Below are 105,613 nucleotides of genomic sequence, written 5' to 3' on the forward strand. Positions count from 1 at the left end.
TACTCTGCTACAGGAGGAAGTGTGTAGCCCATAGGCTCTGTTCTATTGTGGCATATATTGCAGCATGTCTAGTTAAGCCTTTTATACGATAGTTTAAACTGATGGAACAGCTCATACTTTCAATTTCCAATTATTTTGGTCAGCATCAGGCCAAAACTGAATATTAGATCAGCACATCCCTACTGACAAACATGGACTTATGTGTCTTGCTTTCCTCAGATTCCCAAACAGTGACTGTTCTCTTAAAGGCTACTTTGTTATCGTATAATGGGGACAATGAAGAGGAGATTTTAGAGGCTCTATCTAATGTGAGTACAAGCGACCATCAAATACACATCATACAATCACACTATCACTACAGCTGTATGATCATTGTATGTCTTTTCTTTTACAGTTTGTATACCAGGCTGTTCTCCAGCAAAACTGTACAGGCTGCACCATGAGAATCAGATCAACCAAACCCAAATTAGACTATAGGCTAAAGTTAATAAATACTACATAATCCTCATATATCTATATACTATAGACGCATGTGTTAAATTTAAATAAATTCTGTAATTCCAGAGCCAACATGTTCCTTTCTTACTAACAGCTTCTGTATGCATTTAGTTAATCATCAAGGAAAAAATTGTCTCCTCCCCTTTAAAGCTCGACTTGTTACTTGAGCTACACAGCAGTCACACATCAGACATGGATTGGTTTGAGTTGTATTTCTTGCTGCTTATGAGTTTGCTGCCTTTTTACAGCGGTGAGTAACAAAAATTAAAAAAAAATGAACATTGCCAGATTTCTGGTAACATAACAGCTCTATTTGTAATTAAATACATGACTGAACTAAATTGAACTAAATTACTCTGCTTCAGTCACTCAGAATAGGTAAGAATAAGTAATCTTTTTTGATTGATGGGTGGTGTAAATTAGACATATTACATCAACAATTTATGTAATAGTGATGATCATCGTGATCATCAAATACACAACTGATTGAATAGATATGAAGGAATAATCTGAACTGTGTGCAGATTTTAGGCTTAAAAGTAAGAAAATGAATTATGCTTTCACACTTTGTTACATGAGCAGCCACTGTTTCTTAATGCAAATCAATATGTTATTTAAAGATAAAAGTGGTACTTGAGTTATGGGAACAATACAAGGTGTCACAGATGGAATGTTGTACAACCTGTTAATCTGGAGGAGTAGGCTTCTCAACAAAATTTTCAGTAAGTAGCTGCCCCTGTATTTACCTAGGTTGTGGTAGAAGATCAGATTTAAAACCTCTCCTTATCTGCTGAGCCTGAACTTGTCGAATGATGTCATAAATATTTCTGTTTTTCCACTCTCATCCAACAGCAGCACTAAACACCACGACACCTGCCACAGAAAGCAACAACACTACAGAAGGCAGAACAGAAAACATCACAAGCACATTTTCAACATCCACGCCCATTTATGGTATGATATAATTGTTTTTTTAGCTTTACTAAATCTATCCCTATGAAGTACCTGTTCATACTGTGCCTTTAATGCTATTTGAGGAAACTCAATAAAACCAGAGGACAAAATCCCACAGATGTATTACAATGACGTCCAACCCATCACCCGCTGTGTTCAGGTGCTTACAACACAAACAAAAAATAACAATAATCAGGTATTTTATCATAAATAATTGGGGGTGGACTAAATCCACGGTTCGGTTAGTATCACGGTTCCGAGGTCACGGTTTTCGATTCGGTTCAGTTCACATTGTTGAGGCTTTTTCTACTTTTAACACTCTGGAAATACCAGATGAGCATATAATATACAGCCTATTTATCCAACATTCAACATATTTAAGAATCAGTTCAATGTTTCCCCTATCATTATATCAGGTCAAGTCAATTTTATGTCTTTTTAATTTATAGCACAAGATCATAACAGAAGCCATTTAAGATCCTTTCTTATAGAACAGGTCTACATCGTGTTCTTTTGTTAAGATAAATAACATGAGCTGTTTAGTTTGTTTATTTGCGCGGCAGCATGTCATTTCTGTCTGCGCACAGAGATAAAAAAAAGTTTTGAAACGCCGCCAAATGTAGCGAGAGAGACACCAAGTTGCCAACACTCGTCTCTATGCTGTGGTTAAAACGCCTCCCTGTATTACTTAATGCGCATGTCCAGAACCGAACAGAACACGCGCCCCGAACCGAAACACATGTACTGATTCGGATTTTTTTCCTGAACCGTCTCACCCCTATAAATTATTGTGGAGTGGTTGTTGTGCATAGGACCCTGTGTAAGGGAGTGAGTACAATGATTCCGCAATCAGGTGTGGCTAAAGTGTTAGACTTGTTTTCTAGGTCTTAAAGACTGACACTGACGCACTTACATGGAAGAGCTCAGAGTTGATTTTGACCAGCAGATGGCAGCATAACAGAGTCTGGTTAAAATGACAAATTGATCTGTGGTTTGTTTGCAGAATGAGCACTACTGTATTTTAAAACACAGAATTGCTGCTGAATATTCAAAGTAGTAATTGATTACTGGATTTGCACAGGAATAAAAGTAGTAGTGATTCCTCAGTAAGATATTTGTATGGTTGCACTTTGATTAACTGGGTAATCTAAAAATCCTCCTCAGACAAGCATTTTACTCCACTACAGGAGGAAGTATGTAGCCCATGGGTGTCCATTTTATATGGCCCGTAGCTTGTCTTGTTATTTTTATTCATTCTAAATGATACAATTTCCTCACCAACTGTGTCCTAAATGCACACCAACTACAGGTTGTGCAGGTCCTCCCATGCTGTGCTGCAATGGGCTGGAGAGCTCCTGCTACAGGGGGTGTTTCTGTGACAGTCTCTGTGAAGACGTGGGGGACTGCTGTCCTGACTACTATTCAACTTGCTTTGGTATGTGAATGTGAGGTACATGGTTTCACCAATTCTGCCAAGCAGATCCCGCACAGCAGATAATCAGTGTCATTTCTTCATCTACAGCCAACAGTACAACAGCTGCACCAGCCTTGAACGCTACAACAGGTAGCAGTGCCACGGCAGGTTGGTCCATAATTAAAGTAAAGTATAACATATAACTATATGGGATGAGTGTTACAAGTGATCAATAGATTACATGATAAAATATATATTCATTTGTCCATCAAGAGACTGCTTACCCTTTACCTATAATGCCAAATGTCACTGTAACATTTATCACTATGACTCTCACAACAGACAACATTTGTTTTTATTTGTTTATGTTGATAAAACACATTAGAATTTGTGCATTTCTTTCTGTCCAAACAGTGATTGCCTACCTAGACATTTCTGTGGAAACTTATGAGAGTAATGAGGGTTTGATTGCAAGGGCTATTTCTAAGGTAAGTACAAACAACTTTGTTAAACATACACTATGCAGAGTGACATTTGTTTAAACTTTTCTATATAATAATATGTTTTTATATTATTTTATATATAATATTTTATATGTAATAAATTTTCACAGTTCTTCAAGGAGAAATGCGATGACTGCACGGTGGAGATCAAAAAAATCCATCTCACCTGACATGGAGGAGTGAAATATGGCTAAAAATGTCCTGTGACAGCCTGAAGGACTCCCAGGATCATCAGACATATTAAAGACCAGTACCTACTTGAAGATTCAAACAATAAATGACAGGATCTTTTAATCATCCAGTCAGCACTATCTGCATGGAAATTACCTTCTAGCTAGAAGTTTAAGGGTGACGTACAAAAATGATATCATTACAAAAAGTAATTTGTTCCAAACCTTATAAAGTGCAGTCACTGTTTTTTTCCTGTATTTTTTTCTTTAATCCAATTCAACATAAGCAAGCAATAACTCCCTTTGCTGAGAAATAGTTTATTCTAGGTTTTTTTTTTCTCACATTTTGTCTTTAAGGTATTAGAAAATAAATGTTGAGTGTACAACTGCTATAGATATATCCTTTTGACGGCATGTGTGTTTGGTTGGTTCCTTGTAGGGCTGAGCATTATGGCTTAAAAATAACATCTCAGATTTTTTCCACATGATTACGATTATGAATATGATTGAGTGGATTTTTTTTCCTGCCTTTCTAAAAACACATTTTAAAAATGATTCTCCCAAAGTAGGCTGTTTTTCAGTGGGTGTCTCCCACTCAGAGGCATGCCTCTGTTTGATGTGCTGAAATTATCAAATAAAACATCTTATAAATAAAATTGACATTATTTGGTTAAATTACATTTTCAGCATACCCACAACCAGTTATGGGCAACTAGTCAAGTCTGTGTGTCATGGGGCAGGCTGAGGGCATCAAGACAGAGACTGCTAAATGGATGACGATAAGATGCAATAAAATATAGAATAAAGTACCGTATTTTCCGCACTATAAGGCGCACCTAAAAACCGTAAATTTTCTCTAAAGTCCACAATGCGCCTTTTAACCTGGAGCGCCTTATATATGGATCAATATTGAGCTACAACAGGTGTCGCAACTGCGGTAAGCAGCCGCCGACTCCATTTTCCCCCGTAGAAGAAGTAGTGCGCGGTGCATGCTGGGATATATGAAACGGCGTCTCATTTCCATTTGTGTGTTTGTGTAAAGACCCTGAAATGGCTCCTACCAAGAGACACTGTTACAACACAGAGTTTAAACTCAAGGCGATCGGTCACGCAGTAGAACATAGGAATAGAGCCGCAGCGAGAGAGTTTAACATTAACGAATCAATGGTGAGGAAGTGGAGGAAGCAAGTAAAGAAGACTAAACAGAGTTTCCACGGGAACAAAGCCAGATGGCCACAGTTAGAGGACAAAGTTGAACAGTGGGTTGTTGAACAGAGAGCAGCAAGTAGAAGTGTCAGTACAATCACTATTCGAATGAAGGCAACAGCGCTAGCACAAGAACTTAACATCAGTGAATTTAGAGGCGGTCCTTCTTGGTGCTATCGGTTTATGAAAAGACGTAATCTCTCCATCCGCACACAAACTACTGTTTCACAGCAACTGCCAGCTGACTACCAAGAAAAACTGGCCACTTTCCGCACATACTGCAGAAACAAGGACGAGGTTCCACTCACCTTTGATATTCCTGTGAATCGCACTGTGGAAAAAACGGGAGCACGTACGGTGAATGTCCGCACCACAGGGAACGAGAAATCATCCTTCACTGTAGTTCTCGCCTGCCAGGCTAACAGCCAGAAACTTCCACCCATGGTCATTTTCAAGAGGAAGACCGTGCCAAAAGAAAACTTTCCAGCCAGCGTCGCCGTCAAAGCTAACTCGAAGGGATGGATGGATGAAGAAAAGATGAATGAGTGGCTGAGAGAAATTTATGTGAGGAGACCGGGTGGCTTTTTTCACACAGCTCCGTCCCTATTGATCTGCGACTCCATGCTCTCACACACACCGACGGTGTCAAAAAACAAGTGAAGCACACCAATTCAGTGCTCGCCGTCATTCCGGGTCAAAAGAACTCCAGCCGCTAGATGTTGGCGTCAACAGAGCATTCAAAGCTAGACTGCGAACTACGTGGGAGCAGTGGATGACAGACGGCGAACACACTTTCACCAAGACGGGGAGACAGCGCCGAACGACATACGCCACTATCTGCCAGTGGATCGTAAATGCCTGGGCTGATATATCAGTCTCAACTGTGGTCCGAGCTTTCAGGAAGGCAGGAATTGTCACTGAACTGCTAGACAACAACAGCGACACTGACTCGATTAATGACAACTTTGATGAGACGGAGCCGGGCGTGTTGGATGCTGCATTCGCCCAGCTGTTCAATTCCGACATTGAAGAAGAAGAATTTGAGGGATTCGTAGATGAGGAATGAACTGATAAAGTGAGCTTTACGTGTTTCTCTTGTGTGTTTACAGCTGAACAAGGTTGGTCATATTGTGAATATGGACAAACGCGTGAACAACATTGAGTTATTATGCTATTGCTTTAGCGTTGTTATTTGAGTTATTATTGTTATTGTTATTGCTTTGCACAATTACGAGTGTTACTATATTGTGATTGCACTAACGTTTAATTTACCGTAACTGTTTTTTACGTGTTTACTGGAGGAAAAGTTCCCCTCCACTATGTGATATAAATGTTGCACTACATGGTATACCTTACTGTTGTTAAAAGATAAACTGTGTCACGAAAATACTAATACTTTATCTCGGAGAAAATAATAAAACAGCTGTTTATTCATTTTGGGAGTAAATGGAGTTGTCAGAAGCTGGTTTGTAATTGTTTGAGTTTTTGAACTTTTTCCAGCTTAACATAGATGGCTTCCTTGACTCCTCTTTCATACCACCTTTCCTCCCTGTCTAAAATGTGAACATTGTTGTCCTCAAAGGAGTGTCTATCTATGTTAAGCTGGAAAAGCTGGAAAAACCTTCCCTTAACAGAGGTGGTGGCCTCAGACATCATCTTTCTACCACATACAATGCAGTGATTCCATCCATTCCCAGGAAGTTTGCACATACTCACAGTAAGAACAAAGGGCTGTCATCCAGTCCCCCTCCGGCAGTTTCATAGTCGTTAGCCAGTCGTTAGACACACCTGGCCCAGTCAGCCAGAACATCACAGGTAAGTATGGAAACATTTAGTGCTATTGTTTGTAAGTTTTTTTAAGTTTTACCCAGTGTAAACAGTGTGTCTTTTTAGTTATTTGTTTTTCGTAGTTTTTCCGCACCACAGTTTGAATGTAATTCTTTGTCACAAAGCTATGGGCAACTGTCCCTCCTGTAGAGTCCGTCACTGCCACACACGCAGTAGTTCTAACAGGCACTACTGATGGAACCTGATGTGACAATAAATATTTGACAATAATCAGAATTTATGACTCAATTTGAAGAGACCACTGCATATTACTGAATCTATGATAAATATTATTAAAGGAGAAAAACTGGAAACTATAATAAATCTGTAAACGATGAATAATTGTACTTATAGATTGTTCTTTAGAGTATGAATGTGTTTTTCCCCCAGGCACCAACACGACAGCCAACAGTACATCCACACTTTCTGTAACTCCACTCAGCATTACAAACACCACCACAACACCCTCACAAGATAACAGCAGCACTTCAGACTTCTCCATTACTGCCAGTGCAGCCCCCGACACAGCCAACGCTACCATTACTTACCCACCACTCAATATCACCACACCTTCATCTTCCAATGCCACTGCTTCTACAGAAGACAGCATGGGGAGCAACAGCACTACGGGTATGTCAGCATTTTCTGTGCCAAATTTTGCTTTGCAAAATCTGTTTATTTTGTTTTATAAAAATGTTACCACCTTTCAAAGTAGACTTCAAATTAGGGGTGTGCGATTTGACGATAAATGATCGTGAAGGATTTGAACGTATCGGCGATCTACCAGAACGGAGAGATCGTTTTATCGTCCATAGAGCACGTTCTATTAATTGCAGTTCTATGTTCTTTTTTTCACTCGTCCAACTCTCAGTGCGCTTAATGTGAACACGACCAACCAATGACAGCCTCCCTGTTAGGAAGCTACGGCAGAAAACAAAAAGACAACAGAACAACTGGTCCCTAAAAACGTACTCCACCTTTATGTTCGGTACTGTTCCTGTTTCTGTAATTGAAATAAAACTTTATTTTGTTCTGTAATTGTTATTTAAATTTTCATGTTTATTGAAAACTAATACCGAGTGCACGTTATCAGAGTTGTTTGCCTTTAAAATCTACTGATAGTTTTTGAGAAGTGACAGAGTAGGCTACCTGACGTCATTTACACAGAAACATGCAAAAAATTGTATTTTCTTCTATGGTGAGTGAGTGAATCCCCCTATAGACTCCTATGTTAAAATGGCTGACCCAAAGCAGAAACAAACATGTTGAGAAAAATGAATATAGGTATGACTGCTTTGAGTGGCAGGACAAGCGTTCTGCTTCTGCCCACCTGACTTTGCTCCACCTCTCTGTGGGAGGTTTTCTGTCCGAGCAAACCCACAGGGACTCTTTGGTAATCCATAGTGGATGTCACACACACTTCCTATAACCAAATGTACAGTCAGCTCATCCCTTAGTTGCACCAAATTTTAAAGGTATTGCACACAGGTGTCGTGAGACATTCCAGAAAAACAGTAAATTGCACATCGGGCCTCTGTGTGCAGACAGCAGCGCAGACATAAATGACATGCTGCCGTGCAGATAACATAAATAACATGAGCTGTTCAGTTTGTGTAATAAAGGAACAAGGTGTAGACCTGTTGTATAGGAAAGGTTTTCTTAAATGGCTTCTGTTATGATCTGGTGCTATATAAAAATTAAAAAGAAATAAAATTCACTTGACCTGATATAATGATGGGGAAACACTGAACTGATTCTTAAATATGGTGAATGTTGATAAATAGGCTGTGTATGTTATGCTCATCTGGTATTTCCGGTGTGTTAAAACCTCAACAATGTAAACCGAACCGAACCAAAAACCGTGACCTCAGAACCGTGATACAAAACCGAACCGTGGATTTAGTGAACCGTTCCACCCCTATTAAATATATGTCTATGATGACTCCATTGCACCACATTAACCTAATAATAACATGCTCACAGAAAGACTAAATAAAAAGCTGCTGTGCTTAGAGGCTGTTCAGCACTACCAACACTATGCTGTCCTGGTCACAACAATGCCTGCTACAGAGGGTGTTACCTTTACTCATGCTCCACCTCTCTGTGGGAGGTTTTCTGTCAGAGCAAACCCACAGGGACTCTTCAGTAATCCATAGTGGATGTCACAGACACTTCTTATAACCATATATGTGCAGTCAGCTCATTCCTTAGTTGCACCCAGGTGTCGTGAGACATTCCAGAAAAAAAGTACATTGTTCTAGAAATTACATTGTTGTGACCATGTTAGTGTCCCTCACACTGGGAAAAGGCTCACTAAAGTCTGTTTTCTTTTATTGCTGTGTTCCACTCTCACCCACCATTCCTTTAAACAGCACAAATTAACACAACATCAGCTACAGTCTCTGCTACTGCGACCTCCACCGCAGCAACTAATACCACAGCATCACCATCCAATGCCACCGCTACTACAGAAGCCAGCGTGGAAAATAACAGCAGTACAACTACACCAGGAACCACTACAACTACACCAGGAACCACTACAACTTCACCAGGAACCACTACAACTTCACCAGGAACCACCACCACCACCACTACGCCTTCAACACCTAGAGGTATCTGAGCAAACATGTCTGAATTGATGTTGTTTTCACTTACAAATATTCAATATGTCTATGATGACTCAGTTGCACGACATTAAACTAATTAAACACAAAAAAACTAAATAAAAAGCTGCTGTGCTTCCAGGCTGTTCAACACTACCAACACTATGCTGTCCTGGTAGGAACGATGCCTGTGGCAGAGGGTGTTTCTGTGATGAGTTCTGTCTGACAGCACGTGACTGCTGTTCTGACTACACTTCAACCTGCTCATGTGAGTAAATTTGAAAACATGCAAGACGCTTGTTATCGAGAGCAAATTCTTCTATAGCACTGCAATATCAAACATCACTGTAACATCATCCAAATCTTTATTTCAGTTAAAACGTCACATGTTATTAGACATATTGTCACTGCATCATTGTTGTGTATTTTTACCTGCTAACAAAATAATTATTCGTGCATTCTTTCTACCCAAAAGTGAAGTCTGCGTATTTTGAAGTTTCTGTGTTAACCTATGCGACAAATCAAGATGTGATGTCAGACGATGTATTACAGGTAAGTAAAACAGCATTGTTAAACAACATGAACGCTACACACTTGAGCTGAGAAACACTGATTTTGTCTTCTCTGTCTTAGTTCTTTCTGCAGAACTGCAATGGCTGCAAGGTGGCGATCACAGAAATTGACCTCACCTGACAGAGCTCCGACACATTTTGATAAACCTGTACAGTGACAATAGTCTACAGATCAAATCAAAATATTTGTCAAATCGATTGAGTGGAATAATCAGTGCCTACTTTAAGTTTGAAATAAAAATATGAAAAAAAGAAAGAAAACAGTGGAGGAGAAGGACACTGAAAATAAAAATATAATCAAAATAAATAAATTAACATTACATGGGACTGATTTGACCAAAGAGGATTTAAAGTAGACCATCAGCTGGCAATATATCAGATGCAACAAATCAATAAACTCATGATTTTTTTCCCCATCATTATATCAGGTCAATTTTTTTTCTTTTTAATTACTATATAATTACTTTTTCTACTTTTAACACTCTGGAAATACCAGATGAGCATAAAATACATATCCTATTTATCCAACATTCAACATATTTAAGAATCAGTTCAATGTTTCCCCATCATTATATCAGGTCAAGTCAATTTTATTTCTTTATAATTTATAGCACAAGATCATAACAGAAGCCATTTAAGATAACCTTTCCTATAGAACAGGTCTACACCTTGTTCCTTTATTAAACAAACTAAACGGCTAATGTTATTTATCTTATTTGCACGGCAGCATGACATTTCTGTCTCTGCATGGTTGCGCGTTTACAATTCACCGCTGCTGTCTGCGCACAGAGGCACGATGCGTGTACACACACAGACACATGCACAGACAAACACACACAAACGCACACACCATCGGACAGAGAACGTGTGTTGCTTTGTCCACCGTTGCTCATTACATGCTAGTTGGATAGACTGAACTCTATGACTACGCTAGGCTAAGCTAACGTTACTGATGTCCGTGGTTTTTTTTTAATTTTTGCCAATGAAATATGCTATTTACATCCCGCTCTGTAAGCATTGACGGGACGTTCGGCAGCTTTGCGCACGGTTGGACGCAGAGTGCAGTGGGTCTCTGCTCTGCCTGCAGCTGAACCTGCAGCGTGAAGCTACAGTGAGAGTGACCGGCTGTGAATGCTTTGATGCGGGGGAGGAGCTCACGGTCCCTGCTTGTCGAGGACAGTAGCTGACTGCAGAATGATTTCATGTCTGTCTCCAAACGTCACCAGAGAGAGTCATCAGTTGCTTTAGATTAAAAAAAGCGAGAGAGATGCCAAGTTGCCAACACACGTTTCTATGCTGTGGTAAAAACGCCTCCCTGTATTACTTGGTGCGCATGTCCAGAACCGAACAGAAACACGTGTACCGAACGGTTCGGATTTTTTTCCTGAACCGTCCCACCCCTAGTGTATATGTGTATATATACATTTCCACTCCTAGCTAAAGCCACACTACCTCCTGTATAATAACGTGGTCATGCAGTGCAATAACTTTATTTTTTACAGCTATTATGTATATGATGTAAACTGTCATCTTTACCATACCGGATCATAATGTGCAATAACAGTTCAGTACTCAAGTCACTTTATTCTGGTATTTAATCAATCATTCATTCACCTTGTGTTCATTCTATTTATCTATTTTCTATTTTTTTCTTCTTATGTGTGCTGTTGCTGCTGTAACACTGTGAATTTCCCCTGTGGGGGACTAATAAAGGATTATCTTATCTTATCTTACTGGAGATCAGTTTTTAGACCTCAGTGTTTCTAAAAATTTATCTACAAATGATGAGAAAAGATGAAAAGAAAGTTTTCGTTAAGATAGATGTTGATTTAAGGCCTAATCCATCTTAAAATATATGGACAGCAATTAGAAAATAAACAAACTGCAGTGTTAAGTGTTATGCTGTGCACCTAACTTTCCACATTTCTCACAGTAAGGCTTTAAAACTAAAGAAGAACCACATATTTATTCAGTAGTTTGTGTTTCCAGTAAAGAGCCAGCAGAAGCTTCCTGCTTAATGTTTACTGCAACAACAGGTTCCTAGAATTTAAAAAAAAAAAAAAAAAAAAAACTGGCTTGTTATGAAAGTGACAAGTGTAGCATGTAACATGACAAGACATCTGGTGCAGACTGGGATCTTAGTGCCAGTCAGATGACAGACAACACACATGAAGCAATGGATTGGTTTGAACTGCGTTTCTTGCTTCTGATGGGTTTGCTGCCTCTCTACAGCGGTGAGTAAAAAATGAATGCAAAAACAGCAAACAGAGTCACTCATAAGGGAAAAACTAAAGGTTGAGATTAACTATGCCATTTACAGAAAATATAAATAAAATTAGGTAGATGATTAATAGACTAACACTCGCGATCGGCACATCAAGTATCAAAGCAAGGAATCCAGACTGTTGTTGAGTTCTTGAATGACATTTTGCTCCTTTTCCAAGCAACTTTATTAATTCTAAAATAAACCCAAATCATTCACCTACATGACATAAAGCATTGATATATGTTACGTTACAATTCGTAACGCAATAGATAAACAATTATTTATACCTCTTAAATGCCTCCGTTATGGTGCATTTAGGCACCTCAAAAACAGCAGACTTTCAGGGGAATTCCAATGTGAGGTGTGACTGAGGAAACATGATGTTGTTAAACTTAATTTTAATGTGGAAAAGTAATTTAAAAACATCAAGTAAACAGTGTGTCTTTTTGGTTATTTGTTTATCGTAGTTTTTCCATTTGAAAAAGCAGCACAGTTTGAATGTAATTCTTTGTCACAAAGCTATGGGCAACTGTCCCTCCTGTAGAGTCCGTCACTGCCACACACGCAGTAGTCTAACAGGCACTACTGATGGAACCTGATGTGACAATAAATATTTGACAATAATCAAAATGTATGACTCAATTTGAAGAGACCACTGCATATTACTGAATCTATGATAAATATTATTAATGGAGAAAAACTGGAAACTATAATAAATCTGTAAACGATGAATAATTGTACTTATAGATTGTTCTTTAGAGTATGAATGTGTTTTCCCCCCAGGCACCAACACGACAGCCAACAGTACATCCACACTTTCTGTAACTCCACTCAGCATTACAAACACCACCACAACACCCTCACAAGATAACAGCAGCACTTCAGACTTCTCCATTACTGCCAGTGCAGCCCCCGACACAGCCAACGCTACCATTACTTACCCACCACTCAATATCACCACACCTTCATCTTCCAATGCCAATGCTTCTACAGAAGACAGCATGGGGAGCAACAGCACTACGGGTATGTCAGCATTTTCTGTGCCAAATTTTGCTTTGAAAAATCTGTTGATTTTTTATTTTGTTTTATAAAAATGTTACCACATTTTAAAGTAGACTTCAAATTATATCATTAAAATTACACAGCTGTAAATCTCTTTGTTATGTAAAGACACATTAAGGTTTAAACTCTACACTCTACAAACAAACTTTGAAAAAAGAAAATAACAATGGCACACGCACTGCTAGTGCCTAGTGCCAAGACTCTAGTGCAGAGGAAATATTTTAATAGGTAGATACAGCATCACCATCCAATGCCACTGCTACTACAGAAGCCAGCGTGGGAAACAACAGCACTACAACTTCACCAGGAACCACCATCCCCACTACGCCTTCAACACCTAGAGGTATCTGAGCAAACGTGTCTGAGTTGATGTTGTTTTCACTTACAAATATTCAATATATGTCTATGATGACTCAGTTGCACCACATTAACCTAATAATAACATGCTCACAGAAAGACTAAATAAAAAGCTGCTGTGCTTACAGGCTGTTCAACACTACCAACACTATGCTGTCCTGGTCTCAACAATTCCTGCAACAGAGGGTGTTTCTGTGACGAGTTCTGTTTGACATTAGATGACTGCTGTTTTGACTACACTTCAACCTGCTCATGTGAGTAAATTTGAAAACACAAAAGATGCTTGTTATTGAGTAAAAATTCTTCTATATCACAGCAAGGCGGATCCAACACAATAAGCACCAGCATTACTAGAATAGCAAACATCACTGTAACATCATCTGAATTCTTTATTTCAGTTAAAACGTCACATGTTATTAGACATATTGTCACTGCATCATTGTTGTGTATTTTTACCTGCTAACAAAATGATTATTTGTGCATTTTTTCTACCCAAAAGTGAAGTCTGCGTATTTTGAAGTTTCTGTGTTAACCTATGCGACAAATCAAGATGTGATGTCAGACGATGTATTACAGGTAAGTAAAACAGCATTGTTAAACAACATGAACGCTACACACTTGAGCCGAGAAACACTGATTTTGTCTTCTCTGTCTTAGTTCTTTCTGCAGAACTGCAATGGCTGCGAGGTGGCGATCACAGAAATTGACCTCACCTGACAGAGCTCCGACATTCTGAACAACACAAAATGTACATTTTGATAAACCTGTACAGTAACAATAGTCTGCAGATCAAGTCAAAATATTTGTTGAATCAAAATGAGTAGAATGATTAGTGCCTACTTTAAGTTTGAAAAAAAATAAGCAAAGAAAGAAAGAAAGAAAACAGTGGAGGAGAGAGGCAGCCTTAAAATGAAAATATAATAAAACAAAACATTACATGGGATTCATTTGACCAAAGATGACTTAAGGTAGACCATCAGCTGGCAATATATCAGATGCAACTAATCAATAAACTCATGATTTTTCTCCTGCTCACTCCTCTATCTACCTCATTTGCACACATATAAAGATACATCAATTGCACATTGAAGTTGTAGGCATAAAAACCTAAGTAACAAACAGTGTGGCCTACTTTTAGGCAACATGAAGTGATTTACTTTACCTTCAATTTGCTGACTGTACACACAGCAGGAACACACACACCACATCCATCAATAACTGCACAGAACCTTTAATGTTATCTTGCCGCCACCTATCGGGCACCTACGTACAAATGTTTGCAACACCACAAACAGAGAATCCGGGTGGGTGGAGGCAACAGATGAAGTCCCAGATTAAATAGGCCTCTATATACATATATACACACACACACCTGTATGCCCCTGATGAGGTGGCAGATGTTCTCCTGAGGGATCTCCTCCCAGACCAGGATTAAAGCATCAGTCAACTCCTGGACAGTGGTGCAACATGCCGATGGTGGATGGAACGAGACAAGATGTCCCAGATGTGCTCCATTAGATTCAGGTCTGGGGAATGGGCAGGCCAGTCCATAGCATCACTGCCTTCAACATGCAGGAACTGCTGACACACTTCAGCCACATGAGGCCTAGTATTATCATGCTTCAGAAGGAACCCAGGGCCCACTGCACCAGCATATAGTCTCACAATGGGTCTGAGAATCTGATCCTGGTACCTAATGGCAGTCAGTGTACCTCTGGCTAGCAAATGCCTCCCCACACCATTACTGATACACCACCAAACAGGTCATGCTGGTGGATGTTGCAGGCAGCAGAACCGTTCTCCACAGCATCTCCAGACTCTGTCACATCTGTCGCATGTGCTCAGTGTGAACCTGCTCTCATCTGTGAAGAACACAGGGCACCAATAGCAAATCGGACAATCTTAGTGTTCTCTGGCCAATGCCAATCACCCTGCACAGTGTTGGGCTGTAAGAACAAGCCCCACTTGTGGAAGTCAGGTCCTCATACCACCCTAATGGAGTCCGTTTGTGACAGTCTGAGCAACTTGTGTGGGTTGGAGGGGTGAGAGCACTGACAAAATGCAGAAGTGATCAAACATCAGGCAGAAAGGATAAGAACAGTGTAATGGTCTGTGGTCAGCACCTGCAGAACCTCTCCTTTATAGGGGTTGTCTTGATAATGGCCTCTCATTTCCACCTGTTGTCTGTTCAATTTTCACAACAGCAGCTGAAACTGATTCACAATCAGTGTTGATCCTAACTGGACAGGCTGATTTCACAGATTTGCAGTTATGTGTTGTTCAAGTGTTCCCTCTATTTTTTTGTGCAGTGTATTTATATTTATACATTTAAATAAATAACAAAAAATTATTAACACCATTTTTTGATCGCCAACACACTTTTTTTCTAAAAAACAATATCAAATTTTACCCCAAATAGACAACAGACAATTCCTTAAAGTCAACAATAATGGATGGTGTAGCTGCTGATAGAGTAAAGAAAAGTTAATGTTGGATCAAGTGCATGTCCTACAGCTGGATAAATCACAAGCTAGTTTTTAATTATAAAACCACTGCTGGACCAAACACAAACAGAAGTTACTAGTGCACCTTTAGTGGTGTCACATCTTTACCTGCAGATGGCAGCATATTCCCAGTTTCCACAAATGGCCAAACTTCAGGACAATCCACAGCTGAGCTGAAGGTGCAGACAGATGTTTGTTCAATGCAGTAATGTGGTAAAACATGTTATGAGTACTATGAGCACATTCCAAATATGTTTTTAATTTAACTGTGTTCATTAAACATGGTGCAAATTCATTTTAGGATGATATGTGATTTTCTAAGCCTGTTCATATTTCCTGTAATGTTGATTAGTTTTTAGACCTATTTCTAAAACTTTGGCTACTGATGAGAGAAAATGAAAATAATGTTTTCATTAAGATAGATGTTAATTTAAGACCTGATCCATCCTAAAATATATGGACAGCAATTAGAAAATAAAGACACTGCAGTGTTAAGGGTTATGCGGTGCACCTAACTGTCCACATTGTGTTTCCAGTAGTATCCAGCAGAAGCTTCCTGGTTAATGTTTACTGCAACAACAACAGGTTCCCTGATTAATGATTTAAAAAAACTGTTCTCTTGTTGTGAAAGTTTATCTACAAGTGTAGCATTCTTTACATATTTAAATTCAATATCGCATTAGGCATCAGTGACTCATTAAGCAAATAGAAAATGTCTCCACCCCTTGTAACATGACAAGACATCTGGTGCAGACTGGGATCTTAGTGCCAGTCAGATGACAGACAACACACACAAAGCAATGAATTGGTTTGAACTGCGTTTCTTGCTTCTGATGGGTTTGCTACCTCTCTACAGCGGTGAGTAAAAAATGAATGCAAAAACAGCAAACAGTCACTCATAAGGGACAAACTAAAGGTTGAGATTAACTATGCCATTTACAGAATAATATACATTAGATAAAATTATGTAGATGATTAATAGACTAACACTATTGTGATCGGCACATCAAGTATCAAAGAGTCTGAAGTAGGGCTGTGCGATTTGACGATAAATGATCATGAAGGATTTGAACGTATCGGCGATCTACCAGAACGGACAGATCGTTTTATCGTCCATAGAGCACCTTCTATTAATTGCAGTTCTATATTATGCGCAGACGCATGAGTTTTTTTCACTCGTCCAACTCTCAGTGCGCTTAATGTGAACACGACCAACCAGTGACAGCCTCCCTGTTAGGAAGCTACGGCTGAAAACGAAAAGAGAACAGAGCAACTGGTCCCTAAAACGAACTCCACCTTTATGTTCGGTGCTGTTTCTGCCGGCAGCAGCGACGCGTCTTCTAAGCCTGTGTGTGCGCGCGACGTGTGTCACAGTGGAAGGGCCGCGTGTATATGAATGTATTATAATGCTACGAGCGCGTACGCGCCCACCTCTCTGAACATTATCAACGTTATATTCAGGTTCGCTGCTGTTGTGCCGTCAGCAGACTTCTACACCTGTGTGTGTGTGTGTGTGTGTCAGATGCAGACAGAGGCAACAGCTAATGACGTCACCAAAACAATAACGCAGGCATTTGATGAAGAGGCTCCATATGAGGACTCTAGTAAACGGTGGACAGAGCTGACAGCAGCAGCTCCGTTTGTCCTTAGATATGATTCCCATTAAAGTTTGATCATTTGTTCTAAATTACATTGAACTTTAAGAGTTACTTAAGTCTCCATACTGTATTTATTGTTTAGCCTTAGGAGGCACACTTCAGTCTGTTTAAATGACTGTTGAATAATACTTTACAGAACTACATTAGTCTTCTTTTTAACCTAATTGAAATAAAACTTTATTTTGTTCTGTAATTGTTATTTAAATTTTAATGTTTATTGAAAACTAATACTGAGTGCACGTTATCAGTTGTTGTTTGCCTTTAAAATCTACTGACAGTTTTTGAGAAGTGACAGAGTAGGCTACCTGAAGTCATTTACACAGAAACATGCAAATTAGTGTCAATGTAAAAACAAATCGTGATAAAATCGAGATCGTGATTTTATCATTAAAGAATCGTGATATAACATTTTTGCCATATCCCCCACCCCTAGTCTGAAGCAAGGAAACTGGACTTGTTAAGAGTTCTTGAAAGACATTTTGCTCCTTTTGCTCATTCACCGACATGTTGGTAATAAAGTATTGATATATGTTATGTTACAATTCAGAACACAAAACAGTTATTTATACCTCTTAAATGCCTGAGTTATGTTTTTTCAAAGGATTTTCAAGGGATATGTGATTTTTGCATTCCACTGTGAGGTGTGAATGAAGGAACATGATTTAATCTTGCACACAATCTCTGCAAACCTTGCAAGACGGAATGCTGTTAATCAAGTAGTGAGTCTTTTTAGTTATTTTTTTTTTCGTAGTTTTGTTTTTTAAATTTTTAAATCCCCCTAGACCATGTTAACATGGCTGACCTCAGAGCAGAAACATTGAAAGATTAATATGAGCATGACTGCTGAGTGACAGGACAAGCTTTCTGCTTCCACAATTGCCCGCCCACCTGACTTTACTCATGCTCCACCTCTCTGTGGGAGGTTTTCTGTCAGAGCAAACCCACAGGGACTCTTCAGTAATCCATAGTGGATGTCACAGACACTTCTTAAAACCATATGTACAGTCAGCTCATTACTTAGTTGCACCAAATTTTTAAGGTATTGCACCCAGGTGTCATGAGACATTCCAGAAAACAGTACATTGTTCTAGAAAGTATAGTGTTGTGACCATGTTAGTGTCTCTCACACTGGGAAAAGGCTCACTAAAGTCTATTGTTTTCTTTTATTGCTGTGTTCCACTCTCACCCACCATTCCTTTAAACAGCACAAATCAACACAACATCAGCTACAGTCTCTGCTACTGCGACCTCCACCGCAGCAACTAATACCACAGCATCACCATCCAATGCCACCGCTACTACAGAAGCCAGCGTGGGAAACAACAGCACTACAACTACACCAGGACCCACTACAACTTCACCAGGAACCACCACCACCACCACTACGCCTTCAACACCTAGAGGTATCTGAGCAAACATGTCTGAGTTGATGTTGTTTTCACTTACAAATATTCAATATGTCTATGATGACTCAGTTGCACCACATTAACCTAATAATAACACAGAAAAACTAAATAAAAAGCTGCTGTGCTTCCAGGCTGTTCAACACTACCAACACTATGCTGTCCTGGTAGGAACGATGCCTGCAGCAGAGGGTGTTTCTGTGATGAGTTCTGTCTGACAGCACGTGACTGCTGTTCTGACTACACTTCAACCTGCTCATGTGAGTAAATTTGAAAACATGCAAGACCCTTGTTATCGAGAGCAAATTCTTCTATAGCACTGCAATATCAAACATCACTGTAACATCATCCAAATCTTTATTTCAAGTAAAACGTCACATGTTATTAGACATATTGTCACTGCATCATTGTTGTGTATTTTTACCTGCTAACAAAATAATTATTCGTGCATTCTTTCTACCCAAAAGTGAAGTCTGCGTATTTTGAAGTTTCTGTCTTAACCTACGCGACAAATCAAGATGTGATGTCAGACGATGTATTACAGGTAAGTAAAACAGCATTGTTAAACAACATGAACGCTACACACTTGAGCTGAGAAACACTGATTTTGTCTTCTGTCTTAGTTCTATCTGCAGAACTGCAATGGCTGCAAGGTGGCGATCACAGAAATTGACCTCACCTGACAGAGCTCCGACATTCTGAACAACACAAAATGTACATTTTGATAAACCTGTACAGTAACAGTAGTCTGCAGATCAAATCAAAATATTTGTCGCATCAAAATGAGTGGAATGATCGGTGCCTACTTTAAGTTTGAAATAAAAATATGAAAAAAGAAAGAAAACAGTGGAGGAGAAGGACACTGAAAATAAAAATATAATCAAAATAAATAAATTAACATTACATGGGACTGATTTGACCAAAGAGGATTTAAAGTAGACCATCAGCTGGCAATATATCAGATGCAACAAATCAATAAACTCATGATTTTTCTCCTGCTCACTGCCCTATCTACCTCATTTGCACACATAAAGATACATCAATTGCACATTGAAGTTGTGGGCATAAAAAAATAAGACACGTGTGTGCTTTACCAATTTGATCAACCCGGTTCAGTTAACAAGAAGTGATTCACTTTACCTTCCAATTGCTGACTGTACACACAGCAGGAAGAGAGCAGCAACACACATCACATCCATCAATAACTGCACAGATCCGAGCAAGCAAACAGCTTGCAGATAAAGGATGTAAATGTCTCACCTTGTACTTAAAGTGCAGTTCCTCTTTTTAATCCACGCCATGTGTTAATCCACTCTTTGTAGACAGGAATTTCCATTACTGCTACCACTAGCTAGCATTGTCACATTAGCAAGGACGAAAAACGCTACTTTAACTTTATCTTGCAGCTAAAAATGTGCAACTCAGACTCAACCTTGGTGTGCAGAGTTTTCTTTTACAGCAGCATGGTTTTAGCCTTCGGTCTCAATACGACTTTTGCCACTGACATGCGAGAAAAGTAAATTTAAAAAACAAAAACACCTGTTCGCCCTATTTTCTTCTTCTTTGGTTTTACTGGAGGACCGCGTAGAAAAAGCGCAAACAGCCACCTATGTACCGACGTTTGCAACGTCACAAGCGGAGAATCGAAGCCCCGCCTCTCCCCCCTGTGGACCCCATGTTCCAGTAAGAAACATCTGAATTAAATAGGCCTCTATGATATTATTTGTTATTTAGTATAGAAAGTACATAGCTGTCATCCGCCATCTTGGCTCATTTCACACCGGATTCCAAATTTATAAACACCAAATTTTTATCACCAAACGCTTTTTTTTTCTAAAATATAAACATCAAATTTTACCCCAATAGACAACAGACAAGTCCTTAAAGTCAACAATAATGGATGGTGTAGCTGCTGATAGAGTAAAGAAACGCTAATGTTGGTCCTCCATGTCCTACAGCTGGATAAATCCCAAGCTAGTTTTTAATTTTGAAACCACTGCTGGACAGAAGTTACTAGTGCACCTTGAGTGGTGTCACATCTTCACCTGCAGATGGCAGCATATTCCCAGTTTTCCACAAATAACCAAACTTCAGGACCATCCGCAGTTAAGCTGAAGGTGCAGACAGATGTTTGTTCAATGCAGTAATGTGGTAAAAACATGTTTTATTAACACAGTTATTTTAATAAAAATGACAGTGGTTTATGGTAAAAAGAGGATGTTTTATCTAATGTAAGAAGCATCACACAATGGCAGTTGTTTGTTTGTCACTCTTCTTGTGAGACTTAAATACGTGGGCGGCTTAAAACATGAAGGTGAACAGTGTTGTTTGGCTATAGGCAGGGTGCACACATGCAGTGACCCCCGGCAGCACTTCACTGGGAGGAGGATGAGACAAAAATTTAATTATGAGAGGCGAAGAGGAAACAGGTCCACATGGCCTCAGGGGCCGGCATAACTTCTAGGAGCGGATAGTTCAAATTAGGCCAGCATTGTCAGTCCAGACCCACCTTTGACCTCCGGAGATTTAATTGCCAAAAAAGACCCACAGTTTAGAAATTTTATTATTATTATTATTATTATTATTAGGCTACCTGTCCTCTCACTCCTCACAGAGTTTTCTGATGTGTCCCGTTCTCCCCAATCCCGCAGCGCAAGTGAAGTTAATTCCATGGAGTGAGTCTTGGGGTTCACATTTCGTCGCAGCTTTGTAAACTTAGATCATGTGGGGTCACAGAGAGGTTGAAACGGCCCTGTAGCTGCACACATTGAGACTCCTAAGATCAGTTACAATGTAATGGCAAAGGAATGTCGCTCAGTCCTCGCTGATGCATGGAGCTTTGGCTCTAATTAGAACCAATTTCAAAAGTGGGATGTTAATTTATCTAAATCAGAAGTGCAGTTCGGTTTATTCCCACATATTCGACTACTGTGGTAAATGTTGGTCTAAAAGGACGGAACATATAATTGATGTTCTGCAAATGTTTCTTCATCTGTCCACAATATTCAAATCTTATATTATTTTCTGGATTGAAAAATGAAACAGGAGGTTAGTACACACACACACTCCTTTTTCACACACTGTGTGTCTGTGTTGTCCATCAGCCCCTGGTACCCTGCAGTGTGTGTGCATGTTGAAGGCCCCGGTGTTATTGATCCTGATTGGGCCTCACAGGAGGAGATTCCGGCCTGCCATTGACCCACACTTCTCCGTGTTTCCACCCTCCTCTCTGATCATCAGAGGCAGCTGTCTCCTTCATGCCGGCCGACTGGCCTGCTCGCGTGAGATTTCTGATTGTCAGATGGAAGAGGGGAGGGGGAAAAAATGAACTTACTACAAGGTTTTACAAAATCACTAGCAGGTCTTGCCTGAGTAGTGCTGTACTGACGTTTTTCTGGCTTGGTGACTGTCAAAACATCCCTCCAATATGCATCCCCCCCGCCCCCCACTCCCCGCCCCAGCCTTCCTTCTCCTTGGAAAGCCTGTGGCTCACAGGCTGCACTCCTCTTCAAAGTAAAAGTTCTCTGCCATGTGGCCTGCGTTGAGCGTTTGTGCTGATGGCTTCCCAGTACTTATGAACTCCTCGTAAGGGTCCTTTTTCTCCTCCTCGCTGCCTATGAAGCACATGAAAAGCGTCATGGCGAGAAATGCGTAGAACACCATTACAAACAGGATGTAGAAGTAAGCGTTGTCGTAAGTCTGCCTGGAGCTGGAGGTGGTGGACGCCGCACTGGTGGCGGGCAGAGGACTGGCTGTGGTGCCGGGTGCACTCCTGTTGGTTTGGTGGTCACTGATATCCTCGAGAATTCGTGGACATCTGGTGAGAAGAGAAAGCAGAAGGGTCCGGTTCATGCTCTGCATCTCAAAATCAGCGAAGAAGAAAAATAAAAAGAAACTGAATAAGGACAACAAATGGCAGGAGTGAGCAGCAGGCACTCACTACTTTAGGAAAGGCATGCTGTGAGCCACCCACCCACTCTTCAACAGACTTGATAAGGTGGTATTTCAAAGATAAAGCCCACTTCTTTTCCATATTGCAGCCAAAGTATGACATAATGCACAACTGTGGAGGATGATTAGTGCTCAACTGTTCGTCATTCTGACCAGAAATTATACTGATATTCTGGCTCAGAAAGTATTTTCTATACCTCCCTTTAAACTCCTTTTTCCCCCTTCTATCTGAAGCTCTTTTTCTTTTCCAGCCCATCCTTTTGTACTCCTCCCTTCACTTTCAATTTGGGGGTTGGAAGCTGTGGAGACACTTGGATTGTTGTCAGCTCCGGTCAAGTAGTCTACTCATTTCAAAGAGTGTTGGGGTCAGAGGTTAAGTTGTCTCCAGTGTGTTGCTGCTTGACTGACACTCTGCTCCAAAGCAAACCCTTTGGCTTTTTCATTCACTGTGTCTTACAAGTTGAGCACTTGTAAAAGCAAAAAAAAAAAAAAAAAGTTTGTCGTGAGGAGTGTAGTGTAGTGAAATTTGATCTTATCATGCTGGAAACACAAACTTTATGTCAACAAATGTAAACCAACAACTTGCAAAAACCAGAGATAGATTAGAAATCAATGTTAGGAAGTAAAACAAAATACATATGACAGAATTAGTAATATAATTACACCTTATATCGATGTAGTCACTTATGTAATATATTACATAAAAGGGATTAGTCTGGAGCATTGCAGATTTCCAGTGTTGTTGTTTAACTTTTACAGGCATTTCAGTCTGTGGGAAAAAATTGCCTTTTTATGTTTAGATTTTAGGTACAAAGCTACAAAGAGAAAACAAACTGTTGTGTTAAAAAATATATATATTTATCTTGGAAAATATAGCCTCAAAAAAAATAATCGTCAATCGATTATCGTCACTCCTGGGTAACACCATTCATTCACTGTGTTACATGTTGTACTATTACAGGCATGTATTTTATTTCTTAAAAAACAGTTATCACAAAACAGCAAAAGCACATTCAGTGTTTCCTCATACATGCTCATATCAGAGCATGAATGACACAGACAGCTGCGTGTCTGATCCCCAAATCTCAAGAAGGAGAAGAGAGGGCGTAAAAGAAAACATCAGGGAATGATAAAAATGCGCCAGCCATACCTGTAACCTTTTGAGGAGTCTACCAACTGCTCGAACAATGTTTTCTGTTTGGCAGTGGGAGCCGTTTGAACCCTGTACAGGCATGTCAGTTGACTGATCTCCCAGTGTGTCTGTAGGCGCTCGTACAATTTACAGCAGCTCTGCTTTAGTCATTAAGGAGTGTGAAGGAGCCACTGGGGAGCAGGAATTTGTCCAAAAGGAGTGTTTATGAAAGAGGATATATTTATGATTTAGCACTCCTGCAGGAATTTTGTCGTGTGTGTGTGTGAGGTGAGGTGAGTGAAGGTGCTATAGGCTACTCACTGCTAATTTGGTGAAAGAGGAAAAGCAGCTGTAAAGTACTACATGTTTATTGTATTTACTTCTGTTTGCCCTTTGTTCTTTTTCTCCCTTAAATACATTTCTAAACTGTCTGCATGTTTTCAACTTTTTAATGAAATGTCCCACAAATGCTTTTTCGCATAGTTTATTATAAATAGTAAATACTGCTATAGTATACACAAAACTTCTTACAACAAAATCATTTCACAACATTGTAAATGAATACTGTACAAAGAGAAAAAAAACTTGAATAACGAATTGTGTGTAAGACTCACTTAAGCACGGAGCAGTGCTCATACATGACGTACAGAAGAGACACTAAATAAATAAGAAATGGAACTATTTTTGCAAGTTAACACAAAAATACAAATACAAAAAAAAATAATGTATTCACTGGCAGAGACTTTTTTTTGGCTTAGTGACATCATAACTACATATGCCATTTTTTTTCATTGCTCAATGATTTCCCCTGATTGATCAATGCATACAACCCAAAAATAACAACATTAAAGGAGAGAGAGAGAGAGAGAGAGAGCGAGCATGTGTTTGAAAACATTGATCCGTGGTCATTTACATTACATGAGGTATGAATGTATTGCACTTTCTTTGGGTTGCAGCAGATTTACTGTGACTCCACTCCGCTTCCATTCTTGCTGGTTCATCTGGTGCAGTCTCCATGTACAGTTAATATCGGTGCTGTAAGACATTGTGATGAACGTATTCTTGTGGCTGATCGCAACACATTGTCACCATCCAGCCTTTTCATAAACAGAAGCACCGGGGGGCTTATTAAGTCCACCCCCAGCTTACATCTCTGCCACTTATTACACAAATCAAATACAAGGTCTTGAATGTATTTACTCCCTCTGTTCCACATCCCATCCCCTTTATTTTTCCTCTTGAAGCATGGGCATTAAACTGTGCTTGGTTCCTGGAGCATGGCGCGAGCAAAGCGAGCATCAGGTAACAGGAGAGGCTGCGCCTTTGGTCCTAATTATTCCAGCCAACCCCCTTCATTGCTGTCACTACACCTCTGTCTCAAGTGGTTCCTCTCCTTGCTGAAGGAAATCACCTCAGTTCCTTCACCATCCCTGCATCCATCCATGGGGGCTTCAGATAATGAAAGGCACCTGAGGAAGAGAGACAGAAAGAGGGATGATATTACCGCTTGTACTGTAAATGTGAAAAAAAGAAGAGATAAACTAAATGAGAGCACAGATGACAGAGTAGATGAGAGCAGGTGAGAATGGCAGCTGGAGACCAAGGTTAAATAATAAAACGGGTAAAGAGCTTTGGGAATATCTCAGGACATTCTTTGAACTTAGCATGGTTGGTAAAACTACCCTGAGCCTGAGCTTTAGCGTGGATCTCTGGCACTGCTTTGCTAATCAATAACAACTCTAAATCTGACCTCCAGTGGGACACATGGTTCTAATCCTGGCCTGCCAAAGGCCATAATCGCCCCCTGTTAAAGAGCCCCTTACCCTGCGTTCATACACACACACATATACACATAGACACACACATTTTTAACAAACCCCCAAAAGCTACATACAAGTCTCTCCCAGGACATGGCTAAATTAATGACATCAAGATGTTGCCACTGATGGGGCAGTCAACATGTGGTAGTGTACCTCAGATCAGCCTCAGCGGCGCACTGCCTCAGCCTGTGCACTCTCTCCCCCACCCCGCTGTCAAACATGCTTTGGGAAGTGGCTCCTTTCATTTGGGCAGCTATCTTTGTTACACAGGGGTCATTACATGGCTAGGTGAGCTACACTGAGGATTTGATGGGCAAGCTCATCACACGGGGTCATGAAAGGACAGCTAGTGAAAATGTGTGTGTTGGGGATAAGCATTGGGTGACGCGGATAGTTCCATGATGGTAATGTAAACTGAGGTAACCTGGCCACAAGCTCTCTCAAATGGAATTTCAGCACAGTGCAGGGTGATTTGAGAAGCTCACTCATCAGAGAAGAGGTCTGCGCAATTAGAGTAGTAGGATATATCAGATTCGTTTAAATATGTACCTTGCTCTGACTGTACTGTCCGTACTGGTAGGATGGGTGGTGATCCACGGCGTAGGCTGGAGAGGTGTAGGAAGGTGGGCAGTAAGACTGGGTGCTTGGCAGGGTGGGCATGCTGGTCAGGCCTGGCAGAGCCTCCAGACGCTGGGAACCATGACAGCTTGCAGCCATGCCTCCGTTGGGCTCCAGGCCTCCAGTCAATGGGGAGAGGGCAAAGTCACTCTGAGACTGATGAGGCACACCACCTGGGTTCAACAGACCCATCACCTGCAGGTACACACAGAACGGACAGAAACCAGGTGATTAAAATACAAAACAAGATTTTCAAAATAAAACACATCACAATCGTTCAAAAATCTAATTTAGTCACTGCTTTAAATGTGATGCTTATATCATCCTTTCTACTCAGGTGGGCTAAAGTGTAGATCGTCTTTCTGTTCACTGTCAGAAATACATTGTTACAGGCTTCCCTCACACACATGTGGTTCTCTTTACTTTGCTTGACTGACTGAGAGGCTGACAGCAGCTAAGGAGTTCAATCCTTTAGCCCACTAGTGGTTTCGGCTAAATTTATCCTGTAATATTTATGGAAGCAGATAAAAGAATAATTCTTCTCTCTTACTCGTACTTGTCATTACAAATGCAGACTTTGTATTTTATTATAAATGGAACAGATAAAAACTAAAAATAGCTAATACAATATTATGTGATGTGTTTTAAGCATAATTAAAATAAAATACATCTATTTGTATATTGATGAGTTATATCCCATCACCCTCTTTCATCCCCTCATTTTCTCCTGAAGCCCTAAAATCACTGTGTCTTTGTGAGGCCAGGGAACAGAGGCCTAAGGATATGTGGGAACAAGGAGCATGAGTGTTTGTGTATGTGTCTGAGAGCGGCCTCCGTGTAACACTAGGTGTATATGTGAGTGTGTGTATGTGTAGTAAGCATGTTTTTTCTTCGTTCTGATGTCAGGGGTGCGGGGGTATCAGTGATACATTGTGAACAGCTGCACAAAGGTTCGCGTGAGAAGCAAAGTCATGAAAATGTCTTAAAAACTGAACCGAAAGAGAGAACTAGAGTTACAGTCCATGTAGGAACAAACAGAGATAAAGCCAAGGAAAAAAAATACCTGTTAAGTAAAGAAACGAATAAGTAACACAGAGGGATGTAAAAACAAGGGCTTTTTCCTGACTGACAGCCAGCTGGCACACGCACAAAGGCGACGCCAGCTTCCTTTAACGTATGTAATTTACAGTTGGGCTGTCAGAGTGATCTGACCTCACAGATCTGCTGAATAAATGCAGCGTGGCCGACCACCAAATCATTATTTATCTGACTCCTAAGTGTTTATGTTTGAGCGTGTATACTTTAAAGCACACAGAGTTGACTATTATTTCTAGTCTTGCATCAATTAAAAATGAATTAAATTATAATGGATGGGTATTTAGATTTATATGGTCAGGTCATGGAATAAAACGCAGTTTACACAGTGTTTGCATACATGTGTGCTTTGTGCAGGCTTGTGGGCTCTGTGTCTCGGGCCGCAACTGAAACAGCAGCAGTTCCCGATGGTGTGTCTGTTTTGAGGTTGTTCCGGGGATTAGATCTCAGGGGGGTGCAAATCCTAGCCGCTTGCTTCCTTGGTGAGAAAGGATTGCATTGGTATGCACCAGATCAGCAGTGAGACGCCAGAGACGGACAAACCATTGGCCTGATTGCTGCTCCCAATGCAGAGCTAACTGCTCAGACAAGAATATCAGTTATCTAAAGCAAACCTTATCCATATCAAAACTCTGTGGTGCTCTAATCTGACCATATCTGGAGTTAAATGAAACCTTGAATCTCCTGCTTTATACAGAATAGTAAGCAGAGCAAAGTGGCTTTTATAGACAAATTTGGAGTTCAGATAACCCGATCATTTCAGGGAGGATTTATTGCAAAATAGTCCAAGCTATTGAGCTATTGGACAAAACTGAATCTGTAAAGTTTTCTGAGTGCAAAGAGGTCTTCGTGTGTTAACTATCAATGTCAGAGAATTTAATCAATTCTCATTTCCTCTCCCTTATTAAGTTAAAATCTGGAAATTAATTCTATCCTCATCTGAAATAGAGAAAACTGTGAAGCAATATACATTCAAACAGCTGCAATGAATACACGAATTAAAACAAATTAGCCAACAAAGTGAGTCATTTGCATAAATTACACACTTTGTTATGAGGGGATAGATTACTTCATCCCAATCAATTAAGACACTGGAACATTCAGTGATTGCAATTCCAGACTGAGAAAACATTCGAGGCACGCCGTGCTCGAAAGATGAGCTGCCATTCTGTACAGAGCTGTCCATTAAGGTTAATGTTGAAACCATCCACGAGGCCATGGCACCTTTGCCCTCTTTATTGGAGTTAGAGCTGCTTGGCGACCCTGCGGGTGTGTGAACACACACCACAACCATCCGCTCAGTTACGGGACAGCAGCTATTAAAATGCTTTCCGACCAGCTATTCTTAAACAAAGTCATTAACTAAACTTAGTAACAGTTTGCTGCGTGTAATTTACACTCTGCCCTGTTTCTCCATATTTTTATCTGTCCAGTAACACATTAACATGTTATATGGTTTGTGAGGGGTAAATAACACATTCTAGACCACAACCACAGCTCAAATATCAAAGCAGTCAATTATAGCCTCAGCCACAATAGTGCCACCTACCACTTTCTGACCATGCACCCTGGCAGCCACAACAAAGCTCCTTTTTTTTCCTCAATATATACATCCTCAGGCATTCACATAGTAACAAACCTGCCTGAGGCAGTTTTTTATCTGTGCCTGACAGCAGTCTGAGATTCTCTCTCATGGGAATTAGTACCCAGCATGCATTGCATGTAGGCCCGACCACCCTTTGTGGCAGTTAAAAGCTCGTTTTACGCCTGTTAGTCCATCTTCTGGGCTGGTAGGAAGCTACTGATGGACACTGATGACTGTGTAATCGACCATAATTGTCTTTTCAGTTTTGATTTGTGTCATCATCCGACATCCATACATCTCCCACCTCATGTCTGCTCCTTTCTGCCTCTGACGTTTGCCACATTTTCAATTCATCAAACTGTCCGTCAGAATAAACAAATATGAAAAGCAACCGGGTTCTTTGGCCTAACAAGGTCTCATCAATGTCATGCAACGGTCACAGAGGTGTGTGTTTATGTGTATCATTATCCAAACATATGGCGCACTTCATGACAATCTACTGGCCTTTGTGCCAAGTGGATTGGTGTGATTTTGAGATCATTTCAATGCCCATATCTGTTTAAGTACAATCGTGTACACGTTTCTTTATAGGTTTTTTCACATTGGATGCATAGACCTACCTGTGGAGAGAGGCTGTTGCTGATGGTTGGGTTGACGCTATTGGTGTGTGCTGTTGGGGCCACAAAGCTGTCCGAGTATCCTGAGAAGCTGTGTCGCCCAGAGGACAGGCAGTAAGCTGAGCTTCCATCCTGGGAAGCAGCTGATGTGCTGAGCCCACTCTGGTGCACAGAGGTGGGCGGCAGAGGCTGTGGTCGGTGGACTGTACTGGGCTGCTCAGATGCTGCTGTAATTTAAACAATCTACTTTAAATCCCACATTTTTTTTAATTACGAAAGGTAGCAGTTTCAACATTTTATAGAATAAAAGTGTGTGTGTAGTTGTGCCCACCTTGAGCAATAGAAGATGGAGGGTAGGGGCTGTCTGACAGCTGGTAGGGTTGCAGGCCTGGCATCGCTGATGCAGGGAACCCACCAGGGATAAGGTGGTTAAACGCCATCAGTTGATTGGCTCCTGCTTGCTTCCTCCACCGGGCTCTTCTGTTGCTGAACCACACCTGAAAGTAAAGGAGCCCTTTACTTATTTCCTAAACCAACAGAATAATTTCCCCTGTATAGAATCCTGTGTAAATGTTTCCTCTATATTTGGCAGTGTGCATGCTGCAAGGTCAATATATGTATATGTGTGTGTAAGGCCTATCTGTCCCACTACAGGGAGCTGAACTGATAGAGATCTTAACATCTGGTGAGTGCAGTGAAACCACAGACATTACATCTCTGTGTGCTACTGCAAGTTGCTGGGTTCAGATAACGCCTGAGGGCTGTTATGCTTATTAAAGCCTACATTAGCAAAGTATCTAAGTCAAGAATCTATTTAGCGATCTTTACAGTCCTTGCAGTTTTTTACAGGGTTTTAACAATAAAAAGAAGCTGTCTTCATGCACAGTGGCTGCGGTATATCTGTATATCTGTGACCGCAGAAGTGGTCGAGCATGAGGTCGAGGGTTGTTGGGGCGAACACATGTCTGATGGCTATAAGGAATGTGTGGCAACATCCCAAAGCAATTTAACGCCCATATGACACATATCCATGACAGACCGCTGTGCTGTCAAGATTCAGTTTCTGTGTTGTTGAAATGCATATGTTTGTTTGTGTATGTGACTAACCTGAACTCGAGCCTCTGTCAGCTTGGCCCGCTGAGCCAGCTCCTCCCTCGTGTAGATGTCGGGGTAATGTGTGCGTTCAAAGGCCCTCTCCAGTTCCTCCAGTTGCTCTGCTGTGAAGGTGGTCCGACTGCGGCGCTGCTTCCTCTTCAAAGGCAGCCCTGGCTCAGAGTCCACATCGGAGCCCTCATCTGAGTGGCTGGCTGCGATTGCAAAACAAACAGATTTCAGTTTTCAGAGGAGGCAAGCTAGTACACAATGAAACTTTGTAGTAAATACTAAGCCAGGATACAATAGCCAGATCGGAGACAATAGATTATGCTGAGTACAACACATGGTGCAGAGCCACTTTAGATTGGGTCCTCCTGCTCTCTTTAAACTCCTCAGTGGTTCCTGAGGGGATCAAAAGCCAGAGGCTGCTTGAACATGGATTAAAGAGGACTAGATCTCTCTGGGGCATCTATTCCCTGGGACAGTGTGTCTCTCCCAGTCTTAGACATGCTGTGTGCTATGCTCATAGGGTCCCACAGTGAAGGCCAGGCAGCCCTTTGCAGGTGCTTCTTAATCTGTTTGTTCAGTTGAGGGCAGGAGAGAGCGACTGGGTAACTGGGAGACAGCTATTGGGATCTAATTCAGCAGAAGAAGGGAATCAATGAAGGCTTCGTACCAGAGACAGATGACTATTTCTGCATTTTGGGGGGAGGTTACCCATCTATTAAATAATGATTAAGTTCCGTAAACTAGCGTGACAGCCTGCCATTGTCCACCATTACATGCATGCAATCCCCCCCATCTCTTTCTCACTCATATGCACTCTCACAAACCTGCATCTGCTACGTCTGGGATACAGGCTTTCACTCAGTGAATGTTGTCTATGACAATGTGTCAAACACAGATGGACACAGGACGGAGAGAGTTAGAATCCATTCCCAAATCCACCCCAGAAAGACCTCTTGATAAAGGGTCACTGCATCTTTTCGACACTCAAAACTATGCAGTAAACACTGAGAGAAGAGAAACTCAAGCAGGTGTAAAGTAATGGAAAGGTTTCAGCAGAGGACTGGAGCTCGTCTGTCCCCTCAAGACTGTTCTCCCTCAGCCCAACAGATTTAAAGCTTTAATTAAAAAGTGCCAAGTCAGACATGGATTGAATGTAGGGGGGCCGGGATCTCCCCTCGCCTCTGGCGTTTCTGGAGCCGAGCAGGAAATGTTTGTGCCGGTTGCCTGTGTGTGTCTGACCAGGCATTACACATGGATTTGGCCTTTGGGAATGCTGTTGCCCTAAGGACCGCCAGCACACAAGATTCTGATGCTGTGAAGAGCTCTTTATTACATTCGAACCAAAAGGCGCCACGCTGGCATATAGGCTCACAGGGGATTGGCTGGATGCTCTAGGAAAGTGCACTCTGAGTTTGGGATGTGTTTGTTTAGGTTAGGATGTGGCATGAAACCAATTGAAATAAATTTTATAATGCAGGAAAAGAAATCTGTGCAGCATGAAAACTTTGCCTATAAATGCATCAACACTGTGTGGATGAGAAGAGAAACAGCAAGCGGTGTGATGTGGATTTTTCATTACTCATCATTTAATAATGGAGGAAAATGTGAGAATGAGAAGATTCTAAAGGCAGGGAAGCTCATAAAACTCAGGAGAGAAAGCTCCACATTGGCACAGTAACTCATGTTAACTACAGAGTCGGGGGTGGATCTCTCCTTCTTTGCCTCCTTTATGTTTTTCCCTCTCTTTTTCCCTCCTGTTTTTATTATCAGCAGCTACAGAGAAAACACCCAGTCACAGACTCTCCGTTAATGGCAAATGACAGTGTTGCTTTTGTCATCCTCTGGCTTGTCCTTTTTCTCTCTTCCTCTCTCACTCCCTGTCTTCTTTTTTTTGGAAGTGATGTGGCGAAGCCTTTGTATCATAGCAGGGAAAAGCCTGTGGCAGGGCTCTATTGGACCGATTACCACGCTCCATCTGTAGGAGCCATCAGGGACGCCCGGGCCTGCATTCAGGGGCCTGTCACCTGCCCAGCAGGGGAGTGAGGGGGGGCTGAAGGGTAAAATGGGGTCTGTAGAGCCAGGGGCTGAGTAGGGGAATGAGGAGTGGGAGGGAGAAGAGGGGGGCACAAAGGGGTCCAGAGAAGGGCCACTGGGGGCTGTGGAGGGGCACAGCAGGGGAGCACCCCTTCATCCCCGCCCTCCATTGCCTGAGGGGCACAAAGCTGGGGGATGGGGAGTTTAAGGGTTGACATGGAGATGAGATGGGAGGCTGAAGGTACCTGAAGAAGAAGTAGAAGATGCTGGGGAAGAGGTGTGGGGTGCTAAGCTAAAGCAAATGAGGGTTGCTAGACTTTCTTAAAAATGGACCTGTCCTTTCCATCTCACCCATTCACCTCACCTCCCTCTTCCTAGCGTGCTTACCCGCCGCCGCATCCCCATCTTTGACGTTTTCAAACAAGGTTCTTATGCTGCAGTGGATCGACTTTAAGGCATGCTGGTGCAGAAGCAGGCTTGTTCCCACACATTCCCCACAACAATCGACAGAAGAGGATACTAAACAGACAAAGGGAGGCCTCGACCTCCTTACTTAAACACCCAAATCAAATTTTACGCTGCAGCTAAAGCACTAGGGAGCTGAAAATACTCCATTGCTGCTCGCAGTTTGGCTGTGGCTCTGACAAGAATCTTAATAGAAAGATAGATTATTATCCCTCAAGCGGATATTGAAGCAGCTGAACAATTATCCATAAAACAGTAGTTTCAAAACAAAGTATGATGTAATGACAAGCTAGTTTAGATAGCAGAACATATGAGACTGTATTTAACACAGTTTAAAGTGTTCAACAAGTGAATTCAACAAGTTCCTCGTCTGATCAGAGACTAGAACTAAACAAAGTGTGTTCACAGATGTGCATGCAGACATCAGCACAGAGAGGACAGTGCTGCAGACCCCACTGCTCACAACACAACCCCTTATTGATCAAGAGCGGAGACTGACAGGCAGGGAAGATAAACTCCAGAAGGTCACAGATGTGAACTTGGGGAATGTCCAGTTGCATTAGCTTCACCTGCAGCAGGAGTGCCTCTAACAGGCCAAAAAAACCAAGACAGAGGATTCCAACCATTAGAATAAAGACTGCTCTTGTTTATTGCAAAGACTATCTCCCTCAGCCAGGACTTTTTTGCCAAGCGCTCACCCCCGCTTTCCCACCCCATCAAGAGATGCTAATATGAAGAGACACGCACAGACGCACACAGTGTCTGCGCTCACATGTTGCATGAAGATATACATAGTTTGAAATTATGAAAAAGTGCTATAGATGTAGAGTGTGACAATGAGAGTGAAAGAAAAAATTTAAAAACATATTAAGTGACATGAAAAGGCACAAAAAATTAAAGAAGTGAGAAAGGTTTGGTATGAAACCACAGAGAGAAAGAGAAAGCCAAACAGAGCATATGGGGCAGTTTATAGTCTTGTGTTGGTAGGGGCTGGCTATAGCCCTTCCTCCAGGAGTTGTTAATAGAGAAGGTAATTGAGCTGGTGACATGTGTTCGCAACACAAAACAAAGGGAAGAAGGGACAAATGAACTAGCTATTTGCCCAGGGAAGTAGATCTGGCCCTTTCAGGCCACAGAGCATATAGTGTGAGTGGGCCACTGAATAAAATAGTGGCATGCTACATAGAGCCAGAGCGAGCAGATGCACTGGAGGAAAAGAATAGTTAACTGACAGCTTATGGGCTCAGCTGGGGTTAACAGTTAGGGGAAAAAAATGGGAGTGAGTGGGCTGCTCACTTGACTTGCTAAAGAGCCCCCAGGAACCCGCAGCTGCCTGGGAAAAGGGAAGAGAGGGAGGTGGTGCAGATAGAGAAAAAAAGAGGGAGATGATGATGTGATGGACAGACAAAAATGGAGTGAATAAGCGCAGGAGGTTGGCACTTAACGGACAAAGAAATAGCCAGCAATATGAAGTTGAAAGATGTATCTCTGTCCAGTACTGGGGAGCTGACAAAAAGCCACAAATGGCCCTGCGTGGCTATTATGAGTGCCCAGTGTGTGGTGGTTATTATTTAGTTCCACTGTGGTGTGGTTAGGTGACAGTTTCACGGTGGCATTTCCACCCTCGGGGCAGGGACAAAGCGACTGCACAGAGCCCACGCAGGGCTGCAGTAACAGGCCAGTCTGCCGCACGTTCCAGTCAAACAGTCACTAACCAGCAGAGATCCACGTCAGCCCAGGCTCATTTAGCAGAGACAGACATCCAGTCGTCTCTTTTGGAAAAACTGTAAAAAGGTAGCCAGTCAACAGCAATTCCTCTGTGTGACATTGCGATATTAGTGTGTCAGTTGACATCTTTTCCTAAACATTATCGTAACCTCCTTTTCCTGGGGCCTGATAGTTTTAACAGTCAAGTGACCCTAGGTTAGCCCCTGACCTTTTCACAGTGACTGCTCAGCGCAGCAGTGAAAACGGCCTCACCACTGACCCTCCAACAAAACTTCACAGATGCTCAGCTGAGAAAGAAACCATCATGGCATTCCATGCTTTATTTTCCTACCTTATAAACACCACATATTGGTGTGTTTTTTTAACTTTATAACATATTTCTGTTGTTTGGACAACTTTAGCAAATAAAAACTAGAAAGAAAACTTTCTTTTTTTCTTTTTTTTTTAATGTCAAAAGGAAAAAAGTCCTTAATTAAAACAGCAACAGAGTTGTGCTGGTTTGTCCATAATGTGCAATGTGCTGACGAAACATCTCCACAAAAACGGAGGCTAAACAAAGTTAAGTGATTGACAACGCTGTCTGGCTTTACTCAATTAACTATCCCTTTGTGCTCCTCTTTGCGGAGTCCCCTCGCCCCCGACCCTTTTCTCTTCACACTCCTTTATCCTCCCCATCACAGAGTTTTGCTTGGCTAATACTTCCAAGAAAATAGAGAGCTCTTTTTATACTGGGGCTCCTCTCCTTGACCTTCTATTGCTCATTGCTTCTCTTTCAGTCACTTCACAGTGTCTCTGGGGTTAGTGGGGAGAATGTGGAGAGTACATCAGCGCTGAGGGGCCGGGCTCAGGGCAGGACCCCGGCCCATTACTTCAAAGTTGGCCCGCATTCATTAATTGTCCTTTGAATTAATATTGGAGGATCACAATGCGGGTGCCAACAGAGAAAGAGGCTTTAATGAAGCATAGAGTCTGCATTCAGTTGCAGATCAGCCAGTGTGGATTTTTTCTTTCTTTTTTGGTGAAAGAGAGAAGCTTGAGAAACATGAAAATGTATTGATTTATCTATCTATAAAAAAAACTAAACAAAATCACTGCATTTTAGTCAGTCTTGCCTAGCAGTCCACAGGAATAAACAAGCATTATAAACACTACTGACTGAGGAAAACACAGAGTGAGGCCCACATATAAATTTCTCTCCATTATCCAGCCCTGAGAGGAAAATGGAAATGCGGCTGCAGCACACATTCCTTTGGTTGCATTGGGGCCTCAGCAGTTCAGTTCTAGAAAATCAACATCTATCTCTTTCTGTTTACAGTTACGGGTTATTGCCATGCTGATCAGATGCCTATATCACTGCGTGTGTGTGTGAGAGAGAGGGAAATATATCTGTTTATTCTGAGATGCCTCGTGAGAATTTAAGTTATCAAACTTGAAAATTGGATTAAATGGCTTGTGGAAGTTTGTTATCATCGCAATTTCTCTCCTGAGCTAAACGTATCTTGCGAACACATTTTCACTATTATAATACTTTGTACTGCCTATTACACAAATATGATCTTTCTGCTCCCCCTTACTCTAAATCTGTGCCAAACTCACGGGGAGCCAGTTTATTTACACAAACAAAGTGCTACTCAGCTCCTCTGACAAAAGCTGCTAAATCTTTCATGTTTTGTCAGCACTTGATTCCTCCTGTCCCTCTGGCTATTTGCCTGCCTCTGGACAATAGAGGCAGGAGAATGGCAGCAGATTGTTGGAATGCACCTCAATGAAACCAATTATTACATGTTGACTGCGTTCACCATGGCAGATTTGAAAGAACTGGGCTCATTCATTTTGGCACCGCAGGACTCCCTTTAAAGAAAAGTTATCCCTTTGACTGTTTGTATTTCTGAGCTTTCTTTTTTCTCCTTCTCTCTGCCTTTCACCCCCACTGCCATAAATGGATCCTGCAAGAGTGGCTACTCCTCTTTCATGACTTTGGATACTTTAATTAGTTAAATGAGGCTAAATGTTAAGCGTGCTATCAATTTGCGACAATAACACAATTTGATGAATATTACCAGCGATGCACTGAGCTATTCTTGCTTGTGGTAATTCTGACAAATGTCACAAATACTTCTGCTCAACCATGCATGCTGTTTAAACTCAACTGAAACAATTCTACTTCCAAGAAAACAGAAAACATCCAGGCAAATATCCTCTTCCCACAATGTTCCAGCCACTTACTAATACCATGCAGACATGAGGCTGCAAAATATACTTTATCCCACAAACCTTAGCAGTCTTTTTCCCAGACAAATAAATCTAAATGAGTCAGCTTTGATCTTAGCACTTAAGGAAAGCCAACAATAGTGGTAGAGGAGAAAGGGGCAGAGAGCAACAGGCCTCTCTCTGCCACAACAATAGCCTCTGCAAACACCTACTTAATCAATATTTGGCCAGAAGACACTCTCTCAGTCCCCAAACCACCCTTTTCACATTCTAATGAAGTGCTATAAAAGAGAAAAACAACAACTACTTCCACAAAGAGACACAAGAATGAAATAGTGCTGTTCTGTATATCAATGGGGGGGAAAAGTGCTTTAGAGCTGTTTGCATGTAGGATGTCACCTATCTGATGCAAAATAGCTAATGTTATTTGTTTTCCTCCCCACAAAAAAAAGCCAAAACATCAGCCTAAATGTATCTGATAAAATTCAGATATAAAAGACACTCCATAAAGTTTAGCTTAACAAACTAAAATAGGCTATTTAGAGATGACCAACGAAGCAAATTAAAGAATTAAATTCAGAAATCAGCATTCTATTCAGAATAACCTGCACAAAAAATAGAGTAAATTCCCAAAAATGAGTTTTAGAAGTTTAAGCTAACTGATCAATACCGGGGATGCGCCCAGTAGAGGGAAATGCCCGCAGACACTGCATTAAATGTGTGCGCCCTAGGCGGAAAGGAAAGGGGCGGACTTTGTCTGAGATGAAAGTGGAGAGAAATAAAAGGTTTGGGATTTAATCTAGTGAAGAGAAGAGGTTCCCTGCGCTCACTGGCTGAAGGCTTCATGCTCGCTGCGCAAAGACAAAAAGCTGCGATAAAAGCTCCGTGCGCAAAAGTAACGGAACCGTTCAATTTGACTGTAGTCTGGTTTGAATTTGAACACATTTTAGGCCAAAAAAGAGAGACACCGTGTGCTTGTGCCAGCTGTATAATGCGTTAACTTATTGTTTATTTTATTTCAGAAGAATGAGTTTAAACTGCAAATAGATGCGCGTCATCACAGGGTAGGCCAAAACACCAGTGTTTCTGGAGGCCTGGTGATTAATAATTAACTGTAGACTGCAGCAGCGTTTCCTTTAAGTCTCCAACAGGTTGTAAATCAACAGGTGTTTGCCCGAAGTCTGATCTTTTCTTTGGGGCATTTTTCCTCTCAAGGACGAACTGTAAACACTGAGGAAAGCCCCTTAGATTGGCACTTTTTCGAGCAGTCTATAAACCAGGTCGCGCTGGGCCTATTGCTGTCCCTGAATAATTCATCGCTCATTGCGGGTTCATAATGTCTTCTCCCGGCCTTTTGTCAGCGCATTTTTCTCCCTTTCTTTCCCCGGTTTTGAAAGGCCCTGGCATCTTTTTGTACACCACTGAGCCGCTCACTGGAGTTTGGCTTTTGTGAGCGTCAAACTGAGGTGTGGGTCTCAATGGACTCTCCATGCTTTGTCTCCTGAAGTTCATCCTCAAGTGTCCGATTAAAGTGTCAGAAACACTTTCTCAGGCTCGGAAGTTAGGCAAATGTTTGATTAACAAATAAAATATATATTTGGGAAGTCAAGGAACTCTGAACGCACGCGTAAACACATTTAAGTATGAAATATTTTAAGGTCACCAAGAATTTTATTAATAAAATTAAGAAGTCCTTCTTATAATAATAACACTATTATTACGCACTTTTCTGCCGATAAAACTTTTGGATGACAGAAACCAACAACACACATCTCGTTTCACCTGCTCACTGCTCATACACACAAAAACAATCCGCATTCAACCCACCAATAAAACCACTAACTCCACTTCTCCACCTCCTCCACCTGTAGTTTCTTAGTTTTTCAGTCACTTGTAATAAACACAGGAAGGAATAAAAAATTAAATGAAAAAACATGAACTTACATCTGTCTCCCAGAATGCCATCGATGCTGTGTTTTGTCCGTGTTTCGTTCTCCTCTATCGCTCTCTTCTCTACTTCATCCTCCTCATCCTCATCCTCTCCAACGCCGCCGAATTTGGAGCGCATAATGCGGCTGATGGCGCTCACTGAGAGAGAAGAAAAAAGTTTCATGTAAGTCAGAAATTCAGCAAAATGTTCCCAAAGTCTAACTAAATAAATACAAGACGGACATTTCTTGGTCATTTAAATATGTGTCTGCTGTACCTGAAGGGACGTTGTTCCTGTCGCAGATCCCATCTTTTAGTAGTTTGTCCCTGATTTCCCAGCTGAACATGCCCGGATTTTCTCTCTTGTACTCCTCGATTTTCTTCTCCACCTCTGGAGAAGCGGTTTGCTTTGATGGAAGGAGAGAAAAATCTTTTTTTAAATTAAATCAGCAAACAAAAAATGGTTCTCAGATTTTAAACTATATTTTGGTTTATTACGCCGAGATAGATCATGAAATCAAAATGAATAATATATAACAAAAGATTTAAATTAATATTTTCTACCTTATCTTTTTCAAACTTAAATATGAGCATCGGGCGTCTTTCTTTGCTTAAACACTGAAACATCTCTCACCTTTGGCTTGCTGCCTCCGATGGCCCCCGGCCTGATGGAGCCTGTCTCCTGGTACCGGCAGAGGATTTTGGAGACGCAGCCGTGGGACACTCGCAGCTGACGGGAGATGACACACGGCCGGACACCGTGATGGGCCATCTCCACGATTTTATGACGAATGTGGTTGGGGAGAGGTCTGCCGTTTATGAAGACACCGCCGAGTTGGTTGACTCGACCCTGTCCTAACGGAGTGGAGACTGGACAGCGAGGGGTTTGGTTTAGGTATAGGTACCATTTATGTATTAAAAACACAGGATTTTTTCCAACCAACTCGCAATCTGACAATCTGTCAGCAGGCCATAAAGTCGTCCAAATAAAGTTCAGTATTCAGTATTTTAATCACCAGTTGCAGGAGTGAAAAACCAGAAAACTGCCAGTACAAAACTATTAAATTACGTATTTCTCTACACACAGAAACCCGGGATATTACATGTATATATTTTATTATAAACAAAATAAATAACAACAAAATAAGGACAATCATTACTCGTAATATTTCGAGGTTTTAAGAGCTTGTCAACGTCTGTTCTCCCAGTTTTCTGGCAGCAGCTGGCAGCAGGGCCTTACCTTCCAGAGAGTATCCTCCTCGCGGGTAGTTCTGGTGAGGAGCTGGCCGCATCATTCTCGGTAAACCTCCTGCAAGTGCTGTCATGATTCCTGACTCTCTGTCAGGCAACACTTTAAATAAAGCGCCCTGTGCTGGTAATTCCACAAAGCGCTGTTTTGAAAGTTAGTTTTAGTTTAGTTGCTCTCTCTCTCTAGGCTACAGCCGCGGTGCGCGCTCCTTTCCTCGAGTAACAGGTTGCTCTGAAGAGAGAACGCTGAATCCCTCAGACGGGTGTCTACTATCCAGTGATCGCTCTGAGTTTAAAATCAAAGTGCACTTTCTGACAGTCCTGCGAATATTGAGAAGATGATCTGAGAGGATGGATGGAAGTCAAACATTTTATCTGTGGTCGCTGTCCCCTCTGACTCCGCGGTATGCGAGCTGATTGGCCAAAGATCCGGACGTTCGGGGGCAGGAGGAGCCCAGTGATTGGACGGCTGCAGCCTCCTTTCTGTTTGGGATTGACCTCATGAGGTCAGCTTGTCATGTCACAAGCTTCTGTGCATTAAAAGTTCTCACACAGAGCACAACTTTTTGATAAGATAAATTAAATAAATGTCTATTATCGTTATCATTATCTTGGTGGGGAATCTGTGTTCACTGCAGGAAGAACACTGCAACTACAGTCCTCTCCAAAAGTACTGGAACAGTGAGGCCAATACCTTTATTTTTGCTAAAGACTGAAAACATTTGAGTTTGGTTCAAAAGATGAATGAGACAATTAACATTCAAACTTTTATTTCCAGGTATTTATATCTGGATCTGATACACAACTTAGAAGATAGCACCTTTTGTTTGCACCCACCCTAGTTTTCATGTCAGCAAAAATATTGGAACATGTGTGTCCAATTACATTGATTATTCAAATAATAAATAGCACTGAATGTCTACGCTCAGTTTTAGATTTGGTTTTGTCTGTGCAGACTGCATTTATAGTTAGTTAAGAGTTGTAATCATCATGTAAACCAGAGAGCTGTATGGGCGAGGAGATAATAGAAAATCAATCAGAGCCATTGCACAAACATTGGCCATAGCCATAGTAGGATAAAAATGGAAAAAAGCAGCAGTTGTGACGGAAACAATTGTAGTAAGAGTTGTGAAGAAAGACCCTAAACCAACTATTAGTGATGTCAGCAACAACCTCCAGAGGGCGGGAGTGAAGATATCGCAATCTACTTTCTTTGCAGAAGACTTCAAGAACAAAAGTACAGAGGCTACACCAGAAGATGCAAACCACTCATTAAAGAGAAGAATAGGAAGGGCAGGCTGGAATTTGTCAAAAAGTACAGAGACGAGCCTCAGACGTTCTGGGACAAAGTTTTATGGACTGACGAGATAAAGATGAACCTTTACCTAACTATACAGACGAAATGTCTAAAATTTGGCGAGGGAGAGGATCTGCTCATGATCCCAAACACACAAGCTCATCTGTGAAACACAGTGGAGGTAACGTCATGGCTTAGGTTTGCATGGCTTCTTCTGGGATAGGCCCATTAATCCTCACTGATAATGTAACTCATCATGGCAGCAGCAAAATGACCTCAGAAGTCTACAGAAACATTTTGTCTGCCAAATTATATAAAAAGATGCAACCAAACTGACGGGGAGATAATTCATCACACAGCAAGATAATGACCCCAAACACACTGCCAAAACAACAAAGGAGTTCATCAAGAGGGGCAAGAAATGGAAAGTTTTGGACTGGTCATTGTCAACATTTACTTAAACCCTATAGAGCATGCAATTCACCTGCTTAAGAGGACACTGAAGGGAGTAACCCCTGAAAATAAACAACAACTGAAAGGCTGGAGTGAAAGCCTGGAAAAGCATCACAAAAGAAGAATGCAAAAGTTTGGGGATGCCAGGGGGTCCCAGACTCGATGCAGTTATTACAAGCAAAGGATTTCCAAAGTACTCTAAATATTATGTCTTATTCACTTTAATCTTTAAGTCTGTCCGTTCTAATACTTTTGTCCACATGAAAACTGGAGTGGGTTCAAACAAAAGGTGCTATCTTTTTTTTTTGTTGTTGTCTCATATTCATGTTTTCACGTCAAACCCAATTGTGCTAATTTAGGCTTATAAATTCTTATGGTGAATAAATATTGTAAATGCAATAATTAAATAAATACATCTGATCTCTATATAGGCCTACATTAAAAACAAAGCATGCATCGGTATTAAGATATTTCTTTTTTTTCAATTTTTGTTGTTTATTAAACGTACAATATATAAAGATGTCTCTTATACAAATGTATTTTTTGGAACATTATGATCGCTCTTTTATGCCTATTCGATATTGTTGTTATTTATATTTCAAAATGCTTATATTAGCTCAGGTATAACATTTACACAAGTAGATCACTGCGTTTACCCAATGGAGTCATGTGAATGAAAAGCTTGGGGTGCGTCATTTTCTTCTTTCATGTGATTTTTTTGTAATTCACAATTTAATCATTTTTGGCAACAGTGTTGCTGTGCTCAATTTTAAATAATTAGTAAATATATATTTCGACCTAATAGGCGCGAATTGGAGCTTTTTTAAAAATATATGTTGAGATATAGACGTCAGCAGAGAAATATGGTGTGGATAGAGAGTGGGGGGCAATTATAAGCCTGGAGAGGAAAAGACCTCATTTTTTTCTCTCTCTCTACGAGTTCCACCACACACACACATACACGCAAAAAAAGGGTCATAGTTGCACTAATTCAACAATAGATGCTGCTCGGACCCACGGTTGAGCCACACGGCGGTGTAACACATCCGTGCAAATGCTCGATTACAGATACACACAACCACATGAGGGATCACTTGACTTTTCTAAAGCTGGTGGAGTTGTGATAATTATAATAATTAGGCGTGTTTAACAGACCGATACATTTTTCCACCTCCCTCAGGAATAGGACTTTATCCTAGATCATTCAGTTTGGAGGCCGAATTAATCTGCACTTCGTGAACAACTGGTTGTTGTGTGACCTCTAGAACACAAACGTATGCATCATCACAAGTGACATTTTGGCTCATTGATCACCATCAGGTTTGTCAACTCTTGCAGAGCGTTACTGCACAATAATGGTGACAATGACTATTGTCTGGACAAATGAATGGAGCCTTTTTTTAATATTATATACATATATATAATTAAACTGCTTCACAAATGCTGCTGTAAAAACAAACAAAAAAATCAGTTTGTTTTCCAGAAATTTAATATGCATAATGTTATTGACTGAAACAGTTTCTAACTTTTTTCCATCTCTTGTTGAATCTAACAGTATGGCTCTATATATATTTTTCTCCTATTCTGTAGAAAAAAAAAATGATGGAGGGCACACAGAACATGTGGAAACATTATATGTCCATAAAAGCAGGAATGGTGGGGGAGATAGAAAGTTATTATACTAAAGTTTGACTATCATGAAAAGGATATTGGATCTACCATGTCAAATCAATTAGTGAGGTAAGCTGAGTCAGAAATGTGCTGCAGTGGTGGACAACATGCATCAAAAATAAAGAACAAAATGGCTCTGAAAAAAAAAGAAATAGCATTTTTCATATAAACATGCACAGAATAAGCCGGCGGCTTTGGGGGGAACATTTCTGAATCACACACATTAATTATTAGATTATTATTAGCTATGTCTCCACTAGAGATCTAAAAAGCTGCAGGCAGTTTTGATGAGTGGCTGTGGCCCCATATAGTGATAGGGCATATCAGTATGTACACCAGCTCTATTTAAACTACACAAACAATACAATAGTTATAGGGTCATGATTAACACACCATCAGATCAAATATAGATATTTAGAGGTAATCAAACCCTTGCAGTGGTTATATGACCTGAGCTATAGGGAGAGAGTGAATAAGCTGCATGCATTCCTCAATGAAAAAATAAACAGATACTGTAGCAGACGAAAAAACTGCACAGTGATAGATCAACCCAATTTAAATATTTCATTGGCTTTATAGTGGTGTAGGTATGTTAGAATAACAGTCAGCTGTAAAACAGCATGTGTCTAACTTTTATTAGCCTTCAGAGAATACCGCTGGTTCATGAGGGAACTTTGAATTGTGTGTCCGGGCACACATAAAAATACCGTACCATGCTGTTTCTCGGTGTTATGTACACAAATTTATTTTTCTATTTGCAGTTTCTTAGTCGCTCATTTTTCTTATACATCACTCTTACTCTTGGCCATTAAAGAAATACTGCATATTCTTTTAGTTTTACTGTGTTAAATCTGAATTAAATACACTTTCTGATTTATGTGAAAACTGTATCTGACCACGTTTTTATTTATGATCCATCCTGTTATGTTTGACCCTGCAGTCCAGCGAAATCAGTTTAAATCACAAAGACTGCTCAGTGCACATAGTTTGAAACACTGGCCAGGTCGTCAATTAGATAAACATCTCAGAAATGTTGCAGCTCTAGAGCAAGGAAATCTATTCTCGCCTCGGGATGTTACTGTTACAAGGCACTAGCAAAAGAGAGACTGTTTTTCTGATGTGTTTGATCTTATCAAATATATGTGACCCAAAACACTTCAGTGGGGAGCTCAAACTGAGGGCAGTTATCATAACAAAGACCTATAAGGTGTGCTTGAATAAGGTGAAGGAGAACAAACAAAGCTGAGCCTTTACTAACCACTCAGCCTGGGGGCATGCAGGGTTGCTTTAATAGTTTCACAAAAACAGACTGAAACTACTGATGTGATAGTTTATGGTCTCATTATGAACATGCAAAGTCACCTCCAGTAAGATTCTTATCTGGCCAACATTACACCATGTCCTTGCCTCGGTCTGTGTGTGTGAGGGAGGAGAGTCATGTTATCTGCTGTTGTGACAACAGTTGGATTTCCTGCTTCCCGAAAGAAACGTGATGCATTCAGATTTGCGATCCTTGAGATATATATTCAGTTCATTAAGTGAAAAGCATGAATGAAACTTGCTCAATGAAAACTCAATTGTTTGTGGGCACTGCATGTGATATGTGCATATGTGATGTTCTTCAAGAAAAAGACTATTGTGCAAAGATTTTCTGCAATGAAATAAAAAACATGTCTGCAGAAAACTAAAAATATATTATGAGGCAATAAACTGATTTTTTAAAAATGTAGATGTAGAAGTAAATGTAGAATGTAGTTTCTTCCATCTGTCATGAGGTCAGAATTAGATAAGAAAAACACATAATTTCTCAACTGCAATATTTCATGCAAGTGAACTGATCGTATTTTAGTCATGTCAGTTCCCTTCTTTATGGAATGTCCACCATTAAAAAAACTTGTAAAAGGGTTAACATCTAATAAGCCTTAATAATATCCAATTAATGTGACCTTTTTTGGGATGCTTCAAACATTTTGCACTGGCTATAGTTATGGCCCCAACATCACTACATTTTATTAAAATTATTTTACTTTTGAGACTATGCAGAACAAAGTTTCTAATAATTAACATATATATTTACTTCTACATCAGTGAAAACTGCTTTCCTATTTTTAAGAGGTCCAGTGCACCAAGCACCAACAATCTTTTATCGGATTACCCTGTTGTCATTAACAAATTGCAGGTACACACTGTTAAAATGTAACTATGTGCATGAAATTGCGTTTAACTGTAATTTTGTAAATTAGGCACAAAAAGTTACAACCCAACACTATCGCTGTGCAAAAATGCATTCATAAATCTAACCACAAGAGGGCGCGTTTTAGCTCAATTTGTGGAGACACATCCTGCAGTTCAGTCGTCTGATACCATGAAACCCTCCATGATGGGTGCTCACTACTCATCATTTTCTTTTCCATCATTTCGAGATACACACACATAGAAGTGTGCTTTGTGTTTTGCAGCTTGTATGACGTGCTTTAGCAGAAACGTGATTAATCCTCAACAGTCAGTCAAAAGGGAGAGGATGTCTGAGAACAAGGGTTCACACACTTTAAACATTTCACACTGGATTTATGTTTTTTTTTAACATGAACTTTTCATTTAAATGCTGTATAACACGTTTTGTGGAGATGTAAAGGAGCTTTTCCTGAGAGGCCCGTGAAAACAAGGACTCTGCTTTTTCTATTTGCAATTAGGAAACACACAAAACAGTCTGAATGAAAAAAATGACAACATCTTTACAATGGATGTGGATGAGACAGTAAATGACTCGTGGAAGTCAAAATTACTGTTTATTCATAAATTGCAGGACTTGAACTTTGAACTTTTTTTTAATGTAAATTGTTTTTGGTTTTGTTGGGTTCAGCTGAACTGAATGACTGTGTTTATATAAAGCCTGGGCTCTGGCACAGGTCTGCACGCAGCTCTCCGTAAACACTGAAGGTGTCACCGCTGATGGCTGCGCGTGTGGCGCTGTCCACTGCCTGTGGTGCTGAAACTCGGAGGGACAAATCATCCCGGTGTCCTTCACTGTCACCACAGACGCTGAATTCCAATTATACGCTTAAAGAGGCCTATTAAATCCACCTCATACACATGACCCGCGCGTGTGACAAACCGACCAGGTGACAGACAGTAAATTGGGAAATCAATTTGAGCAAGTGCATCGATTGGATTCTTTTTATTATTATTTGCGCTACACAGTGATGGTCATGGTGAAGTCAGACCCCGGGATGCGACCTCACGGCAGTGCACGACGAGTCTGTGAGCGCAACAACCGCATAGAGCAGAGACCGGGGATGACTCATACCGGGAAATGCAGAATGTGTACGTACGTTTATTGCAGTCCGGCCATTTTCCCCTCCAGACATACCCATGGCTGTGTAATCTGTTTATTACTGTGAATGGACAATGTAAACAAAGCAGTTGTTATACAGACGGAACATGGCGGAGGCGGACGCTACGGGAGGTGGCTCTGCTCCGGCCGAAATCGCCGACGAATACGAGTGTAAAATCTGCTACAACTTCTTCGACTTGGAGAGCCGCATCCCCAAGCTGCTGAGCTGCTCCCACACCTTCTGCCAGCAGTGCCTCGAAGCGCTGCACTCCCGAGAGGGTCGCGGCTGGAGAATCGGTTGCCCTGTGTGTCGCCAGCGAACTCCGGTACCGGCATACCGGATTCAAAACCTCTCCGACAACACGGCGCTAACAGGAGCGCTTCCGCTTAAAAAGCAACAGCCTGCATCAGACCAACAAACAGTCTCTCCTGCGACCTCCGCAGAGACCATCGAGAGCTGCGAGACTTGCAAATGCGTCGCGTTTGCGACGGGCTGCGTGTGCGCCATGTTCTCCTTCCTCTCCATGGTGGTGCTCTTATTTTTGGGCCTCATCTTTGTACATAACTTCAACCACATCGCGTCGCCCGTCGGCCCTGTGTGTTTGTTTGTAGCCAGTGTCCTGGCCCTGTTCTCGCTCATTCTGACCTGGTTAATGTGCATGTTGAGGTATCGACCAGAAACAGAAGCAAGCAACTTCAGCTCTCTGACTTCTAATGTAATGTAAAGCTCAGGTTGCAGAGCTGGGACACACACTCTGAACTGAGCCCGGTGAGAAAAGGGAAGAGTGGCTATTTATTTATTTATTTCTATGTGCTTCATTTGTTTGAGTCAGTAATAGTGGATGACATCACTGTGAACTTTATGGACTACCTATATGTCAAATATCACTTTAATACAACAATGCCTTCATCTGGATCATTAGTGGTGATGGCAGTGGTGTAAAGTAACCAATCAAAAGGCTATATACTTAAATAGCTGTAAGATAATTGCACTTTATTGTAATATTTTGACTTTATGTTATCTACTTGGACTATAAGGACTTTTAAAAAGCCTATTGTATAGAATCAATGGTATGACATAGTACTTGTTATACAGTAAATTACTGATCACATATAAGAAGAGTAACCCTAGCTCCTCAGTCAGCTACTTGAATGTCAGAAGTTTGGGTTTCTCTCTGAAAGAAGAAATGTATTGTGCCTCTGAACTGTCAGAGCACCAAAATAATTAGAATTAAGAATTTAAAAAAAATCGGCTTACTCTATGAACGTATGTTTACCAGCATTGTTGTATATAATAAGCAGTTTTGTTCATCAGAAATAACAGGAACATACACAGATTCACCATGTTTATGGAGAAATTAGTTTACTGGTGTGTATAGTCGGCACTTAAAAGGCTTATTTTGAGTCAATGAAACCCTGACAGTATAATATATAAAGAATGGAACATCCCATTTTGGTGTATAATAGATATTTTTGGTGTTTTTTTTTCACTTTTTGGTTGGTTAAACAATAATACTGTATGTGTCAAGCTCCTTGATGATCTTTTCCTCCAGTATAATTTCTAACAGCATTACCTATTGTGCCAGTGACAGAACCTGTTTACCTCATAACTACCTCTATGTGATTACATTGACTACCAACAGTGGAGCAGGCCAGCAGGGAGCTACATTTGAGCGGCCCTGAGGGGACGTTAACCTTCACAATATGAGAAAAAACACTTTGGGGTAGGGGGTCCAAATAAGCAGTGTTCTAAAGTAATGAGACAATAGAAGTGCAGATGACCTCCTAGGGGCCTTGAATCATCTGAAGGGTTTAAGTTTATTTTAGCAAATCATATAAACTGATTTGATTAAAAAAGAGGCCTTACATGTGGTTGATTTTGGATTTTATAAAACTATTACAAGAATAACAAAGCTGAAGAGAAGGTCATTATTGTCAATCAGTTGTGATGTAGAAAATGTCCTGTTTGGTTTTCTGAGTAACACAGAGGGCATTTATCTCCACTCGGCTTTGTTTTAAGAGGCGACACTAGTCTGAGGAGTTAAAGTCCACCTCTTTCAGGTCCCTCAATAGCACTCCTTCATTGGTCATCCAGTCAGTGCCACTTAAATGCCACCATGACAAAAGCCTGAGAAAAAAAGGAGAGGAGGGGTGGTTGGCTTCCACTGGGAGCCATACAGGCAACACTGTGTCTGGAGCAGAGGGCTTCATTTCATGGGGGGACTGCAGGGCTTAGAGTTAACTTTGAAATCTGCATCCCCTACCACCAAACTCTCCTAAGCTATATCACACCCTTCCTCCCTCCCTGCAGCTATCACTCCCACTCCTGAAAAAAATAAAAAGCTGTCGCCACAGAACAGGGGATGAGTCGAGAGCAGATCCTCTTTGATGACAGAGAAGGATCCTTTTGTTCCCTAATCCCCACACAAACCCCTCCTTCCCCCTTCCTTTAAAGTCCAACTGGACGTTAAAGGGCTTCATAATTACAAAACCTTATCAGTTTACCTGTTTTACTTTGAAATTGCATAAACAGCATAAGGACCTGTGATTAAAAAATATGTTTAAACTTCATTTTCTGGTGTTTTTTATACTCATATTCTTACGAAATGCCCCAAGAGGTCACCAGACACAGGTCTGTGGAAATAGGTGGATCCCAGGAGAGCAGCCATTAGCCACTGTGCACAATGTCAAAAAACAGAAAGGGGTCACCAAGTAGCAGACAGCATACATTTCCTCTCTTCCTGTGTCTTGCTTTGACTCTGTGCAAAGTGTGTCTTTGTGTCATTATCAGATTGGACACACATATTTCAGAGGAGATGAAAGTGTTCTCTTTACTTGTAACATCTGCCCTCTGATAGTTTGTGCCCCATCAGGACCTCAAAGACATGGCCTGAGGAGAGCGATTATCACCCCTCTGTATATGCTCTTTGGTTTGTCATGTGACCACATGCTTGTGTGTGCCCGCGCAAGCCTGTGTATGTGCTGGAGAAGGTTCAGTGTTGTGTGTGTGTGTGGATGGATGGACAAATTTGTTAGACTATACCTGTATAAGACATATGGCTTTAAAAAGCACGCAGAAGGTCCAAAGACAAACGAGAGGGGATAATTGTCTGGGGTCAAAGTATCAAACAGAGCTTACCTTATCATTTCACTTTCATCTTGATGTTTTCACATGGACCTTCCTCTCTATCGATCCTCTGTCTCACATGCAATCCAGGTTAGATCTTCTCTCTGTCAAATTTAAACAACGTTTAAGAGTGCAGAGCAGAGTTCTAAATGAGAAATGTACCCTGGCTCCATCTGCTGTATAAAACTGAGAATGCAGGAATGGACTTTTTTTTAACATTCTAAACAGATTTTAAGATTCAACTGTATAACTACTCTTAAAAACTCTTCATCAGATAATTAACCATGTAAACATACAGGTAGGCTGCTAAAAGATTGTTTTATAGGCCTACAGCCTATTTTATTTTTCGTTCAGTTCTCCTCATTCAGCACCACTAACCATCAAAGTTATCTCAAGACTGTTTACAAAATTCAAACCCTGAAACTATCATATCAAGTGCTTGGACGACAAAGTCACAACTTGACTCATATGGGACCATCCTGCTTCAGGCAAGCCTGGTAGGGAGACTAAAATGTGGGACAGGGGCATAAAAAAGCAAGCATATAAATTCAATTTACAGGGAGCTTGAATGGGAGAAACATGATCTCTTTTGCTAATTCCTACCAGTGCTTTGGCTGCAGCATTGTGGATTAGCTGGAGTTTGTGGACATTCTGTTAATAATGAATTACAACAGTCCAGTCTACAAATAATATGCCAAGACTAGTTTTCCAGTGTCCTACATACTGTTGGAACTACAGTAGCAAAAATGTAGAAGTTGAACTCTGTTAAGCAAACTGATGTCTTATATCTCAGTTTATTTAAGCTACAGGACACATTTTAATGATTAAAATAAGAAGTATAGCCACAGCTAACTGCTTCAAGGTTTATTTAATAATGTAAGACTTTCTGTCGAAAAGTTTCTCTGCTGGGAATTTAGATATTTTTAGTTTTCAATTTGCCATATTCGATATAAAGGACTGTATAAGTTCTTATCCATAATAATTAAAAGGGTAAATAGGTTAAATGTCTCTGCCAACTATCAGGTTAGAAACTAGCCTGTTAACCTGGATGAACGTTGATGCTAGTCCACACATGCTAGGCTATGGCCGTGTATTTTTGTGACAAACTACTCTAAAAACACCCTTAATTCACGCAGAAGTCTGCGGTGCACATACGAGCTGGGCTCTTAACATATTTGTTTTACAGTTTTAGGGAACTGTGTTTACCTGCGTTTCTCATTCACACCGTTTGTTTGTTCACATACTTGGGCGCCCCCTGTTTCGCTCTCCCTTACTAAAATGAGCTAAAACCACAAACACCAAAGCGAAGGTGAATGATATGCGACCAGTGTTCAAACCTTGTCACGATGGCAGGGCAACAACTGCCTGACACACTGACGGGAAGCACCAACTCGGCTGTAAAACGCCACATTCATCGCTGTCTGCTGTCCGGAGCAGTTTGTGACCGATAGTAACCTCACTGACGTCCCGGCTGCCCCAAGCACGCGCCACCTCCAACGCTCCAATCGTGGCGGAGAAGTATCGTGACGTCAATCAAGAGCTTCCGGGCTGGTATCACTAGCCCGGTGATGCTTAGATTTACAATTTAACTTATATTTTATATTAGACTTCCAGTTGTGAGTTATCACTAAGTATTTCATGATAAGAGATTTTATTTATATCATACTGGAGCTTTGGCTACAAGGATAAATATACACGATCTGGTCCCGCAGCGGCTCAAGCATAGAGGTTGAGAACAGAGGTGAGAATGTGTTGCGGTACTATGAACGCTTTGCAGATGTTGATGAGAGGAGGTGATTGTTAGCAACCGGTCTGCTTAACGGTGCGGCACGTTTCTTTTTAATAAGCCACACGTCTGTGTAAAACAGGAACACGATCCGGCTCATTAAATCGTAAAATAATTTTTAACAATGGACTGGTTTTTATATACCAGCAGCCGACCAACAGCAGCTGCAGTGGTTAGCTGAAGCTAAACGCTACAATCTCTGCTTTGCTAGCTGCCCGCTAGCTGCTAATCTTTATGCTGCCTTGCTAGCATGTTACAATTGTAGACATGGACGATTTAGAATGGGCGGAAAAATATGACAGTGTTAGCTCAGCCTAATATAAACTTCAAGCCTTGTCCGCGTTATCACCTTGCGTTATGATTTTATCTAACATGATATCGATTTATTATTAAGATAAGGACACCTTGTAACAGCCCTGAAACGTTGTATCTGATGCTATGTATAAGATAACAGACATCTGATATACTGGCAATTATATGACGTATTGTAGAATAAATTATTATTATTCTGACTCATGTTCACCATATTATAGTCTACATGAGTAGAAATCCTCATGGTTTGTTTACTACTTCCCTAATCACAGTAAGCATGTGGTCCTGCTCTGAGCTTTAGCCACATGACAAACGTGCGTTGGTAGGCTGGAACTACATTACACTTAGATTACATACATTTAGAATATACTGATGTTGTTCCTGTATCTTTTTTTAACATTGGAATGTGAAGTAGGAAGAAGGTGTGTCTGTCTTATTCAACGTTCTCCGAAGTAAAGCACACACCTGAACCTGTATAACAGGTGGTAAATCAAACTGACTGTGCTTTTGAGTTCTGCATACATTAACTCTGCCCAGATACAATACAGTAGAATTCTATCAGTTGTGGGATGTGGACTGTTGCAAAACAGGAGAGACTAGTTCATCCTTGAGTGTCTTTGGATAAAAACTTGGTTACAAAAGAAGCTGTAGCTGTGGGTGGGACCTCAGTGTTTGCAGACAAGAGTGATTATTTGGTTTGATAGCACCTTATAAAGCATTTTTAAAAGATATTGGTGAAAATCCTTTTTTTTTTTTAAAGTCTTGTGGTTAGACGTCATGTGATGTTTATTGAAGTATCCAGAAGAGGAAGTTTGGAGCACTTGCATAAACATCTGCATGCATACATTTAAGAAAGGCCGTGATCAACAAAGAAATGTGGCTGTGGTGTTAATATACCCCAGTAGGGCCGAATGAGATGTAGTGTTGGAATACCTACACTCACTGAAGACATTTTTTTTTCTTACTTGCTATTTCATCATGTGTATGTGTCCATATGGCCCGGAGCAGCTGGCCTCTCCAGTCAGTGTGAGATTCTTCTTAGCACTGTTATGTTAGCTGGCTAGGGTGTGCTAACCTCCTAAACATGGCCTATAGTCCTCTCTTTGTAAGAGGCAGAATAAGTCACTCCCACTGCTACTTCTAGCATGGTCAGTCTGAGCAGCTACAGGGCTACACTGCAAATTACCCTCTGGCCTTAAGCATACTCTACAAATAGCTGAGCTCGATTGGAACTGATCCAAAGGTCTTTGCAGTATAGCCAAGCCCCAGGGCAGTAACGAGTACAGCACATGGAGTACATGTGTATAGCAAACTGGTGGTGAGTATAAGGTGAATTGTGATTAATTCCAGAAAAATACAGAAGAGTCACTCACTGGCTTAGACAGTTGTCTTTTTCAGCAATATTAGGTCTTGTTTGGCTTTGATTATCTGTAATAATAATTAAGGCTTTATCTGAATTTTAGCTTGTGCCGCTTTCACATTTTTTTAGTCAATAAGGTAATTAATAAAGCCCATCAGCTCTGTTAAACTGTGTTGTAGCATCATGCTGCTTCTGTGACACTGCTGCATATCCCCAATGCTGCATGTCCCCCTGCAGCAGTGGTGAGAGAACAAGTGCTGACTGAGAACCAGCCTAAGAATAGTGCAGAGATGGACTCGTGCAGAATAGGATCAATTTACCAGAAGGCAGATACTCACATTTACTGCAGGTTGATCTTTCAAAAAGTGCTGATACAACGTTAATCTAGACTATACTTCTACAGTTTCATGTTGTGTCTCTTTCTTGCAGGTCTAGTGGACTTGCTGGAGTTGTTTTGTCAGAATACTTGAGGCAAGTGTGTCACTGCTCATCTGGTCTGATTGATTTCCGGTGCTGACTTCATCTTCAAGGATGAAGTTGAAGGAGGATATAAACCCCTTGCTACTGCAGGTTTTCCGTTCTGTTGTGTGGGTCTACTCTGTCATTACCTTTGTACCCTGGTACTTCTTCTCCGGAGCTGGCGCCAATTTGGAACGATCGCGCCGGATAAAGGCACGCTCTATCAGCAGGCACCCAGCAGGGCCTTACAGAGCCACCAATAGCCAGGAGAAGCTGGTAGCATGGCTGCATCCTGGGGTAGACACCCTGGACAAAATGTTTGAATATGCCGCAAGGAGTTTTCCACAGAGAGACTGCCTTGGCACCAGAGAAGTGCTCAGCGAGGAGGATGAGCTCCAGCCGAACGGCAAAGTCTTTAAAAAGGTGAGACACTGACTCACATCTTTTGGCAAAGATTAAGTCAAGGCAGTCAGAGGGTTCAATCATCTCTCATTATTTCAGTTTTAGAATCAGTCACATTTTGGGAACTGAAAATTGTGTGTGTCGTCTGTCACTGTGCACAGTCTGAGGAATGTGGGTGTAAGAGCAGCTGTGTTGTTGGTCCTTTGTCTCACAGCTGAATCAGCACTTTGCAAAGCCATAAAAGCCCTGTAGATGGCACTAACTGTCTGCATATGAAGGATCATGCTGCCTGCACATCACATATGTGGTATAATCTGATTCAACTGTTTCAGCTTTGCAGCTAAAAATATTGAATACATTGTTTTGCATTGGCCTTAAATATTGCTTTTACTGCAAAGCAATGCAAACACGTGTTTTAATTATTCTGTTAATTTGTTCTATTGACTAAAACATGTTCTAAAGCTACCCAGGCCTTGTAAATATATAGATACTGCTGTAAACGTTGGTGCTGTATATGGACATGTTTCTTAAAACCTTTCTGTTATGTGTAGGTGATTCTAGGAAAGTATAACTGGCTCACGTACGAAGAAGCCTACCAGGCAGCAAAATGCTTTGGCAGTGGTCTGGTAGCTCTTAATCAGAAGCCACGGACGAACATCGCTGTCTTCTGTGAGACCAGAGCAGAGTGGATTGTGGCAGCACAAGCCTGCTTCATGTATAATTTGCCACGTGAGTGACAGACGGGCATGTATGTTCATACACTTTCCAGCCCACACAAAATATGACTAACAAACTTGACTGTGCATTTGACAGTGGTCACCCTGTATGCCACTCTTGGACCTGTGGCCATTGCTCACGGCCTGAATGAGACAGAAGTCACGCACATTATTACAAGCAAAGACCTGCTCCAGAGCCGTCTAAAGGTAAGTCTTAAACAAAGTTCCCAAATGTACTTGTTGGTTATTGTGTGCAACATTAGAGCTTGATAAGAAGCTTGGTAACCTACTCCCATGGCTACTGTAGCAGTAAGTGTGCACCACACACACACTCAGATCAATTTGCTTAATTGTTTTTTCCTTTCTCTCACTCTCTCTTTTCTCCCTCCCACCTACATTCACCTCTGTGTCCCAGGCCATTCTGTGTGATGTGCCAAGGCTGCAGTATATCATTGTAGTGGACTGTAAGCCAACAAGCTGGCCAGATATCCCCCGGGGCATCATGGTGTACAGCATGGATGCTGTGAAGGAGATCGGATCCAAGCCTGACAACAGTGAGTATTTTGTGCAATATGATTAAAAAGGTTTCTAATTTTGTCAGGGAAATGGAAGTACACTGATGGAGGCTTAGTACACAGCCAATACCCTAATGTGTAATTAGAGTGATGTCGAACGCCCAGTGCCATCAGCTTAATGATGTGGGCCAACTTTTTTTAAAAATGAGGGGGGGCAGGGTCTCATGTTGGCGCAGTACAGTCACTTTAACCATTTGTTTGAAAAAGAAAAAGAAACATGGTGAATAATGTCCAGTTCTGTACTTTACAATGACAACTTGTTGTTTTTCCTTTAATTTATACTACTAAACATTAACTCTATGAACAGACTTTGATTGAGAAAAGTAGGCATATTCACTTATTTGAAGACTAAAGAATCTTTTCATCGGTAGAGAAATGATCAATATAGTTGCTTTTTTTGAAATGGCTTGATTTTAGTGACCTATGTGTCAGTGGTTCATTTCCCCTCTACTCTTTTGTTTCTGCAGTGGCAGTAGAGCGCCTGCAGCCAGAGCCATCAGACATCGCCGTCATCATGTACACCAGCGGCTCCACAGGCATCCCCAAGGGTGTCATGATCTCCCATGGCAACATCATTGCTGGCATCACAGGCATGGCTGAGCGGATCCCTAACCTGAAGTATGTGGCTCTGAGATTCTGTACTTCTCCCCTGTGACTCCTCAATTCTTATGTTCTGCTGTTTAGAATCTGCAAAAAGTTTTTACTAATCTTGTTTCCATATGTGCTGCAATTTACTAAACAGTCCGTATAGCAGGAAATTAATTAATTTATTTGCTGTGTTAGTGAGACAGACACCTACATCGGCTACTTGCCGTTGGCCCACGTTTTGGAGCTCAGCGCAGAGCTGGTGTGCATCTCTCATGGCTGTCGCATCGGCTACTCCTCCCCTCAGACTCTAGCCGACCAGGTCAGTGTATGAATGGAGTCACAGTCTGTCTTATTATAATATAATAATACAACTGGCTTTGAAGATGTCCTTTAAAATAATATTCTGGACTTCTCTACATATTTATGTCAGTGTATTTGCCATCTTTTATTTTGCTTCAGTAAGTTCTCTCATAATTGTTTTTATTTGGTATTTTTTTTTATTTTCCAGTCCACCAAGATTAAGAAAGGAAGTAAAGGGGACACCAGTGTGCTGAAACCTACTCTCATGGCTGCTGTACCAGTAAGTGTGATCTGCACACTTACAGTGCACTTTCATCACCAGTCTGTCATATAACTTTAGGCCTTAAAAATGTCAACCAACAACAGCCTGGAACAAGTGCAGATATTAAATGTCAGACGTGGTAATTGAGATTTTACCTGCCTGGTGTGTGTGTGTGTAGGAAATCATGGATCGAATTTATAAGAATGTAATGACCAAAGTGGAAGAGATGAGCAAATTCCAGAAGACGCTCTTTGTGCTGGCTTACAACTACAAGATGGAGCAGATCTCCAAGGGCTACGGTACACCTCTCTGTGACAGGTAACACACACTAGCTGACATGAGCACAGATGACCTTGGTTACATGGCTAATCATAGCAGAGCACACATTCTTAATCTTAATCCTAATCTTAATCATTGACTTCTACTGCGTTGCTTGTTAGAGGTAAATCTTCTCCTCTTCCTCAGTTTGGTGTTCAAACGGGTGCGCGCACTCCTGGGAGGGAACACACGAGTGCTGCTCTCTGGCGGAGCTCCGCTCTCAGCTGCCACACAGCGGTTCATGAACATCTGCTTGTGCTGCCCCGTGGGACAGGGCTACGGCCTGACTGAAACATGTGGAGCTGGCACCATCAGTGAACGTAAGAACAGAGAAGAAGAGAATGTAGTCACTGCCATTTGGGCACCACATATTTGAGATGACATAATTTCCTGTATTTACCCTGTTAACTCTATTTACAGTTTTTGACTACAGCACTGGACGGGTTGGTGCTCCTTTGGTGTGTTCAGAGATCACACTCAAGGACTGGGAGGAGGGTGAGCAGAAGGATAGCATGTCAGCCCTTATAGAGGCCATCCCTTCATGTTTTCTTTCTCACCCACTGGCTCTGTGCTCCTGCAGGTGGTTACTACAGCACAGACAAGCCCAACCCACGAGGAGAAATTCTGATTGGTGGGCCCAATGTAACAATGGGTTACTACAAAAGCGAAGGCAAGAACCACGAGGACTTCTTTGTGGATAAGAATGGCCAGAGATGGTTCTGCACTGGAGACATTGGAGAATTTCACCCAGATGGATGCCTCAAGATCATCGGTAGGAAAGCCACAAATTATCATGTACGTGTGCACAATACAAGTATTGTATCTATCAGGGTTGTGAATATGTGTTGTCTTCTCACAGACCGTAAGAAAGACCTGGTGAAGCTGCAGGCAGGGGAATACGTCTCCCTTGGAAAAGTGGAGGCTGTTTTGAAGAACTGCCCACTCATAGACAATATCTGTGCCTATGCCAACAGGTTAGTGCTGCCCACGCTCCCTCTCAGTGTCTGCTCCAGGGGAAATTTGGACTCAGATGTTTCCATTTTGTCTCCTAAATGAAAGAATTTTTCCTGTGCTTGTTTTGTAGTGACCAGTCGTATGTGATCAGCTTTGTGGTGCCTAACCACAAGCAGCTAATGGCGCTGGCGAAGCAGTTGCAAGTAAATGGAACATGGGAAGAGATCTGCAACAACTCCCAGATGGAGAAGGAGGCCCTGCGCGTTCTTACTGAGGCTGCTGTTTCAGGTACTGTATTGAGAACTCCTCTGTTTTGACAGAATATCCAAGTCATGTTTCAGACCCTCTTCTACAGAAATTTAGTTTAAGTGGTCCTCTGAATTTCTAACAAAAAAACTGAAGTGAGACAATTGTTGGTCAAGTTTTCAGTTCAGATGAAGTGCGATAATGTCCCCTGCCTCACGCCAGACTTTGCACTAGTATTACTGTTTCTGTCAGGCTGACTTGTGAATCTTTTCTGCCATTAACCAGAAAAACTGGAGCGATTTGAGATTCCCAAGAAGATCCGTCTGAGTGCTGAGCCCTGGACACCAGAGACTGGCTTGGTCACTGATGCATTCAAACTGAAACGCAAGGAGCTCAAGATACACTACCAGGAAGACATTGAAAGGATGTACGGCGGAAAATAACACATAGGTACACTCCAAACAACACATAAACACAAACACATATGTACTTACACATCTATACAAGGAGCTCAAATGCTACTACAAGAGATACTTCAAGAGGAGATAGACTTTAGATACAGGTAACACACACACACACACACACAAAGAGACTCGTGCTTCTCCTCCTTGGCTTCCCTGCAACCAGCCTCGATCAAAGCAGGGAAGGAAACTCTTGAATCCATCTTAATGCTCTCTGTCAAGACCAAGAGGCAGCAAGGTCCCTCACAGACATCTGAGCCAGCCAGGCACACACACGGTTCAAAACCCCCACCACCTCTCTTTGATGGATTTACCCCTTTGAGTTGCTATGGCTACCAAGGCGGCACATCAAGGCGGTCCTTTGCAAGACAAATGTCATGCTAGACCTATCTGAATCTATGTAGTGTCTGTTGCTTCTCGTCCTCCTCCTCTTCCTCCTCTCTCCGGAGCATCCCACAAGGACAGCTTGGTTGTGGGTGTGGTGCAGATAACCTGGCAGGTGACACGAGGTAGCATGAGGGATCCCTCTTGGGCTTTAAGTAAAATTCAGGTTGTAACCTTTGCAGGGACCTCCATTTCCTTTATTGTTTTTTTTTTTTTTTTTTTTTTTTTTTAAATCGGTGTTACTATGTTTCTTTGTTTTGTTAGCTTTAAAACTTACGACGAGTTGACAAGTATTTTCCTGTGAGAGGAGTCGGTGTTACAAAGCCATGAGAGATTGAGCATTAAGATGTGTTTTTCTTACTGTTATTTCAAGGTGTTTTCTCTTATTTACTTCTTTTTTTTTATTCCAATTTTGTTACCTTAATGAGCTTTGTTTACAAGGTTTTGTTTTTTACTTTTTTCTCCCTTATTTTGCCTGTGTCCCAAACTTTGTACTTGTGAGTGTGTGTTTACTGACTTGACTAGGACAAGCAATAGAGTCCCTTCTGCTCTCATCTTACAAATATTAGTGGTTAAAAAAAGCATCTTGGGATGTATTTGGGTTACTTTGGTGGTTTCACAGACATACACTAGCCCTGCTCATCTGCCATGTATTCTTTCAGCCATGACCAGTGAATAATACGGATGTCTTCAAGGGAAGTTGGATTTTTGTAGAGAAATAGCTAGTCATTCTTTCAGTGATTGCTGTCTCAGTTACTTTTTTGGTGTTATCCTTTTAACATAGGTCTAGTTACTGTTCCTTTTTTATTTTACATATAAATATGAAATACAAAATGAATGTGCAATATTTAAACTCAAATTTTAAAGTATGTAAGAAGGAAAACAAAGCACAGACAGTAGCCCCTCCATAGTGTACTAATTCATGTCTAAGGCCTCCACTTTGAGTGCATAACACGGACGGCCTGTAGGATAAAATCATAGGAATAAATGTGGTAGAAACACTGATAGAAGTGTAGATGTAGCCCAATGTATACTGTGCTCAAAATGTAATGCTGTATGTAATTTAAAGTGTAATATTCGGCTTTGTAGGAACCGCATTATGAAAAAGGTGCAACTGTACCAAATGAGTTAAAGAATCAACATTCGAACAAGTAATTAAAGTCATTCTTTATGGATACACTCCATGTACAGCATAAGCTCACTGTATTTTCAGAACAGTTTATGCATATGATACCTTTTTACGTTGTATATAAAAGGGGTCTACAGTACTAGAGGATTCTGTCAGCTGCCATTTATTTAACATACTGTAGGGTGTCAGATTGGTGGTGATCTGAACAGTTTTCTCGCTTCTTTCTACGGTTTATTGGACATAGGATTTAAATGATGTTCGGTCAGTGGTCGACACCTCACAACTGCCTTTTCCGAATGCAAACACGGCTCTGCTTGTACTGACATAGCGTTAATAACAGGGTTTAGTCAGTTATTCTCTTATCAGATGTCTACTAACTTTAGGAGGGGTTGTTTTAGCTTGGTTTTGACCATATTATCATGACAAAACAAGAACCTATTTCTCCCTTTCTGCTCTTATATAGAAAAATAATAGTTCTCTTTTCTGACACTTCAGTGAAAAGTCAGTAGCTTACTGTGCTGTTTGCTGCTTTTTCTCTGCCTGGCTAGAGGCAGCTAGTTGCCTTGTGACACACATGAGCTGTCTTCAGGGGTCTTAAGAATGTGAAGCACTCCCTGCATCTTCCTGATAACACACGCATCTACTAACACCTTTCCTCTGAACCAATGACAAGGTAAAGATGAGTTTTCAGCACTCCTGTTGTTTTCACTTACTTTGTAAATATATTGAGAGGGGAATAAAACGTACCAATAACTGTACAGGTGTAAAGACTCCTGTTGATATATTTAATAATCTTTGTTATTGACCTGTTTTTTTTTCTTTTGGAGGGAGGTCTCCTTGTTTCGTGCAAGCCGAGATACTGCAAGTGTCTCCTTCCTTATTTATTTGTGATTTGGCCTTGAAAAAAATATGTCATGAAATAAATAAGTTTGTGTTGTAAGTACTGCGCGTCCTGTTGCGTGTGTGTGTGTGTTGAACACCTGAACCCAATCTGTGCAAAGCATAATGTGTGACTGATAATCAGCAGCTTGATTAGAATCAGTTTCTATGGCAACAAAGGCCAGTATGTCTGTGTGGTTTATGAAAGGCTGTGTGACGCTTAGACACAAACAGAACATGCAGTTCTGGGAGTCATCCCTCATTTAGTAAATAAAGATTATTTCCAGTAACTAAGATATTTTTTTTCACAAGATGTTGACTCACACCTGTGACAACATTACAGTAATTAAAGGAGGAATTAAAGGAGGAAGCTTATGTGCTTATGTGTTGCTGCTACTCCTCACAAACCAATAGTTCTACTGACAAGTAAACATGCTGGAAGAAGCTATACCTCTACAAGGATGCTGACGATGAAACATTTAAAAATAAAACATGATGATGTTGTTGCTAAGTGCAACACCATTTCTTTAATGGCTTTTTTTGTCCAGAGAGGGATGGGGTCATTTTAATCCTCATTTCCATTAAAAATGGAGATGGTAAGAAATGACACAAATTCTGACCAATTCTTTTGCCCCGGACACATTTTAACAAGCATATTTTACAAACTCAGATTCCCTTATTGTGCCTTAGCTGTTGCACTGGGTTATAGAAAAACAAACACTATAATGGAATCATAAATTGGTACATTTAGCCTTTCTTTTTCTGTTTTCTTTCATTTACATTTCTGACCTGACCACCTATCAGACAAAAGTGCAGATCATTTGGAGCTACATAACATCAGTAACTTACACTGAGACATCATATTAAGGTATTGTTTGTTATCATAATGTTAGACCAGACATTATCTGCTATGTGTCAGTATGAAAGACGAGTAAATCAGATCAGCTAACTAATAGCTGTTTGAGTGGAACACAAAGCGTCGGTAGGATCATTCATTCTTTTCCATCCGACTGCCCCAGCTGTAATTTGAGAATTCTGATAATCAACTACTCAATTAATAGACTAATCAGATGTAAGCCGGCGACTAACTTCATTCTCACTCTGGCTCATTTGATAAGTGAGCACGCCTTGAGCTTTAATGTGAGACTTGATTTAGTGATAATGCAAATACAGTGGGTTACTGTGGCACGCTGCATATGTTACAGTGTTTATTATATGCCCAATAATGCATTGGATGAGAGTTTTAAAATAAAACAGTAACTACATCCACAGGGATTTGAGCACTTCTTCGAGCCTCTCCCCTCCTCTCTCCTCCCTCCATCCTGCCCTATGGGACGACTGAGTGAGTCAGAGGCATAACGCTCCCTTCATTAGCCCACTGATTCTGACGCACACATACACAGAGAGAGAGAGAGGAGTGTCTCTACCACAAAGACAACAACAGCACCAAGCGGCAGCAGGAAACTGTGAAGGACATCTTCCATATTGTATGAATGTGATTTGTGTGTGTGTGCTCGTCTTCTCTTTGCTTTCTGACACTTCAGTGCAACTTTTTTTTTCTTTCTCCTACTCTCTCTCGCTCCCTCTTCCTGTCTGACTCATGACTCATAAGTGCGCAAAAAAAACTTTTCATCTGTGTTGGTGTTTTATGTGCACCACGCTCCAAACAGTATGAGCCAATAAGCCATACTGGAGTTTACCCAAGGATGAGCAGTGATGAACCTTAGCTGCCTTATAACTCTGGAGAGGTGGGTGGTGTCTGAGGAGGGAAATGTAAACATGAAGTTGGTGGTATGGTGGTAAAGGATGAGGGCTGAGATATCTTCTGAGCAGCCCTCCCACACATCTTGTGTGCAAACTAGCTTCCAAAAATGAATCTTCTTAAAACCCTTTAAATACACAAAACCTCCTCTCTATTTGAAAGTAAGCTCTGGAACAAACAGATGAGACATTTTTGTTTATTTGTGGTGATCAAATAAGTTTGGCTTTGCTTTGAAGCTGCTTTGGGGTCAATTACTGGCCACATCTACCATTACCTAATTGGAAAGTCTGTGACTGTGTTGCTCTACTTTTCACCATATTGTGCACACTCCTGCTGAGTTTGTTTTTTTCGGCTGCGACATGTCAAGCTGACCTTCGGCTTTGCGCTCTGTGCGCCATGCCAGGCTCTGGCCCTGGTCTTCTATGATGCGAGGGACGAGGCAGAAGTGGGAAAAATGAGTGTGAGGTCTGGTAATGAGTTTGTGGCAGAGAAGTGAGACAGAACGCAGGAGGAGGGAGAAGAGAGAGAGGGGGGGTGAGGATGGAGAAGCTAACAGAGGGAGCGGCAACTGATACGTCTGGGCGATGACTCACCGATGGTGGGTATTTATAGCATCAGGAGGGAGGAGAGGTGATGTGGGGGTGGAGGAGAAGCGAGGGGGGCAAGCAGTTTGGGAGGCGGCCAGGACAGCGCATCATCGCACCAAGGCGCCGACAGGGAGTGGTGGAAGGGAAGAGATGGAGACCGCACAAAAAAAGAGAAAGAGAATGAAACAAATTGGGGGGGTTTAAAAAAGTGAAGGGGAGAAAAGAGGGAGTGGTGGATGAATGAAAATGAACTAGAAAGATGGGAAGATGAAGTGCGCAGACAAAAATAGAACCCTTATTTTACATCCTCGCATCTTGTTCTACACACAAGAATAGAACATATTGGGTTTTGGATAGCATAACAAATATGACACACACACACACACACTGCAGTTTCACATTCAGACATGCAGTGTCTGCAGAGGAGGACAGAAAACAGTGGCATACTTTAATGAAGACAGAAATCACAGCTGTTGCCTGGTGACACTGTACATTTCAAGAAATCCAAACCCATCTGTAAGACTGATACATGCACAACCGACTAGGGAGGCAAATTAAAGAGGCTTATTTGAAGCTTTCTAAGAGATTAAATAATGATAAAGTGTAAGCTTCAGTTTATCTTATAAAAACATATTTTACCCACATACTCCTCTGTTTGGATGGCATGCTTTTCTTTCTCCTCATTGACAGGAATTCTTCATCAATAAACACATCCTGCCTCGGCCTCTGGTGACGTCAGCCAGTGCGTCACGCTCCACCCTTTACCATAGACACCACCTGCATAATGGTGCATGTGTGCACATATACACATGCACACAGAGAGAAGAGAAGACACACACACTCACACACACTGTCAGTTTGTTGAGAAGGGATGATTCATAACATCAGAGCGAAGACTCGCAGTCATTAATAAGTACAGCAGGGGGATGAAGATGAAGGTAAGAAGAATGAGCGACAAAAAGCAAAAATATGAGGTTAGTGAGAGGGAGAGATGATCTGAGAGGAATTTAAGAGCTGTTAAAAATACTGCAGAACACTGGGGGAAAACAAAAATGTTGATTTATGATGTCAGAGGAAGCCAGATGTGTTGATTTCATAACACTAAGATGATGGATGTATATTTATTTTATGAAGGACACAACAGCATGAAAAAGTCAAGCTGCACACCCTAAAAGACACCACCTATACAAGATAATAAAATACATAGACTGGACTTCTATAGCTCAGTGTTGGACCATAATCAAACATATAAAGAACTCTCTGACCACACATCTAGGTATATGTAGGATGCACAGATGCTTCATAGCATAGCTTACCAATAAATAAAGACTGGAACTGAAGCAACTAGCTTCTCACTGTGGAAATAAAATTACTTCAAAAAGATTAACGTCTCCAAATTTGTCCTCAAAGCAACAGTTTGACATTTTTATCTTGGTTTTTATTCCAAGCCAAGAAACACTGTGGAACATAAAACATTGCAAAATCATGACTACACAAGCCAGACGGAAGCGGTTAGTTTATGTTTGAACTGTTGATCTGATGGATGATCTGTGTGTGTTCTAAGTCATTGTGAAAGAAAAACTGACTAATCTTGTCCTTCAGACTGTTGTTGGGAGAAATCAGAGGATGGCCATTAATTGATAGCAGGGTGCAAAAGGAGGCCTGGCTGCAGGTCTGATTAATGCAGAGATATTTAGCCCACTCCCACAGCTGCATTCCTGTGCCATTACGTGGACATGTGCCCTTTTCATAAAGGCTAAGCCTTGTATAGAATCTCCACCTTCATACTCTCCTTTCTCAGACAGCACACCTCTTCTCCGCTCCTCTATCCTCATGGCTCAGACAGCATATTTTGGCTCTAATCACCCCTCATCGCTGTTTCAGAAACCACCACCTGCCTCATAAGGGGCAGTGCTTTACTCACAGTAATTGGCAGAAGTGAAGGGATGAGCCAGGTGGGTACAACAGAGGTAAAAAGAAGAAGAAGAAGAAGAAGAAAAGTAATGTATGAAAGCTCATGTTAGATAAAGGCTACTTTGAGAAAGGAGGCGTCTAATGAAGGACGCAAGGAAACCAACCTGTGGGAAGACATGAAAGGCTGCGAGGCAGCATCACCATGGAGACGTTGGTTGAAAAGAAGGTGAGCCATGACAACGGGCGTGCCATTCTGCATGCTCCCCCGCCTCATGATGTGGTGATGTGGAGGTGAGGAGGTGAGAAGGATGAAAACAAACAAAGATGAAAAATAAGGTGGAGGGCTGACCAAGCGGCTCAGTTTTACAGTGATCACCTTATATTTTCTGTCTGTATATGTCTTATATAACCGCATCATATTTGAATGCTTGAAGCAAATCAAGAAGAAACGCAAGGTTAGATTGGGGAAGGGTCCTTCAGCTTATTCAGCAGCATCACAGCAAGAATGAGAACACACACACATAGCAAAAAGCCTTGAGATGCAGCTTTGTCAGGCTGTGTGTGTGTGTGTGACCATGACATGTGTGTGTGTTTCTTTTGTATTGTGACGCACATAAGCCACTGTTGAGCTGATATCATTCTCTCCACGCAGCTTTGATTGACATGAGCATAAACAACATCCAACTGACTGCTGCTGGTGTAGATACAAGAGGAGGAGACGACGACGGAGGTTTAGATGATGAGAGGAGAAGAAATCCTACAAAAGGCTCGTATTTAGGAGGGAGAACGAACAGAGAAACATAAAACATGAAAATTTTAAGTAAAAAACAAATGCTGCATTGGGTGCAGATCCTTTACTAAACGTGTAGATGTTTTTATTGAGCTGGAAATCTATTTGGCTGCTTTCACACCTTTAAAGGTGATATCACTGTGAAAGTATTCTTTAAAATCTGGGTTAGGAAAAATAGATCAAGAAAATTAAAAAACACTGATTAACAAAATAAACAACTGTTTTAACTCGGCTCCTGCTTCATTCAAAAGCAGGTTTCTTCTTTTTTTTAATGAAAGCTGTATCCTTATGATTTTTAATATTCACATGTCCTTCAGCACATAATTATACTAAAATCCACAGGTACACACTTAAAATTTCATGAGATCAGTTCATAATCCTGCTCATTTAAGACTTAGCAGTGAAGGAAAACATTAATTTGCTAAACATACAAACATAAAGCAGAGGTTTAGCCCCGATCAATGAGGGTGTCCTAATGTTCTGCCTCCGTGACTCTGGCAGCCATTGCTTTTTTTGTGGACAGAATTCCAGTGTTCACACAGTAATTCTGACACTTAAGAATATAAAGCAATCAGTTGATGGCATTTTGATGTAAATGGTCAAAGGTCAACAGCACTGTGGCAACATAATGCTCAGGAAAAACAACAAGCTACGTATCAGACATGGATGAAAACTGCGATTTGACTGGATGGGGCAAACAAAGAGAGTGTGTTAGAGAGAGAGAGGGAGGGAGGGAGAGAGAGAGAGGGAGTGTTAAAGTGATGTGCAGTGGGAAAGTCAATGAGAGAGTAGCACTAAGGACTCCTAATTTAATCACTATAATTTCCCCTCTTCCCTGCTGAACTCCTCATTGATAAAAAGGAGGGGAGAGAGCAGTAGTACCAGTCACTGGAACTGTCACATCTGTTTGTTTTCTGTTTGTCTGAAGTGACTGGTTTAGTGCATGGAACCACACACACAGACAGCAAATCACAAGAGGAATCAGAGAGTCAGTCAGTTGTCTTACAAGTTATTTTTAGCTGTAAAAAACATCTGAGTAGTGTGTGTGTGTGTGCCATTTTCTGCATATTAAATATTGATCCCGCTTCCACACAAGTGAGACATCTTTCATTAGTCAATGCTGCAGCCGACAAATGAGCTGAACATTTGCATTACTCTTCGTCGCCTTTGTTCATTTTCTGTAAAATTGACGGGAGACAATGAGAATTATGGCCATGCAAGAGAATGTAACTTCCTAATAGCCAACAGGAGAGGCTGTGATGACCTGTGGAGCTGCTGTCCCTCAGGGTGAGGGCTGTTTCTGAATGGAGAGCTCTGATGTCAGAGGAGTGATGCTGAGGGATTATACAACACAACCCCTCCTTCCTATTTGCCGTTTTTCCCCAAACACACACTCTCAAAGCAGCTGCAACAACAACATGGAAGACTGATGTATGTTTTAACATCAGGAGGCTCTCTGCTGCTCCTTAGCCTCAGAGGGGCGGGCCGTGCTGACGGCACACTCGGGTCAAAAGAGCCCCTCCAGAGTGTCCTCTGTGGCATGAAGTAAAAAGATTAAGTGGTTTAATAGGTATGAAAGGAAACAAGAAATGAACACAGGATGAAATTAGATGTGCATTTGAACATGGGTGGGCAGGCGGAGCAGGGCTGAAATGGAAGAGCACTGATATGTATGGAGCTGATCACTTTAGAGGCTTGAAAGGAGACTTTAAATCTTAGTTGAAGCGTATCCACCCAATGTGTCACAAAAAGCACTTAAAGCAGCCACTATATTGTTTTTACTAAATAACCCTGACACACTGAGACTCTGTCATCATGATGAACACACACTGCTCTGACTCTAGTGGCACAAAGAGGTACTGCACGTACAGCCCACAGCTAGCAGCTGTTTTAATATTTTAAGGGAATAAAACTGACTAATTACTTGGTTTACAATTCATGCTTTTTTAAATTAAACTGTGTCTTGAAACTGAAATAGGTGACATATCAGAATCAGTGTGCAGTGCTCGCTACCACCTTTTTTCCACCAGTATGACAGATGTTCACTGGATGATTTATGACTAGAGAAAGTACCCGAGACTTCAGCAATGCTTTTGATCTCCCCGTAAACTTTGTCACCGCCCATCCGTGACCTTTTATCGGCTGCTTGCCTGTTGTGGCCCACCTTTATCTTGTCGACCTGCGGAATGCCGGAGCTTTGGCCCCCAGCCGACAGGAGGGTGTTTATCTCCGTCTCTGTCAGCGGAGAGAGAGAGAGAGAGAGAGAGAGAGAGCTGCCGAACTGCGACAGCAACTCCGCGGTGGTTTCAGCCTGTGAGTCATCGCTAGAGGGTTTAACTCTACAAATGCCACGTTGAGTGTAAAACTGCTAAGCGAACGTGCGTTTTGTGGCAAATCAGGGCGTTTTGGATCATTTTGTGCACATTTTAAAAGAAAAGACTACAGTCTTAAATTATGTTTATAATATATATTATTACATACATATATTATTTTTTATATTTCACATTTCCCTAATAATACAACTCTACGTGCGTCAACAATTAAACAGAATATTTATGCACATTTTAATAAATGAAGATTTTTAGCTTCTACGAAGTGCTGCTGTTTAACAGACAGCACACACACACAAAGCTATTTTTAATACAGCACACCCTTTAGTATGCCATATCATAAACCTGAATCATTTATATGGATTTTTTTTTACAGCCGGCTATTGCGTGTGTTGTGTGATGACGCGTTGGTCAGGTGTTGCCTCAAATAACGAGGGGAGCTGTCCAAGTGCTGAAACCAGAAGAGAACAGCACCGCTCCTGAGGAGATGCCATACACCTTTACTGCTGTCTGAGCTCTTTTGCCAAAGGTAAAAGCCACATTTTTATACATAGGTTTAAATTGTTGATGTGAATATGTAAATGTAGACTTTGGGTTGTTGGTTGTTTTTTTTATCATAGGTGTTTAAATTGAGGTTATCGGTATGATGAAATGCATCCTCTGTAATCGGAGGATTGTTGCTATAGTGAAACAATGAGAGAGAGCGATTTTTAATTGAGGTTTTCAGTTCTCAAGGGGAAATCGGATGCTGAGGTTGCCCATAACAACGCGGGGAGTGACTCATCCGGTGATGTGAATGTATCCCCCCCTCCGCGCACACACAGCATCATATCATTCAATTTGCGGAGAGTAACAAATCCTGGATCAAAACAGACTCGCTCACGCTTTCCAGGCTTTCCGAGCTTTGGCTCGAGATAACGCAAGAGTCCTCGACGATTCTTTCCGTTTTTTCTACTAATATTTCATTCTCTTTTGTTTTATAGGTAATACATTGCCTATAATGCTGCATTTCCACCACAAGTTGCCCACGGGAGGAGCCGTGGTCCTGCTCGCCTTCCTCCTCCATGGATGCGCCGTGCAGGCTGCGTCTCTCCCGCGCCACTACAGGCTCCGAGGCGGGGAGAGTGAGGGGCAGCCGGCTGCCTACCCACCGAGCTCCGACATGATCAAAGCCCTGGAGTATATTGAAAACCTGAAGCAGCGAAACGGGGGCCGACCCGAACCCGTGGATTACGACGAAGTGGACAAGTTCAGGGTCCTACTTCAGCTCGCCTCGCAGCAGGATGAGGCTCCCGGAGACCGTCAGTCCGCCCCCGGCTTGCAGAGGCAGGATATTACCGCTGAGCAACTGATGAAAGCCCTGCTCAAGTCTCTTCAGGACCAGGGCGCGAAAGAAGCGAAGCTCAGCCCCGTATCTGCGTCCAGGAACGACCGCCGCACGCACAGGCACCGCACCAAAGACACTGAAATCCCCGAGGGTGCACCGGCAGACTACGGTAATCTCCCCAGACCACACAAGAAATACCCGCTGATGTTTGAGGATGAGGAGAACGCAGACGCGTCCAAGCGGGCCACGGAGGACCTGGACGAGCAGTACACGCCCCAGAGCCTTGCCAATTTAAGGTCCATCTTTGACGAGCTCGGAAAAATGCCCACATTCGGTGCCCAGAAGAGAGACCTGTTTGGGGACGACGATGAAGAGGATGATGGATTTAGCCTGAAAAACCAGGCCTACGAGGATGTGGCCGGAGGAGAGGAATGGGTCCCCGTGGAAGAGAGGGAGGAGACGGAGGAGATGGTCAACAGGAGCCACGAAGAGATGGAGAGGGCGCTCGGTGAGCAGGAGGAAGCAGAGAGGGAGGAGCGTAGGGCCATCCAGAACCAAGAGGATGCAGATGATGACACTAAGCTGGTAGACTACTACCTGTTGAAAGTCCTGGAGATGAGCGACCAGACGCAGAAGAGGGACAAGACTGGCGAGCAGAGAAAGAGACTGATTCGCCCCTCCATCGTGGATCCTCGGACAGTGAAAGAGCTGCTGGAGCTCTCCCTGAAGCTCCACGTCCCCCCACAGGACCTGATCGACATGCTGCTCACAGAGGAGCTTAGGAAGCTCCACCGCGAGCCCCAAAGCTCCGCGCGCTACACCACCAGCCAATCCCCCAAGATCAGGTACTTCAGCCGCAGACTGCCCGTAAAGAGCAAGCCAGCCCCCGAAGACATGGACAGGGAGGACTTTTTGGACATCATCGGGGTGGAGACTATCAGTAACGAGTATCCCGTGGTGCAGAGACCCGTGAAGACATCTCAATCCGGAGACAGAATCTCTTTGTCCAACCCTGCTTCAAATACAGGTCCAGTAAAAATCCCTCCTCCCTCCGGACGCAGGGAGAACCTGTTTTTATCCGAGCTCAACAAAATGCCCCTGAAACGCCAGGCTGGTGGTGCCGGTGACGACGACGATGACGGTGACGTAGAAGACGAGGTGACGACTTACCTCGCCGCCAAAATCCTCACCGAGTACCCCAACACCATCGCCAAGCGGGACACCGAGGCGCAGCTGAAGGGACAGTTCCCCTACGAGCTGTACGAGCGCGCCATGAAGGACTACTTGGGGCAAGCGGACACTGAGAAACGGCCAGTGGCCAAGAGGGAGACCGAGGTGGCCACAGAGGAGAAAGTAGCCCCCACAGAGATGCAGGGGAAGGAGGAGATCACGGCAGCCAAGACGTCGACTCCTCAAACCGTGAACGAAGAGGAGGAGATCGAAGAGCACCGTGAAAAGGCAGTGGCCGGGATGTAGCCTGATCCACCTGCAAGGCGCACGAAATAATGAATATACTGTAGTATTTATACGGTCTCAAAGTTAAAGTCTGGTGGACGTGATCTAGTTTACAGTACAAATTTCTATCATAAGATCTGGTATTACTCATATCACCCTAACGAAAATGAACTATAGCAATCCTATGAAGTCAAATATAATACAAATATATATATAAATATATATCTATATATACTAGTCCCTACTTTGCTGCAAGAATACGAGATTAAAGGTGCAATCCGCGAGGTAAAAGAGACAGTGATTGGAAGTGAAATTGCCTGTTAGCCTGATAAATAGACTAATCAAATTATTACAGTTTTGTGACGTTGTTCAAAATTTGTTTACATAAATTAATGGTGTTTGTAAACTGCATTAAAACAGCCCTATATATTTTCAACTTAAAATCAACTGGTTAAAGGAAAAGCCTATTTTTCATTTATGTCAAACTGTTCAATTACATATGTGAATATACATGTAAATTATTATTAAGTATATAATGCTGACTGGACCTTTGAAACACACAAACATAATATATACGGTGTAATGGCAGAGGGAGTTACAGGGGGATTTATTTCCTGTCAGGGCAGCCTGTGTGCTGAGAACGAGTGTTGTTGTGACTCGTGATATATTCAGGGTTAGTGCATTTAATGTTATTACTCCTACTACTATTACTACTACTATTATTATTGGTAATTATTTCCAAGTCTAAATATCAGACCGTCGCCTGCCTTTCAACCCTTTCATACTGCAAAGCTCTGTAACGTTGGCCTACCAGTGGTTGTGCTATATGTGTGCTCATTTTTAAACCATTTTGTACATGTTCAACAATGTGATGGATCACAGATGAATAAAGCATCAGCTGTATTTTTTTCTTTTTTTTGCTGAGTGGTGTTGCCTGCTTTTTAAATTCTGCAACATTCTTCTTAAAAATCAAAATGAATTATTAATCAGAGCAGGCTGTTTATCAAAATAAACAATTTTACTCACACCTTTTATTAAAAAAAAAAAGACTCACACCCACCACACTTGCATCTCTTCCTCTCAAACACTAGTATTTCCACACCTGTAATATGTTATGCAGATTATCATCCTTACAAAAAAAACTGTGCTTACATGTAGTGTTTATAAACTCAGATTAGCCTCTTTTGGATTTTGCAATATTTTGCAATATATTAATTCATGATTTGTAAATACAACACATTTGTGTATCTAAAATTGCTTCATTGTTATAATTTTCACCCACATCCTCTATTACTACTTCATCAATTGCGTTTAATAAGCAAAATAAAAGTGATCCTTCCCCTCTTGAACGTGTGTGAAGCTGACATTTAAAATGTCATTTCCTCTTTTAAAATCCATAGAACAAAAAATAATAATTTTCAGAAACTTTGACTCATATACAGTACATCAGGCTCCTTCATGTGCTCCTCCATGGGTTAAAAGGCAGGCTTGCTCATATACTCCTCCATGGTCTAGAAAAAAAATGGCACAAACATTGAAAGATCAGCCTATCACACTTAAAAAAGAGCATTAGAAAACAATTAATATTCACACATCTACTGCACACATCACCTGTGCATATGAAGTGCAAAGCACACCAACAACACACAGTAGGTCACTAACACAAGCAGAACATCTAACCTTTCTGTCCATATTCAAGGTCATCCAAACAGCTCCACCTCATACCACTCACTGCTGTCATCCTGAAGCGATAATGGTCAAAATGAATGGGAGGCCTACACTGCATATAATCTACATTAAAAGTGTTAGTCAGCCCCTACTGAGAAGCGCACAACAACAACAACACACCCAGTTACGCTATACTGTACCACACAGAGCCATGAGCCTACAGGGAGAGCGGGAAGCATCAGCAAGACACTACAGAAAATAAACAACGGCACGCTCCAGGAAGATCCATCTCTCACTCGCTATGACAGCGGCAGAGGGAGAGAGAGATATAAAAGAAGGAGGGGGGAGGATAGACAGCAGCACAAACACACATCTATTTTAACAAAACAGTGAACATCCTAACAGACAGACAAAGGCATGACAGGGACTCAGCAGCACTGTGGTTAATAACTCACTACAGGACACTCACTACAACACTACATCAGAGACCCGCACAGCAAACAGCACTTTTATCTGGATCTGTCAAATTAGCCCACAGCCATGATTCATTTGATTAAAAACAGGACATTAAATCATCTCTACACTACATTGAAAAACATCACACTTCTGCTTTAAATACATTGAGCCATGCAACAGATGTTACATGCTCCCACCACAGATGTGTGTATGCAACAGTGTGTGTATGCAACAGTGTGTGTGTGTGTGTGTGTGTGTGTGGGTGTGTCTGTGTCTCACCTCCTGTAGCATGTCTGAGGCTTCAATTGAGCGGTTCACAATCTGTTTGGAGGTTTCCTGTATCTCTCCTCCCATTAGAAACTCATCCAGGATAAAATAGGCCTTCTCAAAGTTAAAGATAATGTCCAGCTCACACACCTGCAAAAAAGTGTGGTGTTCATCACTGTTATTATTATACTTTTTTACATTAAATTTGCTGTTCAATAGGGGCGATCAATAAGGTTGTGGCCCAATTTTAGAAGATCTTGTTTTGTTTTCTGCAAAATCTATCCTACATTTAGTCAGTTTGTCATTATCACTGTCAAAACGGCAACCACTGAGCTCCTTATTCATCTCAAGGAAGACCTATGGAACCCATCATCTTGCCTTCAGATGTGTGGTTGTTCTGGGGACCCAGGCTCTGGTTAATCCTCTGTTATTGTTGTTCTCGATTTAGAATTTGACCTGGATAACACTGCATGCATACATTCATGGAAGCACTCATGCCATGGATCTTCTCAATGGGCTTCTTCTTAGGCCACAAACTTATAAATCCCCCTCAACCATCATTTTGCTCTTAATTTTAGCAGCTATCAGATATTAACAGTGCACATCTAGCTACAGTTACATGCTAAATAAAAGAGAGATAAATACATTGCCAAAGTATTTGTCCAGCAGCTCCACGTAGCGATGAATAACCTCCAGGGCTAACAGCTCATTCTCCTGGTTCTCTACAGCCAAACAGAAATATAAGCTTGCATACCTGAGGAGGAGTGAAGACAGGACATTACCAGTGAAAACAGCCCCTTGATCCAAGAAACACTCATTAAAGCAGTTTCAGCAAACATTTTTGCGGCATATGATTCACCTCTTGTAAATAATCTTCAAGTCTTTCCAGTGCAGGAAGTTGCAGGAGCGTGGTTGCCGTGCCAACACCATGGTGGTCATATCCCTGATGATTTTTTTCTTCTCCCGATCTGACATGGGTGTGAACCACTTCTGCAGACGGAGCTTCCCCTGGCGACTGAAGAGGAGCAGGAAGCGCATCTAACAAAAGCAACACAGTGTCAGCGGGGACATCACGATGCATGTATGGACAGGGGGAGAGGACGTGCACCAACAAACCGAAGGAGAGAATTAACTAGCCACACACACACACCAAGATTCAAGGAGGAGGGCTGCTGCTGGAACGATTGATTAATTTTAATTAATGTTCTCGATTTGGCCTCAAAGACAAAAAACACAAACAAATCAAAACACACACTGATAAAGCTGATGTATTCGTAAATGTATAATAATGGAATTTTAATACACTACAGTAGACCAGCTGAAATGTTTCCAGGGGGACCCCACAGAGTGAAGGATCTGACTTAGACACACTCGCTATTTAAAGCTTTGTCTGCAACACATCAGTGGTGTTGAAGCTGAAATGTTGTTTCATTATTACTTTTCACTTTTTGCTAATTAACATCCCTGCTACGTCATTCACTTTCTGGGGTCCCCCTGGAAACGTTTCCACAATATTACCGCAGAAAGTAAAAATAAAAACAGGAAGTGGTCTCTGATGTATACAGCATCATTTAAACTCTAAATAAAACATCAGTATCAGGCAATAAATTCGGACTGAAATGACAATATAGATCCCTTAATCACAACTTAAATTGCACTAATACTCAGTTATAACCACAGTCTAGCACCTGTGGTGGGCAGCAGGCATCCCACACTTTTAATGTTTCATCCTAAATAATAGGACAATAATAAACAACTGAATACTTTTTAAATTGACCTGAATGCATTTCTCTATGGTGTCTTTTTCAGTAGGCCTAAAAAAACAAGGGGCATGTCAACTGATCTCAACAAAAGGAGGACATACCAGTTCTTCCACTGTGTGTGTGTGTGTGTGTGACTGGGCAGAAAAGAACAAAGCACAGCTGAAAGTGATCAGGACCATTTGGAGTGATACTTTAACCATAACTAAACCTGAAACCAGGTCTTGTGCTGATAAAGCTCACAGGCAAATCTCTATGTAAAGCATTAACCTGTCGGCAGCAGCGCAGGAACGCGTCGACGGAAAGTGACGAAACCAGTTTCAGTTGAGGAAACGTAGGCTACACCTTAACTTCCGACTGTGGTCAGAAATGTGAAGCAAAAACTCGCAATAATAACAGATAGGTTCTGACAGGCTCGACAAACACTAACGTCTGTGTGCAGGAGGAGAAGGAAAAGGAGTGGTGATGAGGCGCTGTGTCGTGCTGCAGGTACCTGTCAGCGACAACAGGTGCAACAGGTGACGCTATCTCACAGGCATGCGTACAAAACAACCACCAAACACTCACCATTTTGACGCAGCGCCAGGAAACGCGCTATCCAGAGATTAGAAGAAAAAAAACTGCACTTTAACCCCTCACATAGGGTCAGACGGTCCGGCCGAGCACATATCTGATCCCTCGTCAAGTGAACCCCCCTCTGCTAAAGTTCGTTAACTCCGCCCTCCTGACTACCGGAGGAGCGACGCGTCATCACACCTCAGCACCCTCTGGATTGGCTGCTGTTGAGCTGTAACCGCTGGGATCCACCCACCCAGGCGCACCTATATCAACAACTACAGGAAGCATGTTAATGAATGAGCTGATTAACATCATCCATTAGTGTTTAAGTGTTGTTCCCACGCAGGGACGGCAGGGAGCAGCAGGCGCTCCATCTCCGCCCGCTTCATGTGATACTGATCTGCCACAGTGGTGGAGAAGGACTGAAACACTGCTGGTACACTTTTTGGAAGGACTGCTGCTCATCTGATAACATGTCTCTGTACAGAAACACGGTCTGGTTTTTGAATGGGATCCACCACTATACAAGGTTAGTAAAGCTCACTGTTTATGTGGGTGAGAGTGATGATGCTACCAGGGGAAGGTTTCGTTTGGATAATGGTCCATCAGCTGATATTTTTAGTTCAGTTTGTTGAGAGTCTAACTATATGAATGTGGTCTATAAAATGTATTTCATGTCTTCTATTTAAGCAGGAAGGCAGCTTAACAAAGGTCTGATCACTGTGTGGCACACGTCATTGCACAAACTGGCCCTTTATGCACAATTACAATAGTTCTATTGACAGCTCACGTCATCTGACTCCACCGGCGCTAACATGTTGAGTAAGAAAAACAACATCTATATTGATTAGCATTTATGTCTTTAGGAAGGGATACGAGGCAGCATCTAAAAACTTTGAGCCTCAGGACCTGGACGTGTCTGTAGTGGGAAGATCTTTTATGGTCACCGGAGCCAACAGTGGAATTGGCAGAGCAACAGCCATGGCTATAGCCAAGAAAGGTACCGACTGTACTCACTGTGTCCTTCATCACACACCTATATTGATATACAATAAACACTGGCATTGTGTGTCCTAGGAGGGACCGTCCACATGGTCTGTAGGAACAAAGACAAAGCAGAAGAGGCCAGGGCAGACATTGTCAATGAGTCTGGGAACACAGTGAGTGTGTTAGCCGTGAATATGACTGTAAACAAAAACAACTAAACGACACATACTGATGCTTCAAATGTTGGTCTAGGAGATATTCATCCATATTGTGGACATGTCTCAGACGCGCAAAGTCTGGGAGTTTGCAGAAAACTTCAAGAAGGAGTATCCATCATTGAATGTGTTGGTAGGTAATTCTTATTTCTAAGCAGAAAAATAGTTTTTTAAGGTTTAGATCTGAGGTCTATCTTATATGCCATGCTAGATTAACAATGCAGGGTGTATGGTGAACAAGAGAGAGCTGAACGCTGAGGGACTGGAGAAGAACTTTGCCACCAACACCATGGGTGAGGCCTGGGAGTGATGTTCCCTTCACATTAAATTATAACTTTCAGACATCACGCATCTTTTTCAATCTGCTTTAAACTTAAGGGCAGTAGGAGGTTCGGATGTCTGTACTTTGGTCAAACAGGTCAAACAAAGTAATTACACTATATGTTGTTGTTTTATGTTATAATCCTGACATTTTCCTTGTGACTCTCCAGGGGTATTTATCCTCACACAGACTCTCATACCACTCATACAGAAGAGCAGAGATCCTAGAGTGGTATGATTACACACACAAAGTCCTCTTCAGCATCATACAGACAGCATAATGGCACTTTTGTCCATGCTGTACTAGTGGCTGTTGTCTAATGCACACTGACTGCTGCTGCTCTGTTATCCTCGCCTGTTAGATCACTGTGTCCTCAGGAGGCATGCTGGTCCAGAAACTCAAAGAGGATGACTTGCAGTCAGAGAAGGGCTATTTTGATGGGGTCATGGTGTACGCACAGAACAAGGTAAGAGACAAAGGTCTATATATAGCTGGATTTTAACAGTGACTTCAGCTTTAATTATGTTTATGATGCAAAGTCACAAAGATGGAGGTGAAATGTGTGAAAATGGGGAGATAATAATGTGCTGTTTCGTTTCAGAGACAGCAGGTGGTGCTGACACAACAGTGGGCTAAAGCCAACCCAGTCATTCACTTTTCTGTCATGCATCCTGGCTGGGTGGATACTCCAGGTATTGCGTTGTTTGGAGGGTCTTTGATCCAAAACTCAAATGTACACCACTAACCGAAGATGTTTTTTTTTCCAGCCGTTTCTAAATCCATGCCTCAGTTCCACCAGATGATGGGAAACAGGCTGCGTGGCGTCCAACAGGGCGCCGACACAGTTGTGTGGCTGGCCTTGTCTCGGGCTGCTGCCAGAACACGCAGCGGGCAGTTCTTTCAAGGTAAGCAGCACTAAATAAAAGAAACTCCTGCACATCTTCACTCAGACATCCTCTGATATCACTGACAAATAACTCGCATTGCAGATCGTAAGCCTGCTCCTGTCCACCTCCCACTGGCCTGGACTCACAGTTCTCCTGAGGAGATTGAGTGTTTCATGACTCAGCTGGAGCTGCTGGCCAGAGCTGTTGAGTCACAGATGGATGCAGATGTCAACACTTCTGCTAGACCTCAGTTTGTTTAGACTGGTCTGTAAGAGAAGTTATTGGAATAAACCGAATACATATGCACCTCCAAACGCAAATTATTTTAACAGCTGCAAGTTAAAGACATTTCAGTGCATCTGTCTGAATGTCACTGTAAAGATGTAACCGCAGTAAGATCTGTCTGTAATTCAGCTGATAATGGACTGTGGGAAAGCACAACAATCTCCTGTATGCCACATATAATAATCAGAACACATTAGAAGCCCTTTACTGAAACAAAAAAATAATGTGGTGCATTCACATTTTTCCCAAGGGATTCTTTGCAAATTTGATCTCTGCAAGGGTAAAACAGTAAAAAGTTTGAAGCTGGATCCATCCATGTTAAAACTCACAGGGCAAAGGAAGACTGGGCTCTGATTTAAAAAAATCCACTAGGATATCTGGATGGATTTTTTTTCATTTTTCTTCCTGCGTTAAGACTATTTCTCCTCTTATTTCACAGTTCATGTTCTATGCAACGTAGGTATACACTTTCCGATCCTCTGGTGTCCTCGCCAAGTATTCTCTTTCAATAAGTCCTTCTATGCACTTTTTGATAACCACAGGGCTGGGTAGAAAACGTGCCCGCAGCTGCTGAGTCACCTGAAGACACAAGGACAAAAATCGTAGCGTTAAAGCTTTAGAGATGTCCATCTGATTTCAAGTGATTCTGTGCGTTGCTTACCTCTGCTACCAGGACATCGTGCTGCATCTTCTTCCTCGACTTCATGATTCTGACAATGGCTGCCTCAATGTCATGCTTTCTATCATCATCCACTTTCTGCCGGGTCTCTTTCCGTTCAGGATCTGACTCCCCTTGTTTAGCAGCAACTGGTAAAGGATGATGAAAATAATGAAAGAGACGGTTCATTTCCCTTACAGAAAGAGTCCTAACCCAGCTTTGAGGCTAGCATGGATGTAACGGGTTTTGTAACATGTTATTAATATATAAGAGTTTTACAAGTAAGCTCTGAAGTGCTGACGCCGTCAGCTTCAGTCAAGAAAGTGGTGCAACACATAGGCTCACTCTGGTGTGTCTGTGCCTGCTCACCTGTCTGTATTTTGACTCTGTGCAGTTTGGAAGTAAACTGATCATTGACTGTAAACACATGGCCGTTCTCTATCTCCTTGGACTTTGGCTCCTTGGTAAGAACTCTCTGTGTGGGTTTCCCGCAGGCCAAAGACTGCAACGCTCGCACCAGCTCTCGCTCAGGAATATCCGTCTCCTGCTGGATCTCCTGCAGAAGAGGACAGGAATGATCAAAATCTGTTCTAGCAAATAGTCCAATATTCCTAAAACCATACACACATCTAATCGGCTAAAGAGAGAAAAGGGTGCTTCAATGGGATCCCACCTCAAAAGTGCACTTTTCTCTGTTGTTGAAGAGCATGAGGATAGTCATCTGGAAGGTGGAGACCTGCAGTATGTGCTTCCTGGTGTTAGAACCAGTCACCTGGGCACCCCCCACACCCACTTCTGAACCATCCTCCTGTAGATAAAGGACAAAATGAAGTAAGACTGAAGTATGATACTAACCTTAGCCTGTGTTTTGACAACAGGAGTTTTAAACCGTAGCTGCTAAAAGTCAGGTTTCACCACACAGTTAAATTTAATTTTAAATACTGGCATAGGACACGCTACTTGATTAGTCACCTTCAAAAAATCGGCATGTTAAAATCGGATTTGTAAATGTTTCACACTATGGATTCATTTGGGCATGTAATCTGTTAACATAACAACACCACTGCAATGCTAGGGAGGAGTGAATCTCCCCCTATGTCCTCCACAGCCTTGGTATCTACCTTTTTAACATCTCCGTAGAAAGTTGCGTTCAGGTCTGCCCCGCCCATGTGGTGTTGCAGTGTGAGCCGTCTACCAGTGTGCTTAGCAAGGTAAAACCTGTAACATAAAAACAAGAACAATGTGGTTATTTAGAAAACTCACTAAACTGAGCTTCCATGTGTTTAGCAAAACTTTAACAAACATAAAATCATTACCTACTGAAGACTTCAAAGGCATGTCTGGGAGAAGGGGGGATGGTGCATTTGGGTGTAGCAGACTGAGTAGGCCAGTAGCCGGTAGTGAGGACCCTTACTGTAAGGTCTACCCCACTTAAAGACGCCTAGAAGAGATGAATGTTTTTTGTAATGATCAGTTCATTACCATTTTTTCAAACAAAAGGGAAGATACTGATATGTTCATTTGTCAGAAGGGTATTTGACATTTTTTGTTTTTTTACAGGTGTTTGGCAAACTGCTTAATCCTGCTTGTTTGCGGTCCTCCAAACCAGTAGGTGGCGCCTCGTAATATACAGAGTCCGTTCAGGCCGCGGTAGGACCGCGTTGTGCGTTTTTTTGTCCCATGTCGCGCCCCGTAAACCGGAAGTAGCACATCGCCAACCGGAAGTAACATGTCGCTAACCGGAAGTATCACGTCGCTAGCCGGATTCGCTAGCCACATTTGCGTTCACACCTGAGCCACATTTAAGCATATCCGGCTAGATCCACCTCTCGTAGGTGGATCTAGCCGGATTGAAATCAAACTGGATACAGCCAGATTCGAGGTGTTCACACTCAGAAAAAAAACATCTGGATACATCTGGATGCGGCCCTAATCCCGCTTTAGCCAGATTTATTTCCCCAGAGTGAACGGGGGAAAGAGAAACTTTCTGGCTTACAGATGTGGTTTGTATGTGTTGCCGGAACTCATCCATTGTAGTGTTGGAGATGCTCATATCTCTGAACATTCCTTCCAGTTTTGATGTAAACTGACAGCCACATTCTGTCTGCAAACGAAAAAGACAGAATAATGAGGTGAACATGTTGACAGTCGTATGAGAATCGATGCAACAGGGTACGATATAACTTTTTAAAAATTCCTTTACCTTCAGCTTAGAGATCATATTCTTTTCGGAGTCATCCGAGACGCTCTTGTTGCTAAGCAGCCGACGGCCCAGATGCTGTTTATAGTACCTTTCAAAAACATCCTTCTCTTGCATAAACCTGAACAGCACCATGGCTTTGTCAAGAATCGTCTCCACCTCCTGTTCTGTCAACTGGGGGTTAAAAAAGACAAGGCAATGTATAGTACAGCTCAAACATGTGCCTGCAAAAAACAAAAATTCTAAATGTGCTGTACAGCTGCTTAAACAATGTTTTCTAAGAAGCCACATACCCCTTTGACTCCCTTCTTGAGCTTATCATCGATGAAGAGTGACAGGTACTCTGGTGAGCGGGAGTTTAGGTTAAGGAAATACTCAAAGTCTCCAGCTATGGTTTGTTTGAAGAGTCTGTCATTGTTAAAGGATTCAAGGAGGAAGTGATCAAATCTTGTCTTCAAGTCCAACAGACCCTGTTGAGGAGGAAGTCGCAGAGAGACGATGTCATTTATTTTAAATTTATAAGTCTGTACATGTTAACTTGTGTTCCTCCAGCACACCTGAATATACTCGACAGGGTTCTTGCCCTCTCCCTCTTCTGACACTAGAGCCTTGCCTTGCTCTCGCAAGTAAGCACTCATACACTCGCACATTGTTTTCAGGCCATTTGGCACACGACTAAACAGCTTGTACATGCACGTCAGATCTGAGAGTGAAATAACAAAAATTATTCAGTGCATGTTTATTTCTTCGAAATGTAAATGCAAGGATAATCCAGTCATGGTTTTACCTTCTGTTTTGCCATTCTTATGCATATGAACCAGCCCAGAGTTCTCCATCTCCACAATGGTCTTCATGTGTTTAGAAATGAGCTCCCTTTCCACCACCTTTACAATAGGCTCTTCTGTAGATTTGTCCAGACAGTGCATAACTCGCTCAATCTCTTCATTGATTCTGGCCTCCACCTTTTTTATGTAGACACTGGCACTGTTTTCTGCTAAGAACTTTTGGCTCTCCATCTGGAAACAGAGTATATTTTCTATTACAAAGTTTTTTATGTAATTTAGAAAACAGAAAGCACAAAGCACCTTCACCTACCTGAAAGAATTCAGCTGACATATCTAAAAAGGGGCCTTCGAAGTCCTCTTCATACACAGATCTACCGTCTAGACCAAGAATCATCAGCATCTGGCAGGCATTTCTGATGGCTCCTCTGTAGTAAATTGTAGTTTAGAAAAATGATACACACACTCACAATATGCACCTCAACAGTGACAATAAACTTGAAGACGTAAAGCATGAGAAGTAATTCCTTTATACCTGTCCACAAACTCTCCTTTCCTCCCCTGTGCAATCATGTCCAGTAACGTCTGTCGTAGGTGGTCACGAATGCAGCCATAACGCACCACCTGGTCCCTGAATATGATGAGGCCAAGGTTGTACACATTCTCTACATTGTTTTGTTGAACATTGACCCTGTCCTAGTAAATGAAAGAACAGAGCAAAAAGAAGTTTGTGTTATATATATATATGCCAGAAAAGTGTTCGGTATACACTGTCAGATTCCAAAAAGACATCAGTCAGATATTTTAACAGAAAGAACATATTCTCTGGTGCATGTGCAGAATGGCCTTGCCTGGGTAGGCAGCATTACTAGTGTTACATAGTGTTCAGGCACAGTCCAGTTGCATTACTTGTAAATGCCCCTGCAATTTCCCCATTGTGGGACTAATAAAGGTTTCTTAATCTTAATCTTACTTCACTTCTGTCATGTAATAAAAAACCTTTTTATTAGTTATGGCCACCAGGGCCCACATTTATCAAATGACAAACCTTTTTTTTTGTAAGTAGCAGCAGGAGTCAAATAACACTTCTTCGGTGATGAGACAATGGAGATGCATTGAAGTGAAAACCAAAATCTGATATTGTTAATGAGGCAATCTGCAAACTGCCTGATAAAGGAGCAGCATCCACACACACACACACACACATAGGCCAAGCTCATTTCTAATGCCTGGTGTACACAGTGATTTTATTAACTGATGAATGTCCTGTCACTGTGGCATTCCCAGGGCAGAATATAGCATTTTGTACATTTCTACATGGTTAAGAGCACAAATAAATGACGTTTGGTGTTTAATACAATTCAAAATTTCTATGTTTGGGGTGCAGTGGAGTCAAATCGACTGCTGAAAGTGAAGGATAAAGTTCATAAACATCTACAAAAACAGGCACTGGCTTCAAATAAGGTAAACACACCTGGTGAGCATAAACCTGCTGCATTTATTTAGCTATCCTCCAGAGGTCAGCAACAACAAATACTCTCAGTGCACAGGCACCAAGTCTGTACAGCACAACAACAGAAAGCCAGCAGTCAAGGGCAAAGCAGGACAGGAAAGAGGAGAACATGCAACAAATGGACCCCAGGAGAGCTGTGGAGTCTCTGTGCTGCATGTGTCATTGTTTAACTCAGACTACACTTCCACTTATCTCAAGGGCTCAATCACTCACATACACCCCCCACATACACACTTTGGACCTGGTACTGGCAAAGGTAAATCAGCTAGTCCTGCCAGTTTCCCAGCAAAACAAGTGAACACAACAACAAAGCCTCATTGTTGGGCTCACAAATAAATAGAGCCTTACATTCAAAGTCCAGAATAGGACGCAGGTGAAGGCTGGCTAGTGTTAGACACAAAAGGCCATTTCTTAAAAAGCACACAAACGGCAAACCAGCACCATATTCCACTTGCATGGCAACAAAGTTCATTCATGTTGATGAAGATTCTCAGTCATCCAGGTCATTATACATAGAGAAGATTGAAGCAAGGCATCTGGACTTGTAGAGTCCAAAGTCCAGATGCCTTGCTTCAATCTTCTCTATAAAGTTCATTCATCCACTACATACGTACAACTGTTATTTATAGTACTGACAAACCTTGACAAGGCAAGTAAGAGCTTACTTACCATATACATAAGGATGGCTCTAATCATAACCATTGCAGTTTGATGATCATTCCAGGCCTGGTTCAGTGTTTGCAAAAAGTTGTTATTAAGGGAGTTTAAAACATCTTCCCGTACCTGAATAGATAAAAAAAAGACATCAAAATTTTTTGTTGTATCTAATAAACAAATTACATGTTTAGTTTTAAAAACTGTATTAGCAAAGTTTTTTCATGTAAAACTCCATTTAGTTTTAAAAACTGTAAAGTTTCTTTACTTTGTTGATGAGGTGCTCAGTGACAACCTCCCTCAGGCCAGTGTACAGCTTCTCCCCGTGCTTGTGGAGTACCATGGTGTAGGCATTCCTGTAAAGCTCCTCGAAGCTCAGTCCACTGTTGTTTTTTCTCTGAATTTCTTGGATGGCATTCTTCAGGAGGTCCCAGATGTTGTTCACATATTTCTCATCCATTGTCATCTGGTGAAGAAAGAAGGATAGATGAAGGATAAACACAGGTCCAATATTCTCCATGCTCTTTGAGGCTGAATGTATTGCAACATTTGGTATTAAACACTGCAGATTTCAAAACAGTTTTCCACTCAAAGACTGATGTATTTTGGCAGCTTATTCTCGTATAACTTTTGGTCTGAATGCAATAACATCACATCCACTATTAGCTTTGGTATTATCAACATATTATTCTATGACTGACACAGAGAGCTACAATAAATAATAATAATAACTAGAAAAGCATTTTCTGAAGAAAATGCAAGTTTGATTGCTGCAGCTGAAGCATTGCTTTGAATGCTGATGTGAAGGATTGCGCTGAATTGCTGGAGAATTTAATTTGCTGAAACACGATTAAGAATTTAAAAAGATAAAGCTCTTATTTTAAAAAGTAGAAAATCTTTGAACATTAGGAAGATATGAAAGAAAGACTGCTGAATACAAGAACAGTATGAAGTCACTGACCTTAAAGAATAGCCTGTAAATATACCATATGAAAGGTCTGAGGCTGGAATAATACCATAAGACTATAAGAAGCTCAGGCTGTGTGATTTGAATATGGAAAAGTAGAGAGAGATGAATGATCATCAATATGACAGATGTAATGTTTACAGTCTGATCAATAGAGTGTAAGTCCTCTGTAGGTGCCTGTGAATGTTTTCCTGTATCCATGCCAACCTGTATGTTTATCACCTGCCCCTAACTGCAGCTCTCTCTGTCCCCCTCCGAATGCGTTTCCCATTTAAAAACACCTCTAAACAACAGCTGTTTTTGTCCAAACTGAAGCCTTCAGACAAAAAATATGGACACCGTCAGAATCACAAGAAGTTGCTCTACAACACTGTAATTTTTATGTCTATGATGTCAAAGATGTGGAGATGGTGGCGAGTTAGAAAATATGGCTGCTCTCTTTCTCTGTTTTTGGTTTTACATTATGTCCTAAGTCTGACCGGCACTCTGACCGGACAGCTGGCAGTACAGGCAAAACGGTTTGGTGTTCAGTTTTAAGAGTCACACTGTCAGAAAGCTAACGAGTGTTCCTTCGAACTGATATAAAAATTATCCCAGTTAGATGGAAGGGGCAGGCCTGAGCACAGGTTAGAGAGATTATTTTTTTTTGACATCTCCTCAGCCTCTCTCCACTCTGCTGAAGATTCCACCCACTCTGGCTCTCAACATTCCACCCAATACACACTAATGTTAAACTCAGAAGAGACCTCAAAATCACTTCATCTTTAATCACCTGCCATTTGAAGACAGTGCTGAATTTCCAAATTCTGTATACAAGTTTTGAAGACCAAGATGTTAGATGTATTTTAAAATTTGAATGGTTTCTCTAGCTTGAAATTTGTAGGAGGAGTACTGTTTTTAAGGTTTAGATCTGATGTCTATCTTCTATGCTGTGCCAGATTAACAATGCAGGGTGTATGGTGCACAAGAGCTGAACGCTGAGGGGCTGGACAAGAACTTTGCCACCAACACCATGGGTGAGGCCTGAGTGATATTCCAATCACATTAAAATATCCTTTAAATAACTTTCAAACATCACACATCTTTTTCAATCTGTTTTAAACTTACTTACTTACTACTCTTTGAGTACAAGGCTTTGACATGGGCCGGCCCTTGGCACTAATAAACGCAATTCAGACAGCAGCACAGTGCTGAACTGGAATTATTTGGAATGGACTATAAAACAATCAAAAATAATTATTATGAGATTATTCAACTATTTTTCCCAACAAAGTAATTACACTATCTGTTGTTGTTTATGTTATAATCGTGACATTTTCCTTGTGACTCTCCAGGGGTATTTATCCTCACCCAGACTCTCATACCACTCATACAGAAGAGCAGAGATTCTAGAGTGGTATGATTACACACACAAAGTCCTCTTCAGCATCATACAGACAGCATAATGGCACTTTTGTCCATGCTGTACTAGTGGCTGTTGTCTAATGCACACTGACGGCTGCTGCTCTGTTATCCTCGCCTGTTAGATCACTGTGTCCTCAGGAGGCATGCTGGTCTAGAAACTCAAAGAGGATGACTTGCAGTCAGAGAAGGGCTATTTTGATGGGGTCATGGTGTACGCACAGAACAAGGTAAGAGACAAAGGTCTATATATAGCTGGATTTTAACAGTGACTTCAGCTTTAATAATGTTTATGATGCACAAAGATGGAGGTGAAATGTGTGAAAATGGGGAGATAATAATGTGCTGTTTTGTTTCAGAGACAGCAGGTGGTGCTGCAGTGGCGTAGGAAGAATTAAAAATGTGTGTGGGGGGGGGGGGACACCTTCTGTTGGTGGGTGGTGAAAAAAAGTACATTAGTATATTATGAAATATAATATAATAATATGAAGTAGTTGCGATTTCCTGCGGATTTTAACAGGTTGTTAGGCTATTTTACCTACAGAAGTAAACACTTAATGACTATTTCAGAGACAGATTCAACAAAAACTCATTGATTTTAAAACATGGTGACAAACAGAAACTAATTCCAAGTGAAACAACAGTTTTGTCAATCATACTGGTGCTACTACGCTAACAGATTATACAAAGCCTCCATATCTGAGGCCTTCTCTCATTTACAGAGACAAAAAACTGGCAAATGTCCCTCATGTCCACCTGATTGAGTTTTCCCGTCATCACTCACCTCAGCAATAGAACTTCCTCTTCTGGCCCTCTGACTCACTCTCAGTACCAACCTCAAATATGTAGAGTAGATAGATGGCGACAGATTGTGTTTTACTTTTCAATTAACAACCAATATAAGTGAGCTTTAAAATATATATATCATCAATGAAATAACATCAGCATGTTGATTTAACACAGCGGTCTTCTCATCATCTGAGTTTCAAAAAGTTGTTGGGCCATGAACCAAACTCTGCCTAATGCAGATAATACTGAAACACTAAAAACACTAACTTACAAAAAAGAATGCATGTCTTTATTTTTACTTGCTTATAAAACTGCTGAATTCACAACAAACCTTGTGCATGTGTTTATAATGATGCACTGCCTTATCTGCTACATCAGTGTTTCCCTGTTCATATAATGCACCACTGTGTCCTGACAGTTCATCACATGTATTTTATTCTTGCTGATAAGAATACGAGCAGGTGCCTATGTGCACTGGCTAGGCGAGGCTGAAGCTAGCAGGCTAACAGGAGATAACCTGGCCTCAGTATATGGGTTAATGCTGAAAACAACTCTAACTCTCTGTGTCTGTGGGAATCTCCTCATGTCCATTGTGTGTGGGAGCAGAAAAGGCAAACAACGTCTACTGTAACTGAAAGTAAACAGTAGCTTCCTCCCAACTTTTCTAAGCTGATTTAACATCAACCTAACGTCACCTGGGGCCATGTGACCAAGCAGTAAGGCTTTAGCATGAGCGGGACCTTGTGGGATGACACTGACGTTACCTCCTCCAGCTTCGACCAGGACTGACGGTTCTCTTTGCGGTGTTACACCCTCGCCCGAAGAAACCACTGGCTTAGTTAGCTCCGTTACTATAGAAACGGTATCGCAGCGCTGTGGTAACCAAGAAAATATGGAGTGGTTTTCAGCAGTGAGGTTATTCTCTTATGAATCAAGTGGAACGGAGTTTTTTCGCGAGTAATCGAAACAGCGTTAGGTGGAGTTTCCTACTCAGTACATTTGGTGGTGGTGGTGGGGGCACGTCCCCCTCAGATATAATGGGAAGCAGTGGCTCAGTGGTATAGCAGGGTTGTCCAGTAACCGGAAGGTTGGTGGTTCAATCCCAACTCCTCCCTAGTCACTGTTGTCGGGCAGGACACTTTACCTGCAGCAAGGACTAATAAAGGTTTCAAATTTAATTTAATGGCAGCTATGCCAATGTGGTGCTGACACAACAGCGGGCTAAAGCATCCTGGCTGGGTGGATACTCCAGGTACTGTGTTGTTTGGGTCTTTGATCCAAAACTCAAATGTACACCACTAACCGAAGATGATTTTTTTTTCCAGCCGTTTCTAAATCCATGCCTCAGTTCCACCAGATGATGGGTGACAGGCTGCGTGGCGTCCAACAGGGCTTGTCTTGGGCTGCTGCCAGAACACGCAGCGGGCAGTTCTTTCAATGTAAGCAGCACTAAATAAAAGAAACTCCTGCACATCTTCACTCAGACGTCTTCTGACATCACTGATGAATGACTCGCATTGCAGATCGTAAACCTTCTCCTGTCCACCTCCCACTGGCCTGGACTCACAGTTCTTCTGAAGAGATCGAGGGTTTCATGACTCAGCTGGAGCTGCTGGCCAGAGCTTTTGAGTCACAGATGGATGCAGATGATGGGAAAGCACAACAATCTCCTGTACGCCACGTATAATAATCAGAACACATTAGAAGACTAATAGAGGCAATATTAAATATCCCTACTATCAAACCCCCCCTATGGTTTTAGGATGGAACAACAGTGTTGCACTCTTTCAGAGAAAATACTGACATCGGTTCATTTTGGGGTTTGCATCACAAGTATTTCTATAACTACAAACTAAAGCATGAATACTAATTTTCGTTTTGTAACAATCCACATTTGTCATTTATTTTTAATAATTTTATTGTCTTTTTACAATATTGAAACAAAAAATAATGTGGTGCATTCACATTTTTCCCAAGGGATTCTTTGCAAGTTTGATCTCTGCAAGGGTAAAACAGTGAAAAGCTTGAAGCTGGATCCATCCATGTTAAAACTCACAGGGAAAAGGAAGACTGGGCTCTGATTTAAAAAAACCCACTAGGATAGCTGGTGGATTTTTTTTTTCATTTTTCTTCCTGCGTTAAGATTTTAATTCCCATTTAAGTGTATCTACCGCGTAAACACACCTAAATGGGAATGATAAATCAGGTTCCCAGTGTTCGTCTTTAAAAGAAACTTCCAATCCATGCGTAACAACAGTCCAAAAAAAAACCAAATAACTCCCATTACCCTCGTACAGTCTATTTCTCCTCTTATTTCACAGTTCATGTTCTATGCAACGTAGGTATACACTTTACGATCCTCTGGTGTCCTCGCCAAGTATTCTCTTTCAATAAGTCCTTCTATGCGCTTTTTGATAACCACAGGGCTGGGAAGAAAACGTGCCCGCAGCTGCTGAGTCACCTGAAGACACAAGGACAAAAATCATAGCGTTAAAGCTTTAGAGATGTCCATCTGATTTCAAGTGATTCTGTGTGTTGCTTACCTCTGCTACCAGGACATTGTGCTGCATCTTCTTCCTCGACTTCATGATTCTGACGATGGCTGCCTCGATCTCATGCTTTCTATCATCATCCACTTTCTGCCGGGTCTCTTTCCGTTCAGGGTCTGACTCCCCTTGTTTAGCAGCAACTGGTAAAGGATGATGATAATAATGAAAGAGAAGGTTCATTAAGAAAACATACACAACAAACACTTTCCCTTACAGAAAGAGTCCTAACCCAGCTTTGAGGCTAGCTTGTTTGGTAGCATGGATGTAACGGGTTTTGTAACATGTTATTAATATATATGAGTTTTACAAGTAAGCTCTGAAGTACTGACGCCGTCAGCTTAACAAATAGACATCCACTAAAGTCAAGAAAGTGGTGCAACACATAGGCTCACTCTGGTGTGTCTGTGCCTGCTCACCTGTCTGTATTTTGACTCTGTGCAGTTTGGAAGTAAACTGATCATTGACTGTAAACACATGGCCGTTCTCTATCTCCTTGGACTTTGGCTCCTTGGTAAGAACTCTCTGTGTGGGTTTCCCGCAGGCCAAAGACTGCAACGCTCGCACCAGCTCTCGCTCAGGAATATCCGTCTCCTGCTGGATCTCCTGCAGAAGAGGACAGGAATGATCAAAATCTGTTCTAGCAAATAGTCCAATATTCCTAAAACCATACACACATCTAACCGGCTAAAGAGAGAAAAGGGTGCTTCAATGTGATCCCACCTCAAAAGTGCACTTTTCTCTGTTGTTGAAGAGCATGAGGATAGTCATCTGGAAGGTGGAGACCTGCAGTATGTGCTTCCTGGTGTTAGAACCAGTCACCTGGGCACCCCCCACACCCACTTCTGAACCATCCTCCTGTAGATAAAGGACAAAATGAAGTAAGACTGAAGTATGATACTAACCTTAGCCTGTGTTTTGACAACAGGAGTTTTAAACCGTAGCTGCTAAAAGTCAGGTTTCACAACACAGTTAAATTTAATTTTAAATACTGGCATAGGACACGCTACTTGACCGTCACTTTCACCGTGTTAAAATCGGATTTGTAAATGTTTCACACTATGGATTCATTTGGGCATGTAATCTGTTCACATAACAGCACCACTACAATGCTAGGGAGGAGTGAATCTCCCCCTATGTCCTCTACAGCCTTGGCATCTACCTTTTTAACAGCTCCGTAGAAAGTTGCGTTCAGGTCTGCCCCGCCCATGTGGTGTTGCAGTGTGAGCTGTCTACCAGTGTGCTTAGCAAGGTAAAACCTGTAACATAAAAACAAGAACAATGTGGTTATTTAGAAAACTCACTAAACTGAGCTTCCATGTGTTTAGCAAAACTTTAACATAAAAACATTACCGTCTGAAGACTTCAAAGGCATGTCTGGGAGAAGGGGGGATGGTGCATTTGGGTGTAGCAGACTGAGTAGGCCAGTAGCCGGTAGTGAGGACCCTTACTGTAAGGTCTACCCCACTTAAAGATGCCTGAAAGAGATGAATGATTTTTGTAACTTCTTTCAGAATGCTGGTAATGATTATCAGTTTATTACCAGTTTTTCAAACAAAAAAGAAAATATTTAGGTGTCGCAGAGAAACTTTCTGGCTTACCGATGTGGTTTGTATGTGTTGCCGGAACTCATCCATTGTAGTGTTGGAGATGCTCATATCTCTGAACATTCCTTCCAGTTTTGATGTAAACTGACAGCCACATTCTGTCTGCAAACGAAAAAGACAGAATAATGAGGTGAACATGTTGACAGTCGTATGAGAATCGATGCAACAGGGTACGATATAACTTTTTAAAAATTCCTTTACCTTCAGCTTAGAGATCATATTCTTTTCGGAGTCATCCGAGACGCTCTTGTTGCTAAGCAGCCGACGGCCCAGATGCTGTTTATAGTACCTTTCAAAAACATCCTTCTCTTGCATAAACCTGAACAGCACCATGGCTTTGTCAAGAATCGTCTCCACCTCCTGTTCTGTCAACTGGGGGTTAAAAAAGACAAGGCAATGTATAGTACAGCTCAAACATGTGCCTGCAAAAAACAAAAATTCTAAATATGTTGTACAGCTGCTAAGCAGCTAAGAAGCCACATACCCCTTTGACTCCCTTCTTGAGCTTATCATCGATGAAGAGTGACAGGTACTCTGGTGAGCGGGAGTTTAGGTTAAGGAAATACTCAAAGTCTCCAGCTATGGTTTGTTTGAAGAGTCTGTCATTGTTAAAGGATTCAAGGAGGAAGCGATCAAATCTTGTCTTCAAGTCCAACAGACCCTGTTGAGGAGGAAGTCGCAGAGAGACGATGTCATTTAGCAAGGTTCTCTAAGTTTATAGGTCTGTACATGTTTACTTGTGTTCCTCCAGCACACCTGAATATAGTCGACAGGGTTCTTGCCCTCTCCCTCTTCTGACACTAGAGCCTTGCCTTGCTCTCGCAAGTAAGCACTCATACACTCGCACATTGTTTTCAGGCCATTTGGCACACGACTAAACAGCTTGTACATGCACGCCAGATCTGAGAGTGAAATAAAAATGAATTATTTGGTGCACGTTTATTTCTTCGAAATGTAAATGCAAGGATAATCCAGTCATGGTTTTACCTTCTGTTTTGCCATTCTTAAGCATATGAACCAGCCCAGAGTTCTCCATCTCCACAATGGTCTTCATGTGTTTAGAAATGAGCTCCCTTTCCACCACCTTTACAATAGGCTCTTCTGTAGATTTGTCCAGACAGTGCATAACTCGCTCAATCTCTTCATTGATTCTGGCCTCCACCTTTTTTATGTAGACACTGGCACTGTTTTCTGCTAAGAACTTTTGGCTCTCCATCTGGAAACAGAGTATATCATTTATTACAAAGTTTTCATGTGGTTTAGAAATAGAGCACAAGAAAGCACAAAGCACCTTCACCTACCTGAAAGAATTCAGCTGACATATCTAAAAAGGGGCCTTCGAAGTCCTCTTCATACACAGATCTACCGTCTAGACCAAGAATCATCAGCATCTGGCAGGCATTTCTGATGGCTCCTCTGTAGTAAATTGTAGTTTAGAAAAATGATACACACACTCACAATATGCACCTCAACAGTGACAATAAACTTGAAGATGTAAAGCATGAGAAGTAATTCCTTTATACCTGTCCACAAACTCTCCTTTCCTCTCCCGCGCAATCATGTCCAGTAACGTCTGTCGTAGGTGGTCACGAATGCAGCCATAACGCACCACCTGGTCCCTGAATATGATGAGGCCAAGGTTGTACACATTCTCTACATTGTTTTGTTGAACATAGACCCTGTCCTAGTAGATGAAAGAACAGAGCAAAAAAAGTTACGTTTATATATAAGTATACGTTTACGTATATATATATATATATACCAGAAAAGTGTTTGGTATACACTGTTAGATTCCAAAAATACATCAGTCAGATATTTTAACATTTAACATAATTTAGCCAGAAATAGTCTCATTGCGTCTTGTTCTCAGGGGAAACCTGGGAAAATCAGGAATCAGCAAAAACAACTAAAGGCAGATTGAGAGCTTAAATTAAAAGCATTAATGCAATTACTTCATTAAGTTTAAGGTCCTGTTGGAATAATATATGGAGCAGATGCAGAATGGCCTTGCCAGGGTAGGCAGCATTACTAGTGTTACATAGTGTTCAGGCACAGAGCAGTTGTATTACTTGTAAATGGCCCCTGTAGTTTTTACCTTAGTTCTGTCATGTAATAAAAAACCTTTTTATTAGTTATGGCCACCAGGGCCCGCATTTATCAAATGACAAACTAATTTGTAAGTAGCAGCAGGAGTCAAATATCACTTCTTCGGTGATGAGACAATGGAGATGCATTGAAGTGAAAACCAAAATCTGATATTGTTAATGAGGCAATCTGCAAACTACCTGATGAAGGAGCAGCATCTACACACACACACACACACAGACACACACATAGGCCAAGCTCATTTCTAATGCCTGGTGTACACAGTGATTTTATTAACTGATGAATGTCCTGTCACTGTGGCATTCCCAGGGCAGAATATAGCATTTTGTACATTTCTACATGGTTAAGAGCACAAATAAATGATGTTTGATGTTTAATATAATTCAAGCTTTCTATGTTTGGGGTGCAGTGGAGTCAAATCGACTGCTGAAAGTGAAGGATAAAGTTCATAAACATCTACAAAAAGAGGCACTGGCTTCAAATAAGATAAACACACCTGGTGAGCATAAACCTGCTGCATTTATTTAGCTATCCTCCAGAGGTCAGCAACAACAAATACTCTCAGTGCACAGGCACCAAGTCTGTACAGCACAACAACAGAAAGCCAGCAGTCAAGGGCAAAGCAGGACAGGAAAGAGGAGAACATGCAACAAATGGACCCCAGGAGAGCTGTGGAGTCTCTGTGCTGCATGTGTCATTGTTTAACTCAGACTACACTTCCACTTATCTCAAGGGCTCAATCACTCACATACACCCCCCACATACACACTTTGGACCTGGTACTGGCAAAGGTAAATCAGCTAGTCCTGCCAGTTTCCCAGCAAAACAAGTGAACACAACAACAAAGCCTCATTGTTGGGCTCACAAATAAATAGAGCCTTACATTCAAAGTCCAGAATAGGACGCAGGTGAAGGTTGGCTAGTGTTAGACACAAAAGGCCATTTCTTAAAAAGCACACAAACGGCAAACCAGCACCATATTCCACTTGCGTGGCCACAAAGTTCATTCATGTTGATGAAGATTCTCAGTCATCCAGGTCATTATACATAGAGAAGATTGAAGCAAGGCATCTGGACTTGTAGAGTCCAAAGTCCAGACGCCTTGCTTCAATCTTCTCTATAAAGTTTATTCATCCACTACATACGTACAACTGTTATTTATAGTACTGACATAGCTTGACAAGGCAAGTAAGTGCTTACTTACCATATACATAAGGATGTCTCTAATCATAACCATTGCAGTTTGATGATCATTCCAGGCCTGGTTCAGTGTTTGCAAAAAGTTGTTATTAAGGGAGTTTAAAACATCTTCCCGTACCTGAATAGATAAAAAAAAAAAGACATCAACATTTTTTGTTGTATTTAATAAACAAATTATGTTTAGTTTAAAAAACTGTATTAGCAAAGTTTCTCATGTAAAACTCCATTTAGTTTTAAAAACTGTAAAGTTTCTTTACTTTGTTGATGAGGTGCTCAGTGACAACCTCCCTCAGGCCAGTGTAGAGCTTCTCCCCGTGCTTGTGGAGTACCATGGTGTAGGCATTCCTGTAAAGCTCCTCGAAGCTCAGTCCACTGTTGTTTTTTCTCTGAATTTCTTGGATGGCATTCTTCAGGAGGTCCCAGATGTTGTTCACATATTTCTCATCCATTGTCATCTGGTGAAGAAAGAAGGATAGATGAAGGATAAACACAGGTCCAATATTCTCCATGCTCTTTGAGGCTGAATGTATTGCAACATTTGGTATTAAACACTGCAGATTTCAAAACAGTTTTCCACTCACTTTTGGTCTGAATGCAATAACATCACATCCACTATTAGCTTTGGTATTATCAACATATTATTCTATGACTGACACAGCAATAGAGAGCTACAATAAATAATAATAATAGAGCAAGACACACAATAGTGTGTTTATGTTATGACAGAAATGTTTGAATCGGTGCTAGGACAGATTATTTCCCTTTATTAAAAAAGGAAAAACCTGCAAACCGACCCTAACCAAGAAAATCTAAAACTATTAACTAGGGATTTATGATTACAGGACATATTTCAACAGACCACTTTGTTGGGCTGGTCTTGCATTTGCATAGATGTCCAATATCTGAGGAAACATCACTTGTTTTCACTCACTCATCTAACCCTCTCTGACTCATTCTGACACCCACTCACACACCTCTATATCAAACTGTGGAAAGAACATTTCTCCATGTTTCACACACACACAGGAGCTTGTAACACAGACTGTGCACTGAGATTCACTTAGTTTGTGGAGATGTTGATGAATTATGTGTGACAGTAGTACTCGTAGAAGGTGCATAGGTTGAGACGTCAACATTACCTGCTCAAGTTACTTCAGGCGTGTTTAGCTTCACACTGAGAGGAAGTTGCGCTATCACAAGCTAGCCGTATATGATAACGTGTGGGTTTCCATTCTCCACAGGCTCATTCACATGCGTTTTGCAATCACATACCAACACTCAAAAGGGCTTTCTGTTGCCGTGGTGTAATTATACGTGCTTACAGACAGTAACTTAGCAAACGTCAAGCTAACAGTGCCAGGCCTGCTACTAGGCTAGCTACTGTTTGCTACTGTCTCAATAAATAAGTTTCCTTACATATGCTAACATTAGCTCATGACAAGACGGTGGCATTTTCATAGTAAGACACCAGCTAACGTTGACTAAATGGAGCTAATAATATCGTTAATGGAGTTCGGGGAATTTGTCCAAGTAACATCAGTGTTTTTGCTTGACTGTGACGCGTTTTTCCTCATTTGAGCTGCTAGTTAGCAGGCACTTGCTAGCATAAAAACCTGTCATCCTCGGTGCTCGAGTCTCATAGTTAACGCCTCAACGCTTGCAAAGCCGGTAAATACTTACAGGAAAGGCTCGTATCCTCATCTTGGTGTCCTTCTTGGTGCTGCCTTTGAGGTTGGACATGATTAGTTAGAACGACTTCCCTTTCCAAGTTGACTTAAAGACTACATGAAAGGCAGCTGCTAGTTTGCTTTCTGCGCCAGGAAAGCGACAGGGAAACTCAGTGACCTCCCCCTTTGGTAATTAGGTCGGCTCTATGTTTGTTATGTTGTTGTCAACCGTTCTCCTCAGTGGGTTTTGGCTAATGTTAGCTTGTGTGCAGCGATGGCGGAGGGCTGTTCTCCACTGCGCCACCCCGAAATCTCGCGAGACTAGTGAAGTCTCTACGTTGACAGGTGCATTCTACAGGTTGATGGTAATAATTGACTGTTCCTTCAAATTTTAGCGTTTAAAACTTCCTATTTATTATTTTATTCAAGTCGTTTATCGACAGAACAACTTGAAATGTTTGCAAGAAAACATTGTGGATAGAAAAACGACTTTATTTGGTGACAACTGATTGACTGTATTTCTGTTCTGGCCATATCAGCTAAGCTAGCTACATTTTGGAAAAAAAAACCCTACAAGCTCAACACTCAGTAAGATATTTTTATATTACACTATAGTTTATTGAGTATATTTAATCTGACCATGCTAGCTTTCAGCGTTAGTGTGCTCCGGTCCCTTTCTCACTCTTGGCTTTGTCCATTTGCAGGTACCGGTGGATGAAGAAGACCTGGAAGACTGAATATCTCCTCACTGTCATGACGATGCTCTCTGGAGAACAGGGCGACAACAGAAGGGTAAATATTCTTTTAACTCCTGTGTTAAGTTTATTTATAGAGTGTAACAACATTGATATTAAATTATAATGGTAAAGACGTGCAAAAAAACAAGGGGGTGTTTACCAAGGGTTCAATAAATCCACAAAATGTATTATTAAAACATGTGCAGTAGTAGAACAACAAACATTAGTACGTCCCTATGAAAACCACTAAAATTTGTATCACTTCTTAATGTACTGCCATTTCAGTTGACAAGTTGAAATGAAGCAATTTAAGTGGGGGTGTGATCATACACTGTGTGGGTGTGATACTGGGCTAAATGAGCACCAAAAGGATATAACATTTAAAATGGCACTGTAAAATGCCTGCTCATATCCCAAAATACACACTCAAAAAATGTCCAAAAGCTTGGCAGAAGAAGAATATTCTAGTATGATGATAATAGAAAAAGTGCACACCTACAATCACACAAGAAATCCTCTAGAAGAAAATAGTGAAACTATGACCTGGCCAAGTATGTTGCTTGACTTGAATCCAAGGATAAAGGTGGAGCAACATAACCCCTGAACAGCTAAAGAATAACAGAGTGTTTCTCCAGAAGTTTGTATCCTCAACTGGTTTCCTCCATGTAAACAATCATTAGGTGTGCCCTCAAAAAAATGGTGGGCATTCAATATATTGAAATAATAAGTTTTGAATCTTTGTAATGACACTTCTACTGAGTCCCACTCTTTCATTAAATACTTAAAAAGTTTTTAATTTTATATCAGAGCAAATACCCAGCTGATCTAAGTTTTAAAAAGTCAGTTACTCAAAGGTGATACAGTTTTGAATTGGCTGACATTTACATGAAATGCTGTCTATGTAAGTCTACCTCTGCTGTCTGCTGTCATGATGGGAACTGTTGCGTTCCTTCGGAGATTAGCTCCAGCACTCCTCCGCAGACCCATGTTCTCCAGCTCCAGCTTTCTGATTTCCGATTGCATCACACTGATCACCTGGATGATCCTCTGTTCGCTGTCCATGGTGCTGACTGTCTGACTCTCTTTTTAGGACATCCAATCCAGTCATTAACAAAAAGTGTATTTTCTATACATGTGCACTTTAAAGCTTGCCTTTGGGTCAGTGAAGACAGAGGCAGACAATCAAAAGAAGCAATCTAGTCTGTCATTGGACTGTTGTTAGTGGGGTCACATGATGGAGTGAGTGTTATTTTCTTCTTAGTGATCTGATGCCTAGCACTTTCTCTCCTCCTGTTAAATATTCATTCACTCCGTCAACATAAAGAAACAATTGGCACTTAGCCTGTGGTGGCCTAACAGTGTGTAAAGGTGATAGGGTGGACTACCTTTCAGCTTTGTTCAGTCAGAAGTTATTTATAATGTCTGACATCTTCTTGTTTGGTATCTAAACCGTTTCTCTTGATTTCTGCCAAAATGCGTCCACTGTGTGACAATAATAGTTGTTTAAATCCGGCACAGTTCCCCTCACATATGGATATTAGTGGTCGAGAAGACACAGAATTAAAAAAAAACTACACACGAAGTTAAACTCATAACTTAGGGGAAATATTATGAATATTTACAACCACTGACTGTATTTATGTTTGTGTAAGTATCAATGCTTTATATGTGATGACTTGCACTTAGAATGTGTCATATTTAGAGATCATTTGAATCAGTGAAAGTGCATTTTGTGTTGCTCTGCTGCCCTCTAGTGTTCACTAGTCCTAGCATCACACTTACATAATAACCTCTGCAGTGTCTCACTGACTCTAATGGAAATCCTCTCTGTGGCACTTTTGACTATAACTAATCGTGCCTCTTTAGATACATTTTATTTTTCACCTTTGTAATGTGAGTTATAAGGTGACATATTAAAAAGTAGAATATTCACTTTTAGGAATTTACTGTTTAATAGAATAAAGTCACAGGCAGAATAACATCACAGGCAACATCATAATATTGTTGGGGTTCAGAGCTGGATAGCAGCTGTACCTTGATTGTTATGGAAGTGTCATATACAGATATACAGCTATAGATACATCAGTTTAAATTGATTTCAGTAACTTCTGTGGTACATCTAGTGCAGGTTTATAGAAATTACATCTATCAGCTCTTTCTGAGAAAATTGTCAAAACTGAGATGTTGCATGTTGCTGGAATTCAGCACTCCATGTCCTCCCAGGGCCACTATCCCATGATGTCACCACCAAGCTGAAGGCTGTCCATTGTCTCACAATGCGCTGACTGATTATCAGTTACCTGACAAACAAAACAAACATGACTAAAGTTAAAATTTTATTAAAAAGTTGACCTATTCAGCCTGTCACATTTGTAACTGTAATCTGCAGGCAATATACTAAATACTTGTTACTGTTATACACAGAAGATAAAAACTTAATCTGTGTTTTTAACGTACTGTTTGGCTTTGTCCATCTCCATCACACACATTTAACTACCGAGTGTACCATAATATCAAGTTGCCCGTTTCATAGTATCAAGTTGCTTGTTTGCTTGCACCGTGTTTTGACACCACATTACATACTCTAAGTTCTTCCCATTCCAGTGTGGTGTGTAAGTGGTTTGTCTGCCGATAACAACCCCTTCTGCAACTGACAGATAAACTTCACATGCTGCTGTGGAGATGCTGACAGCCTGCAGAACAGAAGTGCATTGTCACGGTGAACATAGTGGCAGAGTCAGTGAAAGATGACTTTGTAAAGTTATTTTAAATTGATTGTAATATAACTCCCGAGGAGTCAGTATAAAATCATTGTCAACTGTAAACCCTGTAGAACTCATAAAAATAAATTACTGTTTGCCACATGCCATATTTAGGATGGCCAGCAGGTGGCATGTGCTGTAGTGTGACTTTAACAAAATTAGGCCTAATGTAGTAAAGCTTCACTCCATGTGCAAGCACATGACATCCTTCATCAGCAGAGTAAGCCCAGAGGACTACTGTATAAAATGGTGCATTTGAAAGCAGAGGTAATTGATTTTTTTTGCAAGTGATTACAGAGGCAGAATTTAATACACTGCTTTTGATTTCAGCGCTTTTCATTGCTGCTACTCACTTTGCAAACATGACACCAGAGGGTCAGGACAAATGCAGTTCCCTTCAGAATCCCCGCACTCATCATTTTAGCCAAGCTGCTGTTGACCTGGTGCCAACACCACGAAACAGGACAAGTAATTTAATTTGCCACCACCGGCGACCTTGAAGCAGGGAATGTAGGCTACCAGAATCCCAATAGGGAGGGCTTGAAGAAAATGTCCTGGGAGCTGAGAGAGAGGGGTCAGACTGTTCTGCTTCAGTAGCATCACACACAGTCTCCTCACCTCTAAAGGAATACATTTGTCCTTCAAGTTAGCATACACAGTCTGAACATTGTCTAAGGTATTGGAGTTACTGAGCGCTAATTTGATCTTATTACATTCATTTATTTTTAGGTTTACCAGCAGTTATACACAAGTTAACACAAGATTGTGTGTATAACATTCTAAACTTATAAGCAACAAATTTTTATACCCGTATGGATCGTATTTTATTAAATAAAATCTGCAGAATTGTCATCAGGAGGAGTAAACAAATTCATAGCAACAGATAGCATGACTTGCTGGATCTCATGGTGAGAGCCAAGAGGTGCACCTTCATAAGCTTTATCACCAAACAGGAATAAGATCATGACTCATGGGAGACATCACACTATGATGTCTATAAAATGTCACTTCCACATGCAAGAGGTGCTAAATAAAACAAATAGCAAAATAGATGTGGGGCAAATGTAGGGCACATCTGCTTTTATTATTTGTTGCATGCCAAGTCGTTGCAGATGGAGTTCTGCTCATACTATCACATATCTTAAAGCGTTATAAAGACCTTGTAGTAAGTTAAGCATTAGATTAAATCTCAGATCCAAGTAACACAAACATTTTCTTCAGACAGGCTCACAAGCCTATCGTTTGTCTTTCAGAGTGGAATAAATGTGCAAATGCCCTCTTCCAGCCACATGGTGTGATGTGATCGGATTGGATCGTAATTGCAGCTGTAACTTGTTGCCCTATCGAGTTGACATCTTAAATCACCCTGGTGAAAATATCTTGGGTCAGAATGCAATATTGCTCGTAAAATCTAAATATAAGGCCCCAGAGACTAAGTTGTTTTGCAGAGCGCTGTGGTAGCTGTCTGGCAAAAACATACACAGAGTATATGCTTGAAAGTGGACTGCTTACAAGAAAGGCTTTGCTATTGAGATCATTAGTGTAATATTTGAGAAATGGTGCAATAAGCTATTTGAAAAGGATCTTTTAAATATAGTGCTAAGCGTTCTTGTCTTTTGGCTTGCCAGTGTTTCAAATAAAGATCTGTAGGTTTTCCAGCCATTCAGCACAGTCTTTAATGACATAGCTCATAGCCACAGTCCCATTTAACAGCCTTCATTATGACTCAGTAATCATAGGCTGCATTTGTTTTTTCTTTTTCCTCTCTACTATATCTCCCTAGCTCTCTCTTTCTGAGGCTTCTGTCTCTTCCCCTCTTGTGTTTATCTTCATCTGTGTAAGACGAACCCAGTACTGAGCATGAGCCACTACTGGGGAAAGTGTTTGTTGACTCTTCGGCACTGACTGGTGCTCTGTAGGGGAGCAGTCTGTTATTTATGGCTCAGGTCCTTATGCGATTGGCTGAGGAGAGATGTAATTATGTCTGGCGCTTAGTTTAGCTAGTTTTGGAATTACAATAGGTGCCATGTTAAGTTCACTGGTTGCTAGGTTACTAAGTGAAGGAACTGTAATATATACATTGTGGTGGTTAAACAGTTTTTCTGTGACTATTCTCTTTGTGGATATATATTTCGTGCCTTTCAACATTTTCAGCACAATCGTACTTTGGATACTCTTTACTTGGAGATCTTCTCATGGACTAGAATGTTAACAAAATGCTGAGTTTCTGTGTTCATATGGACGCCCGGATATATATATATATATATATATATATATATATATATATATATATATATATATATATATATATATATATATATATATATATATATATTTATATATTTTTTTAAACGTGACGATATCCTTTCATCATTTGATAATGTATAAATATTGATTATTTTACTGGAAATGCTGTAGTACACATCGGTGAAAAAGGACAGTGGGCAGTCATTCATCATTTCCAGGATGCTTTGCAGAATACATTGACTTTTATGTGATCAATACTGTTTTATATTTGACTTGGCAAGTATCAACCAGCATGTTGCTTATGAGGATAATGTACAAGGTATAAAAATAGTAATTATTTGTTCATATCCTATATAAAAACAAGTAATGAAGCAACTTATTCTGTATTTAGCAGAAGAGTTGGATGACTGGTAGGAGGCTAAATATGTAACAGCCCACTCAGATTTCTGATTTGTTGGTTATTATTAATTTGCTTCTGTTCCACTGAATGACTGTTATTTGACACATTAAGAGCAAATTAAACATTACATTTTTAAATTTTATTGACGTCACCTCAGTATCTCTTCGCCTATCGGAGGTCTTTATCTGATTGTATGTTAGAGTCGTGGCAGTTAGATGCTAAACAGATTTTCAAAGAACTCCCAGGATTTCCAGTGAATCGTGCTATATGTGGAGGTGAGAATTCTGCAGTCAGATATGGAAGAAGAATGATAAACAAGTTTGAACAACTGCTTTGATAGTTGGAAAAAAGACTGACTTGCAGTAAAAAGGGATATTCCATGTGTGAGGGAGTGTTAATTGAATTAACACATGCCCATGACACAAGATCATGCATAATTCTCTGTATATGAACTAATGGATATTGCACCAGACTTTATCTCCTCATTATGCAGGGTGGTCGGACAGGGACCCCAAATAGACTAATGGGATTATGTCAGTTTGAATTGGCCTTTGCTCGGGGTATTCCACACACTTCCAGTCACATATTTGTTTGCCCACTATAGGTGGTGGGAGCTGAGGATGATACTTCCACACACTACCATAGATAATCCTATTGTGTTTTCCATACCATGGCTTATGTGATCACTGTCTTCAATAATACATGTGTAGTCATATCACTAGCAGAGAACACTAGGATGTCGAGGGAGAGGAGGCTCAAGGAGTAATCCTCATCTAATCCATTTATTTTAAAAACATGGACTGCCATGGTTAATAAATGGTGACGTGTCTATCATATTCATGAGAGTTGCAGTACTGTTGCGTTGCATACCCCAATCTCCTTTTACTTACCAAATGTTATCATTCTTTAAAAAAGACATCACTTTTTAATCTTTGTTTTCCATGTTGTTGTAATTAAATCATTGTAAGTCATAAATATTTTTTATGTCACAGCTTATTTATCTAAAAAAGAGACATACTAAGCACCCCTGAAGTGTTTACTCTGTCTTTCTCTGTCTGTCTCTGTCACATGAAAATCAGCCAGATCACGATAAGGGGAAAAATATGCTTCCAGGCCTGCAGCATTTAGTTATCTAGTTTCATTGCTGGCTGGGGTTATTAAAGATTACATGACACTGTGTCAGGGCCAAGCTGAGTGCATAGTGTAAGTATAGACTCTATGATTAGTCCTCTCTTCTCACCTAATTACTGGTGTGATTTTTATGGCAAGCTGCTGTGACACTGGACAAAAGACCTTCGTGCCTGAGTCAGTTTGTAGGACCAAGCTGTCCATATATCTACTGAAAGTGGCATAAAGATAAGATGGTTATAAAGGTATCCAAACTGGATGATTAGATCATCACTGCAATAGTCATTTCAATGTTTTTTTTAATGTACACGGTTCCAACACTGCTGAACTGATACTTTTTTATTTCAATAATAATTTAAATAGTCTGGAAAACACATTTTGACTGTCACACCTCAACCCTCTCCTCTCTTCTGCTCCTTAGCGCAGTTAGGAATGCAGTAGTGCCACTTGCAGACTGCAGTGTCCGGGGAGCCCTAAAAAGGGAAGGAGACTCAGTCTGATTCCTGGCAGCTTGTGGAGCAGCGGAGGCTAAATTAGGCCTGGTTTCATTGACTTCCAATCCCCAGAGTCGCAGCAACTCTTCAGCCCAGAGGAGGAGAGGCCAGCTCCATGGTACTCAAGCGCCACTGATGCTTCCTCAGAGCTTCTCTTGACCCTGCTTTGGTAAGTCAAAATGTCAGATGGAGAGGTGATACATTTATAAAGCTGAGGTGAGAATATTCTGAATAAATGGAATGACATCAGTAAACCATTATCAAGCAATTTAAAAGTAAAACTATGTATAAAATTACTTTTATTTATAAGTAGTTCCAGATCTGTTTTATTTGTTGCAAGCAGTTCAGCCGAAGAGGAATTTTCCTCCTTTAATAATGTCTTCACGGGAGGGTGTGAAGATATGAAAGTATCCATGAACTCACAAAAACGGCACAATTTAAACAAAAAAATCTCCCAAAAAATAATCAAAACAACACATCAGAAAACATCAGACGATTATTGTTCAGATGGAATATATACAGTAACCCTTTAGCAGTCCACAAGTTAAGGCCTCATAATTATTTTAAATTATTTGTGAATTAAAATGTCCTTTCAATTCCAGGTTGTAAACTGTGAGCTGCTGAGTTTACATTGTTTG

The 105,613-nt window shown here is 41.3% G+C and overlaps 9 protein-coding genes, 2 long non-coding RNA genes and 1 pseudogene across 14 annotated transcripts; 8 read left to right on the forward strand and 4 right to left on the reverse strand.

Moving 5' to 3' along the window:
- Positions 1-9,377: 9,377 nt before the first annotated feature.
- LOC114449866 (uncharacterized) lies at positions 9,378-9,924 on the forward strand. Its single transcript, XR_003672016.1, has 3 exons — positions 9,378-9,443; positions 9,651-9,727; positions 9,809-9,924. It is a non-coding gene; the product is annotated as an uncharacterized LOC114449866 (long non-coding RNA).
- A 1,931-nt stretch (positions 9,925-11,855) lies between these two features.
- On the forward strand, positions 11,856-19,779 carry LOC114449864 (integumentary mucin C.1-like). Its single transcript, XM_028427708.1, has 6 exons — positions 11,856-11,981; positions 12,797-13,036; positions 18,800-18,997; positions 19,132-19,257; positions 19,465-19,541; positions 19,621-19,779. Exons 1-6 carry the CDS (start codon positions 11,900-11,902, stop codon positions 19,678-19,680), a joined length of 783 nt encoding a protein of 260 aa, XP_028283509.1. The 5' UTR covers positions 11,856-11,899; the 3' UTR covers positions 19,681-19,779.
- LOC114449867 (uncharacterized) lies at positions 13,442-14,458 on the forward strand. The gene is made up of 3 exons (XR_003672017.1): positions 13,442-13,686; positions 13,932-14,008; positions 14,090-14,458. It is a non-coding gene; the product is annotated as an uncharacterized LOC114449867 (long non-coding RNA).
- A 4,908-nt stretch (positions 19,780-24,687) lies between the features above and the next one.
- Positions 24,688-51,886, reverse strand: pax3a (paired box 3a). Of its 3 annotated transcripts, XM_028427707.1 has the most exons (10): positions 51,754-51,886; positions 50,429-50,520; positions 39,921-40,156; positions 39,564-39,693; positions 39,302-39,445; positions 30,923-31,122; positions 30,147-30,312; positions 29,819-30,042; positions 26,450-26,713; positions 24,688-25,549 (listed from the first exon to the last, which is right to left on the reverse strand). In XM_028427707.1, exons 3-10 carry the CDS (start codon positions 40,056-40,058, stop codon positions 25,532-25,534), a joined length of 1,284 nt encoding a protein of 427 aa, XP_028283508.1. In that variant the 5' UTR covers positions 40,059-40,156; positions 50,429-50,520; positions 51,754-51,886; the 3' UTR covers positions 24,688-25,531. The 3 variants fall into 3 exon arrangements, with proteins under 3 accessions (XP_028283508.1, XP_028283507.1, XP_028283506.1); XM_028427706.1 differs by lacking the exons at positions 50,429-50,520; positions 51,754-51,886 and adding an exon at positions 40,527-47,251 and having other exon boundaries at positions 29,819-30,039; XM_028427705.1 differs by lacking the exons at positions 50,429-50,520; positions 51,754-51,886 and adding an exon at positions 40,527-47,251.
- On the forward strand, positions 47,376-48,031 carry LOC114449865 (E3 ubiquitin-protein ligase RNF186-like). The gene has a single exon (XM_028427709.1). It carries the CDS (start codon positions 47,397-47,399, stop codon positions 48,012-48,014), a length of 618 nt encoding a protein of 205 aa, XP_028283510.1. The 5' UTR covers positions 47,376-47,396; the 3' UTR covers positions 48,015-48,031.
- Positions 51,887-51,975: 89 nt separating the features above from the next.
- Positions 51,976-61,560, forward strand: acsl3b (acyl-CoA synthetase long chain family member 3b). Its single transcript, XM_028427704.1, has 15 exons — positions 51,976-52,157; positions 54,304-54,756; positions 55,287-55,464; positions 55,549-55,658; positions 55,867-56,005; positions 56,494-56,644; positions 56,810-56,933; positions 57,123-57,194; positions 57,355-57,494; positions 57,642-57,814; positions 57,915-57,989; positions 58,075-58,266; positions 58,354-58,468; positions 58,579-58,736; positions 58,980-61,560. Exons 2-15 carry the CDS (start codon positions 54,406-54,408, stop codon positions 59,135-59,137), a joined length of 2,136 nt encoding a protein of 711 aa, XP_028283505.1. The 5' UTR covers positions 51,976-52,157; positions 54,304-54,405; the 3' UTR covers positions 59,138-61,560.
- Positions 61,561-69,361: 7,801 nt separating this feature from the next.
- On the forward strand, positions 69,362-72,527 carry scg2b (secretogranin II b). The gene is made up of 2 exons (XM_028427753.1): positions 69,362-69,459; positions 69,914-72,527. Exon 2 carries the CDS (start codon positions 69,931-69,933, stop codon positions 71,731-71,733), a length of 1,803 nt encoding a protein of 600 aa, XP_028283554.1. The 5' UTR covers positions 69,362-69,459; positions 69,914-69,930; the 3' UTR covers positions 71,734-72,527.
- A 219-nt stretch (positions 72,528-72,746) lies between these two features.
- ap1s3b (adaptor related protein complex 1 subunit sigma 3b) lies at positions 72,747-76,607 on the reverse strand. Of its 2 annotated transcripts, XM_028426748.1 has the most exons (6): positions 76,431-76,607; positions 74,963-75,141; positions 74,749-74,857; positions 74,116-74,253; positions 73,393-73,454; positions 72,747-73,223 (listed from the first exon to the last, which is right to left on the reverse strand). In XM_028426748.1, the coding sequence occupies exons 1-5, from the start codon at positions 76,431-76,433 to the stop codon at positions 73,413-73,415; spliced, it is 471 nt and encodes a 156-aa protein (XP_028282549.1). In that variant the 5' UTR covers positions 76,434-76,607; the 3' UTR covers positions 72,747-73,223; positions 73,393-73,412. The 2 variants fall into 2 exon arrangements, with proteins under 2 accessions (XP_028282549.1, XP_028282550.1); XM_028426749.1 differs by lacking the exon at positions 73,393-73,454 and having other exon boundaries at positions 76,431-76,605.
- On the forward strand, positions 76,572-79,653 carry dhrs12lb (dehydrogenase/reductase (SDR family) member 12-like b). The gene is made up of 10 exons (XM_028426747.1): positions 76,572-76,950; positions 77,288-77,421; positions 77,499-77,581; positions 77,661-77,756; positions 77,835-77,916; positions 78,115-78,176; positions 78,307-78,411; positions 78,547-78,637; positions 78,713-78,850; positions 78,935-79,653. Exons 1-10 carry the CDS (start codon positions 76,895-76,897, stop codon positions 79,090-79,092), a joined length of 1,005 nt encoding a protein of 334 aa, XP_028282548.1. The 5' UTR covers positions 76,572-76,894; the 3' UTR covers positions 79,093-79,653.
- Positions 79,478-85,390, reverse strand: LOC114449256 (cullin-3-like). The gene is made up of 15 exons (XM_028426750.1): positions 85,193-85,390; positions 84,940-85,053; positions 83,293-83,453; positions 83,071-83,185; positions 82,763-82,991; positions 82,533-82,678; positions 82,269-82,445; positions 81,979-82,149; positions 81,772-81,879; positions 81,092-81,216; positions 80,897-80,993; positions 80,449-80,583; positions 80,145-80,331; positions 79,779-79,924; positions 79,478-79,696 (listed from the first exon to the last, which is right to left on the reverse strand). Exons 1-15 carry the CDS (start codon positions 85,388-85,390, stop codon positions 79,565-79,567), a joined length of 2,241 nt encoding a protein of 746 aa, XP_028282551.1. The 3' UTR covers positions 79,478-79,564.
- A 1,427-nt stretch (positions 85,391-86,817) lies between these two features.
- LOC114449666 (dehydrogenase/reductase SDR family member 12-like) lies at positions 86,818-88,087 on the forward strand (annotated as a pseudogene).
- A 1,894-nt stretch (positions 88,088-89,981) lies between these two features.
- On the reverse strand, positions 89,982-97,519 carry LOC114449253 (cullin-3-like). The gene is made up of 16 exons (XM_028426745.1): positions 97,221-97,519; positions 95,798-95,995; positions 95,545-95,658; positions 93,758-93,918; positions 93,536-93,650; positions 93,222-93,450; positions 92,991-93,136; positions 92,719-92,895; positions 92,436-92,606; positions 92,229-92,336; positions 91,981-92,105; positions 91,790-91,886; positions 91,351-91,485; positions 91,047-91,233; positions 90,625-90,770; positions 89,982-90,542 (listed from the first exon to the last, which is right to left on the reverse strand). Exons 1-16 carry the CDS (start codon positions 97,278-97,280, stop codon positions 90,411-90,413), a joined length of 2,301 nt encoding a protein of 766 aa, XP_028282546.1. The 5' UTR covers positions 97,281-97,519; the 3' UTR covers positions 89,982-90,410.
- Between the last annotated feature and the right edge of the window lie 8,094 nt (positions 97,520-105,613).

Source organism: Parambassis ranga, chromosome 17 (assembly GCF_900634625.1).
Source record: "Parambassis ranga chromosome 17, fParRan2.1, whole genome shotgun sequence".
NCBI lineage: Eukaryota > Metazoa > Chordata > Actinopteri > Ambassidae > Parambassis > Parambassis ranga.

Excerpts from the sequence above, each read along its gene's own strand:
- LOC114449864 (XM_028427708.1), top strand. The coding sequence starts at position 11,900 with ATGACAGACAACACACATGAAGCAATGGATTGGTTTGAACTGCGTTTC. Across the intron at positions 13,037-18,799 it reads GGGGAGCAACAGCACTACGG|CACAAATCAACACAACATCA; the intron begins GTATGTCAGCAT and ends TCCTTTAAACAG. Across the intron at positions 19,542-19,620 it reads TGTCAGACGATGTATTACAG|TTCTATCTGCAGAACTGCAA; the intron begins GTAAGTAAAACA and ends CTTCTGTCTTAG.
- ap1s3b (XM_028426748.1), bottom strand. Across the intron at positions 74,858-74,962 it reads TTGAAGATTATTTACAAGAG|GTATGCAAGCTTATATTTCT; the intron begins GTGAATCATATG and ends ACTCCTCCTCAG. Across the intron at positions 73,455-74,115 it reads CCTCAGACATGCTACAGGAG|GATGACAGCAGTGAGTGGTA; the intron begins GTGAGACACAGA and ends TTATCGCTTCAG.
- LOC114449256 (XM_028426750.1), bottom strand. The coding sequence starts at position 85,390 with ATGACAATGGATGAGAAATATGTGAACAACATCTGGGACCTCCTGAAG. Across the intron at positions 83,454-84,939 it reads GAGCCATCCTTATGTATATG|GACAGGGTCAATGTTCAACA; the intron begins GTAAGTAAGCTC and ends TTCATTTACTAG. Across the intron at positions 82,992-83,070 it reads TGTCAGCTGAATTCTTTCAG|ATGGAGAGCCAAAAGTTCTT; the intron begins GTAGGTGAAGGT and ends CTCTGTTTCCAG.
- LOC114449865 (XM_028427709.1), top strand. The coding sequence starts at position 47,397 with ATGGCGGAGGCGGACGCTACGGGAGGTGGCTCTGCTCCGGCCGAAATC.
- scg2b (XM_028427753.1), top strand. The coding sequence starts at position 69,931 with ATGCTGCATTTCCACCACAAGTTGCCCACGGGAGGAGCCGTGGTCCTG.
- acsl3b (XM_028427704.1), top strand. The coding sequence starts at position 54,406 with ATGAAGTTGAAGGAGGATATAAACCCCTTGCTACTGCAGGTTTTCCGT. Across the intron at positions 55,659-55,866 it reads TGCTCCAGAGCCGTCTAAAG|GCCATTCTGTGTGATGTGCC; the intron begins GTAAGTCTTAAA and ends TCTGTGTCCCAG. Across the intron at positions 58,469-58,578 it reads ATCTGTGCCTATGCCAACAG|TGACCAGTCGTATGTGATCA; the intron begins GTTAGTGCTGCC and ends CTTGTTTTGTAG.
- LOC114449253 (XM_028426745.1), bottom strand. The coding sequence starts at position 97,280 with ATGTCCAACCTCAAAGGCAGCACCAAGAAGGACACCAAGATGAGGATA. Across the intron at positions 93,451-93,535 it reads TGTCAGCTGAATTCTTTCAG|ATGGAGAGCCAAAAGTTCTT; the intron begins GTAGGTGAAGGT and ends CTCTGTTTCCAG. Across the intron at positions 90,771-91,046 it reads CAGAGTCAAAATACAGACAG|TTGCTGCTAAACAAGGGGAG; the intron begins GTGAGCAGGCAC and ends ATCCTTTACCAG.
- pax3a (XM_028427705.1), bottom strand. The coding sequence starts at position 40,611 with ATGACAGCACTTGCAGGAGGTTTACCGAGAATGATGCGGCCAGCTCCT. Across the intron at positions 39,694-39,920 it reads TCGGAGGCAGCAAGCCAAAG|CAAACCGCTTCTCCAGAGGT; the intron begins GTGAGAGATGTT and ends CTTCCATCAAAG. Across the intron at positions 30,043-30,146 it reads TCCATCTTCTATTGCTCAAG|CAGCATCTGAGCAGCCCAGT; the intron begins GTGGGCACAACT and ends TTTAAATTACAG.
- dhrs12lb (XM_028426747.1), top strand. The coding sequence starts at position 76,895 with ATGTCTCTGTACAGAAACACGGTCTGGTTTTTGAATGGGATCCACCAC. Across the intron at positions 77,917-78,114 it reads CTTTGCCACCAACACCATGG|GGGTATTTATCCTCACACAG; the intron begins GTGAGGCCTGGG and ends GTGACTCTCCAG. Across the intron at positions 78,638-78,712 it reads TGGCTGGGTGGATACTCCAG|CCGTTTCTAAATCCATGCCT; the intron begins GTATTGCGTTGT and ends TTTTTTTTCCAG.